A 141458-nucleotide genomic window follows, 5' to 3' on the forward strand; every position below is an offset into this window, starting at 1 on the left:
GGCATGTTGTCAGTTGGGCTGCACTTTATTGTCAACGCAACCTTCCACTGACAGCTAAATTCAGGTCAGTGTACCATCAATGATATTCAGCACTGCTGGTCTGAACAGCACCAAGGAAAGCAAAGAGAAATGAATCAGAAGCTTGTCCAGGTATCCACTGGGCAAGGCCAGCACATCATAATGAATGGACTGTAATCTCCAAATCACCACTGACGTTTTTCATTTTGTTTTCATCATTTTTTAACCCACTTGTCCTCTGCCACTTTGTGTGAATGCCCTTGTACCTCTGTAAATGACATTACAGTACATTACATTAAATCATATTACTTCCATTTAGCAGAAGCTCTCGTCCACAGAGACTAGTGCATCAAAGTGGGCCATATAAGCGTGTTCATATAATAGATTTATCTCCCTGTATTTCTTTGCGCTTGCTTGTTCTCCATCTCTCTGCCCGGCTGTTCCTGCAGATGGTGTCTGTGCTGAGCCTCGGCCAGGTTCAGATAAAAGGATTAATTGTGTGGCTGCAGGCTACGCGATTCCAGGCTTCCTGAAGAAGCGAAGTTTGAAGGAAACCTGTTAAAACTTGTAAGGCTCCACTGAGCTCAAGAGCGCGTAGCATCTGGCCCAGGCTTGTAAAACTCACCCAGGCCGTACACTGCTGTTGGTAGTTTCCCTTGGGGGCTGGGGGTGGGGGGAGGGGGGCATGGGGGTGGAACGGGCGCGTGGTCACGAGGGTGGTCAACGCGAAGCTTTGGTCACATGTTTCAGAGCGTGCAACTGGACATGGATAGAAGCATAAGAAACGCATAAGAATATAAAAATGTTGAGCGGGGGGGGCGTGGACTTATGGTCATTAGAGCAATCAAGGTGAGGCTTCGAGGTCACATGCTTCAAAGCGTGCAACTGGACATTGATAGAAATATAAGAAACACATATAAATATAAAAACAACAGCAACATGGCACAAAAGACTAGCAGTGGCTGTAAATGCACCTAGCTGTCCTCCAGGGCCACAGGAGAGGGACGAGCATTTTTATTTCGCTCCAGAGCAAAAAATACAAATCTAACGTGTATTTGAGAGTAACTGTGCTGCTGCCAGCGGAGGTGGGCCCGTTTTTATCCTCTCCTGTGACAGTGCGGGCAGAGGCACTGCTTCTCTCCCCCACTCCTCCTCTCTCCTGTCATCTCTCTCTCCTCTCTCTCCTCTCTCTCTCCTTCCTACCCGGTCACTGACTCACGCACATGCACAGTTGCTTGCACACATACGCCCACGGGCTGACATGAACGCTGACACAGAGCCACGCACCCACGCCGTCGGGCGCGCGCGGGCAGGCGCGCTCGTGACCCCGTCGTCCCCGCCGCGCGCGTGAGCGCACGTGAGCCGACTCCCGCGCGCAGGATGCTCGCGTACGCTCCGGCGCCCCTCCCCCTCAGCACGCATGATGGTGCATTCTCTCACACATGCATGCACACACATACACACACACATGCACATGACATGCATACACACATACACACACACATGCACGCTCACACACACACACACATGCACACGACACGCACACACATACACACACGCACATACACATGCACGCACACACACACATACATACACACACATGCACACACATCATACACACACGCACATACACACACACACATACACACACACACACACACATACACACACGACACGCACACACACATACATGCTCACGCACACACACATACACACACGACATGCACACACACATACACACACGACACGCACACACATACACACACACACATACATATACACACACTCACACACACACATGCACACACATGCATACACATGCATACACACACACACATACACATGCACGCACACACACGCACACAGACACATACACACACACACATACGACACGCACACACACATACACACACACACACACGCACACACGCATACACACTCTCCCTTTTCTTCCTGTCTGTCCCTTGCTCTTGCTGCCAGATTGTATTCCACACCACTGCGGATGCTGACTCTCCTGCAGCCCCTGAGCTGTCTGCAGTAGCCCACAGCTCCGGAACTGTAGCTCCTCCGCTATCAATCTGCTCCAAGCGAGCTGGGAAGGTTCGGCTGGCAGCGTAAGAGAAAGGGGTGGGGGGGGGGGGGGGGGGGGGGGGTGAGGGGGGGGAGGGTGGCTTGTGGGGCGAGTGTGTGAAAAACAGGAGGCAAATGAGGGAGCGAGTGAGCAAAAGGGAGGAGGAAAGGAAAAGAAAGGAGCGGAGTATATAGCAAGAAAAACCGAGAGGGTGAGAAGGGAGCGTGAAAGAGAAAAAGGGAGAGGGTGAGCGAGAACAGGAGGTGAAGAAGACAAAAGAGAGATAGAGTGAAAAGAGAGGAAGAGACAGAGGAGTAAGCGGGGGGGGGGGTAGAAGAGAAGCAGGCAAGTGTTTAGAGAGTGTGCAGCGCGCTGCAGTGGATGTGGGGGCTGCTGGAGCAACATGAAGTGAGCTGAAAATCAGCCCGCAGTCACTGAAGTACAGTCATTAGCGAGGTCTCAGAGACGAGTGAGCCGCCCACTCGCTCTCCACCGTCCTCTCTTCTCCTCTTTGCCCTTTTGCTTACACAGGCGCAACAGGGCACCTTCGGCGGTGGACGCGTCCCATCCAATACTGACAAACGCCTGGTTCGTCTCCTTCGATGTCCAATGAGCCAAATTTCCTCTTCTCCTGGCAATCAATGAGTCAAATTTCCTGTGGCCAGTCGTAGTGAAATGCTCCGGTCTCATGCCCACCTCATGTTCCCGTTGGGTTTTCAAAACCAATCATGAGCTAGAAGCTACGATGGACTGTCCAATCACTGAAATAGCAATCAGTTCAACTTTAAAGCAGCAATGTTCTTACCTTGCATAGAACATAATGCGGTTCTTCTTTCATCAATAGTTCTTAGAGTCTACAGAGGCCATGCTGATTTAATACTCACAGCTCACAAACTGTACATTACACCAAGGTTGTGTGCTTGTTATTAAGCATTCTACCTGTAGGAAGTGTGAATTAATACATCCCTGAGACCATGCTCTTATGTTACAGCAGGTAGGTTCACAATCAATGTTATTGGTCACTGAGGTGCAGACCACACATTACTGGTTGCTGAGCTGCAGATTGTCCCCATTGGATTGGCTTCCAAGCCGTGTGGTTGTTGCCCATTCAGCTGTAATTACAGCATACTAACTTCTTCACAGAATTTGTTAAACAACTGTGGCAGAGATCAACATTTCTATTCAAAGCAGGTCTGCGCGATTAGCCTAACAATCTAATTACAAAGTGAACAGAGCACTAAGGGAAGCATGCTCAGGGATGTTATTATAGAGCATGGCGCTGGATTTAATTGACATTGACTTCCTTCGCAGTTCTCCTCAATATCCCTTTCTTAGTCTACTCCATTAGCTGGGCATGTGCATAAATATTCCTCTGAGCCGCGGTTTCTATCTCTGTGAAGTTCAGAAGCATGACCGAGCCTGTGAATGTCAGCATAGGGAGGCGACACCGGGAAATGGGAGCCGAGAATAAGAGCATGATTGGTTACATTAGCTGACCTCAGCCTAATGCCTGCAATCAGGCTACTCCCACTATGGCAGTGTCATCAAGAACAGCAAAAACCAATGACACTTCCTGAAAAGATCTCAGGCTCAAATTCATTGATTACCTCAGTGATTCCAAAATTCCCAGGGAACAGTTTCACATACACTGGTATTTGCTTTTCTATGTCTAAATCTAAGTAAAGGTCATTAGGTTCCGACTGCAAGATATTTCTGGATATCCACTTAAGCCTGTATGATTTATAGAACACATTTCCTGTTGTTAGGCTGAATGACATCACCCCTCCTCTGATGTCCATATACATTTTCATTTGATCGTCATTGCTTGCACAGGAACTAACAGCTTCCGGAGTTCATATTCTCAACATAGCGATTTAGTTCATTCTGAAGAAGGTGAAATAAACATGAATCGTATGGGTAGAAAAATAACTGCGGTATCCTGAAGGACATTTAAGGATCTGCTGAAGAGAACAGTGGCACAGATTATAGGTACAGAGAGTCAGGCGGCCGGTGGTGAGGCAGTGATTGCATAATTCTACGTTCCAAAGTGGAATGAGTCACAGCAGTAAAGTTTCCTCAGGGAACGAAAGTCCTCTTTCTTTGTCCCTGCACGAGATAAAAAGGGACTGGCTCCAGGACAAACTCGGGTACATTGCAGGTTCTGTGTGTTCCGTTCTGCTTGCAACAGACGTTCTTTTGTCTCGAAAACATTGTCTTCCTCTTTGGAAGTGGCCCCAGCCTTTGAGTGGCCCTAAGTAGGGTCCCCTGAAACCCAACATTATAAATATTATGTGTAATTTAGAATAATTAGGGGCCCCTGTGGGGGGCCACTTATGTCACTAATTGGGTCGAGCCGGCTCGGCTCCTGTTGATCCTAGGATCTCCCTGTGCTGACCCTGGATCAGTCTCATGGATTCTTTCTCACTCACTGACAAAGCTAAGCATGCGAGCATGATCATTCTGGGTTAGTTGTTAGCAGAAAGTACCCAGAGAGGATGTCAATGGCAGAGTTGTAAAGGTGGATAGCCCAGACACCAAGTCACCTCATCCCCCCCCCCCCCCCCCCCCCCCCCCCCCGAGCAGAGCCGTCACCCACAAGTCTTTTAAATTGAGTATTTCAATGAAGGGTGGGGGAGGGGGGGCAAGGAGAGGTGGCAAGGCCTGTGTCACAGTTTCTGTATCAGCAGATGCATGATGTACAAACACCTGCACACGATCACAGAGAGTTCCCACTGAAGCAGCCAATGAATGCCTCTCTGGGCAGCATGACGTCACATCCTCCACCGGCCCATAATCACACACAGCAGCTGCTCCACAGTCTCTAATCCCCACCCTTTAGGGCAGGGGTGTCAAACTAAATACCCAGGTGGCCGCAGTGCCTGTGGGTTTTTGTGGTTTCCTTTCACCACGCTGCCAACTAAGGCTTTGAGAACCAGGTGTGTTGATTCTTTAGCCAGTCAATGACTTAAATGAACCACTGGTGCAGTGAACACCTAAAAACCAGCAGACATTGTGGCCCTCCAGGACTGGAGTTTGGCACCAGAGCCTTTGGGTGTGAAACATGCACAACCAAACTCTGCCACTGTCCTCCCCAAGGACTCATTTCACCCCATTACTAAATACTAAATAAGTCAATGTTTCAAATTTGCTAAAAAAAAAAAAAGAATCATATATGCATGTGACATGTCCATATTCTTATGGCATCGTAACACATCAGTGTACTAAAATCAAATGTATTTGTTGAATGCACTGGAATACTATTTATATACTGTCTAACCATCCATAACATATGAAAATAATTAGTTCGGACTTATATAGTTTGGTATTATTCTATGTGGGACGTGAATATTGGCTTCATCGCAACCAAAATACATCAGAAAAGGAGTAGATGTGTAAAAATGAGGGGAACAGAGAGGGAAGAAAGAAGAACAAGTGTAATGGCAGCTCTGTCAGAAGAAGAACGAGGAAAATGCTAGTGTTCAGGACAGAAACATTGGGGAATTGAAAAGCCCTCAAACTGTGACTCCCACACTGAGCTCTGGCCCTGTGTGGGGGAGGAGAAAGCACTATATTATGCAGCAGGTGGGCGACCTCCCACGAAGGGAATGGGGTTAGTTTGCATTATTCTGCTGTGGAGGCTGAAGCGCTCTCTCTCTCTCTCTCTCTCTTTCTCTCTCTTTCACTCTCTCTTGCTCTCCCTCTCTGTCTGTCTCATTAAATGTTCTAATTTGGGGTCATTTGTTGACAATGCGTGTAAAATGTCAAGCCAATTAAATATCTGAACAATTACTTCAACATACAGCACAATGTTGATGACAATAAACATCATGGCCACCGAACCAAACGATTACCAAGTATGTGAACTGTTCCGCAGTATCCTAGAGAATGTTAGTAATTCTTGTACTAAAAACTGCTTTCCAGCGGCTTAGTAGTTGTAACAGAAGTCCAGACAACGAGACAGACTGCAGTCTGTCATGAGAGAAATCTGTCTTAATGCCATTCATCTCTCACACAAGAAAAATGTTGAAGGCCTGGGGGTGATAATTTAAGACATCTGTTTAAAGCAATAATTTAAGAATGTAACAAGTGTAACGGACGCATCAGGGCAATGAACTGTCATTTGCTACAGAAGAGGCTCAGAGGCAGATTGAATTGACACTTTTTATCATCGATTTTATGATTCTCTATGCATTGATGTTACAGGTTCCGTGATGAATCAAGCCAAGGCTATTGCATCATCAGTGTCTGGCTCCTATTAGATGTACTGTATAATATAACAGCATTAGCCATGCTTTGAGTAATTAATTAAAATGAAATGAAAAGGATCGTGGGGCCCCATCACACTCTCTTGTCACTATGCATATATAAAAATGTGCGTCATTTCAAAATGCAAATCGCATTTGCAGGTTACCATGCAACCATTAGTCAGTCATTATTCTACCGTATGTCATTAGCCAGATGAATGTACCAACGTTCACATCTCCTCAGCTCAGGATGAATATAGAAACAGGGACGGCTTCATCTGAGGGCTGCGGGGGCGAGGGGTCCCTGATGTCAGACCTGTATTGTCCTACACGGATTGTGTCTTTCGAGCTTTAACGTTGCGCAGATGTCGTCAGAACGTTACGGCAACGTTATGGGTCACGGCGACATCGTGGCTAGGTCAGTGGTCATGACCCTGACTCGGAGGGGTAGCTATTTATGACTAATCGAATGGCCGTGAGCAGGGGGGAGGAGCTCATTTCATGGATGGGTTGATCAGTAATTCAGATTACCATGGTGAAGAGTCACAGCCGCATGCCCACAATGTCACTGCAGCGCGCCTCAGCATGTCTGCCTGCTATTGCTGCGTTTTTCATCATCTCCTATGTGTGCGAACACGCGCTTTTGTGGGTCTGAACGTGGCTGTGCTCACGTGAGCTGTGATTGTTAACGTGTGCGTGTGCACGTGCGTGTCATATGTACACAAGTGCCTGTGAGGATGTGTGCATGTTTGTATGTGTGTGCCCTTGAGTGGGTGTTTGTAAATGAAATTTGCATTCTGCTGACAAGCTTCGAGTGATGCATTCAGAGTGAATGATGTCCTCTACGGTAAAAGTGAGGGGGGGGGGGGGGTCAAAGTGACTATTAAGTGGGTGAGCTTCACTCAATCTTACTTTGGCAAAACAATGTTTCAATGGAATTCACTTTATAGTTGCAGAAGGGGGGGTTTGTGGCATTAGAGACTGATATCACAGAGAGCTTACCTTCAGAGATTTATCATGTCATCCACCTCCCTGCTTCATCCCCCCACACACAGCCAGCCAGTGACTAAGCTGCTTGGGCCACCTCAGACAATCACAGTTCCCATCACAGGGACCCCACACACTCTGACTGACCAGCTGACCACACACAAAGACAACACTCACCGATTGCTCAGGGTCTACTCTCACCATATACAGTATATCTGCTCATCCAGCCTCTGTCGAATAGATAGCACGATCTGCACATGTTGATCTGTACCAGCGCTTGCTTTTACGCTTTCCTAGATTTTTGACTTTTTGTGATGATCCCTGACCGATCGAATCTCAGGATGTTTTGACTGCCAATTTACGACAAGATAGGAAGAAGGGAATCTGCCTGCTGTCACTGTGGGTCTGAAGATCGGGGCAGGCTCCTCTGTCATGTCTAGTCGCTGGTTAAAGACGTAGTCAGTTTGTTTTTGTTGAGTCTGGGCATTCCCTAGCTGCTGGAGCTCTCACAATGTCTTGTCTCAACAATACACTGCTATTTTACCAAAGAAAACTCAGCTCTTTTTCTGCCTGACAGGGTGTGATTTACGTAGATGGTGGGAACTGTGTGTGTGTGTGTGTGTGTGTGTGTGTGTGTGTGTGTGTGCGAATTTGCGTGTGCGGGCACGTACGTGTGCATGTCTCTTCAGTCTGCCTTCAAATGTGAGTGAACTCTTCAGCTATTCTTCTGGCTGTGCAGGACGCGGTGATCTCTGGATGCACAAAGTGCCCACCGTGGGTCCACAACCCTGCTATCCCCACGCTCGCTTTTTCTCGCCCCATTTCCCCAATGTTCCCCAAATCCCCGCATTCTCTCGCCCAACCCCTTTTCCATCTCTCACGCGCGCACTCACTTCCCTCTCCTCCCCCCCGCACGCACCCCTGCCCCTTCGCGCCCCTTCCGCATCACTTCCTGTTTCCACGCCCCTGCCCCGCATATCTGAGGCAAGCGGCTGTGAAGGACGCATGGGGGGGGATAGGGGGGTTGGGGGGGGGCGATCCCAGAGGACGGTCCCCGCTGCGATGCGCTGCGCTGCGCTGAAGAACTGCTAGCTCCCTGGCACTCACGCCTCTGGAGCCGCCCCTTCTTCCTCTGCCCGCTTGGCACGGCGGCAGCGCACGCGGGTACTGTAAGAGCGGGTTGCCGTGGCAACGGCACCGGAGGGCCCACGCATCCCTTTTTGTCGTGCTACCGGAGGCTGGCCGGGGCGGATGACTGATCAGATGATGGATCTGCCGCCGTTCCGCGCTGAGCTGAGGTAACAGCAGATCACTGATATTCACCCGGTGCGTTTAGGTTTCCTTTTTCAAAGGAAAGGGGATTTCTTCTGACTTCCTTACATTTAGAGGGAAAATGTCTGTGTTATGTACACATCTTACACGGTGTGATAAACATGCAGTACCTGTAAAATGACAGCCAGCGCAATGGAAAAAGAGGTCTTAAACAACGCGTTCCCCGCCTTCGTGGGGGAATGCTGCCTATCGGACAAAGTACGCTGTTATGCAAGTGAGAAAAATTTGATAAGATGACCGATGCACTACTTGGACTGTATGCCTCTTTCTCTTGGCTGTGAAGTCGGTGTCTCAGAGTCCAACCAGCGAGAGGAAGCAGTGGCGTGGCCATAGCAAGCACGGTGATGAAACCTAGATAACTGGATCACAAGTACAGATTACATCATACTGCTCCCCATTGAACGCATCACAACATGGCTTCCCCAAGCTTCAGGCTGCCTGCTGTGAACAGCTCGCATTCACCCTATCACTATGCGCAAAGTGACGAAACCAACCCGCACAATTCTAATCATTCTCACAAGGAACCACGTTGATGACGTTTATTACCGGTCTTGCTGTACGCATGCTACATTTAAAATCTGACAAAGGTGGGGATTTAAAAGCCCCTAGAGGTTTATTTCCATTGTGTGTCCTCTTTTTGCTACTGTGCACTTTAAATGTTTGCCATGGTAATGTTTTACACAAACAATAAGCAAAATTAACTTCAACAAAGAAGTGCGCTAATTAAAAATTAGCCAAATAATCACCACCTATGTATGCACACACAAACACACACAGGAGCACAGGCACACACAAACACACACAGGAGCACAGGCACACACAAACGCACACAGAAGCACAGGCACACACAAACACACACAGAAAAGCAGGCACACACGAACGCACACAGAAACACAGGCGCACAAACACACACAGGAGCACCGGCATGCACAAACACACACAGGAAAACAGACACACACAAACACACACAGAAGCACAAGCACACAGAAACACACACAGGAGCACAGGCACACACAAACACACAGGAGCACAGGCACATACAAACACACACACAGGCACACACAAACACACACACAGGCAGGTACAGATTGACTTTTCTTTCTCTTCTTCGACCCTCATTATCTCTGTTATATCTCTGTAAGTGAAGTCAGTAGCTCTGTCAGAGCCACTGTTCTTCTCTCTCCAGAGAGAACAGAGAAACAGCGACAGATGGAGAACAGCAGGAGCCAGGAACTGTTTGTTCCAGGGTGGTGAGGTGACTGGATCCATTGTCCAGAGTGGAGATAATGGATTTTACTTTCTGCTAATTTCACTAGAAGGCACAGTTGGAAATACTGCAGAGTATGCAAAGCATATCCCACTGCCAGCAGACTCATCATCACTGCAGTGGCCAGGAATGGCCTTGTCCCACTTTGACTCCAATCCATCAACCTTCAAAAGCACTCTAAAGTGGTGCCCGCACTCTCATAACATTAGACCAAGGTTAAGGCAATGTTTTCACTTCAACCATAATTGTTTGTGATGTCATTGTGACACCACATTTCATTTTCTCCAATGGTGTCAGAGAAGGAAGGGGGAGGAGTGTTCACTTCTTCACTACTTCAACATTTCCTCTTCTCTCACTCATAGAAAGAACAGAATTCCTTATTTTGTTAAACTTTGGAAAACCCAATAATAAAACCAAGTTGTGCCAGACAATAGCGCATATTATTCCATTATTGTTCACCTTTTACCCAACCTGGAACACAGTCCCCCTAAGTGGAATGCAATCTTAAGGCTACAGATCAATCTATTTGTGAGAGCGCAGACTAGCAAGACATCCTCTGAAACACTCAAAGCTAGCCGCCATTTCTTCTCGCTGTACCACACTCTTTCAGCTGGGCTCCACACCCATTGGCTCAAAGATTTTGGGGGCTCACAGACTGCAGGCCACCAGTCAGCCACATCATGAGGTGGGGGTAACTCTGCCATAAACCCACACTCCCTGGTGCAACACCAAATGCATTCCCCCATGGGATCCCCAGCCACAGTAACAACTGACAGTCAGGATTTGGCAGTGTATGAAGAACCTCTGCTTTATCCGAATGCCCCACCCAGAAGCCCTGTATGTAGTTTCCTTTATTAAGTTCATATTCCATCTATTCTATGGTCCGTGTTTGTTGTATTTATGGTGCACTGACACTGACTTAATCCCACAGGGTTTCCACAGTAATTACATGCCAAACACAAAAGGAATCATCCCCTATACACTCCTAGGTTAGAGGTGGTGAAATATAAGACCTGTCAGCTTTGCTTTTGCTGTCCTAAATATGAGGAAAAGATAGAGGAAATATGTAGGCAGAGTCCAATGAAAATTGTTATTCAGATTTATGGTGCTTGACACATTGCCCTGACAGGCCCCAACCCCCCCAGAAATAACATTGCAGGATGTACTGTGGATGAGCGGATATTTCTTTTTGCATGTACAGTATATGCAGCTTATAAAAGTGCTCTTGGCTGGTGCTGCTCTTGATCCATTATATATAAATATATAATACACGGTACAGTACTTCCTCTGTCAAAAATATTGCTCTTTTGGAAAAAATTTCTTATGCATGTCTCTTAAGATTTCAACTTACAGAGCAAGTGAAATGCACTTTTTAAAAGTGGTATGTGTTCAATAATGCATTTTTATAATGCATTCACTCCATTGAACTTGCGCGTATTTGTGTGAGTATATTTGTGAGTGTATGTGTGTACAAACCGTGCGTAAGTATATATGTATGTGTGTGTGTGTTTGGGTATGCATGTGTGTGTGTGTATGTATGTGCGTGTGTGTGTATGTACGCCCATTGTGTGTGCGCCCATTGAAACCCCATTGGTTCAAAGTGTCTTTCTGTTAACTCTCGGGGTTGTTCACTAGGACCTTTAATCTCACTAGGAATTATGTGTGGCTTTCATCGCCGTGGCAATAAAGGTCTGCTTCAGCGGCGGAGCCTGCTGAAGAGCTGCCTGAGTGACTAATAACTTCGATGAGGTCATCTGTTCCGGAGTGACATGGCGGGGAGGGGCGGGGCTGTGGGTGTGCTCACTGACCAGCCAGCGCAGGGCCTGGGGCTCGCCCACAGATGGATGGCCCTCTCGGGTTATCTCAGGGGAGGAGCAAAAATAACACAAGGGGGTGGGGTAAGAGACGAGGCTCAGATACGCAAGTAACAAAAGGAGCGTATTCCCACCCACAATGACCAGCACCATCCCCCCAAAATAACACACACAACAGATACATACAAATACACAAACACATACATGCACATACATGCACACACACACACACACACACACGGCAGTCTTTGCCAGGCCAGCCGCAGCCATTGCTCTGAACACATAGATGTCTGGAACAAGGCTGAGTGTGGGAATACAGCTGTATCCGGCAGAGCACAGCCAGGGAAACAGCTGCGGAGGGGGGAGGGGGGCACCAAGGAGCGCCCCCCCCCAACTCCAATATCCAGCATGGAACCACAGCAGTTAGAAGCGTGCCTGTGACTGAGAGCTCCACGCCCACCCATTCCGTTCGGGAGCAGGGGGCTCTGAATAATGCGGAGTGGGCTGGTGCTTCTCTTCAGAAGAGAGGAGTGCGGGAGGGAGGGTGTGTGCGCACTGCTATAGCAACTGGATGTTCTTCCTCTGCGTTAGAAGGGGTGCGCACGCGCATTCGCGCGCAATGCCTCCGCGCGGGTTCCGCAGCCGGCCCAGGCAGCCAGCGGGATTGTGGGAGCGCGAGCGGGGCGTGACGAGCGGGGGGCGGAGGAGGGGACGGAGAGGGTGGCGCCGCCGCTACTGTGAGGGCTGGAATCTTGTCCAGGCCTGACCTCGGGAATGTTCCGGAACTCTGGCTTTGAAGGGTGGCGGGGAGAGTTAGTGGAAAAGGGGGGGGGGGGGGGGGGGGGAGGGAGGGAGGGAGGGAGGAGACAGACAGCACGGAGTGAGAGAGGAACAGAGAAATGGGAGAACGGAGAGCAGCAGAACAGCTCGCTCTATGGATGGAAACAGGTATCACCGAGAATCGCTGGAAGCTGTTGAGCAGAAGGGCATGGTCTGTAACAGCAGATCACGTTTGTCATAAATATTTATGCTAGGCGTCCATGTTCCGTGAATAGCGGCAGCCCGGAGAGCAGTCAGAGACATTTTATATCTGACTTTGGATTGAGTTCCTCCATACAAATTACCCTTAATTGAGCTGCGGTGTAATTGCCATGTTCCTAATGGTTATTTTTTCATTTTACTGTCACCCACCTGAACTCACAGAAACCTGCCATCTGTGAATTAGACCTAGAACACCCTACAGATCATAAAAATCAGACTCAAATTACAATAATTACTGCTCTCCATCAATAGAACTAGTTTAGCCTGATGCATTACCATTGTGAACATACTGAAGAGGGGACAGTGATTTTTTTTTATCCCAGTGCACAAGCACAAGCTGAATCGTTAAAACAGCTTTTTCCCTTCAGTGGCAACGGTGAAAAATTTCACAGCGTTTTCATTTTCATTAAACGCCTGATGGCGCGGATTTTCCACGGCGTATGCCTCCTGATTTTTTTTTTCTCTCCTCTCGGCGCTGCGGGTTCTGATGAGCTCGGTGGTTGCCATGGCGACCAGCACGCCGCCTCGGGAAAGTGGGCGGACAGCGCCGACCGAGGCGTTTAGCGAGGGAGACTCGAGAGGGGAGCCGAAATCGCGGAACGCCCCCCTTGTTACCCCCCCTGTCGTCAGATGGACTCGTGCCTCGCTGCGAAGTCGTGAGAGGTCACGTCCGAACGCATCGTGACAGTCAGGGACGTCGGACCACAGCGGCGATCGGGCCGGCCAGCAGGGCGGGAGAGTAGGGGGGGCGGGTGGCTGGTGTTTAACGAAGGCTAGTTATCAACACTTGTTTCCTGCCTGTTATTTTCAGCAGCTCTCCTCTTTCAGAAAGAACAGACTCTCTGGGGATTGTGCCCTTCCTGTTGTCTGAGAAAAGAAAGACTCTCACTTTACTTTGTGCAAGTAACACATTAGACAACCTTCACAATGTCTCTTTAAAAAAAAAAATTGAGGGGCAGTGAATGTATTCTAACATCTAATAGCTTGTAGGTAAAAATAGCTTTGAAAGGTCAAACTAAGAAATGACACCAGTACCGCCCAGCTAGCCTGAGAGTGGTAGCTGTCGATATGGACTATAGTCTACACATTACCATCACAAGTCATTCTCTTGAGAAAGGAAACACAGTTTGCCACTCCGTAGCATGTAGTGTGGTGATCAGACAATGCCTTTTGTGGCAGTTGTACTTTTGTCAAAGTAATTAACAGATTGATTCTGTGTAACTCTAATTGTTGGAGCTGTCTGTTAAATAAATAAATTACTATAATACTGTATATTCAAGAAAGTACCTTGTTTTTCCATTCTTCGTATACCCTGTGCAATATACATGCATTTGCTGAAAACTTATACTTGTCGTGGATGGTGCATCGTAGAGGCTCAAAGAGATGGGAGCGTAACATAGAGACTGCACTCTCTGTCTTTCTCATCTCACTGCAGTAGGACAGAGATCTGCCCGGGTTCTCCTGGCTGGGTTCCAGCTGGATGTGTGGGTTCTGCGCCAGTGAAAGCAGGCAGAGGCATGCCCACGACATAGCTGTGGGGCGACATAGCTCAGGAGGTAAGAGCGGTTGTCTGGCAGTCGGAGGGTTGCCGGTTCGATCCCCCCCCTGGGCGTGTCGAAGTGTCCCTGAGCAAGACAACTAACCCCTAACTGCTCTGGTGAATGAGAGGCATCAATTGTAAAGCGCTTTGGATAAAAGCACTATATAAATGCAGTCCATTTTACCATTTACCATTTACCCACGAACTGTGCCTGGCTGCCAGACCTCGCCCTGGCCAGGAGACACAGACCGACCACGCCCAAAGCCCGAACCGCAGCCTGGTGGCTGCAGCGTTCCTCTGAGGTCTGTTCTTCTCTCCTGGGAGGGGCGGGGCAAAACGAAATGACAAAAAGCAGAACCAATGACGAGAAGACAATTAAAACCGGGAGCCCACTTGCAGTAAACTGTTTGTGGGCGAGAGACACCAGGAGAAATTAGCCAGACGTTTTGCAACATTTTTACAACAGGCAGGTACGAGTTTTCGAATGGAAAAACTGTTCCCCACCCTCCTGATATTACCCTTTTGATTACAGGTGAGATTTCATTTTGTTCAAATGCCCAGTGTGCCAAAGGTCCAGTGTGTAATCAAGACTATGCGTAAACAAAAGACAGCAAAACGAATGGAGGAAAAAACAAGCCTCTGTCAGTGGGCCTCCAAACCTCTGTGAGCCCCAGCAAATCTCCCTCTTTGCATTAGCGTGTCTCAGCCAATAGCCATTTCAGCCTCTGAGAGCCTCAGCAAGTGGCCCATATACTGTCAGCAATAGCTAGGTTGTCATTCCAGAGTGAAAATTCCAGCTATTAGCCGAAGATAGAATCTAGCTGCAAACAGGTTCTGCTACTGCTGAATACCCTCTGGAATTTGGTGATGTTCTGTTGCCTGTACCAAGCTGGCTCACCAGCTGGACATGGTATTGCCAGGATGGTTGCTATGTCACCCATCTTGTTGCCAGCTTAACCATCTCCGAACCGGCTTCAAACCAGCAGGACCAGCTTCAAACCAGCTGGATCAGCTTGAAACCGGGCTGCAACCCAGCTGGAATTTCAACCAGGTTCATGCAGGAAAACAGTGGTAATGGAGAGGGAAGGGAATTGCGACCGGTATTCGCAAGTGTGATGGCTGAACCAGGTTGTGTTTAAAATGTCACCTGGCAGACACAAACAGAATGAAATCCACAGCGCCACCACCTGCCCCAGTAGGAGGACGGATCGACCATTAGCGACCGTTACTGATTTCCATAGACAATACCGCGCTTTGCATTGGAAATGTTGGAGTCGGCCTGGGGTTAGCAAAAGCATAACAATTCAGCCTGCGAATCTGGAGCCTCGCGAGCCAAATGAAGATAAAGGGAGAGGGCGGATGGGGAGAGCTGGGAGAGGTTATCGCAAACAGGGCTGTTTGCGGTGTTTCGCGTTGTTTTCTGACACAGCGAAGATACTGCAACTCTGCTGCAATGCTCCATCTTCATCAGGGGAATATCATGCGTAAAACTGAGACTTGATGAAATGGATTGAGTTGCCACTGAGGTTCGGATAAACATGTGTTTTCTCCCTCCGCAGGGTCGAGCCACACTCCCGAGGTGTGACACCGCCTCGTTCTTAATGTCGTACTTACACTTTATTGAATCCAGCTGAAAATAAGAACAACAGTTGGTCCAATCCTGATGGGACCAGACAGCCTTTAGACAAAATAAGGGTACGGATGATTACTGTTGATTAGACGGAAGCAAGCCTGAAATTGTGCGACCTTGCATGCACCTTTCCTAGTCTGCTTTGTAGTTCTTATGGCTGCGCTTCAATGCAGAACAGCTCTTTGAAATTAAATTAATGCACAGCTGCCACTTGGTCTTGTTGAAAGACTAGGTTAAATCACATCAGAATCAGGAGGATCGGGAGCAAATTCATTTAGAGGACAAAGCAAGGGGGATGAAAGCACTCACCACACACATTCAGCCACACACACACACACACACACCACACATATGCACAAACACACACACACACACACACACATATACACACACACACACACACACCACACATATGCACAAACACACGCACACACACACACACACACACACACACACCCCACACATATGCACACACACACACACACACACACATACACACACACACACACACACACACACCACACATATGCACAAACACACACGCACACACACACACGCACACACACACACACACACACATATGCGCACACTGCACACAATGACAGAAGAAGGGCGGCCAATATGCTGACTGGTCTTAATAAGGAGGAGACTTAGGAAGGCTGACACGAAGAAAGACTGAGGCATGGCTGAACAAAAATAAGTCATTCCTATAAATAAGCACAAAACCACAAAGCAATTTTGAATACACTTTTCAAAGGATACTAAATAGAGCTTGGCACTATATGATCTAAACCCACTCTTGAACTGATACTGAATACAAGCAGTGGATACAAGGAAATGAATGGTCTTGAAACAGTACGCGCAAGGGAAACCTCAGTGCCCTCCATGCCCTATGTATTCAAGGTTAATATGTTAATCCAGTGTTTAGGATCCCGTTTGAAATCCTCTTTCTGCTGAACTCACACTGTCTTGTCGCAGATAATCAGAGCCTAAGGTACTTCTGGCATCTGCGAGTGCAGCAGCAGCAGCTGTGGGTCAACAGTTACACCAAACCACATACCCAGGATCAGCCCAACCCTAATCTTAATCCCATTCATTTTGTGTGAAAGGTTAAACCAGTCTATCTATACCGCGGGGGTGCTTAAATAGCTCAGAGACCTGAGGCCTGTGCTGCATACAACTAAGAGTAGTGAGTCCCTGTAATGTCCTCCAAAACTGTCCTCCTTCTGTGGACAAAAGTAGCCAACAACAGGATTGGTGGCCACCCTTAGGAATACTGATCTTCTGATCTTCCATCGGTTGTATATCCTACATGTCTTCACCAGACCGGAAGTTTTAAAAAGACATTTAATTAGATTTCAAAAAATATATTCATTCATCTATATTATTTAACATTTATTTGTCTTCACAATGTGTAATCTTGACTTTGCTATTTTAACAAATATCTTGTAGTTCAGTGCATTACACTTTCTCCCTATAAATATCTTGAAGAGCAAATTATACGGTTGTCAAGATTCTGTGAAACAGACGGGAAAAGAATCCAGCTTGTGTGTCCCTGAAATACTACGCAAGAATTAGCTAAAGAATACCAGAAAGGAAATGATCATTTGCATGGTGGAAGTTTTGAATTATTGCTTAACAGAACAACAAACATGTTTGCGAATAATGTGCCTTCAGTGTGACTCAGGACTTAATATGGTCTTCCTATGAACCAAGGAAATTCCTCTGCTCATATTCCATGTCCTTTAAATATTACGATTTATGATGTATATTTTAATGATGACGTGCACCAATAAGTGTTATATTTGCCATCTAGTGAATCTACTGATTACAGATGAAATTGATATATGTGACTGTATTGAAATACAGTCACATATATTTGTAATAATGAATTCCTTTATCTAAAACACATAACTCAGGATCTGTATTTTTGGGTATTACATGAAAGCATTTACCAGATGCTCTTATCTCAAGCAACTGATAGGGAATATATTCATTTTATTTATTTAATTTTAAACATGCAATCCATTTGTGCAGCTGGATAAAGCAATTGAGGTTAAGTAGGCCTACATTGCCCAAGGGGACAACATCATCCTCCCTGCTGGGAATTAAACCAACACTGTTTGAGTTACTAGCCTAGTTCAAATACATAGTCAGGATAACCTGACACCCCATATGCAGTATTGTATAATGAATTTGTATTATCTTATCTATATGCCCATTATTTATTCAAAGCATATAGTAATTTGTAATTGCAGGTGAAAAGATATTTTACACATGCTGTAAGAGACACGATGGTGCAGTGATGCACCCAAATGAACAACAACTAAACAGACAACATTGATTAATTAACAGTCGTATAACCTAATCCATGCTAAAAAATATTCGCTCATGACTAGGTTAAACAGGATCTATCCCACATTTTCTTCTTTGCGTTAATGTATCAGAGAAGCTGAGCTCAAGTGCTGCCTCCACTTGGAGTCCACATGCAACAGCAACGGCAAAATTGTTAAAACTGTTGTGCTCGCAGAATTATCTGCACGCCATTTCAGCAAATTACTGCGAATTGTCCATGAAAGACAACTGCCACATTTTTTACCATATGCAACTGTGCGTGTGTATTACTCCCTCGCTTGATTTTCAACCATAATCCTCTGGTTTTTGTGTTAATCGATCTAATCCGATTTGATTGAAATGTCAGTTAAATTCTAATGTAGAAAGAGTATTGTTACATACTCTAGATCTGTTATGGAGGAAATGTGCAGTCACGTGTGTGAAAAACAAACGAATCATCGTATGATGGTATTTTAAATGTCATTCGCAACCATCGAGTTGCTGTCGGTTGCAGTGGCTAAAGCAGTGGGTGGATTTGGTTGTAAGACGGACGGTATTCATCGTCGCACACCGGAAATCATGTTGTGTTTACTTCTGTCTTGCATACTGTAAAGATATGCCCACACGTGCGCCTGACAAAACGAGCACTTGAGCATGAAAAAATGGACGAAGAACATACTGTAAGTTTTTGTTCTCTATCTAGTTTCTCACAGCATACTCTACAGTAATTAGATCGTAACGCTGGGTAGACTACTGCTAATGGCACAGCGAGAAAGTCTATAATTTATCATTTATTTCTGTATCTAACCTTCGATTTATGCATCCAGCAAGCTATATGTGGCCGGAGGATAGCTTGCTGGTTCGTTGATGATGGAGATGTAGCACTCGTTTGATATAGGTTAGATAGAGCGCTAAATGTAGAAATGTTGCTGTTGCAGAATGACTACAGGGAACCCTGTGTACAGTGTTCTGAAGTGGACTGGGGCATCACAGAGGAGGGCCAATTCTACTGCAGATCCTGTCATAACGTGATTGAGGTGAGTCTCTGATATTGGGATGTTATATCTATCCAGTATGTCTTGTAAGGCCATCGTACATGCAGTATGCTACAGAGGCAAAAGGACAGGTGTTCAATTTGGGACTGAATTACAGTAATGTTGAAAAACAGTACCTTATGTGTGTAATCATAACCCCAAGAAGGTTTATATGCCCTCGGGTACAGTGTAAGTGAACTATATTATTTTTCTCAGTGTACAAGGCTTAATTCTGATTTGAATTGTGGGCATACCTATCAGATTTATCTGAAGTGGAGAATCTGGTGCCATGTTTTATAAGTAAGTTATAGGCCTACATCCAAATTGATCAGCTGAGGTGATGTCTAAATGTAATTGTATTAAATACAGTGCATTCAACAAAAAATGAACTATTGTGATGTTTTCATTTGCAACATGCCATGGATAATGCTTTGTGGTTTCAGCAGAAATCAAACCCAGAGACATAATGGACACTTTGTGCATGCAGTTTATTTCCAGTTGCTGAAATTGTCATTTGTGGATCGCTGAGTGTATGTATTTTTGATTTGACAGAGAACCCAAGAATTTGTGGATTCAAGTTTCTTTGCCAACAGTCAGTCCTCTACCATCGCCAAGGGTACCAAAAAAGAGACAAAATTAGGTCAGTCCAACTACCTACCACATGGGTCTGTTGGAAGATCCTTTATAAAGGCCCACACTCTATACAACATGCCACAGTCCATAGGTTCTTTTCCGTTTCCCTACCAAGGCATCATTCTTAATCATTTAACTTCAGTATTAATGTGATGTCATACTCAGCTTGTGTAGCAGATTTTAGAGACATCAGGAAGCATGTGAACAGGTCCTGCAGAAGATGAATATAAAAAGGAATAATAATAATAATAATAACAATAATAAATAATGCAACACATGTGTTTGTATCTTTCTCTTAAAATGATGTACTGAAGGTACCACTCTGATATCTTGAGGCAGCATGTTTCAAAGACGGTGCATAAAACGATAAGCGTGCCTCACCCCTCTTCTTCAGTTTAACTTTGGGCACACTGAGCACGTTAGCGTCGGATGATCTTAAGTTCCGTTTGAGTTGTTGCTCCGCTCATGAGTTATTAACCGTTACTGCAAATGCTTTGACTACAAAAAAGATGCCGTCCCTATTGTTGATTAGGCAGAGTGTTTCTGACTGCGTGTGCTTCCGCGTGTTTGTTCTATGGTATTGTTTTGTTACAGAGCATGGTCACGAGTGGCTGGTCTGTGAGGGCTTTCAGTTCATCCTCAAACACCAGGCAGAGGCCCTCCTTGCCTTGGGAGTCTGTCCGCAGTTCAAGGTGAGGCTCAACATGAGGGTGGGGCAGGGGGCTGGGCCTGGATTCCATCACTGGTGCTTTATTGTCCAATGCACTGTCTGCTATTGCTGTGTTACCCAATCAGCATGTTCCTGGTCTTTCACAGAGAGGCATCTTGGCTGCTTGTTGACGAATCAGGAAATACCAGTAGAAACGAATTAAGACGGGAGCTTTGGCATGATATTTTGTCCAACAATGCTGGAATGTTAGAGATGAGCCTGCGATATGATCTGCCTTTCAAAGGACGAGGTGTTGTGCAACATGTGGAGACGTTATCTGCAGAAGAGTCGACAGGCCTACGCTAAGAGACCAGTGCATGCTGGGAAATTCCAATTGGTGAGTGAGTGACCTAGCACTGGGGTGCGTCCTGTCTGTCAGCACTTTGTGTGTAGGTGACTGAAACAATGCGCCTGCTTTTACATTTTTCGGTTTACTGCGTCTGCAAGACTTAAATTGTTGTCATGTCTTTTTTTTGCTGATATGTCATGTATTATTTTTTAAGATGTGACTGCCAATGAAAATGTGTCTAATCGCCTTCTGGTGTAAATCTCAGTAAACTTTAAGAAGATACAGTTCTTGGGTTAGTCAAAATAACTTATATAAGATGTAAACAGAGGTACTAGCATAGTAGTTCTTGTATTGGTTTGACCTCCAGGCCATAGAGTGAAAATATTGAGGTAGCTTTAGCAGTAGCAGGTTTTTCATCTGGAGGTTTCTGGATAAAAAGGTTTGGATACTGCAGTTTTATCCTAGAACAAGGTCCTTAACCTGAGCTTCTTTTGTAAATATCACTCTCTATAAAAATGTTGCTGCAGAAGTGTAGTATCCAGTCTGTAAGTGAGACTGGTGAAAAGCATCTGTTCAGCAGTGCATTTCCAGCCTCTCTACAGCTGGGTTAGCTCCAGCCCTCTAAACCTTCCAGACAAGGAAGTGGTTTTTACTGCCCAAGCTGTCAGATTCAATTTATACGTGAGTATATACGCTGATATGCATTAATGTAACGAGTTTGAGTGTGCTCTCTTTGGCCAGATAAGTAAGTCATCATATCACTGTCAGCCCAAGGGATAGTGTTTCCTTATGATGTATTGCTGAAAGAATAGGGCTGGGTTCTCCGCTGGCTAATGTGTGGTGTTATGTCGCCACCTAGTGGTTGATGATTGCACTGTTTCTATAGCAGGCAAGCTGGTTGCTCCACATTCTGTTGTCCCTTATGCTTCCTTTAAAATTGTAACGGTGACTAAGCAGTTCTGGTGCTGATTGTGCATAGTGACAGTAGCCTTTTTTTCATGGTTATTCTTTATATTTAGCTGTGTACCAAAATGTTTCCAAAAAAGGTTTATATTTACTCCGGTCATTGCAGTGTACGACAAATTTAATGCAACTTCCACATTTTGGTCCAGTGTCAAGATGACATATAATGTAATAGGCCAAATGCACACTCAATGTTTGTATTAATAATACCACCAATTCACACACATGCTTTTTCATTTTTTTATTATAGATTTTTTTTTTTTGAAATGGAAAAGCCTATGTATGAAGACAAATGTTGAAAAAACGAATGGGTGAGAATGACGATTGTGTGCTGGAAGACAATGAGCTCATTTGCATATCATCTGGGCGGGCTAAAGCTCTAATCCTCCATTCACTGAGCTGTGTATTGCGGCTGCGCATAGGTCAGAGTGCGTTATTGCCTACAACTTTATGTCGGGCATCTTTTAAACGTGCTTTCGTTAAATGAACTGAACGTGAATTGCAGTCGATGGTACATAACCTTAAGTGCACGAGGGATGCATTGCCGTCACTCAAATAGTCATTAGAGGGCGCTCTTCTGCTTTTCCGTTGGACTGATTCAGTCTTATTCAGGTTCAGCCAAATCATTCACGTGAGCATTTCGGTGATCGGACATGGGCAGCTCAATAGGAGGCACATCCTAAAGGGAGTGTCAGATGGTGTTGGTGGCCTACAAGGGTTTCTCAAGACATCCACATCCACAGCCTATTCTATTGTATTTGTATTCGCTGCTAGCCTGTAGGAGAATGCACAATATATTTCCTGCTGGGGTCTTTGTTATGACCTGCTTTGGTCACTTTATTTCCGTTCTCATACGGCCTGATGTGTAGTAGTAGATTAAGGTTCTGTTATGCAGCGTATGCCTTATCCATCTCTGGTCAGCATATTATTTCTTCTAGGTCTTCCAGTCTATGGTAGGTAGCACTGCTAGTCTCTGTCTTTGCAGTTTAAATGCCAGTCTGTTATCAGTTGTTTCATCCTCTTTTGCAGTCACTGACCTGTCTAGGCTTTTTACCCATCTATGGTCAGTAACATAGCAGTGTAAGTCTTCGCACTCTGTGGTCATGTCATGTGACGGAGGAGGAGGCGGAGGAGGAGACGGGCAGGATGGAAACAGGGACCCTGCAGCAGAGTGAAACCGCTCACCTTGGTCAAGGTCACACATCCCTCCCCATCCTGAGAGTACTCAGCGTGTGATGCAGAGCTGCACTCCATTCTGAGAGAGAGAGAGAGAAAGAGAGAGAGAGAGAGAGAGACTGCATTATTTATACAGGGAAGGAGAGAGAGAGGAAGGGAGAGAGAGACAGGGGCTGTGGAAACTGGGACGGTGCACATCGAGAAAATGAGATCCTATTCCAAACCCTCCTTGTACATAAAACACTATGTGTTTTCTTTAGCGGGGGCGGCGGGGGGGGGGAAGTAGTGTAGTCTAAGAGCACAGTGCTGGGGCATAGAGGCATAATTGCAGCCCCTCTAACCTTACTGTCTCTCTCTTTCTCTCTGTTTCCCTCCCTCTCTCTCTCTATCTCTCCCTCCATCCCTCCCTCTCTCTCTCCCTCCCTCCCTTCCTCGCTGTCCCTCCCTCTTCCTTTCTCTCTCTATCTCCCGCCCTCCCTTCCTATTGATTACCAGGCCTATGACTCAGACAGTGCCCCGGAGTCGCCGGGCTTCCTGAGTGACTCCGCCTTGCAGTCTGGGGGGGACACAGAGGAGGAGAGGTCCAGCAGGCCCGGTTCCATCTCAGGTACAGAGCCCCCCCGGCCAGGTTTAGCTGTCAGGCCAGTTCTTATCCTTTGTTCCTCAGGAAGGGTCAGTACCTGTCTGTCAGGAGTGGACTGTCATTGTCTTGGAGTCCCATCACGTGACCAAATTACTCAAGACTAGGCACAGAAATGCAGGAACTTTAATTGCTTTAATTGTGGCCTTTCAGAGCAGCTAAGCAACACCACTGACACTTTGTTGGTATGAAATGGCCCATGCCATTTGTCACAAGGAACAGGTGTGTGTGTGTGTGTGTGTGTGTGTGTGCGCGCATGTTTGGGTGTATTTGTATGCATATTTATGTATCTGTATGTATGTGTGTACATGTGCATTTACATGTGTATGCTTGTGTTTGTACATATGTGTAATGTGTGTGTGTGTGCTTACATGTGTACGTGTGTGTATGTGTGTGTTTGCACGTGTACATGTTTGTGTACGTGTGTGTGTGTGTTCGCACGTGTACGTGCGTGCATGTGCACGCGCACGTGCGTGTTTGTGTATTCACACGTGTGCGGGTGTGTGTATTTGCATGCTTGTGCGTTCTCATTTGTACCTGCGTGCGTGTGTGTGTGTGTGTGTGTGTGTGTGAGCGTGTGTGTGAGCGTGCGTGTGTGTGTGTGTGTGTGAGCGTATGTGTGTGTGTGTGTGTGTGTGTGTGTATATGTATGTGCGTGCGTGCGTGCGTGCGTGTGTGTGTGTGCATGTGTGCGTGTGTGTGTGTGTGTGTACGTATGTGTGCGTGCGTGTTTGTGTGTTCACACGTGTACCCGTGTGCGTGTGTGTGTGTTCACCCGTGTGCCCGTGTGCGCGGCTCCTCAGGCTGGTCCAGCGAGGGGGCCGCCTCGGTGTGCTCGGGCTCTCTGGACGCCGGGTTCTACGGCTCCGCCCACTCCAGGAGGGCCCTGTTCCAGATGACCATGCCCATGACCCTGGCCCTCTGCCACCTCGCGCTGCTGTGGGTGCGAGAGGCTCTTACCCTGGCCGACCTGCTCCGGTGAGGGCGTGTGGTGGGGGGTGGCGTCTGTGGGTCCCGTCGGGTTATGAATGCATGGGCGGGGGGGGCAGGGGGGGGAGGTCGTGGGGGGTGGGGGGGGCAGGGTACAGTATCTCCTGAGATCAACAGTCAGCCTGAAGCCTGAGGCTCTGTGCTGTGGCTCTCATCCATGTCAGGCCCAGACAGACTGGTCCGACCTGTTCAGCGCACCGTATATGAACTCTGATTCTGTGTGGACTGTCGCCTTTAATTTAGCATGCAAACTAAAGCCTTTAATTGTGCTTGGTGGGGGGCTAGGGGAGTAACTTTCATATATAAAATGGCAGCTTGCAGACATTATATATTTTGTGCCTTGCACGTGGTATTGAAGGAATCTGCAGAACTAATTAAAAACGAGCAAATACTGAATAATTATAGTATAAACAGGAGTGGGCCTGCTGTTTCCTGTTGGCACTAATTCACGCAAATAACATGCAGTATATGATGTCAGACAGTAATGTTTGGAAAATTATCCTCAAAAACAAAAAAAAGTCTTTCCTCTGTATTTATATTTAAATATCAGATTTTAATATATCTAAATGAAGTGCCCTGTTTCTTTAGAACCCCCAAACAAAGGTTCTGGAGTCCACATTGGGGCCCAGGTCCATACTCTGAGCACTTTTCTATAAGAGTGACTGTAATTGACGCTTAGTTATGAAACTATTCATGCCACCTTTTTTAAATGTACAAGGTTAAAAGCCGTTCATGGATTATTGGTGTACTAATAGTTATTTTGCTAATAGTGTGGGCCGCAAAAACATGAATTAGTCGGCTGTATCATGCGTGTGAATGGAATTGAATTGAGTGTGAACTGAGACATTTGAATATCAGGAGGCCTGGGGCCAGTGTGCTCTGGGGCCTGGGGCCAGTGTGCTCTGGGGCCTGGGGCCAGTGTGCTCTGGGGCCTGGGGCCGGTGTGCTCTGGGGCCTGGGGCCAGTGGTTGCTGTTGGCTCTTACTTACATGCTGCGTTTGGCAGGTTCGTGGCAGGGGGTCACGTCCCGTACGTCAATGCCTACCAGGGCTTTCCGGAGGAGATGAAGCCGTACGGGAGAGACATCGGCGTGTTCAGAGCGCTGGTGAGGGGTCGGGGAAGGCCTCCGACAGGAGGCGGCCTTTACTGGAAACCATTTCTTAAAAAGACAGCGAGAACCGCCACTCCTCAAATTTCAGGGATTGCGCAGAAGCGGACTCGCAGCAAACACCTCGACGCGCCGCGGTTCTCCTTTGACGCTGAACAGCGAAATAAAATGAGTTCCCTCGTTTTGTACGCTCTCAGCATTTTCCCTCTCTCGGAGAGAATCGGACCCGATGCCCTTTTGTTGTAACATCCGTTCTGGTTGAGCGGCAGAAGTCAGTGGCTGGATTGACGGCGTGTGGATGTGAAAACTCCGTGATGAGGAAGGATTCCTCACATGACAAAACAGCCGGCAACAGAAGCATCCAGAACTAAAGAGTGCTGTTTTTCAGTTCCTCGTTAAGTGATGAAAATAAGAGTAGTGCGACTTCCAGTGAGAGTTTAGAAGTGAGAAAGGGACATTTCTAGATAACTAATAAGAAAATGGCGGAGGAAATAATGAATATTTTCAAATAATTACTTTTCAAGAAGGAGTAGGCAAGGGGTCATATTGAGCGTATGTCTTGTTCACTTTCTGTGTCTGTGACAGTTAGCGCCGTGGTAGCTGCTGATGCGTTTGTGTTCTTGCAGTCTATTCCCGCCCATAATCTGGTCCAGAAGGAGGCCCACAGGCTGGCCGTGTTCCTGGGCCTCCCCCGCTTCCCTCCCATAACCCCGGACTGCCTGCTCCACCCTTCCACGCTCTGCCTCCGGTACCTGATGGAGGCCAACCTCCCAGGTGGGTCATTCTGTACCGTGGAGGCCCTCAGCCTGCAGGAGAACTGGGCATGCTTAATAGCATAGCATGCGTAAATAGCGTAGCATACAAACGTATGCAGAGAGTAGCACGTGTAAAATGTCTGTTCTAGTCAAAGCGGTGACCATTGAAAGCCCCAAGAAAGTCGCAATGAAAGAAAACAAGTTTCATGAGCCGATAACCACAAACGTTTTCCGTTATTGTTGACCACAAGGTCTAATGAGTCTAGTTTTATATCCATTATTCAGCTTCCGGAACTGCTAAGGATACCAGCTGTCTAGAATTTTGCTCCCACTGTTCCAACTTAAAGATCGATTCAAGCAGGAGTGTTATTTTGGTTCCTTCTTAAGATTTAGGTATGGTCGTTAGTGTAGGGGGTGTTGATTTTTTTTCTCTCTTAAGCCCTGAAACGGAAACAGAAGTGCTGTTTTTGTTTCCTCTGGAGATCGAGATGGCTGGCAGCATTGTCTCCGCTAAAGGACATTCCGGTATTTTCCTTCTCTCTTTTGCTTCTCAGACGAGCTGCATGATTGGGTGAGCAGGGTGATAGAGAAGACTGGGTTTGGAGCAGAGGCTTTGCTGACCTATGACCCCAAGGAGCGGAGACGCCAGCTCCGCTGCCACGACGTCCTGGCCGCCGCCCTCATCATAGTCGCGATGAAGCTGCTGTTTAAGCTGGACGACAAGGTGGAGTGGTGAGTGTCCCCCAGACCGCCTTCGATGACCTTCATTTCAGCAAGGAACCCCCTCACCTGCTGATAACATTCTCAGCGCCTCCCGAACATTGTCGTGATGTGACATTACAGGCATTTTTTCCAGACTGCATCTTCAAAAAAATGCAGACTTATTCAGAGTGACTTACACAACTCGTATCCAATTGTACTGCTGGATATATACTGAGGTAATGCAGGTTAAGTACCTTGCTCAATGGTACAACGGCAGTGTCCTACCAGGGAATCGAACCTGTCACCTTTAGGTTACAAGACCAACTCCTTACCCATTATAGCACACTGCCGCCCACTGTGTACACCGTTACTGTGACGGCACAGTTACAGAAACGCTAAATAAACGTTGCGCCATAACTGAAGTACAAAGGCAGGGAAAAGCACGGGCTTCATTATGCTAATTCTGCAGGGAAGTATGATGGTGGATGTGAAGAGGTAACAAGACCAGGTCCAGGTCAAAACCTAGTATGTGGCTGGACCGAACCGGCCGACCGATGGTGTAACTTCATCAGTCAGTCACTCAGTCACAGACGTGCGCGGTGTAACTTTACCACTCACTCAGTGACTCAGTCACAGACATTCACGTTTATAGGGCTGCCCCCGCTGTTGCGGTCCGGCCAAAAAGCCAATGAAGAGCAAACGTGCTTTTGTAGGGTTCTTGGAATGAATATTCCCTGAAGGAAAAAAAATAGTATTTTTTGTGACTTTTGTCCTACTGAAGCCTGTGCTTCTCCAGCCCGTCTCCAGTCTGTTTTGAGTAGAGATTTGAATGTGCCCTCGGCCTGCTGTTGTCACCGTTTGAACTGAGCTGGGACGTAACTGTTGTGGAACGGATTTGCATGCCTTTTGAGCGGTGGCTGCCTCCTTCGTCACAAAGTGTTTTTCTGCAGAATAAGTACCGCCGAACCACGTGGGGGTGTTTTTTTAAAAGGGTGGAAAATGTTCATATTTAAGATTTTTTTAGATGTGTGCTTTATCTCGTTCTTGTTTTCTGCTAATTCCAGGATGTTATCCAAGAAAGCAGGTGACAAAAGCAAGGAAAACCAAGGTATTGAATAAATAGCAGGAAATGTTACTGTTAGTAGTGTAAATCCCTATATAGTTCTCACTATAGCTAATGAGGTAAATTGCCCCACCGAGAATCAAAACCACATCCCTGTCTGTTGCTTAAGTTGTACATGATTAATTTTGGGTCTCTGTGTCTAGAGAAAGCCGTTTCATAATCATTCTCTAAAGGAGTGGCCATATTAAAACCGTAGACTTAAAAAATAATAATGTAAAAAGCCTCTATTGTCCAAATGTGTGACAGATCATTTCACCTTTTAAGTTAAGATATATGAATGAAAATGAATGATATATGCACAAACCAATCCACACATTCAGTATAATAAGTGTCCTCAGATGTATCCAAGGAAACCCAGTAACCATGACTGTTTACATTGTTGTAATCTTAAGTTCCTGCTCTCAGTTGTTCAGCCATCACAAGTGTTTGGTGAATTTGAGAGGCAGAATTTCATTGCTAGCCTCTTCGGAGAAAAGCACATTTGAATTCTGCTCGGAGCAATGCTGAAATGACGAAAAACAATGAGCAATTTAGGCAAAACGGGGCTCATTTGCACAAAAGGGGGCTGAGGGGTGGAATTTGTGGCATGGCCTCTCCTTCTTTTCTGAATAAACGGTCAAAGCACCAGAGAGCGACTGAAGAGGCCAAATTTACCCTGAGGTAAAATGGTCGCTCCTCCTGTGCAGCCATGGACTGACACTGTGGCACATGAAATGTTTTTGTAAATCCAGAATTTGGCCCAGTCTGGGAAGTTGTGAATATTATTGCATACGTGCACTGTGCCCCCATTCAGGTTCACTTGGCAGTGGAGAAAAGGCCTTGTGTAGCCTGCTTAGCATTCAGCCCATAACATATTAAAAAGATTTCCTCATTGATTTTATCTGACTGGAATGTTGCGTGTTCAGTTGGCTTGGATTCCTGAGCTCCTCGAGGGCCTGTCGTCCACCTGTGAATATCCAACGTCTGAAAGAGGAAATGAGATAAATGCAAGTGAATTGGACAGGGTTAGAACTTAGCAGCAAGCTGAGGGTTAATGAGGAGACTCCCTGTATATTTCTGAGAGGACCATGTTGACAGTATAGAGAGTAAATTTGTTGTATATTTGTCCTGAGATTTGAATTGGATATAAAGATAGAATTTGCAACATATTACACACTACCGAGTCCTTGCTGTTTTAGCTTCAAAATGTCTTCAATCCAAATCGTTTTTTTTATCCACTGCTTGGTATCGTGAAGTGTCATCTTAATATTTTCTGCAGAAGGGACTGGGATCCACATTAAACATCCGAAATATAATATAATAAGCTGACACATTATGAATGTAAATATAGTTCATTTTATATATGTGTTAAGCAGCATTGTGAGAATTGAGATGGTTTAGGTGTAATGGTGTAATTAAACAGAGCGTTTGTCCCTGTGACAGGGAACACCTGCTTCAGCTTGCAAACGTGGTACGAGACGGTCCATCATGCCTTGGAGTTGGCCCGACAGAGGGAGGAGGAAGAAATGGCCAAGTGAGAGGCGGCGTCTGTCTACCCGTCTACCTGTCTGTCCGCCTCTTTCTGTCCATCTGTCTCACCGTTTATGCAGTCATTTTAGATTTTAGATCAATTTGTGACAATTCATTTTCATGCTGCACTTTTCAGTGTGATGTGGACCTGGTCTTCGTGTTCATTTGTAGACTGTGTGATATTGTTTTGTTGTTGTCGAAGTACGTGAGTAATTGCATGCTTATAGTAATGTGACAGTGGCTATGAAATGGTCATGTGTATGTGTGCGAATGATGAAGGAATATGTGGCCTTTATTCAGAGTGAATTTCCTCATGATCCACTTCCAAGTAGTGTTGCTGTTACATGCTGCATAAAAATTATTTGATGATATAATTAAATGTTAGACAGGAAAAGACATGTGCGTTACTTGTTGTGTTTTACATTATGTTGCTCCTTGTATGTTATCTGTTTTATATATTGCAAATCTCACACATACAATAACGTAGACTCATTTCTTGCTCACATTTTCATACACAAAAAGTCTCCTTCAAAGCATGTGATGTTGCCAGATGCTTCTTTTCACACCACAGTCCAAAGTCAGAGGAAGACACTTAATGTGCCTGATCAACCAGAAACTTGCTAGCGAGCGATAAAACACAGATCCCATCAACTGAGCCCTTCCTAACCCTGACCAATTCTCCTGCCAATTATGCGTCAGGCTAATGGTCACAGTCAGGACTTGTCTGGATTTGAGCAATGACTATGGTGTCTGTCTATGCTTTGAAACAGTGCCTTAACAAGGTGAGCCACCCGACACCCCTTAAAGATAGCTTTTTAACTTAATGTCCCTCCCGTGTTCTCTTTCTCCAGACGGACATGGAAACCACGCAAACCTTTGTATCCCTCCAAGAAATTCAAGTCTGTCATCCTCAAGCGAAGACGTACGTGTCATTTTTATTTCAATATATATTCCTCTCAAGCTGGGCCCTCTCATTAGATCATGGCTTGTGAAATATCATTCTGTGGGTTCAGGGCTGAATTCATACCCTACCAGCTGACACAAGTTCTCCTTGCTCTGGGATATGCTCTACATCTCATCATTTACGTCAGGAGGAAAGTTCATTTATATTTTGGTTACTCCTGTGATTCTTGATCATTCTGTACTGAGCCTTAACGTTTCTTACACTTGGGTGTTTTGTGTGATTAGAAGTCACCCCAGTGGCAGTCATTTTGCTGAGTCTGGCAGGGCGGTTTTTCAGAGCCCGACTCTCCTGCAACATTAAATGGTGATAAACATGTCCTGGCACGCTTCATTCTAGCAGAGAGCAGACCTGCTCAACCAGGAACAGAAGGAAATAGAAATGTAAAGTATCGTCACTACTGAAAACCACAAATCTTTCCACCACTCTTTTGAACGTGCACTCAACTGCAAATCTGAGTTATTGCTGCCTGAATGTCATTCTCCATGAGACTGACAAAACTCACCTGGTGAACTTGTTGGCATGTCTTTCGCCTCCAACTGACATTTACCGATGATGGAATGAGCCAATTGATCAGCCGGTAGACATGTAGCCAAAAGTGTGTTTATGTGCAGTTTGTCAGTTTGTTAGAAGCACCACTGAGGTTGAGAGAAAGGTCTAATACAGTGTGCTTGTGCTGTGTTTGGGGCATTGGAACATGGTGTGGGTGACTTTGGTGGAGAATGAGAGACAGTGGTAGGGTATAGAAAAGCCAGGTTTAGTAGCAGCGTGGGTGACGTCGGTCTGTCTCTGTCTGTCTGTCTTGGACTCTCATCCATATTCATCCTCACCCTGCTCTCACTCCTCTCTCAATCTCTTCCTCACTCCTTCTTTCTCCCCCCCCCCCCCCCCCCCCCCCCCCACGTTTCTTTCTCCCTGCCTCCCTCCCCAGGTGTGGTGGAAGAGCTGCAGGCTAACTTCCAGAAGCTGTCTGGCTCTGGCCCTGGCGCCCAGCCCCGCTCCCCCACCAGCTTCCTCTTCCGCTGGGGTGAGGAGGGCACAGACGGGCCCAGCTTCCGCCATCAGACATTGGACCATGTGACACAGGAGAGGGGCGGGGCCTCACACCTGTCCAATCCCCAGTACTGGCACACTGCACTACGAAAATGTTACCCCGGGTCAGTTAACGTTATTTCCCCCTTAGCGTGTGTATTTTACATTTCTTTACTGAAATTAAGCAGACGCTCATGGTCACTTAAGTAAAACTGTGCTCTTTATTCTTGAAATTAAGATGAAACATTACTTTTTTCACACTTTGCAGGTGTCAGCTTTAAAAAAAGAATGCATTTTTTATCTCCTCGTACAATTTTCCATTAAGACGGAACCTTATTTTAAAGACCAAGCTTTTAGTATTTGACCTCCTTAAGTGCAGTCAGGTCTGAAAAATTACTTCTTTCGAAAAATAATACAAACTGAAACAAATTTTCTGTTTAAATTGTTATACATTTGAAGTTTTTTTTTTTTTTTTTGCCTAAGTTGAACCTGTAGAGCAAAGAATAAAGTTATTGCGATGTATGTCTTATTGGGTAATAGGAATAATAATTTTTTTTTTAATTTAAAAAACCATCTAAATGGGGTTCAGAGGTTATGCAGGCCTCTGTGTTCGGTATGTGAGGGGGGGGGGGTCTCATGTGAAGTGTGTTCTCTGGACTGTTCATTTGGGTCTGTTCATTTGGGTCCTGACCCAGAACACGGCTGACAGCTTTTACATATTATAGGGTGTAGGCCGGGTGAATTATGACGAAATGCGTCGTAAGAAAATCTAAGAAAGAATAGAATGGATATAGTGAGTTGCGGTTAGATTGCACCTAGGGTTACATTGTCGGCGTATAAACTTACTGTCATTACTCAGACATGTAGATGTTACAGTCTTGATGAAGCTTAAGTGCTCAGCCCAAGCAATCACCTTAGCAGTGTAGCCCGGTATAGCCCGTCCGTGGGCTTCAGACGTTCCATGCGGCTGTGCGCTGAGTCACTAGCGTGTGCTAGCGCGTGCTAGCGTGTGTCAGCCTGCGCTGAGGCGAGGACGACGCTCCGGGCGTTTTCCTTTCGCGCGGCTGTTTTGCTGTAAGGTAACCGCGAAAAAGGGTCCGCCAATAGCTTCGCGGCAAATTTGCATTTCTGAAGTTCGTTTTGTTCGGCGTTCCGTCGGAAGGCGTCACGCCTTTCTCTTCCTCTTTCGATCGCTGTCGCAAGGAACCGCTGCGTGAGTGCGACGGGAGTCCGTTCTGGTTGCGGTTGTTCTCGCATCCTTCCTTTTTTCCTTCTCCTTCCTTCCGTAAGTGAGTAACACGGCCTCCCCGTGTAACGGATTGGTAAACGTTTGGGCTTCTCGGGTGTCAGCGCGAGAGCCAGTGCACCTCCTAAATTAATGCAGGCTGGCAGCTGATACTTGCAGTTGAACCTCTCGTAGAGTCTGTGACTCTCACTGCATAGCAAAGGTGTCAGCTGAAGAAATACAGTTTAATTACCTCAGGCCCTGAACTCTCTGGTCACTGCAGTGCGGCCTGTAGAATCACCAAGATTCCCAGAGGACCCTGTGTCCAGTGGTGTCGGTTTTATAGACAGATTTTTCTTTTATTTTTTGAGGGGGGAGGGGCTATGTGAAGGTGACACGTGATTGGTGGCTGAGGCAAGCTTTGAGATCATGAAAAGTGAGCGTAACTGGTGCTTGTCGTTTTCCAGCCGTTGCAGTGACCATTTCCCGGAGGTGGAGCCCACCCTGCCCAGGTCCTACGTGTGGGTGCTGGGCTTCTTCTCCTTCCTGCTCGGGGTGAAGGAGGGCCGTGTGCACAGGGAGGTCTGCGGCGTGGAGAGACGGCTCATTAAAAGCAGGCCGCCAGCCGGACCGGGAGGGAGGAGAAGGAGAACGGCTCGGCCGGACGAGTAGACGGGGGTTCCTCGGCGAAGACCGCTCCTGCCTGGACGACATTCGAGATCTCTGGACGTGCTCGCTCGCGTTTCTGTTGCCCACTGCTTGTACAGACTCTCAGGCACTGGTGTCAAACTCCGGTCCTGGAGGGCCAAAGCGTCTGCTGGGCTTTTGGGGTGTTCTTGGCACCAGTGGTTCATTCAAGTCTTCGATTGGCTAAAGAATCCCCACACCTTGTTCTCAAGGCCTTAATTGGCAGCTGATTGGAAGGAAACCACAAAAGCCCGCTGACACTGTGGCTGCCTGGGAATTTAGTTTGACACCCCTGCTCTTAGGGAACTCACTGAAAAAGGATGACAGTATTCATCTTCTGCAGATCTGTATTTATTATTTTTTGATGTGTAATGATATCAATAAAGCTTTATTTTTATGTAACCTTGATTCACATTTGATTGTAGCCATTTCACATGCATGCATAAACATTTGTTCAAATCGCCTACTCATAACCACTACCCGATCCTTTTAACCTTTTCCATCTACATTCATGTTTTTCCCTCTTTAATTGCCTGTAAAGCACTTTGTGCTGTATTGCATTTACAGATGCTTTATAAATAGTTATTATTAGTACAAGACCCTGATTTGCATCTGAAAGGAAATTTTCCACAGTATGTTTAGTAAAGAGGCTTCCAGGCAGTGCTAATGCAGTAGTTCTAATCCTTAGAGGAAGGTTGTGTAGGAGCCTTAACTGAGAAAGCCAGGTGCCTTTTCTTTTCGACATTGACTCTGAAGTAGCCAATAACGTTTTCTCAGGAGACCTGAGCTCTGAGGTATTACAAGCTCACTAATATGTGCTTGGATGCCAGATTATGTAATGCCTTTGGTAGCTGAGAAAATTTTACAATACTTTCTCGACTATTGGCAAGTAATGTAGAGATGCTGAAACTGGAGTGATATTCAATCTCATATTTGTCCTGAGCAGCTGTCTTGCAGCTAGAATTTTTTAGAGCTTGAATCCAAGGCTAAGCTTGACAATTTAGCACAGAAAACATGACATCAGAGTAGTTTAATTGTGTAACGTAAAAGAGTTAAGACGGAAGTTATCTATTTTCAGCGAGGTTTCAGAGCTGGCATTCTTGAACAAGATTTTTAGTATGTCGCTCAAAGTTACGAAAAAACACACCGTTGTTTCTATTAAAGGGCTTAATGTTGGAAACTTCTGACCCCAGAAAGGGGTGGTTTTGTTAGTCATGCTTATCTGATTTCAGCTGAAGGAAGTTGTGAACCATCCAACTAAACAATCAGGCACAACTGACAATTAAATCTTTAAGTTTAACTGACAAGTACAACTGATTATCAGTAATGGTAAAGATAATAGATTATGCTGATGAACGATAAGGCCCAACAGTAACATGTAAATACAAAACAAGCTCAGACCAAGCATGGAGTCCTCACAACCTCAAGAAGTAATCACTGTAGAGGATGTAAAATCATCAGTAGAAGCCAAATTTTTTCTATTAGACGGATTATATGAGAAACACTCCAGTGTTGTCCCAGAGATTCCAACCCAAATCTTATCATTTGGTATGAATGAGTATCACTGCTGATCGAACAGCATCAACACTGAGCAGTCTCCAGAATCAGAATTCATCATTCATGTTTTGTGACTGTAAGAAGGGCAGTTTCATTGCTGTGATGCTGTCTACCTGTTTTAAAATGTTCAAAGATATTATTTTTTTCCACCACTCCTAAGAGTTTCTTTGTCGCTACTTTTTCTAAAAGGTAACACAGAGATGGAATATTTGCTTCCTGTTCCTGGATAGCACACAGTGGATTCCAAGGTAGGAGTCAGATTACATCAGAACTACTGATGACAATGTTGTCATTTCAAACCTGTTTTAATGTTCTGATTTAAAATCAATCACATCCAACACACTGAAGTGGAGTGGGCTTGAAATATTAAAGTGGCTGAAATGCCAGTCATTATTGTGAGGGATTCTCTTTCTAAAATAAATAAATTAAGTGATTAAGACTTTGAGCTGTAGTGAAATATATCCATGACCCCACAAAGCCTTAAAATAGTAATAAACTTTATTTTACAAATACAAGATACCATTTGTAACTGCAAAGACGGTTACTCCACACATGCCCCGGGCTGTGTGTCCAACTCTTCGGTTTTAACTATTAGCCAGAGGGTTCCTCCTTTGTTTCCATATTTGGGCCCATTTACGCCTTGTATGGAAAGAAATCAAATACGATAAGTAGAGATCCGACTACATGCAATATACAATGATTGCCCAGAAAACAAAAGCCATTCACACATGATCACGATGTATAGGCATAGGCCTACATCGTTCAGGTTTAACGCAATGGGCTTGACTCCGTTAAAGGTTGTATTAAAATAAACATTATGGTTTTAAAATTATAATGCAAGCCTGCGAGGAAAGTTTTAAACGTTCAGAATTTTTTTGTTTCGCCAGTAACCTACGATAGGAAACCGTGGAAAAGACGTGTAAAACGAATATCAAACATCGATTTAATTTTGTACTGAAGTTCAAAGAAATTAAGAAATAAATTAAACAGTAATATAGTGCCATAAAGATTATTTTGGTGGTGAAAAAGATTTAACGTTGCTCAGTTTATTAAGTTATAATAGCCTTATGGCTTGCATATGGTGTGCGTGTGTGGAGGGGGGTCTATTGCTATATAAACATAAGCCAAACAAACATATAAATAAATAAATAAATAAATAAATAAATAAATAAATAAATAAATAAATAAAAACAGACTTATCTGACACTGCGTTTTTAAAAGTTTCGTAAATGCTTTTCTAACACGTAGGCCTACTACTTTTCTAATACAAATGGTCGGTTTGTTTGGTTAATGTTGCCTTTATTGAATAGGCTATAAATGAGCTTTTTGTGCCTTATTGGTGATATCGCACGTTTGCATTCCTGAAACTTACAAAGTATGTCCAGTCCAATAATTTGCTCTGAATAAAATCTGTGTTCAGTAATTTCACTGTAACCTAATGTAATGTAATTTAATGTAGCCTAATGCAGATGCAAACGTCTTTCGTCTAGGGGCGTGAACCAAGCCCACGATTGACCCAATGAAATACATTGTAGCCTGTTCCAAGTGAGTAGGTCCCCGCCTCTCTATCGATCCAATCCATGCCCTCACCTAGTCTCAGGTAAAACGGACTACTGATTCTACATCACCTCAAAAAGCGAGAAAATCCAACTAAACCCGTTCTTACTGGGAAACCACTGACATCGCCCGCTAATTCAGCCGCTTATATTTGTTCTTCCATATAAAGTGGACAGATCGGATTTACTGTACCAACTAGAAAGTCCAGTTAAACAGACCGAGATGACACAGGAGCAGAGCAAGTAAGTAGGCTATACTTAGGCTACTGTGCTTATAACCTATAGACTACATTCAGTTGTTGCTTGGAGTTGTAGCTACGCTCGTGGTAGGATTTCTGGATCTTGATCCAGATCTTTGTTCTAACGTGTAATAATAGCCTCTTTTTTTCTCTCTCTTAAATGTAAAACAATGGTTTCGGTCGTGCTTTATCCCTTTTGAGTGTTTGAATGTTCAGGACAGATCAGTAGCTTCAACTGTCATATTTCAACTTGCAGGTGTATTTGCACCTGTTAGGCGTGTCAAAGCACAGCTTTGAAATTCTAGTTAGCTTAGCATTGTAAATGCTTTAGTTTCTGGGAAGTTAAAAATGTGACTTTTTAAATTGCTTCCTAAATGATTATTTCTTTATTATTGTTTCAAAATAATATTTATTTATTTATTTATTTATTTATTTATTTGATAGAATTTAATTGCATACAAAAGTTGGCTTCTTTCCCCAATTACGCTTTATACAATGTTGCCTTTTAAACATTTTATGTTTGGGAAATCATGGGAACCCACCTGCAACAACTTGTCTACAAACGGTCGTCATTAACGGAAAAAACAAACAACCGAAAGTCTCGTGTTTATAGCCTTTGGTAAGTGTAGCCTTGGCTATTTTCTATCCAATCACAAAGATGTACATTTCGGGTTTACGGACAATTTTTATTTTATTTTATATCCTTCGTGTGTTTCAAAATAGCCTGTTTGTTTTCGGCACTTATTCATAGGCGTTAATCTTTATCCGCATTAGAAAGGAGCTCTTTAATTATTTGTCATTTTCTATTTAAATGAACACAAGGGAACACCGCATTATCTCGAGTCAATTGTGATTTGCCAGTAGCCTACTACCATGTGGCCACGCATGACTGACCGCCTCCGGTTTAATAGCCGATTTGCTTGTCCGCCTGTTTTAGCATATTGCCTCCAGATTACGGATCTATCGGGTTGCAAATCCGAAGCGTTTTTAAAGACCATAGTGAATGGCACAATGATGTATTGAATTGCAAACATCGTCTATGACCACTACCTTGACGACAGGCATTCAGTCTTCCTCTTGGCTAGCAACGAAATGTCAAAACATGTAGTCATTACAAAGTGTTCAAAACACTGCTCAAGCAGCACTGCAAGTGTCAAATACAAGTGAACATACATAATCTGTAGAAACCGAGGAGTTCATTCTTCACAAGTACTTTACATTACATTACAGGCATTTAGCAGACGCTCTTATCCAGAGCGACTTACACAACTTTTTACATAGCACTTTACATTGTATCCATTTATACAGCTGGATATATACTGAAGCAATGCAGGTTAAGTACCTTGCTCAAGCGTACAACGGCAGTGTCCTTACCCGGGAATCGAACCTGCGACCTTTCGGTTACGAGCGCAGTTCCTTACCCACTGCGCCACACGTCCGTACTTAACAAAGTAGGCTATGCTAGTATGGTCTAAATATGCCTGGAAAAGTGTCGGTTTAAATGTGAACTTTAAAATATAATTATATCCAATATAAGAATATTGTGTCAAAAATGGTGATTGTTATTATTCTTCGTGTTGCTTGGTTTAAGAATTAAACGTGGATAAGCTTTTGTTCAAGCCACAATTTTTCCAGTGTGACAAACTTCTGGCCAGTTTCTCTCAACAGATGTTTTCCCCCTCCACACTCAAATGAAAATGACCAAATTTACATGAACTGTCAATGAGAACATTGCAGAAACCCTACTTTTCATTATCTCTAGAAGTGATCTTAGCCATAATTTTTAGACTTTGAGGTTTTTCAACATGTTATATCAATTGTATTACATATTATTGATGTAGAGTCATAATCAATGAGACTATTCACACTGAACGTGTAATTTTCCCACAGAGTCAGCTTGTTTCTGGTAGCAGTGCTTTCCCCCAAATTTAACACTGATTACAGTGAAGATACATCCTTCAGCCATTAGCCAACATCAGTTTAATTATCTTTGGGGAGAAAGTACATTCAGTCTAGATCACGAGAATGACATTTAACCCAATGTATATATCCAGTTTCATGTGTATTTTACAAAAAACGTTTAGAATTTCTGAAAAGCGGTATTAGTTTGTATTGCTGACAGTCGTCATATGGGTCAGTATGCGTATTGTAAAGAGTTTCTGTTTGAAGTAAACCATGTAGGCTACTAATAACATCCTTCATGAGAAAAATATGATTATGTGGTTTTCAAGTGAATGTAAGCCTAACAGCTTTATTCAAACCTTTGCAGTGCCCTCAACAGTAAACCCCTGCTTTTTACAGGCAAATGACACAGTCTGCTGAAAAGCATTCCTAATAGGCATGGCTATGCAAACGGTTCCCAGAAAATAACCAGCCATAGCATATCTAGTTCATTTGCTTATTTATTTGGAGGGCAAATTTCATGGAAGAAATAATGCATAGTACCGGTATTATCCCTGTTCAGCCAAAACAAAAACAGCTTAACTCAAGCACAATTTAGACTGTGACTGAGCTTCTTTTAAGCTGACTTTTTGTTGTCCTTTTTTCTGAGCAGTGCCGAATGTGTGTTAGGGTACAAATTTTGCACTCCACATGTCTGTAGGTTTATATCTCTGGTGAAGCACTTCTGTGTTTTTTCCATTGACCTTAATTGTGGCTCGAATGTAAAATGTAAACACTCAGTGAAAGGGCCTCTTCTTTTGAGACAGCTTGGCTTTGTCAAATCTGCGCCACACACCCTGCACAGTTCCATGGCGAAGCGCAGGCTTTCATTTACTGGTCAAAGGTATTTTCTTTGGCATGAGTTTACTTTTAATTATCCATCACAAACAAGCTCCCTTCCCCCAGTGTCATGTGACACAAGCATACCTGCAGTTAGCCATGACTGATTGTCATACTTAACGATGACCTCACCTCCGATTGGCTTGTTCCCGTCTACCCTCCGATTGGCCGATCATGTGACCCACGCATACCTGCAGTTACATTACATTACATTACATTACAGGCATTTGGCAGACGCTCTTATCCAGAGCGACGTACAACAAAGTGTATAACCATAACCAGGAACAAGTATGACGAAACCCCTAGAGAGAAGTACCGGTTAGCCATGACTGTCATATGTAACAATGGTCACCTTCGATTGGCTTGTTCCCGTCTCCCCTCCGATTGGCCGGTCATGTGACCCGCGCATACCTGCGGTTAGCCATGACTGATTGTCATCCGTAACGATGGTCACCTTCGATTGGCTTGTTCTTGTCTCTCCCCTCTCCGATTGGTCGCATAGCAGAAGGGCGGTGCTGGTGATGCAGAACGACCTGGGCTATGGCCAGCGGCGGGCCTACACCGACGAGGACGAGGCCTGGAGGTCCTTCCTGGAGAACCCCCTGACGGCCGCCACCAAGGCCATGATGAGCGTCAACGGGGACGACGACAGCGCCGCCGCCCTCAGCCTGCTCTACGACTACTACAAGGTACCGGCGCCCCAGGGACGGGTTTCAGAGGGGGGTCCTTGTGCTCCCACCTGATTGGTTGAGTAAGGATGAGGTCAGCATTGTCAACAAGGCATTGATGGTGCGTTTGTGTGCTCGTCGGTAGGTTCCGCGGGAAAAGAGGCCACCTATGACCAAAAATGATTCTCTGGGCGGCGATGCCACTGCAAACAAACGGTAACGCCCCTTTCTGATGTTGCAGCAAATGATAGGACATTCCCTTCTTCTGTGTGGATAAAATGTGTGTAATATTAAGCATTAAAATCAACCTACAGAAAGATAACTGAAAGCAAATATACTTTAACTGTTTTTAGAGTATCTAAAATTGATATTTGAATTATATTATCTATGATTAGGACATATGTCCTGCTGTCATTTCATCATGTCTGTATGCTGTCTTCTTGTCATTTCCGTTTAGTGATGTACATTTGTTTTGTAAAGGAGATTTAATTTTAAGTATATGAATCAACTTGAGTAAAAACCAACTTTCAGAGATGATGTAAAATATATATTTCTGCCATCTGTTTCATATGAAACCAGGAAAAGTAAAGTGACCTTTCTCCATGTGTATATGTTTGTGTGTGTTTGCGTGTGTATATAGGAACCACATGGTTCCATTTCAGGAGGTCGCCATGGCGATGACAGACAGCAGGCTGCAGGTCCTCAGGACCGTCCCCTTCAGCATGGTCGTCCCCGGAGACCAGCAGTGCCGGGACAAGCGGGACCCGTTCCCGCTGCCGGACACCACCGTCACCGTCTCCGTCGCCGCCGCCGCCACCGCGCCCGCCTACCCGACCAAGACGGAGGCGGCCCCGCACGGCTTCCCCGGGGCCCACTGCTCCCGGGCCGACGTCCACGGCCTGCCCGTCGACGGGCAGCTCAAGCACAGGCACTTCAGCCCCGGCGCGCAGTCCCACGCCCCGGACTCCACCTTCCCCGAGCCCTTCAAAGACGGCTCCCAGGAGGTGAAGCACTGCACCTCCGCACAGCGATTATCTCACCCCAGGCCTGACAGCCAGAGGACCCACAATGGCAGCTAGCATATTATTATGCCATTGTACACTGAATACAATGAAGCACTGTACTGCTTTCTGTAGGCGAGATTACTTAACAAAAACCAATACGTGAGCTTTGTCTGTGTAAGGGTGGGGTGGGACCTGGGAAGGCGCTTTGTCCTCTAGGAGTACAGTAATGCTCTCTGAGTGTACGGTCTTGCTCTCTCAGAGTACGGTCTTTCTCCCTGAGTGTACGGTCTTGCAAGAGACCGTACACTTGGTGCTGTAAGAGCATGGTATTACCCTCTAAGTGTACCGTCTTGTCCTCACCTTTTGTAAAGATGCACCTCTTGCCTTCATTTGTTTCGCAGGTGCTCCCTTTCCCAGGCGATCTCCAGTTACACGTGGGATCTGCCGTCAGTGCAAATGGCAACTCGCCGTTCCACACGGTCTCATGGTAATGACAGCCTGCCAGTAGGCCCCCTCAAAACAGCCCAATGGTTTTTGCGGTCAGCCCGCTGGCCACCTAAGCCAAATTTCACTCAATCTGTTCATATCACTGTTGCCTTCTTGTGTTTTTTTTTTTGGGCTCTGAAACCCTACACGTTCCATTCAGGGTGTTTCACCTCAGAAGGAGCAGGACCTTTTCGCATTAACTCTGTGTTCTAACTGATATGTTGACATGAATGTACTTTTAACTCCAGTTTGAGTTGAATCCCACAATTTCTCCCAGCTTGCAACATCTCAATGAATGTAGCAGGATTGTCTCAAAAAAATATAAAATGTCTTTCTGTTGTCGTCAGTCATAATTTTGAATACACGCTGGAGGCTCTCAAGTCACTGCGGCAGAAGTCTGCGGGGGACCCACTGACATACCTCAATAAGGGCCAGTTCTACCCCATCAATCTCAAGGAACTCAGCAATGGAAAAACTCTCCCCAACTCCATCAGTAAAGCACGGGTAAGGAGCAGGACCTTCTCTCTGTAATACCAGTGGATATGAATGTACTGTATATGGAGGATTGGCTCTTTTTAAAACTGCACAAATTCCTGTTAAAAATGTAGTTCCGTTTTTAAAAAAAGATATCTGTGCTGAGTTTAGTGGGTTAAACTTCATAATTTTCAGGTTTGTTGTGCTTCTCTACTTGCATTGGTTAATGGTGACCATCAGCACTTATGTGAGGCTTTATCTAGAGTTTGGCTGTTGAACTCACAGCATGTCTGTTAGAGTGTGCGGATGTGGTTAAGACTCTAGTGTTGAGTCATGAGAAAACTGTCTCTGTTTCACAGTTATTTTTCAGGGTTCTAGTGGGAAACCTCTTTGTTCATGGTTATGTTTTAAAGTCTGGTGATGGGAACGCTTAACCCTATGTGCAGTTATTTTTATAATGGCAAAGCTGTTCCTTGTTGGTGGTTGTGTTTCTGAGTGGGGTGATGAAAGACTGACCCTAGTTTGTGGTTGTGTTTCAAAGCGTGGTGATAGAAAGGCTGACCCTAGTTTGTGGTTGTGTTTTAGAGTGTGGTGATGAAAGGCTAACTGTAGTTCATGGTTGTGTTTTAGAGTGTAGTGATGAAAGGCTGACTGTAGTTCATGGTTGTGTTTTAGACTGTGGTGATGAAAGGCTGACTGTAGTTCATGGTTGTGTTTTAGAATGTGGTGATGAAAGGCTGACTGTAGTTCATGGTTGTGTTTTAGAGTGTGGTGATGAAAGGCTGACTGTAGTTCATGGTTGTGTTTTAGAGTGTAGTGATGAAAGGCTGACTGTAGTTCATGGTTGTGTTTTAGAGTGTGGTGATGAAAGGCTGACTGTAGTTCATGGTTGTGTTTTAGAGTGGGGTGATGAAAGGCTGACTGTAGTTCATGGTTGTGTTGCAGAGCGTGGTGATGAAAGGCTGACTGTAGTTCATGGTTGTGTTGCAGAGCGTGGTGATGCTGGTGTTTGGTGAGGAGAAGAGCAGAGACGAGCAGCTCAAACACTGGAAGTACTGGCATTCCAGGCAGCACACGGCCAAGCAGCGCTGTATCGACATCGGTGAGCATGAACACCCACCGCACACACACATACACACATACACTCACCCACCACACACACACACAGACACACCCACCACACACATGCACACACGCACACACACCACACACGGACACACACTCACACACCCACCCACCACACACGCACACAGACACACCCACCACACACACGCACACACACACAGACACACACACACGCACACACACAGACACACACACCCACCACACACACGCACACACACACACCCACCCACCACACACGCGCACACACACACCCACCACACACACGCACACACACCCACCACACATGCACACACACACAGACACACATACACACACGCACGCACAAGCACACAGACACACACACACATACACACATGCACGCACGCACAAGCACACACACACAGACACACACACACGCATGCACACATGCACATAGACACTCGCATACACACACACATACGCAAACAGTGTGCACTCACTCTCACATGCATATATGCAAACATACAGTGTTCATGCCCACTCATCAACACACACATAGAAACACAGTGTCCATGTACACTCGCGCAAGCACACACACATTCACAGTACATAACTGAACTGATGGAATCACACACACTGCTTCTTACTGCTAGCCGCCACCTACTCAGTCATCCCTCTGGAGAGACAGGAACAGCCCAGGCTGTAATGTGTGTCTCTTTCACAGCTGACTACAAAGGTAGCTTTGACACCATCACCAACATGGAGGAGATCGCCTACAACGCAATATCCTTCACTTGGGACACCAACGAGGAGCCGCGGGTAAGAGGAACCTGTGTGATCTTTCACAGGCCGGACTGCACTAGTGGGACTGATGCAGAGTCTCATTCTAACTGTGGCTCTGGTGGTGGATCTAATACTTGTATTCCTGCAAAAGTCACATAGGGGGTATATTCTTGATATTCCATCAGGTGATAATGAGACCCGAGATCCAGGTGTAGTTTACTAGGTTGAGTTTTGTCTCTGTGTTTGCTGTGATGTGGTGATGTATACAAACAAGCTTTTCCACCCCATGATTGGTTTCTGGATCCTGTTTTCGGATTCACCAGCTTGGCGTGGTTGTGATTGTCTTCGCTGAATGGCGCGTCTGTATTTGGCATTCCCACTTCCTTCACAAAAGCAAAAAAGCAATGAAAAAAGAGGAAGAAAACAGATGTTGCTGTGTTTACAGTAATTGTCTTTAGTATGGCTGAGCATCCAGTTTATCCAGATGAAGGCGGATGCAGATTATCAGCAAACAGGGGTAGTTACATGGAAGTGCCAAAAGAGGGCGACGTGCACACAAAAAACAAGTTGGAAGAACGTCATCTCCTGCAGCACTATAAATCCTCTCACCCAGGCCCAATTTAACCCCCACACATGCACACACACATACACACACACACTTACACTCCAGTATTGCCGACCGCCTATTTGTCCTTCCCCTCCAAAGCACAGCAAGACCCTGAAACGCAGGGTGTGTAAGGACACGATTCAGTCCTGTTTTCAAAGTGCCATACTGCACTACCCACAAATGATTTAACAGTAAACTTCACACACACACCCTCTGGATAAACATAATTTGGACAAAATAACAGAATAGGAAGAATAAATCATATAGTCGTAAAGGATTTAGACTATAGCAGGGACATACTGGGCTGGAATAAGCCACTTCACCAAAAGCATTCTCTCTCTCTCTCTCTCTCTCTCTCTCTCTCGCTGTCTCTCTTTCGATCTCTCTCTCTCTCTCTCCCTCTGTCTCCCTCTCTCTCTGTCTCTGTCTCCCTCTCTCTCTGTCTCTCCCTCCCACTCTGTCTCTCTCTCTCTCTCTCTATCTCTCTTTCGACCTCTCTCTCTCTCCCTCTGTCTCTCTCTCTCTCCCTCTCTCTCTCTCAGATCTACGTCTCGGTGAACTGCCTGAGCACGGACTTCTCCTCTCAGAAGGGTGTGAAGGGGCTGCCCCTGAGCCTGCAGATTGACACGTACAGCTACAGCAGCGGCAGCAGCCAGCCCGTCCATCGCGCCTGCTGCCAGATCAAGGTCTTCTGTGACAAGGGTGCCGAGCGCAAGGTCCGCGACGAGGAGAGGAAGCAGACCCGCAGGAAGGGGAAGTGCGTGGGCACGTCCATCAACCTGGGGACCTGTGAGTACCCTGACGCACTGAGCAACATCTACGCCGCATACACCTGTACCAAACACCACACACACCAGCGCTGCATACACCCACACCAGCGCACTAAATAACACCTACACTAACACTGTGTTCACCTGTACCAAATTACACCCACACCAGCGCTGCACACACCTACACTTATACCATATAACACCCAAACCACCACTACATACACCTACACTAACACACCGCATGCGCCTATGCTAACATATCAGACACACCTGCACCTACACCACAGACCTGAAATAACACATCTCAGAGTGCTGCTCCAACTCACTGAATCATATCCCTGCACATAGTACTCTCTAGCTTTGCTACTGAGTTATTACACGCAGCAACACAGAGAGTCTCTGTTTTTCTGCCTGTAGTTCCAGATGGGAGGGGGCAGATGCTGCACAAGACCGTTGATGTCACGACCTTCAAAGAATTGAGCGACTTTGACTCTCAGCCTGTCCTTTTTGTTCCGGACTACATCTCTGGCATCCACCATCATGTGAGCGTTTCCCATGATAATCTAAACATTTAAGGATGAGATAGTGGTTCTTTTTGTCATCATAGGGGAAAGGGTACAGACCCAGCATCCCATAACACAATGCTAATCCGCCTGATTTCAGTGGTAATACATTGACACTTGGCATCATTGGATTGTTGGCAGCGAGCTTGCTCCCTGTCCACATACTCACCATAATCCATAATCAGCACTGGCAGAATAGCATTAATCTTCATCTTGCTGTTAAACATCATTGCTTATGTGAGCAGTTTGTTGAAGCATTTCTTAAACGCAAGTGTCTTTCAAAGTACAAACAAGTCACACACACACACACACTGGACTTCAGCATAATCAGCTATTGAATGATTAATAGTCTGTATTACATGTATGTGTCTCTCAGGGTAACTGCATGAGCACTGTAGTGTGTTCACATGCGATTAGGTATTACCATTTTGAATACCCACCAACAAAAAAAACTCTTTCAGAACACAGAAAACAGGGAGCGCCGTGCTTTAGCGTTATTGCTCAATACCACCGCTGTGCACCGCTTCACAGACGCTGCCTCGGCCAGTGTATATTACACCGGAGTCAAGTAAGGAGAGAGCGCCATATGTTCGCGGAAACACCGGGTTCAGTGCATAGGAATTACATTACCGGCGCGCGTTCAGTGTCCTCGCGTCAACTCGCACGCTGGCAACATAATGGCTGCCGCTGCTGTGGCTGCTGCTGCTTATGCGGAGTGGAACCTTAACCCTGTGTAGGTCTGCTCAGCCCAGCGATGGCCCTTTCCTGTGGGTGTTCAGCCAAAGGGATAAAAGACCATCTGATATTTTGACAATGCTGCATTGCTGCGTGCCCCAGAGCCCAAATAAAAGAAGAACATCTACATTGTCTGGAAGCCCAAAGACAGAGAAAAGAAAAAATTCAAAAAGAAACCATTTACCCTTTGTTAATGGTGCATCTGTGTGAGGTCACATACAGGGGAAAATTGGAATTATTGTAGTATCGCTGAATGTACAACCCAGATAGAGAAATAATAAGATAATCCATGTTTTATATCACCATTTAAATTTATATCACAAGAAGCTCCATAGAATATATATCTGGCAAGCAGTTTTGAGTTACATGTACAAATAAGCATTCAGAGAACACTAAAGTAACAAAACTTTTATGACCACCCAAAATAGAAGTAAAATAAAAGGGGGAGTTCACTGTTCGGACAGTGAGTATGACGCTACTGTATAGTATAACAGAGTCAGCTTAACACAATAGAGTCGACATAATACACTAAACAGACCAATAAACTGGTATGTGTTTATTCATTCCTTGTTGTACTATTGTTTATTATTTTGGATAAAATGAGTTTTCCTGTTATACAATAAGCATGTCAATTGTTAACCCTCAATCAGATATCTTGCATGGAGGGAGGGGTGTAATTGTTTTGATAGCCTTTCATCTTGCTGTTAATTTTGGCTGCGCGGTTTATAAGAGCCCTTTTTACATATGATAAACGTTGTAAAGTTCTTATTGTCTTTTATGCTTTCTTCCCTACTGCAGCCATACTTGGCACAGGACGGCGATGATGGGTGAGAATAACTTCCTTGTTATTTTTAAATATCTTACCTAGGGGCTGCTGGGTGGCTCATTCGGTTAAAGCGCCACGCTGTGGTGCTGGTCCATGGTTTTGGACCGAATTCAGTGGCAACTGTGGCTGGTAGCTCCATAGGGAAAGCTCCATAGGGAAACGCACAATTGGGAGGGTTCAGTCAGTTAGGGTCATTTCGTAGCCACTTGTCAGTCAATACCTGTGGACTACGCGTTAAAGCCCCGTATGAAAGCTCTTCTTCCAGCACTGCTCTATGCGAGCTTAGCCGTAGTCCCTGGTGTAAAAAGAAGCGGACTGGTGACACCACGTGTTTCAGAGGAGAACCACGGTCGTATACGCTCAGGAGTGGGGTTCGCCAATGCGGTCGCAGACAGTTGGTCATTCCAAATTAGCGTGGAAATTGGATATATTCAGCCCCACGTTTGGTGCCAATTCTTTTTTTAATCTTACCTAAATGAAATGTGACACGTCAGTTCAAAATATTGTTAGTCTGATAGTCCACTACCATGGGAGCAGATGTGTTAGTCTATGATGAATAGAACAGATGTTTCTAAAAAGATCGTATTGCAAGCTTGTAAATGGTTACAGTTTTGGTGGCAGGATGTTTAGTAGATTAACCCGATGGCACAAGAAACACTGAAATCATGCGGTGTGGAGAGTTTTTTCATGGTTTTCTTTAGTGTTAATGCCTCCACTTTCATCAAGTTAGTAGAGCAAATATAATGGCTTCTTACTTGACTTGACATGTACAACATATTGTACATATGTACAACATATATGTTCAGCATATCCTGTGATGTTCAGTTATGTTAAGTCCCAGCTGAGACTCGAACAAACAGCCTTTATCTTTCGATTGCATTGCCCAAACCACTGCACCAGCCTTGGTATTACCCTGCTTTCAGTTTCAGTGAGGCTTCAGATAGAAGAGTACGATGTCATCGTGTTTGGGAATATTCCTGTATTTGCATTTTAAGCAGTTTGGCCTTTCTTCCTCTGTGACGTTATGAAATGACGTGAACGTATGTGAATCTTCTGCCGCAGCTCGGACATGAAGAGACTGCTCTTCGCTGCTGAAGACGAGTTTGGGTCCCCTCCTAGCAAAGTGCCCCGGGCAGACAAGCCCAGGAAAGGTACATTTCCAGACCCGTGATGTCATATTACTCAGAAACTTCCACTGAATGTTATAGTCTGCATATTATTTTATTCACCTTCATTTTGTTTTTTTTCTAAGATTTTGTTTGATTTCATGAATGAATTTGGTTTGGTAAATTGTGAGCTACAGTTTTTTTTTCTTTTGTTTTCTCTTATTCCTCTATTGTGTAGTATCATTTAGTGAATTTCTGTTTTATGTACATGCTTTGGCAATACAAATGTATGGTCCAGCCGATAAAACAGATTGAAACTGAGAATTGAAATTAAAGGAGAAAGAGAGAAAGGGCAGAAAAAGAGAGAAAGATAATTCCATAAGAATTCATTTGAAATGAATGCAGTTAAGACAGATGGAGAGACAGACTGATTGAGGTGCTCTGCTGAGATTGACTGAGGTTGTTGTTGTCCTGGCACATGTAAACACATCCACGTGCTTCCTGGTATTCCAGCCTTGCCCCCTCTGCAGGCTGACACGCGCACACACACACACACACATACACACACTGCATGCAGCTGCACTGCCTCATTAAGTCCATCCACCACCCCAGTCGTATCTTATATCGAATGGCAGCTGTTCAGAATATTTCTCTCTGTACTGCTCACTTCTCTGAATAAGAATTCAGTCTGATTTAAGTTAAGCCACTGTTATCAGTCCTGAATGGGATCAGGATCAGGCAATGGCTGAGAGCATTTCTCTGTAGGAACATGGCCATTTCCCAGCATGCACTCTGGGAATTTTTCTCACTGTCACATGCAAGGGTTGTGGACACGCTTGTTGTTTTGAGATATTTGTGGTTTTGGGCAACTTCACAGACTGCTCTGTATTTGATTAGGCTCGTAGCCAAGGACCCGGATGAAAGTTTAAAACAGAGGGAAGCTCGTAAAATGAGTCCACACACAGGCCGATTTTTGAAACCAGGGTTCACTGACACATTCTGCGTGAGTGCACATGCTACAGATCTGCAGTGCAGGGTACATTTAGGTTATAGATCGGTGCCATGGATCACCATTTAATTTCATCTGGCCTGACTGATTGTGAGAGATGCTGTCTGGTCTCATCAGTTCATCATTATTAGCAGAGCGAGATATGTTCCTTATGCGTTTCTGGGGACACGTGATTTAGTACCGCTGCTGTTGTCAGCAATTCACAAGCTGGCACAGAACCCATGTCCTCATGGCGTCACATGCCTATACTCCCATAAAGATAATCGCTGGGGAGAAAGAGATTTAATGTAGTGATTAAGAAGATGAACGTGTGCCTTTTTTCAAGAGCCATTATGTAGTAAAACAGGAGTAAATGTTATTGCCAGTGAAGCTTTGTGTGAAAGATGACGGAAAGATGAAATCTCTCCCTACATTAAATCATTACGGCATCCTGTACACTCACCAGGAACTCTGGTCCCTGGTTTGCTGTAAAACACCTCTGACTGCTGGTCCAGAAGACACATTTTTCATGAAAAAGTATAGTTTTACATATAGTACAACAGATGGGAGAGGTGGTTCTCTCTCAGGAAAGATGCCTAGCGTGTGTTTGTGTGTGTGTATGTATGTGTGTGTGGGTGAGTGTGTGTGTGTGTGCATGTGTGTGCATGTGAGTGGTGTGTGTCTTTGTGTGCGTGTGTGTGTGTGTGTGTGTGTGTGCGCACGGGCTCATGTGAGTGATGTGTGTCTGTGTGTGTTTGTGGTGTGTGTGTGCACGTGTGAGTGGTATGTGTGTGTGTGTATGTATGTGTGTGTGTGCATGTGAGTGGTGTGTGTCTTTGTGTGTGTGTGTGTGTGTGCACGCGCGCGCAGGCGCATGTGTGTGATGTGTGTCTGTGTGTCTTTGTGTGTGTGTGTGTGTGTGCGCGCGTGGGCGCATGTGAGTGATGTGTGTCTGTGTGTGTGTGTGCACGTGTGAGTGGTATGTGTGTGTCTGTGTGTGTTTGTGGTGTGTGTGTGCACGTGTGAGTGGTATGTGTGTGTGTGTGCACGTCTGTCTGTCTGTTTGCGCATGTGCCTGTGAGAGTTTCACGGTCGTTCACTCCCCGCAGTTCTGCTGTACGTGCGGAAGGAGACAGATGAAGTGTTTGATGCGCTGATGTTGAACACCCCCACGCTGGCTGGCCTGATTGAGGCGGTGAGTATCCACTGACCCTCCGATCTTTCACCTCCGATCCAAATACCAGTACCTGCCTGCCCCACATGTCTCTGACCCAAACACTAATGGCATACCATCTACATATAGGCATTTAGCTCTTAACCATAGTTACTTATATAATGTCTTTTGTGAGTAACTATGGATAACCCCGATACCTCTGACCCAAACACGAATATCAGTCTGTCTCCAAATATTTCTGCCCCAACATCAGTATCCTGGGTTACTGAAAGACAGACATTTCACAGAATAAGAAAAAATGATGGAGTGTGGGGGTGGTGCCCCAAATTAAGAAGAAAAAAGAACAATAACATTAGATGTGTTGTGTCCATGATAGTTGGTGGTGCCCCCCTCGGTCCGCATGACACCCCCCCCCCCCCAAGCCGCCCTGTGATGGCAGCCAGGGTAAAGACGTGCCTGGGTTGGTGCAATGCCCAGGCACCTCTGTTCAGAATCATTGCGTTCTGTCGCAGGAACCGTTGCATTTTAACAGGCAGCCAGGTTGCTGCATAGTAGAGTCAGCAAAGTAAAGGGCACTGCAGCCCTAGTGTTAGCCCAAGCTGAGCCAGCTGGACGAAAATTTAAGCTTCGCACTGAGAAATAATATTATCACAATAATTAATGGCTGTGCCAGTGCCTGAAAACAAGCTGTACATTATCTTCAAAAAAATGTCCCTGGAGCACCACACATTTGATGATGATAGATATTTCAGAAACAAGAGTCGATTGTATTTTAAAAGAATCCGTCCATATTTCTAAAGTAAGACAAGAGCCTGGAGTCTGTGTTGTTATCGTTAAGGAGCCAACGGCAACTCACATGATACACATTTTGCCCAGCAGCATCAAAACTCATTAGACATTCCATTCCTGAGGATTACATTAGTGTACTATAACTTGCATACTTTCACCCTGGACTATGTGGAAAAATAGTATAACTTCTGTTTTATATGTTTTCCTTTTTTTCCTAGGTATCTGACAAATACAAGGTGCCACCTGAGAAATTTGGGAAAGTCTACAAGAGGTCCAAAAAAGGGTATGTTTGGCTTCGTCTGTCAGTGGTTCAGTGAAACAGATGTTGTCTGTATCTCTGTGTAAGTGGTCATACATGAAAGGTGTTAATCAGCAACCACTATTTCCTTGGGACCATAACATTTTGGTTTTTTTTGTTTTGTTTGTTTTTGGGGTTGTCTTGGCTGTTTCGGTGGTGGTGGAGAGGGAGTGTGTAGCAGCGGTCTTATACCACGCTTGTCAGTGCACAAGTCTTGTTGTGGCATCAATGTGGTGTAGTCTCCCAAAACTTATACACCACAAAAAAGAGTGAAGGCGGTTGAATGCCTCTTGAACTCAATGAAAATGATGCTTATTATCACGACCAGCAGTTGTCTGCAGAGTTAATATGAATCTCGTTATCAGAATTGAATGACTTTAAATACCCTTTCCTAGGTATTTCCTGAGGCAGGAAACATAAATGTACAGTATATCCAAAATTATGTAGCCAGTGTCTGGCCTCCCTATATAAATCAGTCTACCAATCAGTAGGGGGTCTGATGTTAGAGGCCAAGCCAGGAAACAGTCTATTGTAGCGTTAATCAAGTCTCCTTGTTTGGAATAGTTCTTGATCATCCACTCCTAGTTGCTGTTCTACAGTTGTGTACTATGGCAATCAGTGGCAATGGGTCATCGTTATAACCTCCATTGTTCTTATTAAATTAAAAGTTTAAACTATCTGGGTGGCAGGTATAGTTGATTTTCCAATGTTCGTAGGGTGGAGAAGCTTTGTGGTTGGGACAAGTGAGAACCATTCACCCGGATGGCAGGGAGTGCAAGAGCAGAGTGATCAAGTTGGCGTGTTGGGTCCTGTAGGTAGGCGGGGTCTATTCTGTTGGCTACAGAGTAGGCTGGGCGGAGTACGTGATCAGGTATGATCGAATCCTCCTGAGGTTGTACAGGAGGAATCTGTGTGACTGTGATGTTGCCGTGATGTGCTCCTTGAGGTCCAGCTGTTCATCCAGGACCACTCCCAGGCTATTTGCAGAGTGGGAGGCAGTCACTGTGGTGGCATCGACAGTGATGGAGAGTCCCTGTAGTAGGGAGGTTTTGTGAGGGATGAACAGCAGCTTGGTCTTGTTGAGGTTGAGCTTTAGGTGATACCTGGTCTTCCATGTTGAGATATCAGGCAGGCAGGACAAAGCACACCTCATTCTGCATCTAGAGATCTCATTGAGCTGCTAATTAGTAGAATCGGATATGTCCATTAGGGTTGAAATGAAAACCTACAGGACGGTAGATCTCCAGGAAACAGAGTTGGTTACCACAGCCGTAGTGTATTTTTGTATGATGTACTGTCCTGACGTATGTATTGTTGTTTATGTCTTCAACATAAGTCCTCAAATTTTCACAGAAGTAGTCAATGAAGTCTATTCTTGTATTGTGAAAGGAAACTTTCTAAACTTTCTCTTCCTCTGTCAGGATTCTCGTTAACATGGATGACAACATCATACAGCACTACTCGAATGAGGACACCTTCCAGATACACATGGAAGAGCAGGACGGAGTTTACAAGCTGACCCTCACAGAGATCTGAACGGAGTCCCGCGGGGGGGGCGGCCTGGGGACAGTAGATGCACGTTGGAAGAATGGCGGTGAGGACCGAAGTGCGTCTCTGGCTTTTTCTGGTGCGCAGTGACGCCACCTACAAGATGGGAGCTAGGCATTCTATGAACTCATTTTTTTTTTGGATGTATGCGTGTGCATGTCCTTGTGCGTGAAAGGCCTGTTCCTGCGATATGAAAGCATTATATCTGCAGGTTACTACTGTATGTCTCATGGTGCATATGCTGCAGTTAAGTACACTCAGGTTGGTTTTACTTCAAATGTAGCATACTAAATGTACCAACCTATGAACTGTGAGGGAGAAGTTCATTATAACTGTGGATTAGAAGCTTAATGCTTTAGGGTTTGAGCAATGTTTCTGTCAGATTTCTGTCCCTCTCCTCATGTTTCCCCAAACATAGAGGTCCCTAGCACTGAATTCAATGGCCAAAAGTGTAAGTACATTATATTGTTATTTGTGATATAACTAGGAGCACCAGTTTATCTAGAGCATGTGCTCCAAAATGCTTTCATTCATTTCACCTGCATTACCATCTAAATCCCCTTGGGGTCACTGTAGGTCTTGGATTGTACCAGTCACCTGGCTAATTATGCAATTAGAGATCAATTGTGACCCTTTGAATTTGATGGTTGATGTGACAGGAAGGAATATGACACGAATAGAATGTCCATAGAAATATTCTTTGAGTGACTGGATAAAACCGATTGCTGAGGAGGGGCCATTTGATAATTGACTGTTAAGAAGGCTCTGTCGGCCTCTAGGTGAGGGATGACTGAATTACAAGTGAGAAACCTGCCATAGATAAACTGGTGTAAGGAATGACACGAATGTCCCTGAAATGCTGTTTTGAAATTCGCTACCCTGAAGTATTTAGTATGTAGATACCTGCCCTTTGGTTGGCTTATGTTTTTTCTTTGTATTGTCTTTTCATGTACAAGAGAGTGAGTGACAGTAGGCATTAGTGCCTATTTTTTTAAATAAAGGGATAATTTATGTGATAACTGTGAAACCTGCCTGAGGATGCTCAGATAACAGGTGTTAGAATAGATCAGTGCTTGGCCATTTACAGGGTAAAATGCTATATGTTCTTTACCTTTATAGCTGTATGTAAATATATGGAAAGATTTTTCATTGTTTAAACACAAGTTAATTTGCAATACTTTCATGATTTCTTATTTTCATTCAGGCTAAGAACATCTAATGCTCATACCAAGCCCAGAATCCATTTCTCAGCCTCTCTTCAAATGAAGATTGCTACTCATTTATCACAAAAGCTTTGTGGACCATGTATAGACACACATATTTGGCTAAATTATGGGCCTGATCATCTGTTTGCCTCACTGGATAAAGTTTGAATGCATGCTACAGCACACTGTATACAGATAGCCACACTGTCAGATAATTTAAGTAAGAAGGACTGCACTCAGTCACTACTAATATTTTAATAAATATCAATGTTGTCATAAAAGAGATTGCTTAAATGATCCAGGAATGGCACGTGTATCATACTTCCTTTGAAGGCTCATACTCCGAACAAAAAAAAAGCTTTGTTGCAGGGAGCAGAAATTCCCACGGGCAAAGAATTTCACATGCTGTCATTAGAGCATGATATAACAAGGAAAGAAGCTGAGGCTTCTCCGCTGTGAAACTAGTGCCTTACTTTCCAATGTATACCTATCAAGCTCTAAGGTAACTAGCTTACTGTACTGCATAGCAACTAAACTGTATGCTATCATACTGTGCTGTTAGGTATAAGCATATTCACTTTTAGATTATCAGCAAAATTACCTACCCTTCAATATTTATAAGAAGTGGATCATGCACATATTTATAGTATATTAATGAATATAGATATATTAATAGTTTACTCAAAGTTTTGTAAGGATCAGAGGGAAACGAGTTATATTTAAAAATAGAGTCATATATTTACAATTGTGTTAAACATGTTGTTTTTAATGTTTGACCTGTACATGAAAAAGCTGGTGACTGGTTACAAAGATATTTGTGTCAAAGTATTAAATTCCACATTAAAATCAAAATCTTAATTTAACTGGTCAGGGTATGGGATTTCTAACGATATAAATGTTATTAACAAACATGCTTATTGTTATGCTTTCAAAATGTATCTGAAATTGTATGGATTTTCTTAATGAGGGACTTTTTCAAGACCAGGTTTGAGTGCTTTTTTGTCAAATTTTATACATTTAACAAGTGCCATATGCAAAAGAGAATTGTATCAAATAAAACCTAGATTTGGAATTTGCACCATCTTCTCTTGTGATTATGTACAGACAACAACATGAAATGGCGGCCAGGTATTCACGCAGAACGTGTGTCAAATAGCAGGTGGATATCATGACTCCAAACACCCATCAGTCTGGGCATGAATTCTAATCATGCTACCAGGAGCCGGCCGTACACTATAAGACACTGCTACACCCTTCCATGGAAACCTGCTGGGGCTGCGTAAGCTCACAGCATACAAGTTTATGCAGTGAACACAATACAATATTCCTGAGAAGTAGAATTCCAAGTAAGTGAATGAACAGGGAGAATGAATCACCAATCTGCTGTACTGATGGGAGATGGGGTAATGTTCCATTTAGGATATATAAATGAATGTGTGCTGCATGTACAATTGAGAGTCAAAACAGGAAGTTTATCTCACCCACCACTAATGTTCACAATGCAACTCCGTGGCTCTTCAGTACAGAATTTAAAGCAGCAAGGGAATGGTGTGTGCTGAAAATTATGCCTTTTAAAAGTGACGTTATTTGCTTCTGGGTAGCTCACTCGGTAAAAGCACAGCTTGTGCCACCTGAGTGAGCACTATGGCCTCGGATCGTATCCGGCCCGTGCCAGTGTGAACTGTGGCTGGCAGCCTTGCAGAGACGGCGCACAATTGGCTTCACGTCACCAAAGGGATATACTGTATGGTAGGGATTTCATTGGTGGGGATAGTAGTGTTCATTGCTCGAGCGCCCCCTGTTGGCTGACCGGGTGCCCGTGGCTTGTTCTCTGCACATATGTATGATTGGGTCTCCTCCGCCCCCGTGCGCAGCTTGTGGCTGCGGTGTGAAAAGAAGTAGTTGGCCGGCACCACATGTTTTGGAGGAGAACCACAAGTCATCTTCACTCTCCTGAGTCAGCAGCAGGGGGCATATATGAGGACGCTTGTACGCAGTTTGCAAGTTGGACACTTGAAATTCAGGTGGGATTGAAACGATCTTGTTTCCTGTATAGCCCTTTCCTGTATTAGCAGTTTGCCTACGTGCTCTCTATCACTTGTGTATTATCAGTGATTTTTAAAAGGTTAGCTGCTTACCACAGAGCGTGTCAAGGACAGATGTACGATGAGATGGGGCGCTGCAATGCTGATATGACTGGGCGGAGCACACCTTTAAAGCGGTGAGTGTTCTGTATATACAGCTGAGTCCGGAGAAACAAGAGGGCTGTGTGGCCCAGCAGTGTTGCCAGAAACATTCATATAGTCGGGCCTCCACAGAACTAGGTGGGCCAGAACTACATAGGTGGGCATTGACATCGGGGTGTGCTGGTTCAGCCAAGATAAATGGGTGGGCCAGGATATTATTTAGGTGGCCATGGTCCACCCTGGCCCACCCATGCCCATGCCAGTGGTGTGGCCTTGGCTGCTTCGGTTCATGGGGCTGGTGGAGCTGAGGAGAGCGGGGCTGCATTTTAACAGGGCAGCTCAGGCCTGGAGCGCTGAGCCACCTGGTCTTGCCTCGCCTCGCCTGCTCAAGCCCTGGAGAGCGCTGGTGCAACGTGGCCCCGTTTGACTCTCCCGATATGCACTTGGCTGCGGTCCCAAAATCTACTCTCAGAGAATGGCACGTAGGCCATTCACATATAGGCAGGGCTCTGACGACAGTGGGCTTATTGCAATGGGGAATGCTTAAAGCGCGGGATTGTAGGCGGGTGTAAAGTTCGGGAGCGCACCCTATCGTACGGTCAGGCGTGACACTTTACCTTGATGTCTCAGTTCAGCCATGCACATGGGTTATGTAATGCTGAAAATGCAGCACTGGTGAGTGTCACCAGAATTTGCTAAGGTAAAAACAGAAGAAGTAAGCCTTAAACTGGATGAGAAGTTTCACGGTTGTGGCCTTTCACATGCTAATAAGACTCATCACATCTCTGTGTTTCATACAGGCTCCTTATATATGAATCTGAATTTCACATCAACCAACGGGAATCTCAGGTAATGGTATCTCAGTGGGCCACACCTGTCAGTGGGGGGAATGTAGCAGTTCAGGTAAAGCTGAGCAGTCCTTTTTCTTGTCCTGTACTCTGGGATTTGAAATTAGATTTGGATAAATGGCATTAAATGGATGTGTTGTCTTTAACGAAGGTCTTTTCTTCGCTCGCATTAAAAACTTCCTCATATCCAGTCCCAGTCCCGCCCTCACACACCAGTCACATAGTTTCTCAGACTGAGCACAGACGCCAGCTGTGGAAACCACATGGACCAGAACGCAACGCACATAAAGCCAAAGAAATACCCAAACAACAGGTGAACCTCATATAGGCAATGAAACAAAGCACAGATGTGTGAATATTTCCCTACATACCCAGCCTGTTTACTATACTGAGTTTGTCAGTTTAATATTTGTCAGAGTAGCACTTCTGAATGCATTAAAAAGCACTCCCTTGCTCCCTGATGCTGTACCTCAACACTAATCTCTGACTGATTGGCAGATGAATGCAGGGAGCAGCAGATTCGTCTCCCTTTGCATTGCTCGAAGATCAGTGTTTGGAAGAGTAGTGCACTAGGAAGCAACATGGAAATCAACCTTAAAGGGCCTTGGTACTCCTATAAATATTGATATTTATGCCACTTTTGTTTCTTTGCCATTGAAAGAATAGTTACGGCAGTTCTATAAAATTCTAAGTAATTTCACAACCAGTTATGATTTAAGATTGATAAAACATTGGAACTGAAATTATTTATTACTTTTTCGGGGGTGCGTTAAAAAACCACTTGTTTTCTAATATATTTCAGCTAAAGAAAGCCAGCACACACATGGCCTTTCAATGGCCTTTCAAGGCTGTCCACACCAAGGTTTGCCCTAGGTCTATTTTTCTCCTAGTATAACCAAAGCTGCTGCAGAAAATAACTTTTGCACTGCATGAGTTATCCTTTCCCCTTAGGAGCCCACTTGACAGTTTTTTTGCGATTCCAAAATAACATTCTTTGACCGTGATCCATATCAACATCCTGCCCAGCTACACGTTTCTGTAAAACACGCCGAAGCGGTTCTCCAGGAATCCTGGTGCTGTCTGCGTACTTTCAGAGGGGATTTCCGCCCATGTCCCAGAACTCCCTGCTCTGCCCCTTCGCACCCTTGAGCCAGGCATGCACCCCAAATTCCAGAGAACCTGAGCGCTTGGAGAAGGGGGTGGGAGAAGGGAAAAGGCAACAAAGGTCACATAATTGAGGTCAGGGAGACTGACCTCAGGGTGTTGTGCACTTCCAGAACAAAAGGCCATTCCCTACAGCATCTGCCGCTGCACCTCAGGCATTCACACGCAGCCCCTCAGCACAGCATATATGCAAATGCTACCAACAGGCTTGGAGAACACCATGGGTGAACAGATAGAGCAGCATGAGCTGAAGAGAATAAGATCGCCTAGCTTGTGACAACTGTCTGAGGTCCTTTTTTCACTGGATGCCTTAGTTAGAATTTGACCGCACACCCGCTTTCTGCAAAATCCTTTGCAGCTTCACAATACTGGATACCCAAATATGTGCCAAAAATGTATATCATTTTCCACTCTATGTCCTAATAAAGAAAAAAGTAAGAAACAAAAAAAAAGAAGAAATAAATAATTAAGAGGACAGCGCAGGGTGTTTCATTTCACAATGAAATAGTGAGAAAAAGGAGCGTGCCATCACAGATGCACTGCTTGATAGTCTCTGGGTCACAGTGCCCTACAAAAAGAGAGACGAGGAGGGGCTAGCTCTGCTGATTCTGTGAGGCAGAAGTGCCTTTTCAGGGGTGGAATGCCTTCAAAAAACATGTTACAGACCTTCCTCCCAACTCTGAACGCTGCAGCGTACAAAGGATCCCTCGTCATCCAAACTCCTCTCTTTTCTTTACTCAAGGACACCTATTTCCAGAGAATGCTAGCATCAAATCTTCCTCCCCAAGGAGGCCCAGAAAATCCACGGCCAAACCGTGATACATGTGTTATGGTTTCCAAGACAACAGCCAGCCAATTAGCAACAAATGAAGGTATGTCAGGGCAACAGATTGATCCTAGCATTTCATTTGCTTTTGCACATCACTGCTCATTCGGATAAGTCCTTTTCCCTCCCTTTTTACATGACCCAAACATGATGTACAAATATGAAAAGAATGTAACTTACAAGGTAAAAAAGGTCACTCCGTGTGTTAAAACAAAAAATGCATGTTTTAGCCATATACTGTATATTGATGACTCAATTCATACTGTCAATTTCTATTTCCAGTGACCTTCCCAAGGGGATGTTCTGAATACCTGAAAGGTGGACAGTGTGAAAAGGATAGCAAATTTGCATTGAAAAAGGAAAGAATCCAACCAAGAGAACTAGCTATACCGGCAAGCTCAAGCTACGAGCAAAGTTTAACGATCAGAGGATATAGTATGAATTTGATAGAGGTACTCCTTAAAGGAGGCCGTACGGGTTTCTGTTGACAGGATAACTCCCATTTCATCACCCACAAACAATTCCTCTGGTCAAATATTTGTGACATCACACCAGCAGTGCAATCCTCTGGAGCAGTTTAGCTGGCCTAGCTGGCAGCCTGCAAAGTGAAAAATAAGTGGAAACACATGCTAGTCAATGCCTGTCCAAATCAACAAGAGGCCATGGCAACAATTTAACTGTCTAAAAAAATTAATCAATTAGTTGAAACATTAAAATTATCATATTTACATGTGTGCTTTGGCCTGTTGTTGTTGTTTTATGACTAAGCTTTGGTTTTCTCCACAATATTACAAATTGTGTATTTACATGGCAACAGAGTTAACCTGGCAGCCTTCATGCTTGTCAAACGCCTAACCTTACAGTACTATGAACTTTACTCAGTTCACAGAGATATGCGATAAGCCTGCTAAGGTACTCATGATAGGCTTTCTAATAAACCAATGGTCAGCTACTTCCAGGCAAATAAATCATCTTGTGTAGGTGGAATTCAAATTGGAGTGATTCCAGCCAGTTTAACCGTTAACTTGTAGAAAAACACTGGATAAAACCTGCTAGAAACAATCAGATTACAGGGAGCCAATCTCAAACTCTAATTTCCTGATATATAAATGAGAGGTTGTCTGGGGTAAAGACTGGCAGTATTCATAAATAATTTTTAAAACCATGAAGAAGAAATTCAGGGCTAGACACTATCCTTAAGTGACTGGGCCAAAGAGACTATAAGAAAAACGTTTGTCTCCTTTCCCAAATGACACAAAAGTATGTCCTTATGCATGAGTGGGTAATCCAATACCAGTTAGATATGTTGATATGTGAGATTTTTTTTTTGTTGTTCATAGAATAGTCATAAGTTTGCTGCTAGCCCATTCCCACACAGCACTAAAGTGAGGAGGGGGTGTGTATGCGTAACCTTTCCTCCAGTTCCAGCTGAGTTATTTGCTCCACTTATTTAACACACAGACAGCCCCCCTCTCGCTCCCCCTTTCCCTCCCACTTGCCTCTCCAGCCTTCCTCCTGGCGCTCTTGTGCACTACACAGACGAGAGCTGCACCTCACTTGAGGTCAAACACTGAGCTAACGCGCTAGCTGTGAGGACAGCGCCCCTCCCCTGCCACACCAGGGCAACGTCACCGCTCAGCGCGGCGCTGGCAGGTGCACCACAAGGCACCCTCTCAGTGCTTTCTCTGAGCACTCCCAAAACAGATTTTTTACATAGAAAAGAGGAAGAGGATTGCTACAGCCCCTTGATTGGGCTCATTTCGTACCGAGGAAAGACAGACCACGGTAACACATATTTCAAAATGTCATGACCATGAATTACTTGGCCTTGGTGAAGGCACTGAGCGAGAGGGATTGTGCAATAGTTTCCATAACATATTGGTGGCGTTTTGGTTTATTACTAGAACACATGGCATTGATTGGTTTAATAGGAATAATGGGACATCCTGCATTAATATTAGTTCACCCTTTGTCTCCCTTGTACTTCAATTCAGTGGAGATTTTATTAAGAGCATGAGTGGTTCAACAGTAATGTCAGTTTACATTTAAGCATTTAGCAGATGTTCTATCCATTTTTACAGCTTCACTGAAGAAATTCAGTGCAGTATCTCGATCCTTCAGATTATACTACTACCTCTGCTCAGCCACGAAAAATGATCACAAATTCTGAGATTCTTCTGGCTTCTGTAAGAGCACAAGCAAAAGAATTTGAAATGAACAACACTTTGTTTCACCACCTCATACATCGCAGGAAGCGTTTTGAAATTCTTGGTCGATGTGAACTTGTTTTTCCGCAAGGCTGAATTTAATGCGCCCGCGCAGGGTGTGAACGACTCTGTTCTCTCCCAGGTCCCTGCCACTTCAGACTTCAGATTTAGATTAAATAATTTCCCATGGTCCGTGCATTATATATCTACATAAGCATCTTTCATTGTTTGTGCACGGCAGAATGCTCTTGATAACACACCGCCACAAAAAAAAGGGTTCTAAAGAGTGTTTTGGTAGTAAATAAAATACAAAGTCCTGTTAAAGGGTTAATGGACAACTACTACAAAGAGGCAAAGACCAGCTCCCTTCTGTCAGAAGACCCCACCCTTAAATTCCTTGAAGGATGGTTGTTTACAACCTCCCTGCAGTGGAGTCATTGGGTTCAATACCATCAATGGGAATGCTGGTTGGGGTGAAGGGTGGGAGGTTGCCTATCAGCTCCAATAGGAGAGCAACTTGGGACATGTTTTCAGGCATAGATGTTTTATATGCTTACTTGTTTTTATTTATTAAATAACATTTTGAGCTAAGGGAATGAAAACTGTTATTCTGTCAATGACTCTACACAAATCTGTCTTAACTGACAAATTAGTTTACTGTTTATTCTGTATATTTCAGTTGTGTTTATGGACATCTGTGCAATGGGTAGGCTTTGGTTTGGTGATTCGTGTGCACCGTCATCTTACAGAAAAATCAGTTAAAAAACAAATTAACTACACATGCATTTTACGGTGCTTTATTATTGTTGTTGTTGGTGATGATGTTGTTGTTGTTATATTTATCATCATCACAACACTGTTATCACATGCGAAGTATAAAATATTTTTCGAAACACTGTCTATTTATATATCACTTTCAAAACGCGAAACAATTTCCCAAGGCTGCCATACAACTGCGGATAATTGTGAGTTCTTTGTTGTGCTTGCAGAATGCGCAGGGCTGCCTTTCCTGGTATGGCAAGCCAGACGCGTGCTAGTATCTCACGATTCCGCTCGTTCGGCGCTACGACCTTTCCCCTAGTTTTCTCGCTTCGAGTTCACCGGGTTTATTCTGACACCGCTGACTCCCCCGGTACGCCCTCCAACAGCCACGCACCCTATTTCCTCCAATGGCCCAGCGATCATGCGTTGATCACGCGCTATCTTTGTTTCTATTGGATAACGTCTGATACACCTTTGTTTTTGATTGGAAGCATGTTGCCACCCGCCAGAGTTCCCTGAATTTTGTTTTTCTTTTTTTTCTCTCTCGTCTCTGATTCACACACAGCTGAGGTTAGACTGTGCTGGTGAAAGCAGTTTCACTTCTATGTTCACTGTTTACAGGGCTTTCACGGTGACTCTCTCTTCAGTTGCATTGGTTATTGACAGTCACTGGAAAATTTGTTCAAAATGCTGACTTTTACGTCGCGACACAGTTCGGATATGGAGGAGTCAAGTGGGGTAAGTTATAATCGTAATGTAACGTATATTTTCTGAGGACTTAACACCTGTTTATTTAGCCTGCTACCTTTGTTTTAGTTAGGAATTTATTTGCTCACTTAGGCTACTTACTATGTAGCTCTAGCTTTCTAACGAACTAGTTAGATTGTTTCATATGCGGTTTGTTGAATGAGAACATGTTTTGCCAGTGAATTTAACTTGCTAGGTATATATTTTCAAGGGGAAGTTGTAGGTATTGTAATGTTATATGTTAGCCACCTACCAAGCTTCTGGATTATGTAGCGTTGATTCATTATGTAGCTTGTTCAATATCCATTATAGCCATGATTTTATTCTTGCTGGCCAGTCATATCTAATCAGCCATTTTGTGTCATTTGACCACCTCTTAAACAGAGGGGATAATTTGCTTGCTTGCTTTTAAATATGTATATTGTCAGCTGGTAAGTAATCATAAAATAGCCACAATTTAACAGAATAATAGCTTGTGCTCATACAGATTAGAGGCGACTACTGATTAAATATGAACTGACAACAGTCTAATATATTATACCTATGAAATATATCATTGACAGATAGTAATTTCACATTTTTTGATTGAAATTTTCATGCATTACACGTTTCGTACTGAACCTTCTGATGCGTGACACGAGATAACCTCAATTTTTTTTGCAAGCCAATGCCAGCATTTTCTTGTGCTATTAAAGAGATCGACTGAGTGACGTTATATGGTTTCTTTGTTGCAACATCAAAGTGGCAGCAAAATAATTGAAAATGATTACAGTGTAGCTAACTGTTGTAGTTGTGGGGAGTGGTTTAGGTCACGGCCAGGCAATCGATGCCGAATTGAGGACTTCCTGGTGTTTATACATTCGCAGCCTTTGCAACGGTCTCTGCACGGGCGTCCAGCATTGGGGGCGCGCTGGTCTATATTTGGCAATGGGAGGTTCCTCGCTCCGCAGTCGTTCGCTATATGAGACATTGGGTGTAGCCTCGAAACCGCTGCACTGTGCCGTGGCCCCTCGGAGCACCTCGCACTACGTGCAGTTTGGCATTGAGCTGATGATGGGAAAGAATGTGCAGGCTTGCCACTCCTTGTCCGAGCTCTCCATGCATTACTTTAGCCGCGGTACTCATCCGACAGCTATTTAGGAGGCCCAGCTTTTGTCATTTGTCCTGACATTGCATTGTCTGGCACCTCACTGATAAGTGCTACTTGAAATCACTGTGAAATGCTTCACCCCGTGCATATACAGTTTGCTGCAAATAAATAAATTAATAAAAAATAAAATTAAATGAAAAATAAATGTAAAAAATGTAATATATGTATGTGTATATATATATATGTATATATATATATATGTATATAGTCACTTATGCATAGTGGTCTTTGTGGCAACTGTAGGATGACATTGTTTAAGATGTAATCATTTGTGGTATTATGCTGTGTGAAAAACCTCAGATGCATTTGTTTTGAGTGACTGCAGCCATGAAAAGGCTGTGATGTGCTTATCATTGGCAATAGCGTGTGGTTCCCTTGCTCTCCCTCTCAGCCGGATCTGATGGACATCTACGAGTCCATCCTGGAGAGGAAGAGGCACAACAGCGAGCAGTCGTCCTGCGGCGCGCTGGAGTACCATGACCTGGAGGCGGCCGAGGCGCTGGTGTGCATGAGCTCCTGGGGTCAGAGGTCGCACAAGCCCCGCCCACTGACCCCCACCTCCGACTCCTGCGACTCCCTCCTGCAGCACCCGGACCCCGCGGAAACCCCAAAGGACTTTGTCTCCCTCTCGTCACTGGTAAGCAAAACTGCACCGGCGCAGAGATGGAGAAAATGGGTGGTGCCTTCTTATTGTATGTCCCTCCCTGATATGTGGTGGTTTTTCCATCTATTGTGGTTGTGGGAATGGCTCCCATTTTGTTGTTGTGGTCGTTGTTGTTTTTTTTTTCTTTTTTTTTGCTTGGAGTATTTAAAAAGAGTTTCAGTTCAGTGCTTCTTCTTCAATAAATATTCAGTTACGAATTCAGGACTTATTTAAATGATTCTGATCAACAGGTGTAAATTCTTCAGTAAACTGGTAGTATTTTCATCCTGTCCTCAAAAGCAACATTTTAAGTTGTGGATATGGATGCCGTTGAATAGGTTCATATTGACAATGGCTTAAATGATTGCTCAGTGTATTAGTCCAGACATCATTCCAAGTTTTACCAGTGCCACAGAGAAGTAGATAAATTGCCCCTACATTAAATACACAGAAACAGGTGCCTCCTGTTAAACCCTAGAATGGCTTTTCTGTGTCATACTGAAAATGTTCTAGCAGAGCCCTCTAAAGTACAAGCAGTACCCTTGCTGAATGTTTGTAGCATAATGGGAATTTTCCTGAATATTTAAGTGGAAACGATTGAACAGAACATTCAGTTTCTTCCCTCACTATAACTGTAGAGTAACTTACTTGTAGGACATTTTTATTGACATAGTTAATTAGCACAGATTTTCATTGAATTTGGTTGTATTTGTTTGTGTTAATATTCTCTGGCTTTGTTGAACTAATACGTGGATGTCCCATTAGCTAACTAGTTTACATTAGTTATCAATATTTTTATTGAAATGCATCAATGGGACAATAAAAAATGAGATTCACAATATCTGTATGTGACCTTGTTTCACTTCTCCTCAGTGTATTACTGTTTATGGGTGGAGCCTATGGCAGTGAAGTAGCATTGGTTTTTACGGTGCATAATGTATGATGCTGTGGCCTGTTGTGGCTCAGTGGACAGGGAGCTGAATCGTGTGCTCACTGTGTTTTTTAGTGTATGACGCCACCTCACAGTCCCAGCTTCTCAGAGAGCCCCGCCGCCTCCCCCGCGCCCATCGCGGGGCCGAGGAGCGTCTCGTCTGCGCTGTGCCCCGGCGTGCCTCGCCGCGCCAACACTCACCTCCGGCAGGGCGTGGCGGGCACAGCGCCGCCCTGCAGAGCCATGGCGACCAGCGTCATCCGCCACACGGGCGACAGGTCTTCCAGCCAGCACATTCCAGCAGGGGGCGCTGAACAGCACAGGCTGGCGAAGACAGCTCCCCCTCCCCAGCGACCGCGGGAAGGGGAGGCCCAGCCGCGGAGCCCCCTCGCCGGGGCCTCCCCGCCCTCCGCCCTCCCCTCCCAAAACGCCGGCGGCCCCGCGTGCGCTGGGGTCAAGAAGGAAAGCCGCTCTCCGTCGCCCGAGAGCATGGCTCCGCCCCTTCCTCCCACTGGCCCCGCCCTGTCCCCGCCCCCCGTCGCCAGCCCTCCGCTGTTCTGCCAGATGTTCCCCGTGAGCGGCCAGCCCGGCGTGATCTCCGCCTTCATCCAGGCGCAGGTCCAGCCGCAGCCCGGGGCCAAGGCCCTCCTCCGCCAGGCCCCGTCCCTCGCCCAGCCCATCCTCGTGGGCCAGGCGGTGCCCCAGGGGGCCGTCATGTTCGTGCTCCCCCAGCCGTGTCCCGTGTCCCAGGTCTCCCAGTGCCCGCAGGCGGTGGTCACCCTGGGCAACACCAAACTGCTGCCCCTGGCGCCCGCGCCCGTCTACATGCCGTCGGGCCAGAGCGCCGGCGCCCCCCAGGTCGACCTGTCCAGGCGACGGAACTACGTCTGCAACTTTCCGGGCTGCAGGAAGACGTACTTCAAGAGCTCCCATCTGAAGGCCCATCTGCGAACTCACACAGGTAGATATATACATTTCCTGCTGTCAAATGGGTCAGGATACAGGAATACAGGATGTTTGTATGTCTTTATCCAATGCGGCAATCCTAAGATAATATTTTCTAATATGCGTTTGGATTGCTTTGAAAAATCTTCATTTCATTGATAAAGTTGTTAGTTTCATTGATGAAAGTGTTGAATAAGAGTTCAGTGAGCACACATGTAAATCACTGTTCCAGAGATAAGGAGGTTGGTGACCTCAGGTTGGGGTCACACGCAATGCCAGTTGATGACTGTTTGACTCTTGCTGTCCCAATTCAGGAGAGAAACCGTTCACCTGCAACTGGGAAGGCTGCGACAAGAAGTTCGCGCGCTCGGACGAGCTCTCCCGCCACCGCCGCACGCACACGGGCGAGAAGAAGTTTGCGTGCCCCGTGTGCGACAGGCGCTTCATGCGCAGCGACCACCTGACCAAGCACGCCCGCCGGCACATGACCGCCAAGAAAGTTCCCTCGTGGCAGGCCGAAGTCCGCGACCTCAACAAGACCTCCGCCGCCAAGCCGCCCGTCGCCCCGGGAACCGCGCTGCCCCTCAACGTGTTTACGCCCGCCTCAAACTAGCTCATCCCCATCATCAACCAATCAGCTGCCTCAGGACTGACCTCTCACCAATCGCTTTTGCGAAAACAAAATTAAGGCTGCTACCAGTTCATGGGAAAAAAAAGACTGATCTTGCACTGGAATTCTCTCTTTTTTTGTTGCTCATTTGTACATATTTTAAATGATTTTTTTTTTTGTTGTTTATTGTGTTTTACAGACTGTATGCTCAGTATTTGCCAAAGCCTTGTATAAATTGTCTTACTGTTTGACTGTCATTGTATATTTGTACATATACACATCTATATATGAATGTATTGTGTGTTTCAATCTGCATTTATTTACAGAATATGAAAATGTCCGTAAGTGATCAGTATTCTCTACTGTGATTAATGCATACTATCTCATTTTGCATATTATTTAATAAACATTTGTAAGAAATTTTGGGCTCATGTCAATGATGTCTTATTTTGCAGCTAGTGTAGTTGTTAGCACAAGTCAAAGACTAGCCACATTTAATAAAAATATTACATGATTATATTTTTGATAAATTCAACATAAAACATAAACATCCACACACACAACGACTAATGTATTTTGAACACATTCATTCTAGAAATATACCTGACTTATGAACTGAAGGTAATCCAAAAGTAATCACATTTGATGAGAAGTATTATCTATACAAAACTGTATGTATGTACGTATGTATGTATGTATTTTAAAAAAATAAAATGAGCGACTTCACATTGTCCAATAAAAACATAAATACTTCGTTTTCTAGGCGTCTGGTGTTACAATTTTTCGCAGTCAGCAGAGACAGCGACGCTTCCTGCTAAGTGCAGACTTGTTTCAGTCATGTTTTTCTTTGTGGAGTCTTGTTCAATTGATCTGACATTTTATAATCCCTCTTTTATGCCGCAGCAGTCAGGGTGGAGTTTTCTATAAGGTAATGTTGTTTATGCTTTAGCACTGTTTAAAAAAAACACACACACAAAAAAAAAAAACAAAGGTGTATATACGTCAACGAATACATTCGCAGTAAAAGCCTTAACTCTTTTACAATGATATAGAAAGATGTTAATGTAGTTAATGAAATTACACGGACAAGTAGGCTGCTTTAAATGTTGCAGGCAGAACTAACCACTGATCCACTTCAACTGACAGTCCTAGTGCTACCGATTTGTAATGGGCAGAACACGTAAAAAGACATGAGGAGTACATTTTTTAGTATACATCCTCGTTATTGCAAAAATAATACGGGTTTGTAGATATCCTGGGAACACATTCTATGAGCGTTAACTGTAATGCTCAAGCCCTGTTTTAAACCTAATACAAATAGGAAATATTATCGTAAATGGTTTTAAATTATAATTCAGTATGATTATATTCAGTCCAGGATGACCTCACAGACGAAATTCTCGTCTTTGTATTTTGAATTTACCATCGACACCTAGTAACAACATTACTCGAATCAGATTACAGGAAGGAAACACGGTCGGGGGCGCGACCAATCCGAGACGACGTGGAGCTGGAAGACGCGGCCACGAGGTTCTGACTGGTTAGCTCATTCCCGCCCCCCTTTGCCTTACTGACCGACATTCGAGGGATGAAAAAAAGCAGCTGCATGCTTTCAATAAGCCCCTTGGTTCAGGGCGCGGCAGCGCAGCATGGTAGCGTATTGTGTGCGACCAAATATACCGGGGGCTTTCGTTCCAGCGTTGAGCCAGTGACATCCACCGATAGAATGCAAGCCACCATCAACAATAAAAAGCATTTCTTTCAGGAAACAAACTAAGCCACCATCAACAATAATAAAGCATTTCTTTCGGGTGACAAAGTAAAAGGGCTACTAAACTAAAAGTAAACTGGGGCGGGGGGCTGTATGCGGGCGTTATATAAGTAAGTCAGCTTGCTTTCGTCAGCATTGACCTAAATGTTATATAAGCACAGGCATGCCTCTCGGGGTCATCCCACAAATGAGAGAACAAATGTATAAAATCGCAAGGCATTATTTAAAAAATTATAGGACCATTTATGATGAAGGAAAAATCTATAAATCCAAGCTTTTTTTTAGTCCCATGATAAATGATTTTTAGAGATGCATAAGTGTCTTCAAAAAAAGGGCACCAGATATTCATGGAATTGGCAGTAACCTATTCTTGTCGATTTATGTAAACGGGATTGTAAAGCTTGTACGAATGACAGATGTAGTCTAAACATCAAGCCATAATAGGTCACTAACAAATGGTATCATGTGTAAATAAAAAGCTTCTGATATTGATATCATTTTATTTTATTTTTTTCATTTTTAAGTGTATCACAATTGCATTTGTGATACACTTTTGATGAGAATTGTGCTATTTATTTTCATTGAGATATATAATTTGGGTCACATACTACCCTCTGTTAAGGATTGCTAACCAAGGAAGGGCTATGTCTAAAATTGTTCTGTGTTATGTGTATACTACATTGCTCTGAAAATAGCAGTAGAGTGGAGCTGTCTCGTTATATAGATTTGGCTAAAGAGGAACTCTTATGAGCTTTTAAATTAACAATTTATCCTTTGAATCACCGGAATATATGTTTACATTTTACAGCAGTCCTGGAATGCAGTCCTCATGAATCCACTGAATTAGAAGTGGGATATTCCTTTTCATGTGGGAATATTTGCCTTTTTATGTAGGAAATTGAGTGTCGGTCAATATGCAGACAAATCGCAAGCGATTGTTTATTTTCTGTGGTTCTTGTTGATTAATTTAGGATTTAATTTCTTTAGCTCACAGGCATACAGTAGCCAATTTGTTGAGACGGACTCAAGTGTAGGTTATGGGTGAGAACATTTTTTTTTTAGTTACTGGACAAATTTTATTTATTCATCCAGCGGACTCCAAAATCATTCACACCCTTGTTAAAGATGTAAAAAGCGGCCTGTATGAAATAAACAATACAGATATTGAACTGTATTGTATACACATAAAATTTGCAAATTGCATTCTTTTTATAGAAATACAGTCACTCAGAAAGAGAGAGAAAAAAGATTTCTCCTGATGAGAATGATGATTCACTTCAGATGGTAAGATAAAAAAAAACACAGGGCCAGGCTACATTAAATAATTTAGGAAAGATTTGGCAGTATTGGTATTGCTCTGGAATAAAGCGTGTTTGAATTTTGAGTTAGGCTTGTTTGTTGTAATTTAGCTTCATTTTGATATCATTATTTTTAATGGCAGGCCTAGATTTTGCTATAAATTAATCCCTTATAGAATGTAACTTGGCCTTTTTTCTAGGTTGAAAACGTTTTTTGTTGAGATTTAAGTTTTACCAAAACAGTTTACGTAAGTAGATAGCAAGCTAACATTCGTGGTTCTGCTGCCGACTACTGGCTGTAATGATTATTGCACTTTAAAAGTTGTGGCTCGCTTCTTTTGTTATAAATATGTAGGCTAGGCTACAATAGCCTACAATAACTACAAAAATTAAACAGTAGTCAGGCTGATTACGTAGAGAAGGCATCTCGGAACGAGACTAGAAAGAGAAAAATCTTTCTGGTCTCTGAGCCTTTTAACTGGTGAAGGAGAACAGTTTAGGTACCAGTTGTTACAATAGCCTATACACAATATTTAGGCTATAGGCTAAGATCAGCAAATCTTCCCTTTGGATGCAAAGAACGCAAGTTACTTATGTGTGAGGTATTTACATGCTGTTATTTTAGGATTTAAAAATGTATAATGGTGCTTTTCATTTTATTTTAATTTCTAATGTATCTCATAAAAATTAAGTACATTTTTTAATTGGTACTCATTTGGTCTTTAATTACAAAATCTCTGGTTCACTGACAATATAGCCTGTTGTCACAGGAAATACTTTATTACTATCAGCCTCTTTGAACTTGAATCGCGCATAGACATCAGTGTCAAATTAAAACCTGAATATAGGCCTGTATCAATATAAGTGAACCCATGTGTGAGATGCATAGGATGACAAAATCAATATTTAATTTAACACTTATTGTCCCCTTATTTGAAATGCAAAACCATCTGTGGAAAGAGTATATGAGTAATGATAAAAAGATTCTCCATATATCTCCATAGTTGTGCTGGAACCTTGACCAAGAAAGACGACTAGGATAATAATATAGGCTACAAATATGCTGACCAAACTCATTTCTATAGATTGAGTGTTGGAATATGCAGTTGCACATCTTCACCATAAAGTGGCAATGTGCAACCAGCCAGTGTCCAGGGAGAACTTGGTAACATTTAGCTCAACAGCCTGAAGTGGGCTAGGAAGTTACCCAGTCATGACAACTTATTTGGCTGACTGAACATGCAAAAAGTCACATCCTATCTCAAACAAATAAATAACCATTTACAAGGTTTAATAATAACTTACATAATCCAAAAGGTAAAGTGCATTGGTATCCATGGAGAAGCTGCTTTACCTTTTATGTATATTATGCATAAAAACCCTGTCATTTCTACATGCTGAGATTAAAATGTATAAAATGCCTTTTAGTAAAAGCTGAGAGTGTGTACTTCAATCACATGTTAATTGTCAGATTACAAATCTAACATTGTGGAGTACAGAGCCAAATCAAAAAAAATAAGTATTTGTCCTAAACATTATGGAGCTGACTGCAAGTCCAGGAGATCAGGAAAAAGTATTAATCGCACAATTAAAAAAATGTAAGTATTATTAGAAAAATAATGGCCTTAAGTGGGTCGTGCAGTGAAATGACTAAGGCTGACCATAGTCCAGTAAAATGGCTAGTAGAGTAGGTAGCAAGAGTGGTAGGCTATAAGTTCAAAACACCAGCAGTCCAGTAGGTGAGTGCAAAGGCTTGTGGTGGTGTGAACGTTCAGAAAACCATCCTCCTTCATGTAGGCTAACACATATAAATAGACAGAGTACGTAATGTCGTAATAAATATGCAAATTGACGTGATCTTGTGATTTCTAGCCAGTTTTTGAGCGCGAGTTTAGCTTTCCGTGGGAAAAAGTCACTGAAATGTATACCGTTCATTGGAAAAAAGTTGACAACTATGCATCAAAGAGCTATGCTTCCGGGAACCTGAAGTTCTTCATTCTCTCCGCTTCATTTCCTTTCTCATCGAATGTGATAGGGAAGTGGCTCCCTTTGCTTTTTCTGAAGTTAACTATTAGCTCCTTTGTTTTGTTGACTTTCAGGGCCAGGTTATTGTCCTGACCCCACCTTGCTATGGCTGGTATCTCCCTCCTGTTCCATGATTTTATTAATTTGATATGATATTCACATGGCTCATTCACCTATAGTTTGCATGAATCTTAGCAAAGATTTTGCTGAATGTACATTAGGTTAAATTCACACTCACAACTGGGTATTGTTACGGTAGTGTATTGTTTACCATGCCAGTTATATTTCATGTAGAAATTAATAGATTATTGACAACGCAGACATGCTCCCCCTGAATTGTTCATGGCTATATGTGTAGTCTCAAATCATACAGCGTGTGACTCAAAGTGACCAGAGAACGTGAGCTACACTAAACTATGGAATGCCGGAACGAATATAATATATGCAAACGTCCGTTTTGCTTTCTGTCTGAGAAGCGAATCTATAAGTCATTAGTAGCCTACTGTCGAATTAATAAACGGCAGCTATAACTTCCTGCTAATAGCTGAATAGCAAATACGCACTGCCACCCTGTACCGATTTCTTGTTACCAGTAAAACGTTTCTACACATTTACAAACATCACAGCTGTCTCGTTAATGGCCATGTAAGATATTATAACTTGAACAGATAAGATGACATCTACCTTTGTCAATAGCTAATGTAAAAAGTTGCAGCTGTCTATGCACTATGGCGGCAACAACAAGCTTCGAATGAATACGCGCCCTTTGTTTTAAAACATACAGCAATAAGAACGTGAGCAGCATCCCACCAAATAGGCATTTAAAGAACAGAGCATATAAAATACGTTTAAACAATCTTAAAACGCGTAAGATTGATAAGCTAGCACAGACGTACCACTCTATAAGTATAACATTAACATTGACAAAGGATTATTTTTCGTAGGAAACCTAAATTTCACCTACAAATGAAATGTTCTCGTCTTCACACAGCCGTAAGACGTCTGATATATTTCTTTATTTTCTTGGATTAACAAATAAAATAACAGTTAGATATAAAGATTGATATGTTTAAGGGTTTTTGTTTTATAAAGCGCGCCTTTTCTAAAGCTGGTACAAAACAAGCGCTTGAATTTCCCGCAACTCTACAATCGACAATCTGATTGGTCTTGGTCCTTACGAGTTAAAAGGCCGGCATATACTGCAAATCTATTGGATGGTGCATTCGAGCGCCAAGACTTGAATAAATAGAGGCAGCTCACAGAATTCAGTCACTTATCACGGTTGGTTAGGTTCTCTCTAGTCACTTTATTTTAGCTCTTAATATTTATCTAGCTTTCTTTTTCTTTTCATTAGAAATAATTAAGTCACTGTACTATACACAGTACGATCGCTAAAATCAAATTGTTAACTACTCTGTTAGTGCTACCTACTAAATTTTAAAATGCTGACCACTCGCTCTCCTCTCTCAGAGAAGAATGAAAACGGCGTTGTTTCCAAACTGAATCGTATTTCACTGACAGACAAAGAGAACACCGTAAGTTGCATATTTTCCGTCAAGATTAGCTGAAATTGACTTGAATTTTTAGACGTTTTGGAACTTTTGAAACCGACTGTTAACGAGTTGAGTAATGACTGTCCCAGGGTGGGAAAGTAAGTTAACATAACGTAACTCGCAAATTACGGATGCTGACATGTACTTTGGTAAAATCTAATATCTACCTCTGGTAAGTATTCTGCGTTTTCAAGCTGGTTAAATTGGTAACGTAACTTTCTTTTCTTCATCTCTCTTGTCAGCCTCCTAGCTTGAATAGCAGTCGAGTTCTGGCGTCCAAAACTGCACGGAAAATCTTTGAAGATTCTGAGGTGAGACTTTTTGTAATGTTAAGGAACTGCTAGGAAGCTGCAACGTGTACATTTTGCAATGTATTTGTTAGTCAGTATGTGTCATCATACGGATGGAGGGAAAACTGGGTTTGGTATTTGGCGCCAAAGATGTGGCCCATCAATAGGCTAGCCAGCTGGCTAGTTAAGTTTAAGTCGGTTTACATTACATTACATTCATTTGGCAGACGCTTTTATCCAAAGCGACGTACAAAAAAAAGTGCATTTCATGATCGTAGACACAGCTGTCTCGTTAATGCCATATCAATAGCATTAACTTTAACTTGGCTTTAATCTACAGAAACAAAGAAGGGACTTGGTCACATACTAAGACCCTTTATTTCCTACTTGTTTTAGTGACGAGGTAATAAATACAAACTGGGCGAGTTGGCCACAAGTTGTGTTGCTCTATAAACAGTGCATTTTTATTTATTTTTTAGACTACGCCGAAAGATTCTAAGAAGACAAGCGTGGAAGATGAGCCACTGTTAAGAGACAATCCCCGCCGTTTCGTCATCTTTCCCATCAAATACCATGACATCTGGCAAATGTACAAAAAAGCTGAGGCTTCTTTCTGGACTGCTGAAGAGGTTTGCTGCTTTTATTTGCTTTAGTTGCACCACTAAGTTGTATTGCCACTATACAATTGAATTTAAGAGTTCATTCTATGAAATCCTTCGCAGTCATCGATTTTAAGAGTAAAATGAAGCTTTTGCCGAAGGAAATTGTCCACGGTAGTATTTACAGATGATGCGGGTGTTCAGGAAACCTTTGCTTTGAGCCATTGCCACTGAAACATGTCTTGGTCCTTATTTTTATGATCTACATTTTTTTTGTTAAAATGTTCTGTTTATTTTGTAGGTTGACCTTTCTAAGGACTTGGCACACTGGGAATCCTTGAAGGACAATGAGAGACATTTTATCTCTCACGTGCTGGCTTTCTTTGCTGCAAGTGATGGCATTGTCAATGAGAATTTAGTAAGTACCCTTGTTCCCCTTATATCACTAATGTAACTGCAGTAGCTGAATGGGTGATGCTTCAGAGTAGCTGTGGAAAAGCTGTTCTGTCTCCTAGAGACCATCATGCAGCACCAATAAAAGACCTTTACCTCATGGCCATATAATCTGTAATCACACCCTGTCTCACTTAAGCAGAATATACTGCTGCTTTTAGACTTAATTTGCATGTGTGTTGAATAGCATTCAATTCTTTGAGTTTTGAACTTAATTCTGATAAAACAGTCTTGTGACTGGGCCTAAATGAGTCAGGATGCCCACTCCCATTGAATAACATGCAGATACCTAGACTCTGCTGAATGTAGCCATGTCAGATGCCAGCAACTGGATGCATTTTCTGTACAAAGGGAAATCTCTTGGCTTTTAAGTGCAGCCGAATGTTTTCGCCCTACGGTGTGCTACAGTGATAATTAAGTGCTTTCCCCCTCTGTAGGTGGAGCGATTCAGTCAGGAGGTCCAAGTGACAGAAGCACGGTGTTTCTACGGATTCCAAATCGCGATGGAGAATATCCACTCCGAAATGTACAGCCTACTCATTGACACCTACATCAAAGACCCCAAAGAGAGGTCAGTGCAAAAGCCCAGCTCCCCAGATAGCCTTATGTGTTGCTTCACTAGCATTAAGTTGAGAGTGTGTGTCCTTTCTAGAGCATTTGGTCTCCTACAAAAATGTGACTGTTGAAATGTCATTACTTCCTTAGTTGGAAGGATACCAAGTGACTGTTGAGCAGAGGTGAATTGCACAGGGTTTCGTACCTCTGACAAATAATGGAGGCCGTGTGGCCTGCCAACATGGAGGGTGCCAACACAAGAGATGCTAATTTTAGCAACTGTTGTGCACTCAATTAATGGGTCAGTTGCCCTAGTTTCCTAACTTTGTGTGGTATCTATATAACTGATGCTCATAGGTCAATGTCAGGAATTGAGCAACATAATCTCTCATTAGGGCTTGTTCTGCTTCTAGATATAATTGTTTTGTTTTGCCATCTTTTGGCCTTTGTCATGTGTATGAGATTTTCTTTTTTATTATGCAGGGAGTATCTTTTCAATGCCATTGAAACCCTGCCTTGTGTGAAGAGGAAGGCTGACTGGGCTCTGAACTGGATTGGAAACCAAAATGCACAGTTTGGTACGTATGAGTCACCATTGATATGCACAGTGCAAGACGAAATTCAGTTTTTAAACTGTTTATTCATCGGAGCTGTGGTGGACATTTTCAGGGGAGCGCGTGGTAGCCTTTGCTGCAGTTGAAGGAATCTTCTTCTCTGGGTCGTTTGCTTCCATCTTCTGGTTGAAGAAGAGGGGTCTGATGCCTGGTCTCACGTTCTCCAACGAGCTGATCAGCAGAGATGAGGTGAGTCTGGTCCCTGTAACTCCGCCCTTCTGAAGCGACTGCAGCCGTTTCCAACGGAGGCAGCTGCAATGGTGGTGAAGTACTGCCTGTGTAGTGTGAATTCAGCTGCTATTGCTATTGCAATATGCTATCAGCCTATTGCTTCCAGGCTGAACAACCCAACAGGACACATTTTTCTGACGTACATTTGGAGAAACAGTCCTGCTTGTATGAAATGGTGGCCATATTGCAGGCATTCGCCATTTTGTCTGCTGAATTGTGACTTCCTCATATTGCAAATTCCCCATGCATTCTCCATATGGGAGGGTGAAAGGTCCTTCTGAAATTCTATGCCTTGCACAATCCTCTTAGTTGCATTTACTTCCACAATGCATTAGGCAAGGAGACCTATTGTAGTGCACCCTCCAGTCTTCTCAATTAAAATGTACACTTTGTTTTTTAGGGCCTTCATTGCGACTTTGCCTGCCTCATGTTCAAGCACTTGGTGAACAAGCCCTCCGAAGACCATGTTAAGAAAATCATAATGGATGCTGTTGTGATCGAGCAGGTATGTTAACTTGCGCCCTATCGTATTCAGCCATTTCAGTCCCGTTCTGTGTGGATTTAAAGTCTCATCTTTCATGTCTTCGTTTTCTAGGAGTTCCTCACAATAGCCCTTCCGGTGAAACTGATCGGCATGAATTGTGACCTGATGAAGCAATATATCGAGTTTGTGGCTGACCGACTAATGCTGGAGTTGGGTTTCAGTAAGGTAATCCTGATTTTTATTGTAATTTACAATAAATGCTGTGCCCACCACATTAAAATATTAGCATGCTTTTCTGAGTTGTAGCTCGAGTCTTAAACTGATGGTTACCTAGAAATGATGCCCACATCTTTACAAAGTATTATGCACCAACATGTTTGGTCCAAAATGTGTACTACGGAGTGTTATATCGAATGGACACTTGTATGAAACGATGCACTTGCATGTTGGCGATGATGATTGGCGCAGGGGTACGTACCTCAGCCAATAATGGGGGCTGAGTGTTGGCACCTTCTGTTAGTGGGCATGTGGCCGGCTGATGGGGTTGGGTACCAACACGAAACAGACGCCTAAATCTGAGCCCGGGCGCAAAGCTGGAAATTTAATTTTTGTCTGGGGGGGGTCTCCTGGGGGAAAAACCCTAAAATGGTTGCAATTCCCTCTGCAGATCTACCGGGCGGAGAATCCCTTCGACTTCATGGAGAACATCTCTCTGGAGGGAAAGACTAACTTCTTTGAGAAGCGGGTGGGGGAGTACCAGCGGATGGGGGTCATGTCCGCCAGCGTGGACAACTCTTTCCGGCTGGACGCAGACTTCTGAGCCCCCCCCCCTCCCTTCTCCCTCCTCCCCACTGAACTGGGACACTGAACATGCATTAAACTTGAAGAGGCTGGGATGGAATAAACATCCCGATCCACCACTTCCATATTCCACTCAACCATCCCCGTCTGTTCTCAGACCTGAAGCTGCTTGCTGACGTTATAGCAGGAGTGGCTCACTCGAGCAACCATTTGCACACGACACTCTTTATTGCAGCAGCTCATTACTTTGTATATATTGTTATTGACTGGTTAAATGGTTTTTGTGGCGTATTGGATTCTGAAAATGGGAAATCCAAAATGCAGTATTTAACTTTTTTTTTAAACGACTAAATTTCGACATTTGTGTATGCTCTTAGAATGTAAATTATTTTTTAATTTCTTAAATGTTAATAAAACGTGTTTGTCTCATGTATTTGTTTTTGTGTAATGGGGAAAAATACTTGAAACCGTAGATTGAGTATGAACAGTAACGGAAGGTCACTTAATTTGCTGCTTTAAATGATGAAATATTATGCTAAACGGAAGACTGATTCTCTTTAGTCCTGAAGATGTGTTTGTAGACTATTTGGAAAACTTGTAAGCAAATGGCTTTAGAATACACAAAATTAAAAGACTACTTTATTCAAAGACCGAAATATGAATCAAGTTTAAGATGTCTACTTCATCAGCAGCGGTAAAATGTTAGCATAAATATTAAAAGCTTTCGTTAAACTCAACTAAAATGCATTGTTGGAGCGCGCAATAGCCAACAACGCCAATTCAATCCCTAACGCTTTTCTATGAAATACTGTGATCCGGGGTCAGATTTAGGCATGTTCATTCGCAGAGCCAGGATCTTGATGTACCATTGGCTGAAAATCTTTCAGTTCCTCCCCTTACGTCAAACAAGGAAGTTTACGAAGCGAAAATGCTGAATTGAGGCATCTAATGAAAAACACGGGACACTGAAGTGGGCAAATCTGACTGACCTGCTGTACTTTGCAAACTGAAGAAGGAAAAATGTCCATTGCCAACCCGAAACAGACTGTTTCAAATCCGGTAAGAAAGTATCATGATAAATATGTAACGTTAGTTCGTGATGTCTGCGGGGTGGCCTAATGGTTAACGACGCTAGCCACTGCATCAGCAACGATACATGACGTTAACATTGCGTTCCAAATTATTTTCCTACCCGAGTAATTTTCCTTTCCCGGGTACTTCACCAGAATGCTTAAAAGTGTATGAGATTGGCTTGACGTCGGATGAAAAAAACGTTTGCAAAGTTACCTGTAATTTTGAAATAGGACCAGTATTTTGACAAGATATCTAACCCATTTATCTAACGTACCGGCCTATCCAGTTACTGTTATGAAACTGACACTACAGTTAACTTGGAATTATTGCATGAGATACGTGTGGTCTGTATTTTATTACAACTTTTTCATCAATACGAGAGGTTAACGGCTACGTTCACATATTTCAGTGGTTAATAATTCCGTTTTCTGTCTACACAGTAGGAGTACATTGTATTTCTTAATAGATCTAACAGTACAAAATAGTATGTAATCAGAGATAAGAAAACGTGAATGCATTGTGGCCTGGCCTTGTCTTTGAAATTTCAAGAACTAGTCTTGCCATTCTAGCTAGTAATGCCATGTCTAAAATTAGCTGGATTGTGCTCGCCAATATTAAATTGGCAGCGTTGTGGCTAGCTATCATTAGCTAGCTAGCAGAGTATTCGAATGCTTCCTAGTACGAACACTTCATATGTAAATTGAAATAAAATACGTACAATTTGTATGTACGCCGAAGATACTATCTGGCGAAGCTAAGGACAAGCGCTTGACTGCGAAAGTGCTACTTGCCACATGACATGCCATGAGAAAGCTTCCTCGAGTCGCAGGCTTCTCCCTTCGGTGACTTGGGGTGTGCCTACTTTAGCAATGTGATTGGGATCTGATCCCCATGGCATGCAATGGTACAGCACTATATGGCGCTATGATCATGTATAGAAACACCATGTACACCATGTAGCTAGCTTGCGTAACTGGTGTTTACAGCTACCAATGTCAATGGTGGATTTATTCAGTAACGTTTTTACCGTAAATGAAAACGACTTTTTAATGCATTGACGCGATTACTTCTGTCTGTAGACGATTCCTTTCGCAGGAACGATTCTGGGTGGGTTGCAGCCGGGCGAGATGGTTCTAATTCAGGGTGCAGTTCCCAGTGATTCAGACAGGTAAACATTTGCAAGTCAAATAACTTCCTTTATTAAATTTATTCAACCTTCTTCTCAAATAATTATGTGTAGGACAGCGGGAAAACTTATTTCAGTAAAAATATTAAGGAAAAAAGACAAAATCAAAATGAATTAAATTTTTATTGTAATTAATAAGTGAAACTTATTTTAAAGAAATTTAAGCTTTTGAATGGGCTATAGGTGATTGGAAAATGTAGGAAAAGCAAGCTTCTGGTTCAGATGTGTAACTTGCATTATGTCCAGGTTCCAGGTGGATCTGACATGCGGAAGCAGCACCAAACCACGGGCAGACGTGGCTTTCCACTTCAACCCTCGCTTCAAGAGGTCGCCCTGCATCGTGTGCAACACGTTGCAGAAGGAGCACTGGGGCAAGGAGGAGATCCATTACCAGATGCCTTTCAGACAAGGGGCAGCCTTTGAAATAATCATGCTGGTACAGAAAGACTTATTCAAGGTGAGAGCACTCCCAAGCTTAAGTACACATGGAGCGGGGCGGCCCAGCCCTGTTCCTGGAGAGCTACCGTCCTATAGGTTTTCATTACAACCCGTATTTGGCACACCTGATTCTACAAATTAGCTGCTCAAAGAGCTCTCTAGCCGTTGAATGAGGTGTGCTTTGTTAGGGTTGGAGTGAAAAACCTACAGGATGATAGTTCTCCAGGAACAGGGTTGGGAAGCCCTGACATTGAATTTTCAGATTAAGTTTTATATGTATAAAGGGGTTAGCCCACTTGAGGAGTTTGATACAAAATTTCCTTTTCAAGTTACCTTGGCTATCAATGGGGGTGGGGGCGGAGGAGACATTTTGATAACTGAACTTGAGACAGGAAAAGCTGCAGGTTTGAATCTCAAGCAGGATTGTGGGAATACCCTTAGCTTTGGTAAAGTGCTCATGTGACCCATCATTATGCATATATATCCAGCCGTGTAAACGGGTGATGCGCAAATCTTAAGCTATGCAAGCTATCCAGGGTCTCCTTGGACGGCAGTGTCCTCAAAATAAATGAGCACCGACTGGGAATGTGAAAGGTCTGCTGTGAGACATATTACATTTCCCACTAAATGTAAATAGAGGCTCTTGTTTCTCTCTTTGGCATCTGGAGTGACTTCCGTTGGGCAAAGCCCTTGGTGCTCGAGCCAGTTCATTCTCAGTGCAGAGAGGCAGTGACACAGAACTGGTTGAGAAGGAAAAAGGCTACTCTTAAAGCAAAGCGTGGTGATATGCTTCTGTTATGACTTCCCTCTTGGCTTTCTCATAAGGGTTGTTTCCTAAGGGCTGTGAAGGACCTCTTTCATTTCTCTGAGAGCGGTCAACGTGTTGGTTAGTGGGTTACCAAGCAACTTAATATTCCTGAGTGTATATACTGCTGTTTCAAAGCCACACTGATTAGTGAAACAAAAGGTCATCTGAGAGTGTGTTTACAATAGGGTGTGGTTGCACTTCTGGAGTTTTGTGATTTGTTGTAATGAAGCTGAACTGCTTGAAGTGGCAAGGCTATTTTTATCCTCCAAAAACAACAATGCTAGTTGTGTATCCTCAAAAGGGGACTCTTGTCTGTTTATTATGCTTTGTAAACTGGTTTAGACTTTGCTTGTTCTTGTTTTTCTTACTTTAGTTTATGATGTCTAATAATTAAGCCTGCCAAGGTTCCTCTCTACTGTTAAAGTAGTACTAGAAACACTCGTTGTGCTATTGGAAGTAGAGTATGGCTGCCGGTTTTTCGTTCATGCAGTTGGTTTGCAACTATTTTGGGAAAGGCTGTTTGTGTTCTGAATTGAAGTGCTATAACAGATTTCAAACTTTTAATTATGCAGAACCTGGTGCGAATGTAGATGCTATCACACAGTGCCTGAAAGGTTATACCTGAAAATTTTCTGGCTGCTTCTTTCAATTGCATTAAACACAATATCACCAGTTAAAACACTTTTACTGATTGACATGCAAATAACGTGGTACTTAAAAGGTCTTACATGATATTGCAGTTTAAAATGACCACCTGGTCATGCAACTATTTCTATTATGTATAGGCCAAATATGACTAAATATGGTTTTCAGATAATTATTAATTTTTGGAAAGGTAAACAGTTGTATTGCTGTATGCTTTGGGGATAATGAAGATTATTATTGACTTCCACTGGATTTGTGTGATTAAAACATTCAGTGCTGGTGTCTCCCTGTCAGCCTGCCATCTGTGAGGATACATTTTTTATGTCTTTCTCATTAATATTGAAAGAGTAAATAACAATGAATGTGCCAAGACACCGGGCAGTTTCAGTATTATTACAAAGGCTTATTGCAAATGATTGCTACAGTTCATTCAGCCATCTCTATATGCTGAAATAATATTATGATATTCCAAAGCTTATTGTATCTGTGGCCTGAAATGTGCTCAAATGTGTCGACCCTTGTTGCACACCACTCAATTATAGGTGCTGCCCTAAAGAGATAATTCCCTTACTCTCAGCATAGCGTAAATAAAAGAAAAAGGGCACAACTCTATTTAAAAATTATATTTTATTGAGCAAACTTTGAGAAGGTTGAAAGGCCTAAACTTTGCTGCTACTTTATGTGCTCAATAAAATATACCATTTTAAATGGCGTGGTGCCATTTTTCTTTGAGTTCGCTGAAAAGTGCTTCAACAAATAAATATTATTTCTTGTTGTTATTGTAAACAAATGGTGTGGTGTTTCGTGGAAAAAGAGTGATATGCCCCAAGTGTATATACTTTTGAGACTCATTACCAATTGCTAATTTCCTGGCTTCAACAATTATGGCCTCAAAGCAGTAAATCCTTCATGGCAAACAGTACGTTAATCATTGACTCTAACTACATTTCATAGGTTAATATTACTTGATCAGTCTAAAAATTTCAAACAGTGTGAATTTCTAAGCGCTGCTTTCTGTTTCATTCTGAGAGGTTTTGAGTGTCATTAACCTTTCCTTCCACTAGGTGGCAGTGAATGGCTCTCACGTTCTGGAGTACAGACACAGAATGGATCTCGGAAAGGTGGACACACTACTGATATCTGGAAAGGTCACAATCCAGGCCATCGGCTTCATCCCCAATGTGGTGTGTAATCATTCAGGGACTCTGCAGTGTTTTATTTTACTCTTCGTCATTGTGCCCATTGTGAGACTCGCTACATTGCTCATTACAAGACACTTAATTTCTAGTCCCGGCGGGGCTTCACCTTTGAGTTAGTGACTGTGAATACATGGAACACCTGGGCTGTATTAAAACGTTGCAGTAATACAGAACCATTTCACAGTGAATGTAATGGGGGGTCCAAGAACTCCACTTCCCATCAGCCCCTTCGTGATACATTCTGTGGCACTTTGTCTTATGAATGTATTCCAGATTGAGTAACGTAATGTAAAAACAACTGATGGAAGTCAGAGTATGTACCATATTAGATGTATACTCTGCACAAATTAAAAAGCTGTCTATTGTGAAGAATATTTTTCATATGACATATATTCACACGTATGTACTGCATTTCCCCGCTGCATGGTGGTGTAAGGTGTGTGTAGTTCATGTGTGTGTAGTTTTGCTGTTGGTCATAGTGTGGAGTGTTTTATTTCCATTTGCAGAGCTCAGCCCCACCTACCCCATCTATTGTGATGAGCAAAGTCACAAAAGCCAATGTAAGGATATAAGCCTCACTAATGTCAAATAGGATGCCACACACATACATGCATATACACTGAAAATATTGATACTTTTACCATACGCTTAAGTGCCTTATATGTTCTGTTACCCCAGTGATTTCTTCCTTCAACCTAATGAGGAAGAAATCAAGATCGTAGTATCTCTGATATTGTCACACTCTTTCAATTGTGCTGCAGTTTCATGTAGATGTCACACGGGCTAAGTATAGTTTAATTTAAATGTAGTAAGTGTACGAAACATTATATACTTCACATACTCTGATATACTGATGCTCTCATGTGCTAACATTGCTGTTTATTCCACTGGCGGTAAAAGCAAGTTTTTTTCCCACCTTGGTTATAAAAAAAGCACTGTAAAAACATAACACATCTGTTTTTTTCCCCATTTTCAGGCTCTGTTTTCAGAGTCGGGTGACTTGGTGAGTTGATTGCCCGTTAATTACTGATCTATGTTACTGTAATACTTCCAGAATTGTAGATTGACAATAACAGGTGTTTCAGAACACAAATAGAATTGAAGCTAAACAGAATTCCAGAATAATTGCATGTGTTGTGTAGGTCTGTCAGGTTAACTGGTGTGCCTGTATTGTAGAGCGTACCCTACAAGGGCAGACTGGAGACTGGGATCAGCCCAGGAAACACTTTAACAGTCAAGGGGAAGGTTGGCGTGTACCCTCACAGGTGAGACAAGACCTCAGTTTTTTTTTTTTTTAAGTAACCTCGTTTTGGCAAACGGTTGAATTGCGTGGGGCTGTGTCACTTTTGAAGAGCTCTTCATCAGTGAAATGTTATCGAGTTTTTCTGTTCAATTCTGCTCTGAATGGCATCCATTCGGGTATCTGACGAACAAATCTGCATGGCGGGTTCGCGGATGCTAATCACGAGTGTAGAGCGGTGTGCTTGCGCGCTCCGGTAAGGCTGCTCCCGCTCCAGACGTCGGGTCGCGGGGTAAAGCCGACCCCGCCTCCTCCGTAACCCTCCTTGCTTTTTGCGCGTGCCCCCCCCCCCCCCCCCCCCAGCTTCGCCGTGAACCTTCGGGTGGGCGACTCGGAAGACATCGCCCTGCACCTCAACCCCCGCATCAAGGCCGGCGTCTTCGTCCGGAACTCCTTCCTGGGCGAGCGCTGGGGGCCAGAGGAGGTGGCGCTGCCCAGCTTCCCCTTCTCCCCGGGGGAGTACTTCGAGGTACGGCAGGCGGCGGCCCCCGCTTTGAGCCCTCCCCCCCCCCCCCCCCCCGCTCCTTTTGCTGAGGGGGTGGAGCCACTGGCCCATCATCATTCTCATATCTCTGTGCACTTAATGCAAGATGTCTTTTCAATTTCATGGGCTGATTTGACTTATTTGTCCAACCCGAATGAAAAATGGTCTATAAAATGGCACAGAGTTTAATCAATTGCAGTGCAGCATGGAGCACAAGGGTTGTAATCATGCCCTTAACCATTGGAATATTTGGAATATGCGGTTTTGTCCTTTAATCTGAAGGTTCTTACGCGTCTCTCTCGCTGTCTCCCTCCCTCCCTCCTTTCCTCTCCCCTGTTCCCCGTCCTCGCAGATGATCGTTCACTGCGAGGCGCAGAAGTTCAAGGTGGCCGTGAACGGGGTCCACCTGCTGGACTACAAGCATCGGGTGCAGGACCTGACCCGGGTCAACCAGCTGGAGATCCTGGGTGACCTGCAGCTCCTGGACGTTAAGCTGTGGTGATCCACCTTCTCTCGTGCCCCACCCCGCCCCAACCTGTCTGAAAAAATGTCCCTTAAACAAGCACAGGCTTCACCCTCCGTGTCCCCCCCCCCCCCCCCCCCACACACACACACACACATCTCCACACTGTAGAGTAGTATTTCACCCCAAATTGACGTGAATTATTATTATTTTTTGCCTTTATGTGAAATGTATTATGCATCTGAAGAAGAGTGAAAAGAAGAGCAAATTTGCTGCCTTCATTAACCTGCACATATCAGAGGCTAGCATTGTTAGCTTCAGTGACTGAAAACACTGGGAGGGTACATACCTGCTGGTAGCATGCTGTAAATTGAATGTCATATTTACCTCCCAGTAACTATTAACCAGGTCAGTCAGCCATTTGGCTAATTTGGAGCTGTAGTACATTGTATTGAAAGGCAGAAAATGACAAAAAAATATATCTGTTTGCATTGACTTAGGTCGAGGGCGTGTGTGGGATGTGCAGTTTTTCCGTCAATTTAACCCTTTATGTATCTATTCATACATTTTCACAACCACTTCTCTCAACTTAAAAAAAATGTTTTTGAAGCAGGAGACTGTCTGAATGTAACAGGCAAACTATGAGCTCCCCATGTGGCTCACCCAGTTCAGTCCTCCATAACAGGAACAGGCACATTGCCTATAACATATTCTAAATGGTGATTGGCTAACATAAATAGGGCAGCTGAAATACAGCAGATGTATACGCATTTACTGGTATGTCTTTGTACATAGACATAGAGATAGAACTGCATAGTTTTTTTGTAGGTTTGACTGTGGTAGGAGGCCCATTTCAATGAACTTGTCCAGGTGACGGTCATTCGAATTTGCCTCCTTGCATGTTTGTAACATTTGACTTCATAAGTTTCTACTGTCATCGAACCATTAAGTATTAACGACGGGTATAGTTACAGACACCCTCCCTACAGTTTCTCACTCTCCTTAACGTGGAGCTCAGCTCAGTTTTTTGTAAGATATTTGGCAAACAAAAAAAAGCACAGCTTTTATGCATAAACAGACTTCTGTGAATATATACAAGAGGGATTGCTGAAGTATGTGGAGCAGCAACATGAAGAAGCGATATGGGTTCCACATCGGAGATCTTTCCGATAGATCAGCTCCAGATGTCGAACCCTTGCAGAAGACGCCCCACCCCAGTAGCCCATGCTAAGCTTCGGCCATTAAGAGTGACCGAAGAACGACGAAGGTGTTCATTCGATTTGAAAATGCTATTTATTAAATTTAAAAGAGTATTGTTCTCCATCAAACTGAACTAAGGGAGGTAGAGAAAAACGTCCCATTGCCCACCCATAGCGGCTTTATTTCTCGTGTAATGGAGATGCCCGTTTCTCTCCAGAGCCATACGGACAGAGACTGACTAACCTGGGAAGCCTGTGATCAACGGCTGGGGAAAGCTCGGCTACGTCTATGCAAGTTTCTACTCTGCATTTCCTCATTGGACACACCCGCCCTATCGGGCAGCTCAGTTCGACTTACTTAGCTTTCCCTTCCTTCACCTCGCTCCTAAGCTGCCGCAGTGAACTCCTTTTGTGTTTTTGTCTCACCTTTGTCGGCATCTGACGACCTTGTCTCGACACTATGTAATACAGCAATATTCTAACAGGCTTCACTACACGTTAAACAGGACTTTTAAAAACTCATTAAACTCTATCATGCAGCATTTCTGTACATGTCTCTTTGGTTACCCCAATAAACAAAAAAAGAAAAGAAAACAGCTACGTGCCTTTTTTTTGGTGTTGATAGCTATGCTTTTAAAGATGGTATTTCTTTGGGTTTAATCGCTTAGGTGTTACTCTTGGTTTAACAGTGAGTTTAAGCATGAGGTTTGGTTTGTTGAGATTATATCAAGGTTCATATTTATTGTCATTGTGACCTCTTGGCCTTGGGTAGGCACTTGGTGGTGGGTGGAAGGTTATGAGATAGTTGAATAATTGAGACATGAGAGAAGAATGCAGTGGTTTGTCATTCTGTGTAAGATCCTTCCTTGCTGACAGGAAGCAGAAAGGCTGAAGAAGGATTGAAGGTGATGGGACCCATAATTCCTGAGGCAGAATTGGATGGTACCCGAGAGCATCGTCACTGATATTGAGTCCATAGCTCTGCCACAGATGCCATTCAGAACAGCGAAAGAGTATCTCTCCATCTCAACCAGCAGTGGTTCCACCTGATTGCAGAATATTCCTATCCAGTCTGGACTACCAGTTGCTACTAGTTTTTCTAAAATTGTATGTACATATGGTTCAGTGATATTTTTACTCTCCATCCCTCCAGGTTGAGAAAGTGAGCCTTTTCCAAAACGTTGAAACAAAAAATGTAGCGGTAGCAGTATCATTTCAGTTAGCAGAGCCGAGTTCAGGTGTACTTTTGCATATTTTACTTCACGCTAGTGGAGGTACAGTGTTTTGATGTAGCGGTGATTAATTAAATGGAAAATGAGTGTCTGCGTTTGGGTACTTGTCGTAAAACTTGGAACAGAGGTTTCTGAGGCAGGCTATAATCAGTATGAGGAACAGTGGCTGTGAAAATAGGTTAATACTGAGGAAATGTTAGATGCAAAACATTGCATATACTGCCTCCTTGTGGTGCATTACACCAGCCTGAAACCCTGTGTATATGCTGTATATTTCTCTCTCTCTCTCTCTCTCTCTCACACACACACACACACATACACACTCCACATTATTTTATCTTCCATTCAGACACAAGCAAGGACATATCAAGGTCTATGAAATTTTCTGAAATAGACCATTATATATATATATGAAGATTAAGGCAAGCAATTTTCCAGCATCATTTCTCCCATATAATATGATTTTATTCTCTTATCTCCATTCCACTGAGTAGTTTACTGGGTTAATTCAAAACATTGAACCCATTTGGAACGGATCAAACCTGGCCTGAGTGTTTTTGCCATTTGCAGTAAAGTGATATTAGCAGAGTGTTGCTGTTGTCCCCCCAGCTTCCTATCAAGGTCATGTGACCGAAATCCAACAGCTTCTCACTAGTGCACACTAGAGGGTGCTAGACATCATGGATAGAAATGGACTTATAAATAGCACTGGGGGAAAAGGCTTGCAGTCTTGAACCAGGAGCATTTCTCAGCATTTGCCACAGAGAAAAGAAGCTTGCTTTTCCAGTCATAAGGTTTTGATGTACATTATAACAGAGCAGATAGCTATCTTCAGTGTTTTTTGTTTTTTTAACAAGATAAGAAAACCAGTGTATTTTCCCTCAGGCTTACATTGTCAGATTTATTTGCGAAAATGGAAGCATTTCTGGCACACAGGGAACATATTCTTTTGAGCACGAACTAAGCTTCCAGCACATTCCAGTATCCATTACCGTGTGTGGTGTTGTCATTTAATCCAGAAATCTTTAGTTCCACTCTTCAGGCAATAGTGACAGAAGTCCAGGCAATGCTGTAACGCATTTTATGAAGCAAACGTCCTGGAGAGAAATCAAAAATCTTTTCATAAAAGTCGTAATTTTATTCATTCATATTCACAGGAAATATTGCATTTGGAAGGAAATAAAAAAAAAAGTTCTTTGTATGGCACACCACAATTTTGGATATGAGCATTACTGTACAAACGACAGGCAACACGATACAGTGAAGTACGTGCCAACCACGTTCCCCACAGCATGAAGAGTTTTAGAAATAGAAAAGGCAGTCCGTCGGTGATCAACGAGGCGGTTTTTCCATTTTTTAAAAATAAAACGGCACAGGCAGGCTTGTGACGCGTTGGGGGAGAGAGAGAGAAAAAAAATCGGTTTCTAAACATGTTGAGCATTTCTCTGTCACGCTGCCTTCTGGTTGCCTAGAAACATCCAGTACTTCAAAGCTGACCATTTCTGGCTTTTTTTTTCCCTTCCTCCCTCCCGGTTTTCAGCGCGCACGTAATGGCTCGTACAGGAATTGGAAATGCATAAAAAGGCTTCCTGTTCTGAGTGGGCAAGTGTGACGGCGTCGCCAACGCATCACCGATCCATCGCCGACAACGTCAGCACGGGGGCTGGGGGGCGGGACAGAGAGCTGGTGGGCGGGGGGGAGTGGGCGGGTCAGGTTCCGTGACGGACAGTTGAGCCGGAGCCGGCCCCGGCTCCAGCTTTCTGGGGTGCCACGCCCAGGAGGTATCAGCGATTCGGAGGCGGGGCAGCTGAAGTTGAAGATCTAGCAGGTTTTTGTGAAGAGAGGGCTGAATGGCACTGGGATATGAGGGGAGGGTGGGGAAGGTGGGGGTTGGGTAAACTCTCAGGGCTTCCCTGAGTTTTCCTGCTGATTTTGGTATCCAGCCCTTACAGAATTAGGAGGGTGGGGGGGGGGGGGGTGTATGGTTGATTGGCACAAGGACGGATAACGCAGGGCAGTGTTTCTCAAACCCCGCAGAGATGCATCATGGGCGTGCGTTTGCCTTCATCATTTCCCAAGAGATGTTCCCAAGACCTTAAAAATATTGCCAACCGACAGCATCTCTGGAGGCAAGTCTTGGGAAAGAGTTACAAAAAAATACAAAAAAAAAAATCTACAAAGTAAAAGTACGAGTCGGTTATGTGCTGTTCGTATGGACGTATTAACATTTCGCGGAAGAGCAGTCTGTCCTGACGAGCAGCTCGGCGGGTCCCAGCGTATGCGGGTCCTCTCAGACGGAGCTGAGCTTGACCAGGCCCCGGACCGAGTCCTCGTGCAGCGAGTCCATGCTGGCCGGGTCGTACAGCTGCGGGGCCTGGCCGCAGGGCAGCACGCCGGGGGGCGAGGGCGCCTCCTCGGGGGTCCGCATGTGGTGGTGGGGGTGCGGGTGCGGGTGTGGGTGAGGGTGGGGGTGGGGATGATGGTGGTGGTGGTGGGGGTGTGGGTGGGGGTGAGGGTGGTGCTGGTGGTGATGGTCCCCTTCCCAGCACAGGCTGGTGGTGGAGGTGGGCAGGGAGGGGTGGCCGGGGGCCAGGGCGGCGCAGTGGCCCCCCAGGGACGTCCTGCCGGGCAGGGGGGGCTCCCCGCCGGCGGAGACGGGCTCGCTGTGGAGCAGGGGCGTGGCCGCGGCCTGCAAAACGAATTTGGTGCTCTGAATGCACTGGTCCTGATCACACTGAGGCAGGGGGGGCAGAGGGAACGCGAGGAAGGACGCCATCCATCATGGTTAGAGAAGGGGGGGGGTGGGTAGAGGAATATACAAAGTGTGGGGGGGGGGCGTGGGTTAATATGAAGAGAAGGGGTATGTGGAGGTGGAGGAAGAGAAAAGAAGAAAGTGGTTAGTGACATCATGCAAGCCCGCCCCCCCCTCCCCCCATTCATAATGCAGGTAACAAAATCTACCATCAAGAAACGCACATACTGGATTTTAACAATGGATTTACAGGGACTATCAGATATCCCTGAATGTGTCTGTCAGTACACTTGAACACCCTCTGGGAGTTTGTACGGTGGTGAAAGTGAAGAAGGGTGTGGGTGGAGCACTGTGGAGTTGGAGCTCTGTCCCTAATACGCCAGCGCATCTGTGGGTGAGCCAAACCAGGGGAGGGAAGAGGCGTATGCACGTGTTCTCATGCGTTACAAATCCCCCCGCTCCCCCAGGCCGATCTCAAACCCCCCACCCAGCCAATACGATCCACCATCCACTATGTTCCAATCCGATAGGCACAAATCTCCACACAGTGGTGGATTTTCAAATCATGTATCGATTCTCAAGACGCAAAGATTTAATTAATTCCACAGCCCATCACGAGCAACCAGTCCATCATTAGATGGAGCAGCAAACTAATACACGACCTCCAGGTGCCTCATTTACCCTCATGGTTAGTGTTCATTACTCCTCTCTAATTCAATTTAGCATGCAGCTAACTTGACATCTTGGCAGAGCACTTTATTACAATAAAGGATGAACAAACATTAATACAACAGCGAGGAGCGTTGCTATGGCTTGTTTAATTTACGCCGGTATCAGTCCGCTCGCAGTGAAATTACTCCCCAACCACTTTAGCCACGCCAGCCTGTCAGCTGTTACCATGGGAACGGAGACTGACAGGCTGTCATGTTCAAGAGCTTCAGTTAAATCTTTGTTTCCTCGGGTAGGAGGTGACAACTCCCGTGTCAGGGTAGAAGTGCGAGGCCTTCACGGCGCACCTTCACAGAAGATTCACGCGTTTGGTCGCCGGGATAATTGCACAACGAGCACCTGTGTATCCGTGGGATCGTTTCGTAAATAGAACCTGGAGTGAATCAGCTACGAAAACGGCAAATCGACAACGAGTCTGTTCGTTAAACATTCACCGTATTCACTCGACTTCTCTGAGCACAGGCTTTGTCCTTCTTGTTTTTACCCCTGGAACAGGGAAGGCTCGAGACGGAACTGAAGCAGATGGCTGCGACCTCACATTACGCACTGCATCAAAAAGACCCGAGGTCCTCTCATGTTTTCCCCAAGTGCGGCTTTGCTGCTGAAAACAGTGCTGGTACTTTGAGCTATAGCCATTATGTTGCTGAATCCCAAAATGTTTAAGTTCTGAGGGTGATGACAGTCCCATATTTGAAGCCAGACCTCATTATTTGAATTCCCAGAATCTTTACGCTATTGTTTTTATTTAAACCAATATTTCCGCTTCATTGGTTAAAGTATTTTTCCCAGAAGTCCTCTGGTGTGGAACATCTTTTCCATGTGGCCAGATTGGGAGGGGCACTGCAGTAGTTTAGACTCGCATTATGCAACCATTACCTAATGCATTAGAGCTTTAGCATCTAAACACATCGTCCAGCAATCCAAAGGCCTGTAAGCACGTAGCTAAACATCGCTGATGAGCCAACAGGCCTCGAACTTCAACCTGGACTGTTAAGCCAGCTGGTTGTGGAAAACAGTCTGGAGTGGCCTACTGTTTAAAAGCCGAGCCAATCAGAGCAGGAGGGTGCGATTTGAGGATCACTCGAGCTTCTGAATGAAGGCAGTACTATCAGAAAAGGAACCGGTGGCAATTTCACCATTCACTATCCGCAGAATCGAACGCGTTCAAAATAAGGAATTGAAGGACTGGGCTTGTATTCGTGACACTTGAGACATTTTAATTTAATGACAAAATGAGTGACTTTCCCTGATTACACCCCTGTCATTAGTACAGTGTAGAACCCCAGGGGACACATTCTTTAATGTTGCAGTTATGCTCCATGTGTGGGCATTGAACGCCCACCCTTAGCAATGGAACAGACAACACTGACTGTTCTTCTCTCCCACGGTTTATTCCATCATTAGGTGGGTTCTGACGTCTCACAGTTCCGTTTCCACGGAGCATAGTTCTGCTCCAGTGGGTGGGTTTGCCACGGCCAGAGGAGGGCGCTGTTTTCCAGTTTAAAGACGCGTCCCTGTCTTTACTCCAGCGATCGTGATCCGGAGGCGTGCTCTAAAGTGTTGTGAATTACTTCAGCGTGCGTGTGCCTTCCCCGAAACGTCTTAAACTGCTCCAGCATGTGTTTCGTATTTGGAAATTCCTCTCAGACAGAACCGCCTCTGGGGGATCGTTATCGTAACGCACATTCAGTTATGCACTCGGCAACCTGCCTGGTGGCGCAACTTTGATTTAGTCATTTTGACATCAAAGGCTGAAGCACAGAGACGGGCCTCGCGGTTGGCTACAGGCAAAGAAACAGCCCAGCCGATTGGTTACAGGCACAGAAACAGCCCAGCTGATTGGTTACAGGCACAGAAACAGCTCTGGCGATTGGTTACAGGCAGCTGACACGGGGCGGCGGGGAAAGTTCACAGGAGACAGGCACCACAGAGGAAGAAGAGCGAGGAAATGACATCGTGAGCCACAGACCGCGCTAACGAGGGGGGCGGGGCTGCCCTCTGACGGTCTTTCTCAGAACCTGTGGCTGATTGGCTGCTTCGGTACCATCCTAACTCCACCTCACCCCCAATCAGCATGATGATTAGCAAGACCAAGTAGATAAAGGGTAGTGCTAGGCAAAGAACCCCACAGAGTCTCTACACAGGACAAACCATGATATGGAAAATTAAAATGCCTGGCAGATTGGCTATAGGGCAGTAGGACAGGGGTGAACTTAAAGATATGGTCAGAAAATACACATGACACCAATCAAATGCAAGTTAAGTACTTTAACAACTGAGTGTTCTAGACAGCATACTACAAGCTTAGAACCCCTCCCCATTTAGATAAGGTCACAAACAGGCCTTGAAACAAATCGCTGATTTGAGAGACACTAAATCCTCTCAGATCTCTGCAGATAACTTTGGACTATCAAAAGCATGTCGGATTTAAGGTCTGGTTGTAGCTCACAGTGTTGCCTAACAACGTAGATATTTGACAGGCTTTTATTTAAGAGGGTTCCACTTGCGTTTCCATTTAGGGAACATACATCACAATCTAGTCTCGTTCTATATCTACGCTTGGCTCAGGAAGTGTGGGTTGGGTGAGGGCCCTTACCATGTGGCTCTGCGTCTGGGTGGTCCCGTACACGGTGCTCCCGTTGGTGTGGGGGGCCGGCTGGGGCGTGTCGGGCTGGACGAAGCCCCTCCTGTCGATTAGACTGCGGAGAGGAGAGCGTAGAAACGGATGAACACTGACATAGCTCGGGCCGTTAGATAACAGGGAGCTAGCGGGGAGCAGATCAGCGAGGAGGCGATGACATCATGTTTGCTTTATTTCTATAAACGGGAAGGGAAGGGAAGGGAGTGAGGAAAGCATAAGGGAAAAAGGAAAAAAAAGGCTTTCATCTGGATGTCTGTGTGTGTGTCAGAGAGAGTCAGAGAGGGAGAAAGAGAGTGCCTCCGTGTATAAGAACGCATACACGTGTATGTGCGTGTGTGTGTGTGTGCGTGTGTGTATGTACTGTATGTATGTTTCTGTGTGTGCGCGTGTGTATGTGCGTGTGTATGTACTGTATGTATGTATGTATGTTTCTGTGTGTGTGCGTGTTTGTGTGTGTGTGTGCATGTGTGAGTATGCGGGCACATGTATAGGTGTGTGTGTGCGCATGTGTGTGTGTGTGTGTGTGTGTGTGTGTGTGTCCATGTGCGTGTGTGCGCATGTTTTGTGTGTGTGTGTGTGTATGTGCTTGTGTGTGTGTGCGTGTATGTGCTTGTGTGTGTGTGTGTGTGTGTGTGTGCGTGTGTGTGTGCATAGGTGAGTACACGTGTGTGTTTCGGTGACGGAGCGCCCCTGACTGAGTGACTCCAGCTGCAGAACACCTGATCCTCGGCCTGTCCCAGGGCCACTCAGCAGACGGATGCCACCTGTCCCCTCCAAACATTCTCCGGCCTTAGCGGTAAACTCCGCGGCCCGGCCCATCAGTCTCTGCCCACGCTCGCTGCGGAACAGCGCGCGCTGGCCTTTCGAGACCGGAGGCGTTTCCTCGGTGATTCACTGCTTTTCCCGCGTGCGCACCGCAGACGGGGGTGACCTCTGCCACGGTGAGCTCGCTGGCGTGATGTCACAGACGGCCTCTCTCTCTACAGAGGAGGGCGGGAAAAGCGCGTACGAGCTCAGCCCGTACACGCCGCGCAGGGGCGCTACGCTAACGCTTTCTTTCCAAGGAGTACACGGGGCACAGGAGCGCACTTCTGCATCCGAATTAGTAGATGTTCTCCTGTAACGTTTTTTCCAGTTAGCATGCATCAGTTTTCAGGAGCAAATGGTCCTGGAAAACAGTACAAACTGTACAAACAGGTGGAACATCCAGCGCTAGCTCCCAGGAACGTGGGTGTGGGAGACGTTTGGAGACAGGGTCTGCGTGCTAAATATATACTGCCGCCAAAACGCGTTTTCTGCTTCTTATTTTCTAACTGCGCGCGCGGGCTAGAGAACAGAAAGGCTCCAGCCGCCGGCCTTCGTCAGCGTTTCGTCGGCGACCGCGAGCGAGCGAGCGAGCGAGCGGTCGAAAGGCTGGAAGTTCCGCGTGCGCGGCTCGGAGCGCTGTCGCCTGGGGGGGGGGGGGGGGGGGGGGGGGGGACGTTCCTCAAACGCACCTCTCCATCGAGACGCGCGATTAATCTGTTTCCGGGCCGCCGCGGTACGAGGCGGACGGACGCGGGCGCGGTTTGCGGCGGGAGGGGGGGGGTGGGGGGGGTGGGGAGGGGGGAGGGGGGGCCTTCGGATGCGGAGGTTTTTCTGGAACGGTGACGGATTCTCAGAAAGAAAGACGTGGGGGGGGGGTGCTGACACGTGCACAAATGGGAAGAGAGTGAATGAATGAGGGGGGAGGGAGGGATGGAGGGGGGAAGGGAGTGAGGAAATTAGTGTGGGGAGGAAGAGAGGGGGGAAGGGCGTGAGGGAATAAGTGTAGAGAGCGAGAGAAAGGGAACAAGTGTGGGGAGGGAGAGGGGGAAAGGGACTGAGTGAGTAAGTGTGAGGAGGAAGAGAGAGGGGGAAGGGAGCGAACGATTATGTGTGGGGAAGGAGGGAGCGAGTGATCGAGTGGGGGAAGGAGGGAGGGGGGGAATGGAGGGAGGACACAAACCCTGCGGGACTCACCTGGGCGGGACGGGCCCACACAGGGCGGAGCAGCAGTTGGTGACGATGCTGCCGTAGCTGTAGGGGTTGTAGTTGTCCTTCCCTCTTTTTGTCGACCACGTTCCCTTAATCTGGGGGAAGGACACACACAGTACAAACAGCATTAATACTCACTTTCCAGCCTGCTATGAATGCCCTAGACTACAATACAGTGAGAATGAGATATCTGAGAAACTAAACCAGGGCTGGCCAACCCTGTTCCTGGAGATCTACCATCCTGGATAATTTCATTTCAACCCTAATTTGACACACCTGACACTACTAATTAGCAGCTCAATGACATCTCTTGCTGTTGAACAAAGTGTGCTTTATTAAAGTCAGAGTGAAAATCTACAGGATGGTAAATCTCCAGGAAGAAGGTTGGGCAGCTGTGATTTAAACTATTAAAAAAAAGAAATCGTAAGGCAGGTACTTACATCTTCATTGGTCGTCTGGTTTGAGCTGATTAAGTAGGTGTGGAACCCAGAGAGACCCACTATTGACCAGACGGAGAAGAAGCACACCACCACCTCCAGCACAGTGCGGACAGTCAAGGAAGAGAACACTGCAGCGAAAATCAATATGGCCGCACCTTGACCAGGCAGAATTAAGAGGCTCGCATAGCTTCCACTGCTGCTTTCAAAGGGACACTTAAGGATTTATTAAACCAGCTTTAATGTGATGTGCAAGCAGTTTTGTGACCTCCCTCAGATGGAAGCACAGTTACTGACAGCTGTCCTCTCCTCAGTCTTCCTCTCAGGACTGCTGCCCCCCTCCCTCTACTGCTTTCTCCCCACTTGCCTGGTAATTGCAGGTCAAGCTGAGGGAATGTCGATCCCAATCTCAAATTGGTGTGTGTGTGTATGCGCCTGCCCACATACATACGCACGCACGCACACACACATGCACACTCGAGCAACCACAAATACACACATACACATACAAACAAACAACCACAGATACACAGACACACTCACACACTCAAACAACCGAAAATACACACACACGAACAACCACATATAGACACACACACACATAGACAAACAATTACAGATACACAGACACACACACACGCAAACACACACAAACACACTCAAATACCCACAAATACACAAACGCACACACACACACACACACACACAATTACAATATGTGAACATGTACAAGCGCATTTCCAGCTTTCTATGCCTTTGTATATCTGCAGGTCTGTATTCTTAATTAGTGTGCTGGTCTGCTTTCTCTGGGAAGACTGCACTGCTGTGTGTTAAAACCACGCTGGCAAGGACATTACTGTACATCTCACGTGGTTCTGAAATGTCCTTCCTACTTAAGCAAGGATTTTACAAACACAAAAAAAAAACAAAATCAAAAGAAAAAAACCTGCCGTGCACTTCACAGTAACAGGCACACGGACGGCGGCCAATTAGGAGACGCATTGTCTTTTTTTTTTACATCCGTCAGTGCTTTCCAGGTGTGTCATCAGCAAGACAATCTTCAGAGCCTGACGAAGTTTAGTCCCTTAAAAGTCAGGTTTCTGTCATACACCGTATCCACGCCGCAACATCAAAGCGCAGGGATTTCAAAACATCAGAGGAAGCGGTCCGCACACGCACCCGCACGCAGGCGCACGCGTGCGGCGCAGTCAGGCAACAAAGGATATCTGGCGGGGCTGTCTTTGAGCGCGCTGAGGAAGCCCGTCCGGCGAGACCCTGCAGGAGCGGCACAGGCAGAGGAGAGAGCTTTAACGAGGACGCCGCGACGTCACAATACCCACGTCTCCGCCACCTAACCGTTTCGAACCAATCAGATGCCGAGCGGCCACCGGGTTAGAAGGCAGAACGGAGAACGTCGTCTTTAATGTTCCGAGCCCTGCCGGAGTTCCGGAACGCGCCGTCTGGGATGAGCGGTGAATGTATTGGAGTAGACAGGTGTGCGGTACAGGCTAGCTGTCAGCTAGCGTAGCAGAGAGCGTATTAACTCTGACAGAGCAGCAGCAGCAGCAGCAGAGCTCAGTATCTCCTGGCTTGCAGTATGACTGCACACAACACAAAGAGCCCAGGCACTTACGAGACTCTAACACCGAAAAACGGTAATCTTTTCTATTACCGAACGCTTTACAAAAAAAAAAAAGCCAAGATAGCCTGACGCATCACGTGTGCGTTTATTACGCGCTGTAGGTCTTTCCGGGTGCCAGGGTAATGAGGCCTACTGACAAACGTAAAAAATGAATCCATGAAACGGGGCGGATGCCTGTCGGTTTCCAAGCACTGATTAATAAGCGTTCGTCCGCACCCCCCGTGCAGCGATGCTCGTTAGGCCTTCGTACGTCCCGGGCCGCCCCCCCCCCCCCCCCCCAGGTTTGGGGAATGCGGTCATTAGCACTCGGGTAGGGGGGACTGCTGGAGGAGGTAGGGGGGTTTGGGGCGGAGCGTTGTGCGGCAGCACGCACAGAAGGCTAGCCCCACCTCTTCCATCACAGAGACAGGCCCGGTTAGGGGAACGGCTTCCCTCATACCAGGCAGGCAGTTTGTCTCGCCCTAAAAACAGCCGTGTCCTCAAAGCGGAACCGCGTATTTATTCCTCATCCGGAATGCAGTTATTTACGCGTCAAGGCAACGCTAAAGTTGGCCTCACAACTGAAAATAAAGTACAAATACATACATGAAATACATTTATCAGAAATGCATTTGCGAAGGAGAGGTGGTTTGCTGCATCCAGTCAGGGTACACAATTCATTATTTTAGCATCTCAATGTGCTTTGTCGGATGAATTCCGAGCTCAGGCATGGGGAAAAAAAGCACTTGGAATAGTTCTAAACGGAACGATGAAAGCTAAATTCTAAAGATTAAGCCTATCAAGCCAATCTTAATGACAGTGCGTTTCGACATTTCCAAGAAATGTCATTGAAGCGTTTGTTTCCACCGCTCCATTTGTTTTCTGTGCTCACACAGCGGAGAGTGGTGCTGCGTAAAAATAAAAAATAAGAAGACGTTTGCGCGGAAGTGGGCGGATTCGCCGACTTGCCGGCGCGTCGCCGGCCCAGCCCCGCCGCTCGGGTTCGCGGTACTCACTCAGGATGACGTGCGTGATGACGAAGGTGAAGATGAAGATGGTGAGGAAGGACAGCGAGAGGATGAAGAGGTAGAAGAAGCGGTAGTTCCTCTTCCCCACGCAGTTCCCTACCCAGGGACAGTGGTGGTCAAAGCGCTCTGCAGAGAGAGAGAGAGAAAGAGAGAGAGAGGGGAGAGGGAGTGAGTGGGAGTGGGCACTAGTAATGTAACCGCTCAGTTTTTCTGAAGCAACACGAAAACTCCTCCAGCTCTGCCTCAGCTGTGTTACCCTAAAGAGAATCCCAGTGTGATTCACCACAATGAACATTATACAGCGCAGGCTGTTACATTTCCACCCACACAGTCAAACCCACACCAGATAAACCTGCGCCATTCACACACAGACTTACCCACACAGTCAAACCCACACCAGATAAACCTGCGCCATTCACACACAGACTTACCCACACAGTCAAACCCACACCAGATAAACCTGATCCATTCACACACACAGACTTACCCACACAGTCAAACCCACACCAGATAAACCTGATCCATTCACACACACAGACTCACCCACACAGTCAAACCCACAGCAGGTAAACCTGAGCCATTAACACACACACACACACACACAGACATACCCACACAGATGAACCCACACCAGATAAACCTGAGCTGTTCACACAAGGGCACAGACACACACACACAGACACACCCGCACAATGAAACACGCAGACTTACTCCACACAGCCTCTCCCACGCAGTCAAACACAGACTCACCCACACAGTCAAACACAGACTCACCCACACAGTTGTCGCACAGGCTGCAGTGCGAAGCGCGCGGCGGCCTGAAGATCTTGCAGGTGAAGCAGTACTTCAGCTTGACCGTCTGCCCGTTGATGACCACCTCTTTGGTCCGGGGGGGCGGGCGGTAACCCCCCGAGATGGGGCCGTTATCCGCGTCTGAGGGAACGCCGCAGGGAGAGAGAGACAAACGAGGTTCACCTCAAACGTGCGCTGCTCGAACAACCGCACTTTAAACATTCGTTCCGGGAATACGATGTATCCAAATGGAAATAGAATATGGAGCCACTCAATGTTCTAGATGAACAGTTATTCAGCCCAGACTGGAAAGAGCTTCTATCTCCTCACTGCCTCATTACTATGAAAAGCTGACACGAGCTTCCACTTGTGGAAAAAGTTCTAGTCTCTCTCTCCCTATGAAGATCCCCTTCTCTCGCCCAGCTCTCCGCAGCTGAGCGCGGCTTAAATTCATTCGTTTCGCACAACTGCGTTTTTTTAAACAAACTGGCCGTGCGTTAAAATGGCCGCTGCGAAGGACGTCGGGGGAAGAAGAGGGTCACCCTGACTTTTGATTTTCCGGACCATTTAACGTTTTTTGAAACCCCATTAGATTTTGAACCAGCCTCGGGAAGAGTGAAGATTGGCTGAACGAGCAATGAAATAAGCTGGGCTGGGACAGATCGTCTACACTGGCATTACACTGTTGCAAAAAAATGACAAGTTCTACATTCGGGCATTTCGACATGTCTATTCTTAGGTGAAATGTGTGGCGCATTCTGTAGGGAGGCTGGGTTGGGGTTCGATCTCCATCATAGCGCCGAGCACTGATCCCTTCTGTTACCCTCTCTGCTTTCTAGCTTTCTGAATAAAGGAGAAAACGGTGGCTCACATTCAAGTCCCATAGGGGCGACATAGCTCAGGAGGTAAGAGAGCTTGTCTGGCAGTCGGAGGGTTGCCGGTTCAAACCCCGCCCTGGGCATGTCGAAGTGTCCTTGAGCAAGACACCTAACCCCTAACCCCTAACTGCTCTGGCGAATGAGAGGCATCAATTGTAAAGCGCTTTGGATAAAAGCGCTATATAAATGCAGTCCATTTACCATCCCATATTCGGAGAATAGTGCCATTCTTCTTGAAATAAAAAAAACATTGATCAGGCATCGCCTTTGTTGTGCACAACACTTTTGCACAAAAATGCAACATTCTGTAATAACACAAAGGAACGCTGACAAAAAAAAACACAGACAGACAGTTTTGCGTGGGCTGACTAGACGTCAGCGGGCCAGTGAGGGTGACACTGCAGCTTCGACAGGAAAACGAAGCGCACCTCAACAAGCGCCGTTGCATAAGACCAAAAAGAATTTGAATTATCCGGTGAATTCGTTTTTTTTTTTTTTTAAGCGTGTGACTTCATCTCGGTGGCGGGCTGAAGAGCGGCGTGCGTAATAGCCGGGCTTTTTTTTTTTTGCGATTCTCGGCGGAGGAAGTGCGCGTGGGCGGGTAGGTTATTCGGCACCTGCTCTCCTGGAGGAGGAGGAGGAGGAGGAGGAGGAGGAGGAAGCGCTTGCGTGGAGCGGGCGAGAGAAATACGGCTGGAGATTACGCTCAAAAGGAGCGCGCGGGGTCCCTTCCGCCCCGCGCGAACGCGGTCGATACTCCCACTCCCGACGGAGGCCCGCTTCAAACGGCCTGCCCCCCGCCAGCCCACGGCGAGGCTAATTAGCATCCCCCCTCTCCTTCGCAGAGGCACCGGGGGAGCAGGGAAATTAGCGTAACGGCAGACAGCTACGTGTAAATCAGGACGGAGAGTGCGAGGGAGGAGAGGGCTTAGAGAGGCGGAGAATGCGCGCGGTAGCAGCACAGCCCAGGCGGACCGCTGCTACGACAGCAACGTGGGCTGGACCCCGAGGTGGGACACATTCAGAACTAGAACACCTATTTCATTCCTGCATTTGTGTTTTACTGGAATGACCTTGGTTCGAAAACCAACCCCACCACCCAAATGGCAAACCTTCCTTTTTATGATGATTAAATGCAATAACACAATTAAGGCAATTCATCAGAAAACATTTTATAAAAAACAATTTTTTAAAATCACTCTACCAAATAGATTATTGGAGCAAGTAAGACAAAAAGACTGTTTCACTGTCACCAAATCAAGCAACTGGGTGAAAGGACAAAGAAGCCGGAGAGCACAACTCGAGACCTCATACTTTTAGTGCAGTTGGGGCGCCACCATTCTATACCCTGAGTGAAAGTCCTTCGCATGGATTGTGCCAGAAAATCCGGCTGGGTCACAGACAGCTCACGTGCTGCTTGACTTCAGCCGGGAGACGATCTCACCGTAACTCCCGCGCTCCAAAGAGGCCCCGTCAGAGGGCTGCGGTTCGGCGTCTCCCCCCGACGGTTCCCCACCCCGTAACCTGGTTACGAAAACTCTGCGAACGTGCTGCCGGAGCTCGCGGCCCGCGGGAGGGCGCGTGTGAGACCGAGGTCACCCAGCAGACGGTTCTAATCACTGACAACGCCGGAGCGATCGCGGTCAAACACTGCGATGGAGGAACTAGGGCGACGCGCCTCTCGTCGGTGTGGTGTGGTGCGGTTCCAGGGCTGCTTTTGCAGCGAGCCGGGCGGTTAGTCTGCTCGTGGCCAGCGAATGTAGCAGCGTACCCTGCGTACAGTTGGAGGAGCTCTGTCTGAGCGATGGCAGGCAGTGGGAATCGTGGGTGGGCGGCTATAGCAACGTGGATTTGCGACCGCGGTATATCAAGCCGCTTTTCCACCGCGTGGTACCGGCTCAACTCGACTCGACTCTGCTTGACTTTTTCGGTTTTCCGTCGGGCAGAAGTTGTGGATATTACCTGGTACCTGGTACTTCTTTTTTGGTATCGCCTCTCCGTCGAGGTTCCAAGCGAGCTGAGGCGATACCAAAAGGCGATGTGAAAACACCGCAGACCGCTGATTGGTCAGAGAGAATCAGTTTCATGCGGCGTCGCTAATGACGACCAGCTAACACTGACGGGGGTACTTATCTGCAGCGGAAAACTAAGTACCTGGTATCAAAAGCGAGTACAGTCGAGCAGAGTCGAGTCGAGCCGGTACCATGCGGCGGAAAAGCGGCTCTAGAAACACACGTCGACGTTAGGATTACCCAAGGACAGCGATATCGCTGCATATTTTGTCCGCTTCGCGACCGGGGGCAGAGACACACAGGCCTGGCCGGTGAGGTGGAGGTGGCGGCGTGGGTGGAGGCGATATGTTGCTGCAGTACAGGAGCGGCCCAGGCTTGCGCGTCGAGAGCTCGAACGCGGTGATGCGCGCAGAGAGAAGCCAAAGAATGAATCCCATTCCCGGCAGGCAGAGAAAGAGAACGCCCACTCGATCTCTGCTTAGATAAACCACGCGATAGCAATCCTAGCCTTTTCGTTCCTGTGTTTCATTAGACAGAGATGAGAGAGATGTGGCCAAAAAAGCAACAAAAATGAGTTGTCTACAAAACCTGTGCCATGTACTGGTCTTATTCTGTACGGTCTGGACAAGTGGAATTCCAGAACATTCTGTCCTGAACATTAGAGAGCAAATCTTTTCATACGAAAATTCTATAGTGCCGCTTAAATAACTGCAATTACCCTGCACTAGGGATTTGCACAAACCATTCTGCGTTGCCCTTACAATCTCAAAGAGCAGAAGAGAGGAGAGGAGAGGAGAGGAGAGAGAGACTGATCATAAAAGAGAAGAGGACAAACTGTGATTGCTCACACTAGCGTGGGAGCTAACACTACAAGGAATCAACACCACATGCCCATCAGAACACAATGATGCACGTAAAGGACGTGCCCTTACAGGCACTGCCCTTACAACCGGTCAGTCTGTAATGAAGCACATGCAAAATACACCAAATGCAGATTATACAAAGACCTTATACAAAAGCATAACGGCCATGTTAGATGAATTAAATTACAGCTGGCCTGTTTGACTAAGGCAATTCACATTGGTCAGCTGTTGCTGGCTAGGTGGCAAAGGATACAGCCAGTTTGCCCTCTCCCCTTTACCCCCCCCTAAACTGATGCTTATAAAAATATTTTTCAAAATGTTCTTTTAGCTTATCCCACAGGTTCTGATCGTTAGAGAGTTACTTATGATGTCAGAGATTCTAGACAGCGTGCACAGGCCTGGTGACACCCTCCCCCTTCACTCGAAGGGATATATCTGGCGAAGGCTTGTGGGGCACACCCAGACACATCTGCGAAACACATGACAGGTTCCTCTTCCTGTTTTTGGGAAGCCACAGCAGGGGACCGCGAAACTCCCCTCTCGGACACCTCTGGTCGACGGAAAGCGTATGCGCGTGTTCTTCTACCCCGTTCCCTGCAGCTGGAGGACTGTTGGGGGAGGGGGGGGGGTAAGCCACTCTTTCCCACAGGCTACACTCCCAGAGCTCCACCCATCGATACCAGAGGCCACCCGGACACACGGAGCACCCGTAATGTAAAAAACAAACAGCATTAATAATTCATGCGAGACACTTGTGACAGGAGCCCCGCTTGGTAAAAATGAAAGGGGAAAATCGAGTTTTACGGAAAAGAAAACGAGGAGTTTATTTCCTCTTCCAGCCCCAACCCTGCTATAGTAGGGGGCATGGCCTCTGCCTGGACGAATTCAGATAACCTCACAGACGCTGCGGACAATGGGAAGGGGGCGGCAGGCCGGCGTTTGCCAACACGGCCTAGCTGTCCTTGAACTCCCAGCCCAGGCAACCAGGCTGCTGTTTACAGACCCACTTCCCTATGCCCCCCCCCCCCCCCCCCCCCCACACACACACACACCCCCCCCCTCCACAACCCAGGCCTGTATGAGTGCCAACAAGCCTGGAATACGAGAACACAAGGACACAAACGCAGACAGAAACGATAACCCATAGTACTGTACACATAAATAATCCGTGAAGGCATGAGATCACTCTAGTGCACTTTTGGAAAGAGATTAATCGCAAGTTATGACAAGAACAGACTGCGGGTCTGATTTGCATATTTTAATATCTTGAGTTTCGTTCCCATTCGTAAACAGCCTCCGAAGTTCTCTGCCAAAAGTTAAAAAAAAAAAATTTAAAAAAGTCTTGGCAAATCAGTTCACTTTCTCTCACTGACACAAGTTACGTAAGGATGTCACATATCCTGGTGCTTTTATAAATGACAGACAGGCCAAAGGCAGAGGCTGTCAAAAACATAAAAATGTAGTATTCAACAATGACGCTTTCCTTCCTTTTCGATGTACAGGCTGCCGGCCAGTCTGATAGAAGACGCTCGGTCCCCCCCCCCACAGTTGCCAAATGTTCGTCCTGCGACCGAAATCCATCAAAACATCTGCCCAAATTTAGTCATTCTCACACCAGCAGCCGGTCTGGGGCTAACCGGTCTGTTGCCGTCTGCGTTTCTGGGCAGCGTATTCCCAGAAAGAAGAAGAAGAAAAAAAAACTCAAGCTAAACTCTTTACACATCTGTTTTTGCCTTCCAAAAAATGCACATTGTGGGCAAGAGTGCGTTCCCTTGGTCTGAGTCCTGAGAGAAATACCCCCCTGAGATCTCAGCAGTCACCACTAGTCATAAATGGGATATAACTGATGTGCTTCCTGAAGCAGTGAGATGAGAACTGCTCCTAGCTATTGTTTATTCACACGCACGCACGCACGCACATGCGCACACACACCCCCACGCGCACACGCACACCCATGCGCACACTTTCCCTTCCCACAATCCTTTTCCGCTTCAAATGCAAAGGTCCTTGTCCTGACCGCAGATTAATTACTCGTTGACTTGTCACGGGCATACAGATGGCATTCGGAACAATAACGTTACATCACTTCCACCCGATGTCAAAAGCAGCCCCATCTGTCCTGTCCGTTCGTCCAGGCTTTTATTTTTCATTTCCCCTGGCTGCTTTTCCTGTTTTTCAGCCACTGTTACACCTTCAACGCGTCTCCACGTCTCTGTTGAACTGGGTAGCAGACACAGAAATGCTTGCTGAAACGTCCAACAGGCAAAGTGATTTTAGATCGTTTAGCCTCAAGTACTGCTCATGGGATCTCATCGTCAAGGCTGCAGTCAATCTGTGCACAAACATTAGCTACGACTGGGATGCAATTAGCTCGATGGGAAATTATGCTGTTTATTTTTTGTGCCCTCTCAATCGGTTCTGAGCACCAATTGGAAGCTCTGTGTGAAAAAAAAGAGCCAATGTTAAATGATGTCAAAGGGATGGATGGGAGAAAACCCATCAAAGTGGCTGGCACGGCTGGTGAAATGACACAGCAAAGTGAAGTCTACCAGAATTTAACCCTGGGGTTTGCGTTCATTTCAAGCTCCGCTACTGCATCTAACACTAACACTGTTTCAGTTCGAATTTAGGCTAAAACTTTGTTTTACTTGCAAATTAAGTGAACGGCCAATCTCAATGACGTACAGGCCCTGAACACATGGAGCTGAGCCCATCCCCATACCTGGCTCTGCACAGGGCGGTTACGTCTCCAGCTGCAGAATGACGGATGTATAAAAGGTTTAAACCAAACAGATCTGCGTCCGTAGCTGCAACAGGCCTCATAAAATGTCTCCTTCAAAAGGAGGGTGAGGGAATCTGTTTAGTCTGGAGCAAAACCACCTAGGAACTCCTCGGAACCGACTTGGAGCTCGAGGTGGACAAAAAAAAAAAAGGACGGTTCACAGTCGAGGAATGTTCCGGAAGGTCTACATTGTCGGCCGTGCAATCGCAGCTGGTAGCCATTATTCAAAAACCTGCGCTTCCGGCCTTCCTCAGACTCAAAGTGCATCACGGGTTCCAGCTTCGCCTCCCGCAAAACGAGGTTCCTTTAATCAGCCCCGCTCTGCCTGCGCAAGAAAGCAAAAACGCTGCTTATGTAACGTGAAAATATTCCCCGTTACGGAAGGGAAGAGCAGAAACAGGATACGGGGCAGGAAACGACAGACTTCTGAGAAGTGGGACACCCTTGTGAGTAGTCTTGGCAAAGGGAAACTCAATATTTCCTGGCCCCTATGTTTCAGTTTGTCACTGTAAAGCATTTTATACACATGTTCCTAAGAGCTGTACAAATATTAAAGCTTATGATGATGATGATGATGATGATTATGATTATTACTCAGGTCATGACTGAATCCAGTGCGAGACAAGCATGTGCTAAAGTTTACAGACAGCTTTTGCTTAGTCACCTCTCTTAGGGAGAGAGAGAGAATTCTGTCAGTCTCACCGTGTGACAAACAGATCCTGCTGTGGAGGTATTTGAAACGCGGTGTGACAACTCAGTTCTGCAGTAAAATATCTAGGGAGCCAAAAAAAAAATTCAGCAGCGACTTCAGAAGACAACCCAACATCCCCACGACAGACAAGCTCAAAAGATGAGAGGAATTCGCGGCAGGCTAAAAATATTTGAGCGCAGTCTCGGACAGCTATGAGCAAAACACGAATATCGTTCCCGGGAAGTGCGAACAATGAGTTCATTTTCTCAGTTTTATTGGTGAACGTCACACAGCGCCAAAACACGAATGCGGTGGCCTAATTTTGTCAGAGCCGTCGAAGGCAATTAAACCGTGTAATGCTGGTCTGTTTTCCTTCCTTGTTTATGAAAATATTTGTGTTTTATTGGGTCTATTTTAAACTTTTTTTTATTTTCATGGTTCGGAGAGTTGAAAATTGAGGATGAACAAGACCAAATAGTGAAGCGGCAAGATCACAGACGCACAGTTACAGTAGATAGGCCTCTCTTAACTTCTATACGAAAACAAGGTGAAAAATAAGTCATTCTGTCTGGATGGGCGTTCCAGGCTCTCCCCTCAGGCCAGTGTTTAAATTACCCAGACTCCAAAGCAACAGATGCTGTATAAATGTGCTTTCATACCTACAGCCATTACTTCTCCCATTACACACAGGAAATGGATATCGATGACAATACTCGTACTACGGTTTTAGATCACATGTGACTAATAGCTATTTTCTGTTGCAATAATATAGGCCATGGCATACATACAAGGTATTTAAAATCTATTTTCCATTTTGAATTATTGTTGTGATATAATTATCTTTTTTCAATGGCTGGGTAGCTGGGGTGTCCGTCATAGGGCATCACTGTATGAGGGCTGAATGGAGGGCGAGATCTGAGGCTCTGATGGCGATTTTGCATGTGACTTACCGTTTGCCAGCACAGGATTTTAATCCTACTCGTGTGTCAGGCTTCCATACTTTCTCACACTGTACTTAACTGAATATTCACACAATCAGATTCTTACAGGACATTTAATTCGAGTTAATCCAACAGAGCTTTACTTGGGGTTTCAGGCCCAGAGCCCTTTGGCCCTCTGCTCAACACTGCACTGCGTTCAGTACCGATGCAGCGTTCAGCCGGTCGCGGTGCCAACTCACTCGCGCTGGCCAGACAGCGGAGGCAGAACGGTTTTTGACGGGCGCCAAACGACTGAACCAGGCTAACTGCAATCAGCACAGCATCAGGCTTTAATTACGGCCACACAAACAACACCAGCTGCCGTACGGATTGGCCGCCGGGGACAACAGGGATGAGCCGACTGGCTGATTGATTGACATGGCAGAGAGTAAGGGACGCTGACAGAGACGGACAGACGGAGGGGAGGGGAGGGGGGCGGGGACGATTCGGGGCTTTTACCGATCTGCCTCTCCAGGTCGGCGGCCTCGTCGGGCGTGGCTCGGGGCAGGACGCCGGGGTCGCTGAAGCTGGCCCTGAACAGCATGCCCATCACGAAGACGAACAGGACCCCGCCCACGGCGGGGATGGCCGGGGTCAGGTTGGACGCCAGGAAGGGACAGCTGCGGAGGAGAGAGTCAGAGAAAACAACACGGCCATGTTTATCTTCCCAGGCTGGAGCCCGTAATTTACGGCTAAGGCAACAGAACGCTCCCCACACTGAGCGATCCCCCATGTTCGGGACAGGAAGGCCTGAAGGCAAAAACCCGAATGTTATTCTGAGCAATGGCATTTTGGCAGGATGAATCTGTCAGCACAATGGCAGTACACATCCCCCCCCCATCCGCCAGCCCCCCCCCCACCCTGCCAGTATGATTTAACAACTGATCTAATGAGAAAATTCCTTTTAATCCAGTTATCTTCTCATCTTGAGCAGGTGCCGATGGTGGTAATCGCATTACGTCAGTGGAAAAGCGGCCATCTTGACAGAGTTTAATTTCATAAGCCGATGAAGGGGCGGAAGGTAACGAGCAACGTCGCTCCCGGTGAGGAAAAATCCGTAACCGGTGTCCGAGCGGCGTTCCAACTCCGCACCGGGCAAAATGCCACATCCTCCCCGAGTCTGACATGGGGAGCAAGGAATGACAAACTGCTTCTGAAAATCACACAAGTTTTTCCACAGAGAACGGGCCTGAGAATGTTCTGGATGGGCCAAGAGGAAAACAATTTTGGGTGGGGGTGGGGACTTTGGAACAGAATGGTGAGGAGGAGAATCTACCAACTTCAAAACCATTTGGCATCATTCTTTACTGAATCAATAATGGACACCGGAGGTGTCGCTGTACTACTGTCATACCGCTTTCTGCAGATACTGATTGTGGGGGTAATTTCAGATGTCAATTGCAACCCCCCCCCCCCCAAAAAAAAACCCCCATCATAATCTGCAACATTGGTTCCCCTGCCATGAATTGACTATATGAACTCTTTATTTTGTGTTGGCAGGGAGACATCATTACTGATCAAATTACATAAAGTCAGTGAGGGGACCGGCCTAAGAGATGATTGGTCCATTACTTCCTTACTTTTCTTCATTCAGCCGACAACAATTGCCTTAGCTAGAGTGAGTATCAATCAATCAAATTTTATTTGTATAGCGTATTTTACAGCAGTTGTAGCAGATACAGACAGTAATGGGGTCCGTATGTCACAGTAATTCTACGGATTGCCATTTCATAATAAGACTTAATGGCTCTCTAAACTTCTAGAAGGTTCTCTGAACAGTTTTAGGGAGGGCAGTGCTGACACACAGGCCTAAATTATGTTCATTGAACAGCTGCACAGGTTTATGCTTCACAGCTGTGTACAAATATTCTGGTAGTTTTTTATCGCCCTTCCCAGTTGTGAGGGGGCTTTGCTTGCTCCTGCAGTGACAGACAGTTAGCAGCCCTTCCTCCTTGGACCCTGATAGGTCATCAGGCACAGCCACACAAGCCCTCCCTGCTCTGCTCTCACGCCTTCATCTAGACTCCTCCTTCTAAACCTATCCCTTAATTCTGAGGATGGTTCCTACAGGGCTTACGAGTTGGTGAGGTGCTTATGAAAGGAGACTTCTGTCTGCCTGTCTATCTGTCTGTCCTGGGAGCAGCAGGAAAGGGGTGGAGCTGGAGGCGTGATCTACATCCATCATTATCTTCAAAGTGACCTTGTCATTCAGTCACTCAAGGCAGCAGGGTCAAGTGCACAGTATGTACTGTATATCTCATGTTATCAACACACACGCATACCAGGATCTGACAAAGTCACATCCAACTATTTATGTCAACATAACTCAAGCGAGTCAAAAAAGGGAAAAACCTTTGGAGAAATTATTTTTGCAAAAATACCGCCCCCCGACCCAGCCCCCTCAAATTAAAGTTGACAGGCTTCAGCCGAAACATACCGCAACACCGTGGGAGCGATTCCATTTCCGTCTCTCCCACCGGTCTACTTAGCCCTGCCATTTTGGCTCAGACCTCCAACCTTCGAGTGCGGATTCCCATCAGCGTGAAGGGCCCTCAGAGCACAGCGCATCGCTCAGGAGCCGCAATGGCGCCTTCGTCAGCGGCACTGCTCCTAACTCGGTAACAGACCGGCTCCTCTCCTCTCACACCTAGTCCCATTGGCCGCTGAGCACTGTTCGCAGGGGGAACCCAGGAGGCTCGAGTGTGAGCATTACTCACCGACGATCCGCCTGGCATTCTGGGTTCAGGGTTCTGCCCGGCTCCGAGCGCACAGCCTGGGCCAAAGCCACCCACGCGCACTGCAGTGTGCTGGTGCCAAACGGGGGTTTGGGGGTGGGGGTGGAGTTAAAATGACAGCTGGGTGCTAATAAAATCCACCTTCCTATTGGATTTTATTAATAACCCTAAAAACTGCCAGGGCTTCAGCAGTCCCCAGCCTCGCTCTCCTTGCATCCCCATAGCTTCACCTCTCCAATCCACTCCATGTTCAGTCTACTTCCTTCTGCCACTCGATCATTTCCCTCTCTTTCTGTTTTCTGAGCCTAAAATTTAGACATATGGATGACACACACGTGCAGACACACTCACACACACACACTCACAGATGCTAGTGTGTGAATATGTACACAAACTAAACACAGACAATCTCCTCTCTCCCCTCCCCACCCTATCACACACACACACACACAGATGTCAGTGTGTGCATATGTACACAGACTACACACAGACCAACTCCCCCTCTCCCCTCCTCCCCTGCTCTATCACACACACGGTAAGGATTTAGCTTGTGAAAAGGGTGTATCTGACTATGATGGAGATTAAAATAATCTGCACCATAGAGCAGCAAGAAGAAAATGGTGTAGCCTTGCATTTTACATTCAGACTAGTGTCATAGATCCCTAAGTCTGGGGGTTTAGACCATTGCATGATTCTATTCATAGATAAACAACAACATTGCAAACAAACAAATAACAGCACAAAGGCTCAGTTAATTCAGAAAAATGAAGATCTATTTACACAGGATATGGATACATGGCACCGTAGTGTAATGGGTAAGGTGTGGGTCTTGTAACCGAAGGTCACAAGGTACTTAACGTTTAGCATCAGCTAACCGCCTGTAATGTAATAAGTGACATGCAGTTACAGTCACCAGCGTATCGATGTCCAAATGCTACAAGAATCCCTCTTTTGAAGGCTCACATTTATTTGTGACCAGAGCCAGCAATAGCGACAATGCTTTAGCGGTCGCAACGGTTGGCAGAGGACCGCTTCCATTCGACGGGAACATCAAGCGACCCATTCCCAGGCCCCTGGAGTTATCAGACCGGGCAGATGCATCCGTAGCATGACCAATTAACGGCCGCAGAAAAACTATGAATACTGAATAGTAAGAACTGAAACTGCGTGCCATTAGGCTAAACCAACCTGCACACTCTGAGCGAAGCCTCTTTCCCTTCCACGCGCGCTTCTGCAAGCGTCGCATAAATTAATCAAACAGCAAGGTCCGCAGAGATTTTACTGGACTATTTGGCTGGACTGAGCCATTTCGAGCGGCGCTTAAGTGTCCTCGGTCTCTTATTTCGGGTCACGGTGTCTGCAGTTTCCCGTCTTCGTCGTGCTACGCTTTAATTCAAAGCGCTTTCATACGCTGGCCCGAAAGTCTCATCAGGACAGGAACGGGAGCTTTAAATGTCCTCTCGCATCAGTCTGAAGGCGAAACAGAACCGACGAGTCTGAGACGATGATGCAAAGAGGATTTTTACCAACTGCCTCTTTTAGCTACCCTAACACACATCCCCCCAGGTGCGTTCAACAAAAGGTGTGATTAACTTAATTTGCACAGGAAGATTCTACAGGAAGTAGGCCAATCAGGGACTTCATCTTAAACTCCCCATCTTTTGCTGATCAGAACATTCATAACTGGGATTTGTCATTTCCCGCACCGGCAAACCACTTTTATCTTTATGCATTTCCTTCTGCAAACACTCACTGTGAAGTGATGTGCGGCACCGTTCCTCATTGTAAATGGCTCTATTAAAATTTGAAAACGGCGAATGATTGACAGTAAACAAATCCGCTGAAAATTAATTTCCAGCCTTGGTTAACGTGCACAGACGCAGTAGCTGGCAAAACACGAGGCGCGATGGTTTCCAAGATACAGAAAATAGGGACGGAACCAGGGATTTTATATAATAAAATGGCATTAAGAAAATCTGGAAGAATAAATAAATATTTATAATGACTGCAACAAGCAGCACTAATAATGTAGGCCTAGACATTGGTGAATTAGTGCAAATCTACAGTCACTGATTTAAAAGAACCTTATTGATAATGCGAACTGCTTTTGCTCAGATGTGTTAATTGCTAAAACATAGATGTCGTGCTGCAAGAGGGTAATAAGTGTGCGTACGAGAAGATCGACTAAGGCCATTTGTTGTTTGTTACTCACAAGGATAAAAAAAACAACATTGTGTCTATTGTTTACCATGGCGATTGATATTTGATGTCTTGTCTTAGCCACAGTCTAAGAAAGAGTTTCAGAAAGAGTCATTTGAAGCCCTTTGTATGCATGCGCACAACTCCCTTGCGTCGCCGGTGGCAATCGACCCCCTGGTGGGGCTGCAGAGGAAACGAGCAGGTTTGAAAGCTGAGGAATAAACAACACAGAAATAAAGGCCAAAACCTGAATGACACAAAGTCATCTAGGAAAAATGCAGAATCGAGCGTAACACCTACGCACCTCCACACGCCAATGCTCAGCCAATCACAGAAAGGCCAGAGAGATGAAAGAGCACATTCTAGAAAAAAAAACAAAAGGATATATGCATTCATCTTTTCAATGCCGACCAGATAATTTTCAATTTCTTCTCCTCAACCTGCATGAATATTTTTAAAATATATTTTCTCAAGTTGTAATCGCAGGCAAAATAGCCTGGCATTGCATTGGCAAAATGGACATGGCATTCAGTGAAGCTCAGGTGTTCCCACCAAAATAGCTTTGTCAGAGGATTGGCTATTGCCTCCAATTGTTTCTCCTCAACCACAAAAGTCATATTTCTTTAGTTGGAGGCAACAGCCATTCATTTGGCAAACTGTTTGGGTGGGAATACCTGACCTCCCCTGAATGCCGTGACCAACATTAAATAAGCAGTCTCCGCCCCCCCACTGTTTGTCACAACAAATGAAACCGACCGCGCTTTCAATGCTGCTGCACGCCCAACGGACAGCCACACGGCCTATCACGGTTACAGCGTTTTAAACGGCTCGGCTTTGGTATTTCGTGTCGTTGTTTGTCTCCCCTGAAACTCACATTCCGGCTAGATCATATTTCTCCCGAGGAGCGCTCCAGACTGCTGTGCGCACGGCACAGCGGGACTCCTTGGCATTGTTCTGAAATGAAGAAAGTCGGTTCTGTGAATTGCGGGGCGTTATCAGCCCATGGGTACGACGGCTTGCAGTCGATGTTATTGCGGTTCCATTAAAAACCCCTGCTGGGAGTCACAAACCCACGAGCTCGAAATTCAAACTGGGGCATTTGTTAAAGTCTCCTCTCGTCGCCATGGAGACGCGAGCTGCCCGGTAGCGCACGCAGCATTGCCGGAGCAGGAGCGGTTGACACGGAAACTGGTACACGGCAGCATGAGTTTAGGCGGTGGAAGAGGTAGGGATTACCAGGGGGAAAGGAAAAAGCATTTGCATTGTCTTATTTTTCAATCGAGTCGATCTTTCATATATGCCACAACACTTTTTAAGGGGGGAGATCATTTCCTGGGAATACAATTAGTGGATCACAAAAGGTTAATTATAGCCTACACTAGCCTACATAGCGTTTTTCCAAAATACAAAGCATCCATTTAATTCTCCAGACTGACAAGTCATTGATTACACAAGCCTGTTTGGATCCCTTAGGGCTAACCTATCTGTTTGACTGATGCAGGACTCATTTAAACATACGAAGAGCATAATACAACCATTTCATTCAACTGTGCAGAGAATTCTAACCGGCCTGTATGAAATCAAATGCGCCTAACTCATTCCACGTGCCTCGAACTACACGCTGGGAAGTAAAGACTATTTCAACACGCTGAATTAGTTAGCAAAAACAAGAAACAAACAACAACAAAAAAACCAAGACCTCATGATACAATTCTGCGATAGAGCGCATCACAGGAAAAGAAGCTTTCGTGCCTTTAGCTAACGAACACCTCTAATGTTGAGCCCCTACAGAGACCTTAATATACACCTCCGACAGACAGCAATGTGATATCTGAGCCCTTACATAAAAACTTGCATTACACAGAATGGGAGTTTATCCTCAATTAACCTTATTACTTGGAATGAACCACATATCTGGAATGATCTCTGTTATACAAGAACAGGAGACAAACATCAGAAGATATGCCCAATGAAGCTTCTTCCAGTGTCCCCATCCTCCTTTTAGGTCACCTCTATTCCCACAGACTGGGATTGTCAACATCATCACTATTACCAGTTTTATATATAGCAAAACTTGGCAAGAACAAAAAATGGTTATAAACAAGCAACTGCCAGCACCTCTTCTATGGTATTATGACCGTTTGTTCATTCAAATAAACTAGCCATATCAGTACCGCCATAATATCAGAATATAAAAGGATATTCCTTATACGCAACAGGAACAAATTCTCAGAAACTTACGTCAATTCTCAAATCAAAACAAATCTAATAAAAATTCAATTAAATCAATCTTTTAAAAAACATGAACAAGTTACTGCTAAGATGTTATCACATGACCTGAATCCAGGGACCTATTAAAATATAAAATGTAAGCGTTCCTCAAACCATTGCCCGGCAGCCGTGTAATATGCACTCCCGGTTTTCAAAGAAACCACAATTACACTACAGGGCCCTTACTTTCCCATTTTAGACTTTCAAAACTGAGCTCTGTGAAATCAAATAAAATGAGTGTGGGATGCCAGGTTCTTCACATAGTAACATAACGCTGCCAGACACATTTCCTCCAAAAGTGGGCAAACAACATTTTCTAGATCAAGGTTTCCATTTGTACCTCTTCGAATCAAGCGAGCCACAGTTCACTGGACCATTCAACCCTATGGCGGTGTCATTCATGGCGGTAATGAGCCATGACGGGGTGGGCGTGACTGAAGGGGGCACTGAAACTGACCCCCACCAACCTGAAAAGTTGTGTGAGTACTGGGACAAACCTCCCCTCTGGTTTATACTTACATTAGGCAGAATGTAAACAGGGCTCTCACCTGGCTGGTTGGTGGCAGTAGTGCATGCCCTCGGACTTGCAGGGACAGCCCCTGGTGTGCACTGATTGGCACTGTGAAACAAGGCTATAAGCGCTGATGCGACCGATCACAACTAGCAAGCGCACAGTCCGCTGTGATCTCAATTTTAACTGCCACATCTGTCATGCATTTCAAATACTCCATTTTAACAAATGATTGCCTTGATGAAAGGCAGAAGGGAGGTTTACTGGCTGAAAACCACAAACTGACAGATGAAGGACAGGCCCGCCTGACAGATGAAGGACACGCCCTCCTGCTCCGCCAGGGTGCACAGAGGTGGCGGGTGAGGAAGGTTTAATGAGCGCATGGTATTGACTTATGATCACATGACCACAGAGCCCAGCGGTATGGGAGCCCATTGCACACACTCTCACACACACACGTGTACCTGTTGTAAACGTGCAATTAGCCAAACCCAACCCCCCTCTGTCAAATGAACACAGCAGGCCAAACTCTGTCAAATGAAAATCTGATTCTCTTTATAGTTCAAACTATAGCTGGGCTCTTCCAAACAGTCAACAAGAAAGGCCACTAGGCTCGCTTATGTATCATTGCAGTAATGTTGGGATAGTTTTTCTTTGTAAACTAGAACTAGTCCAGAGTTTTTCTTCAAATGAGGCAATACATCAATATGAAATGCATACAACGATCCAAGGTGTTTTCTATGACAAAATATTTTGGCTGGCGAAAAGTGGCTGAGTGGCTAGTATGTGTGACACACACACACAAACACACACTGGACATTTCTGAATGATCGCATGCTCAACAGAAAAGCAACACAGGGAGATGACAGAGACCATTTATTCCCATTGTGTTGTTCAATAACCCTGTCTCTTTCTTGATCCCCCCCCCCCCCCGCCCCCCCCCCCCCCCACACACACACACACACAGGTGCTGACGGTGCAGTGCGCTCAGCAGACCAAAGTGGACACACTGGTGACCTGACATGCTGGTGAAGGGCAGCACTTCATGATGTGATGTGCACCCAACCGACAGGTCTGGGAGATGAGTGTATGTGTGTTTGTGTGCGCGCGTGAATGGTGAAGCAAGGTTCAGTAGATGCCAGGGATAAATGGAGAGAGATAGATCATGTGTTCGTTTCAAAACACAAGAAGTCCACTCACACAGTGTACCCTTCAGACCCATATAATCTTATCTTCATGCTTCCCATTCAATCAACAGACACCTAAACTGATTTATCATCGACTCAGAAAGGTCCTACTTGCGTTTCCCCCCCCCCCCCCCCCCCCCCCCCAGAATTATGGGAGAGCAATCCTTGACTGGCAGTACTGGAACAGGCTTCACCAGCCCTGCTGGGACTAAAGTCTGCCGAGACCTTTTAAAAGCAGCCCTCTGGACACTGTGGCCCTCCAGGGCAAAAATGAGTGGCTCTTCACTCACAGTCAACATAGATAACATGGAATGTAACGTATATATATAAAAAGTCTATGCACGACACAGACCAAGAAGAAATAACCATATTGTCATCTGTAGTTACATAATGACACTTTCATCCAGCGAGAAAGACAGGAAGAGAATGTTGCATTTTTACGAAGTTCTGGTGTTCAAAAATAAACGTGCATTATACTTTGAGCTACAGCCACGACCAATCAATGAATAATCGACAGCCAGGTCGCCTGGCGGGGGCCAAGCGGACAATGTAGAAGAATTTGAAGAAATTCGTAACCTATCTGAGATTTCCCTTGGTGTTTATATACATCTCCTTGCACTATAAACACTTACTCGAAAGCGAAGAAAAGTCCGCTGGTGACCACGATGAGGACCAATGTGAGGTAGAAGACACCGGTCTGCTTTGCCATCATGATCCTCCCATTGCAATAAAATTTATTCCGACCGGGGAAGGCTTGCCACTTCCTCGTGGGGATCTTTTTCTTGTGCGGGGTCTCCATGGGCGAGGAGCTGTGCGTGCTAATCTGACTGTACTCGCACTCTCTCATGGGCTCAGCAACCCTGAGGTGCATCGACCGACAAAGGTGTTCTCCTTTCCACGATTCGACGAGTCCAGCGATACAATTGTTCAAATATCTAATCGATATCGATACAAATATCAAAATTGTTCATTTACATATATTCAGGGCAAAGACTGCAACACCAGTAAAACATATGGACTACATAAAATATAGCAAGTCTTAAATACATTTCCTATAAATTGTCTCTGGAATAAACTTGCCACTACACGACTCAGACTGGAAGTTAGAAAACACGCTAATTACGAACCACAAAAACAACCGCTAATTATTACATCGTCTCAGCTAGCTAGAAAAGTACTGCATTAATAGACAGTGTTAAATGCTGAAAAAATGTTTACAAGCAGTAACTCAAGCAATGACTTTCTTAGCTGGTTTTCACATCTCGTGAACCAGAACTTGTATTGCAATAAAAGCCAGGCAGCTAGACATCTGTACTTACAGCCAATAAGTAACGTTACTGAAACCAATTGATTTTGTTGGACACCTTATTTGTTTAAGTAATTCTTTCATTTTATTTCTGATCTCACAAACCATACCAACATTAGACATAGTCCAATTAGAAAGCAAAACTAAACGGTGTTTGTCACGTCCGCTCCTTACTCCAAGTTCGGAATTTGACAATATAAACTGGCTAGCCCTTGAACTGTCGTCGACTACATTTTCATAATAACTTGCTAACGTCAGAGGCGAATAGCTATCCGACGTTTGCTTTCTAAATTTCAAATCGACATCAAGAAAGCAACAATTATTGAGGATCTCGGTTCTACAGCTATGCTTTCACCAAGTCTGCGTTCGTGTTCTTTTGTTAAATGGAAAACTGAAATCCAGAGTGAGAGGCACAGCACGGAAACCCTCCATACTTTCTTGTCTCTTCGCTCTCCTGTTCAAATACAGCACGTCCTTCAGAGATTGTCCTTGTTATTGCATTATTTTATCCAGGTTTGTTGCGAGCAGCCATTAAAATTAAGCACATCGTCGCACCAGAGTTAGGAAAATAATCTGTATACGCACGAAACCTGCTCATTCATGTACTGATGGTCACATCCCCACCACTTAACTAGCTATATCGTAATGAAATACAATAGTTCAAACTGTAGCCTCAGAACAGTACTGAAAAGCACTCGCTCTCAATACAGCTTAAAATAAAAATACCGCTCACGGGCTCTCTCTAGAGTTAGTACCACACATATCCCCGCAATCGGGGCAGTCGCTCATTATATTCCACGTCTTCCTGAAATTTCAAAATTTGAAGTGAGTGAATACACCCAAAATAGAAATGTCCCCGTCCAATAGAAAACACATTTGCTCTACCACGGAGGTAGACAGCCCGCCACCCGTCCTCCCAGACATTTAACATAAAAGAACAAGCGACAAGTCACGCATAGAATTACGGTAATTGTAGTATTCTGCTGAAAAATAATCATTTTTGAACTACAAATCCCAATCAAACGCAACAAAAATTGCTGCTTTTCACAGTGAATTAAACATGATCATTTATGCATATGTTTTAAAACTAGCAACATGAAGCAAGTAAATAATTGAAAATGCTAATTTCCGATTTAAATTTTTTCAACCAAACAATAGTTCTCAGTACCACGCTATCTTTTGGTAGGCTACTAGAGACTAACTATTAGCTTGCTGAATGAGATGACTCGTAATCATTTAAAAGGACCTCGTTACATGATGAATATTTAAGCGACCACAAACTGCATACCGTCACGTATTATAAAATGTTTATTTTTTTAAGGTAAGTAACGATACATTAACATAGACGCGATTTGTCACCACAAAGGTAGTAAGTCAAAATACGTTAGCTACAAGGTTCCTACTTTATGGCCTTCGGAAGGTTTTAACTGAGGGACTTGTTCAAAATGACAGCAGAAAAGGAGGGCACGTTTTCGAAAGTCACTGACTGTACTGCAGTTAATGTTATAAGGGACGAAGATAACAAACTGCTATTCATTAAAGGTTAGTTCTGCATGTTGATATGTTTCTTCACAAAACGAATATTTGCCTTTTTGAGTTGTGTCGTCCAAGCTGTCTATTCATTAGCTAGCTAGCTAGCTATTGTACTTGTCCAAGCCAGCGATGAACGTGAACTCTTTGAGTACTGTCTACTCTCCACCAGGAAAATAAAACAAGTTTGGTATTCTACATTTGTAGTGACGCCCCAGAATAAATAACCGGTGGTCTATCTCAACTCTGTTTTTTAGGTGGCGCATTTCTGACCACTGTGGCTGTAGCTGGCATGGTGGCAGGGTTTGGTACGACCTTGGCCATGGCAAAGAAGAAAAGCCCGGAATGGTTTAGCAAGGTAAGGTTGTGGTGGAGTTGTATTTTAACACGGCGCAGAGGGAGCACATGGAGTAACGACGTTGTCAAAAAAAATCGCATTGATCATATATTTGGATTCTGCCTCAAATCACGCTGTCAATAAGCCCGACTAAGCAGAACCCAAATCTTACAGATCTTAATGACCATCTATTTTTTCGATGTCGGGGCAGGAAGCATCCCTTCTAGTCGTTCAGATATGGCAATCTTAGCTTACAGTTTGCTTGCAGGCATTACTAGCCAATGAAATAATTGTCCCCATCTTACGGCTATCAAGCGTATCGAGGCCTCGCTGTGTCGATAAGCGGAACCTCTATCGTTTTTAAATGGTTGTTACACGATTATGTTAAAGACAGACAAATGGCAACGTTAAATGGTTAAGAACTGAGTTTTTCTATTCTTATATTTTGTAATACATAACTATAAGAATATATTTATTTCAAAGCACCATTTTTATGTGTCATATTTAGACGTGCACTTGCCTAAACATTTGTATTTGAAGGATTTGAAATACTTGTAATTGTATTTAAAAATATTAAAGTGCTACCATCCCTGGGGGCATTCATAAAAGTTATATGAGCTGTTACTTTGGATTTAAAGGCTGACATCAGCTTATGTACCCCCTCCACACACAAGCACAAATACACATGCAGCCTAATTAAATGAAGGGCATAGCGCGTCATACTTTTTTTTGGAAATCAAACACAAGACTTGGTTTAAAAATGTTGTGTTGAGTTATTTTCATCGAAGACATAGTCTGGGGGAATACACAGTGCGCTCTTTGTGTTTTAAGTGTCTATTTTTAAACCACAGTTCCAGCGTGGTAAACATCCAGTTGCGACAAATAGCCAGTGGCTTTAATGCCGCAAAATTGGATTTTGTACAGAGAGGTATGTGATTGTGAGGCCATCACAAATTAGATGAGAGCAACACAAGAAGTGCCTGATGAGTCCAAGAGGTCTGTGACCAAAAATTTAAGACCAGTGCTGAAACACTGCCACTGTAGGGATATGACTCAATGAGGTATGTCCCTACAGTGTTAGTGTTTCAGCATTGGTCAGAACACAAATTGTTTCAATGTCTTCATTTTTGGTCATATTCACATCTCCTTGATCATCTTTGATCAGACTGCAAAAACTGCCTCTTCTTCGCTGTGCTTCTGTGAAGGATGTTCCTCGTAGATCATTTCTAGACTGGATGGCAACATCTTCATATAACAGAAACAAATAGCTAGGTATACATTTGCACATGAATGTACATGAAGCTACATTTAGCAGCAGTAGATGGGAAATAAATACCTGGGTCAGATAGATGCTTGAGTTTGAAATTTACAGATTTAGGCTAGTTAACAATTTACAGAGTTGCATCATACACTGTTGCATTTGAACAACCACAGCCTTTTCTTTAACCATTAAATCTGAACTTGTTAATAGGTTCAAAACCCAAGTCCTAACCAGGCTTCAAACTCATACCCTTCAGGTCTAGTGTCCTGACTATGGATTTGCTGTGTTGCCTAAATTTAGCATTTTATACAAAAGTAAAATGTATATTTTTTAAAAAGGTTACAGTATGAACATTAGATGACACCATGTACAGTAAAAGAAGGCAATGTTTTGACTTTTTGATTTGTGCATGAAAGCAAAGCTCTTAAAATGCCCAGACATACGGTCTCATTCCTGAGTGCCACAAGTATCATGCTAAAAATACTCAATCTAATCAACTTCCAAGAAAAAAAAAACATGGTAATGACATTAAAACAAGTAATAAAGTTAGAGGTTATGTCTGTGCATTTTCCATGGGAACTAGGACTGTTTTTGAAAGGACATAACTGTAAATCGAAGGTAATTTACTTATTTTTGTCAGTTTTGATGGCTCGGGGCCCAGATATTTGAAATAAATTAGCACATCTTAAAAGATCCATTTTCTGCATGATGCTAATTAGATTCAGTGAGTGGAACCTTTGTCTCATGGCCTGTGGTCCCAAGTGTTCATAGTCGTGTGTCATGATTACTACACTGTTATTGAGGCAATGGAATCATTATTTTCTCCCACCAATCAATTTTCCCGACCCTAATATATAGTGATAAAACAACCTTTGAAAGGAGTTTGATTCTCATAATTGTAAGGATGAGTTTATAATGGTTCTACTGGTTTGGCTTAAAAAGCCAGGTTTTTGATTGTTTTGGAAAGCTAAAATCTAAAACCTGCCAAAAGTGAAAGCTATCTTTTCTGAAGTCTTTAAATATGGACTTAGAGACATTATAACGTGTCAAAAATGGATGTGTATAAAAAAAATTGAAAGTGTATTTGCGCTGCAGTAAATCTCACGGAAGTCTCTCCTCTTCCTCTTTGGTAGGGTGTGACGGCCACTGCAGCAGCGCCACAGAGTGGCGCATCCTTGGCATTGCGGGCTCTGGGCTGGGGGTCACTGTACGCCTGGTGTGGGGTGGGCCTGCTCAGTTTCACCGTTTGGAAGGCTCTGGGAGTCCACAGCGTAAGCAGACAGTTTGCACCCACGTGTTCACAGTGAGGGCTCTGAGTAATGGCGCTACGCTAAAGTAGATCCCCGTGCTCTTGACTGAAGTGATTGTTTAGAAAAGCAGAACGTTTTTAAGCAGCTAATACACTGTTACACTGACAAGGGTCTACATGTAAATCCTGAGGTTTCCAAATGTATCACTTTGAGAACATGGTGCATGTGGACAGGGCTGCCTTAAAGGGAAGGGGGGTGGGGGGGGGCGGGCACTATTACCGGGCTCTGGAGGAAGGGGGTGGTGGCAATGGTCTGTGAACTTGCGATAAATATTTTTGTTCCAGGCACAGGAATAATATAACTTTGTCCCAGGCCCTGGAATTTTACCCGGCAACCCTGCATGTGAAAGCCCTCGTTTTTCACAGTAGTGGAAACGTGTTTATAACACAGAGCTTTTAAGACTGCACAGCTGCATGCATGAGTAAATGGTATGCAAACACAATGTAACAGCTGACAAATTCGAGCTTAACCACAAAGTCGACGTCTTTCGCAGCTGACGGAGTTCCGACAGAAGATGCAGTCCATATTCCCGGCTATCCCAAAAAAGGAGGAAGGGCAAGCCAACGCAGAGCCCGTCGACTGGGAGTCGCTGTTCCAGTCCAAATGAGAAGACGGGACGTTCATCCCAGGGCTGGGGGCTGGTGTATATCACACACACATACAGACGATATGAACATCAGTAACTGCAGCTGATGGAATGAGATGGCCTGTCTGGATGTTGAAGCCCTATACTGAGAGGACAGCGCCCCCTAGCTGTACCTGTGCCACAGTGAAACCCTGCCGTTGGTTATTGGTCCTGTCAACTGCCGTTTGGTTGAACCTGACCGAGAATGACTACAAGTTAGCGTTTTCACAAGCTGGAAGTTTGGGCCAGTCACGTTTAGGGAGGGCCTACTAGGTGCAATGTTGAAATGACGTTGCTCCTTCTCTTAGTAGTGGGAGACAGTCAGTTGTTGGCTTTCATTGAGACTGATACTGTATCCATGTTTAATCTGTACAGTTTTGCTTGTGTATTTAAATGAGTAATGGAGGCTTCTTGTTTTATGTGTGACGTCAAGGCTGTGCTGAACAGGTGCAACGATGTAAATGGCACCACAGTGAATGTACTCAAAGGATGAGTGTTACGAGTCAAAGAAGCTGGTGTATTTCTGGGTGCTGGAAGTGAGGGACTGAAATTCTTGTCACCTTAGTTCAGTTACAATCAGGTTTTGATTTTTCTCCTGGCTGATTCACTGCACTGGACTGTCATTAAAATGTACAGTCCCCATTCTCCCCAGTATTTTGTTGGGACTGATTTGTGAAATGCACGTGATGCCGCACATTCACTAAACCTGGAAAAAGTGACCATTTACCGAGGTTTTATTTCCTGTCTCCGGACTACACTTCCCATCCAGCACCTGTTCACTCTGTAGCAGAGCTACCTTTCAGTTTCATCTTTTAGCCCGATTCATTTTGGTTCTTGGAAGTAACAGTGTAATTAAACCCACAGTTGCTTTAGGTACACAGAACACCCTGAACAGGGTCTGAATGGAAAGCTGGATTATAGCGATTTGCCAAATCCTGATGTGAAATCAGTGGAATGAAACAATATGCACAGTTTAGTATGCTATCTAGTACTGTGTGTTCCTGGGTGTTTGGCTGTAGATAATGGAACTATGTCTTTGAAGGCCAAACAGGGACTTTCTACTCCAGCAGTCCTTTTCACCATTTCAGTGAAAAGGCTCAAATAAGAAAGCAATCAAAAACGTCCTTCACAGTGACAAGATTTAATGTACATTTATTCTTAACATGTGGAACATATAGTATAAAGATTTTATACTGAATAAATGATGTTCATTGAGTCAGCGGAAAGAGACTTTACAGTTTTTACATGTTTTTCTGTCATTACTACATTATGTTGGAATACAGTTACGCCCATTTGCATCACTGAAGGGAGAAAATAAATATTTTGATTCGTTTTTGTGTCTTTTGTAACCTCAACTAATCCCCCCACATTAACTAGTACTCACTCCCACATCTGGTCAACAGAGCTGTCCACTACAGAACAGAACACACAGGAACTTTTTACATACAAGGGATCTTTACCCTCATTTGAAGATATGACCAAAATAAAATTGTGTAATAAAATTATTAACAGTTACAAAGGAGGGTTTTTTTTTAGCCTCACTTTGCAGTTATACAACACCTTTTTTTTTTTTTTAAAAAAAGAAAAGAATGAAGTAAATTTAAAATAAAATAAAAAAAGAAATGGTGAGGGCATGTCCAATGCACAACTTCTATATACATATCAGCCCATGGGCAAAGTAGAAAATGATAGCACTCTAATACAGGTTCTTAAAGAAACGGTTCCTCCGTGGAAGCTTTCTGCAGCTGTGGTTGGGCTAACGAGGAAGCATGTCACTTTAACAAACCGAAGACTGTTTTCCTTTCGTCTGATAGGCTGACAACACTGGTGGGTCAAAATCATGTATTGCATGGTGTAAAAAAAAAAAAAAAGAAAAAAAAATTCACAACTGTCAGTATATCCCCTCCTCGCTTACCCACCCCAAAAAAGGCCAACTTGCACTAAAATCCTATTGCACAACTCATTTTTTTTCAGAGACAGACACATTTATACAAGAGTAAAATCAGTGTTCTTTATCCCCACATGTGGCAAGAAAAGTTCTATCTACAATATTTCTCACAATTTAAATAAATCTGCTTCCCAAAAACAAAACCACAGAGAAATATGTATGAACAATTATAAAAACTCCGAGACATTTAAAAGAAAGGGCAAGACAAAGAGAACCAAAGGAACCCTATTCAAAATTAGGCATTGATTTTTGGTTACATGAAAAAAAAAAGAGGACGAAAATACTTAAAAACATAAAATGGCAAGTATTAAATATTTGTATTAAAATGATTTTTTAAAAATTCCAAAACGAAATTCTGAATGGGGCAGAGGAGCTATATCTGTATTTATACATATATATATTCATTTATTTAAAAAAAATTGCATGTTTTTTTTTTGTTTGTTTTTTTATTTAAATAAAAATATAATACCACTAATAATGCGTGCCTCTTCGCTTTTGCTCTGTCCGGGCTCCCCCCCCTCCCCAGCCCCCCCCTCCCGCTCCCCCTCCCCCTCCCCCCCAGCCCTGGTCCTCCTCCGCAGCGCCTGTCACGAGCGGCCCAGCTTGAAGAGCACCTCGCACATGACGGCGGCCACGGCCGAGTTCAGGACGGAGGAGATGGCGATGTCCAGCAGCCGGCCCTCGTAGAGGACGAACTCGGGCCGGTTCTCCTCCACGCGGGCCATGGCCAGGAGCGCCTTGGCGGCCCGGCACATCATGTTGACGCTGGGCGGCTCGCCGTGGTGGCCCGGGTGGAGCAGGCCGTGGTGCTGGCCCTGCTGGTACTGGGCCACCGACATGGCCACGCTGTCCTCCAGGAAGCCGATCAGGTTGCCGATGCTGCCCTTCTGCAGCGCGATGGCGCGCGCCGCGGGGCCGTCGCCCAGCGCCATGTTGGAGAGCACCGCCACCGCCATCTCCCGGCACACCTGGCTCCGCCGGTCGCCCACGTGGCGCACCAGCGCCGCGTAGAGCCGCTCCTGGCGGGTGAAGGGGGGCGTGGCCAGCAGGAGGTCCACGTTGTTGTCCAGGACGCTCAGCTTGCACAGGCACTCCAGCACCAGCCTCTGCGGGGTGAGGGCGGAGTTGGGCCCCGCCCCCGGGAAGGGGTCCTGAGACTCGGCCGAGGGGCACACCATCCAGTGCAGCAGGCCGTCCAGGATGGGCAGGCAGATGCTCTCCGGGTAGAGCGACAGGTCCAGCTGGCCGGACATGTTGGCCAGGGTCACCATGGTGTTCTCGCGCAGCGTGGACAGGCAGTCCCACCACCACTCGTCCTTGCTGCAGGCCACGCCCCTCTCGCGCTCCTCCTCCCGCTGGTAGGTCTGCGGCGCCCTCTTCCTCTCCGGGTGCTCGTGGTGCAGCAGGACCAGCTTGCCCAGGATGAGCACCAGGCCCGGGTGGCGGGACATCTCGGCGTCGTTGCCGGGCACGAAGGAGAGGCCGCGCACCACGTTGGAGACGCAGACGCAGCGCTTGGCCAGCGCGTCCTGCCAGGCGGCGGCCGTGGAGAGCGGCGCCTCGTCCCAGGAGCGCGGCTCGTCCTCCAGGAGGGTGACGCGGCGCCGGCTCTCCTCCAGGCGGCTGCGGAAGGGGAAGGCCCGCCCGCGCCCGGGCCCCGGGGCCCCCCCCTCCTCCTCCTCCTCCCCCTCCCCCTCCTCCTCCTCCTCCTCCGACAGGGCCGGCGGGCGGGCGCACAGCACGTCGTCCATGGTGGCCGTGATGCCGCCCTCCGCCTGCCTCCCCTCCCCGCCACCCTCCTTCTCCTCATCGTCTCCTCCTGGCTTGGTGCCCTCCTGCTCTCCCGGTGCCCCCCTGGCGGCGGTGGCGGGCGCCTGGCTCCTCCTCTCGAAGTGGGTCTGGATGTGGGCGGTGGAGTCTCCGCCCCCGGCCTGCCAGTGCAGCAGGCCGCTGGTGAACTCCTGCACGAGGCCCAGCCGGTCCGAGTCGTCCTCGGCGGGGTTCCCCCGCGCCCCGCCCCCACCCTCCTCCTCCTCCTCCTCCTCCTCCTGCACCTTCAGGGGCAGCCGGTCGTACTTGCTGGCCTGCTTGGGCCTCGGCTCCTGGGCTTTCGCCGGCTGCTCCGCGGGGGTCTCCGGGCTCTCCGCGCGCTGCTCGCCCTCCTTCTCCACCTCCTCCTCCACCTCCTCCTCCTTTACGGGTGCCTCGAGCGGACGCTCCTCCTTCCTGGCCTCTGGCTCCGCCTCCTCGGCTTTGGGAGGGGCCTCCTCCGGCCCCGCCTCCGGCTTCGCCTCCTCCGTCGCCGCCTCCGGCTCCGATTCGCAGTCCTCTTCCGGGCTGGCGGGCTCCTCCTCTTCCTCCTCCTCCTCGGGACAGTAGGCGGGTCCCAGCAGGGTCTTCTGGCCGATGGTGCCCACCTCGTACTCCTCCAGGATTCCGAAAATCTCAATCAGGCACCTCCTGAAGTATTCCACAATCAGCTCCAGGAATCCAGGCAACTGGATGAAAAAACAACGAGAAATGTTAAAATTCCCTTTACCATTGACCAAAGCTGTGGATGAAGGTCCACTGACCATGGACGACAGGTCTTAACCAATTAGCATCCACAGACCAGACCAATCAACAGAGACTAGGATCGGCTAAAGCCCAATAACGACACATTATGCAAATTATAAGGTAATTACATCAGTAATAGCAGTATATTAATGCTTAACCCCAGCGCTCTGTTGGGAGCAGTGGGATGAATACACTTGTTTCTGAGATAGCGCCCCACCTGGGAGAGGGTGAAGGAGCTCACGGTGTTGTCGTCAAACAGCAGGATGTTGATGGTGTCCAGCGCCCAGGTGCTCTCCGCAAGCAGGCCGGACTTGAGTGACATCATCACACGCCAAGCCTCTGGGGTTCCTGTAAAGAGGTCAGGGGTTATTCAGAGTTCATTTTGGACAGGAACAGACCGCACTCATTTCCAGTCTTTTGGGTTGAAAAAGAGGTGCGTAGAATTCAGTAAATACGTTCATAAATGATCAGCATTTATGTTTTTTGGTTAAGGTGGGTTAAGAAGTCAAGTGTTCTGAGATACTGATGACATTGTGAAGGCTTGTACACATATCTCTGCCACAGCTGTGCAGGGTTCAAGACTAGCTTTTTTGGAACATTCTTTTCAAAGTTTTAAGTCAGTGTTCTAGAACTCCGTCAATTACCAGCAGCGATTGTTACATCAAAATCAGAATGTTCAGAACATTCTAATCACATATTTGTGATCTCACACCTTAAAAGGTAAATCACATAGGACCTAGCCATCAGCTTTCAGTCTGTAAGCTGAAGAAGAAGCAGAGCAGACTGAAATCACACCCGTTTCTAATGGGGCCTCAGTTTTACCAAATACTGTAGCACACACCACTCAGAACAATTCAGATTTCCAGCACAATTCAGAGTGGACTGAGGAAGGAACAGGATTAGCCGGGAGAAAAGCAGAGCCTACCGGTGTCCTTGGAGGTGAGCTTGCGGCGGGACTTGAGCAGGGGCTGGGTGGCCTCCACGCAGCCGGGGGGGAAGCAGACCTCGCGCTGGCCGGCCTGTGGGGCCGGGCCGAGGGGGCCCCCCACCTGGGGGCCGGGCATGGGCATCCCGCCCTTGCCCATCTTCATGGAGGCCATGAAGTGGGCCTTGTTGGGGGACATGTGGGCCTCCATGGACCTCTGGAAGGAGGCGGGGCTGGAGGCGCGGGAGGTGTGGTTGGGTATGGCCGGGGGCGTCTGGTAGGACGAGGGCGGTGGCCGGGTGGTCATGGTGGGCATGGGGCTGGAGGAGGAAGAGGAGGAGGAGGAGGGCAGGAAGGGGGACTGGCGCTGGCCCGGGTGGCGGGGCCAGGGGCCGTCCTGGGCGGGGGGGCGGCCCTCCATCTCGTCTCCCCGGCCCATGGCGGGGTAGGGGGGCCCCTGGCCCTGCCTGTTGGGGTAAGGGTAGGGCATGTCTGTCCTGCCGGGCCACATGTTGGGCTGGGGCCCCTCGCCGGAGCCGGAGGAGGGCGGGGGCGGCTGCAGCGGGGGCATGCCGTGCTGCGGGGGGGTCTGGCCCGCCCCCGGCATGCGCTCGCGCCCGTAGCCGTAGGGGAAGGAGCCCTGCATGGGCCGCCGCTCGTGGCCCAGGTAGCCGCCGCCGTACTGGCCGTACATGTCCGGCTGCTGCCCGGCGTACTGCATGTTGTAGACCTCGCCCTCGTGCCGCTTGGCCGGGGGGCCGTACATCCCGTCCATGGGCCGCTTGTAGCCCTGCGGGGACAGAGGGCAGGGCTGAGCTAAGCAGAGCTGAGCTGAGCTAAACTGAGGAGAGCTGAGCTGAGCTGAGATAAGCTGAGCTGAGATAAACTGAGCTGAGCTGAGCTGAGCTAAACTGAGCAGAGCTGAGCTAAACTGAGCTGAGCTGAGCTGAGCTAAACTGAGCAGAGCTGAGCTAAACTGAGCTGAGCAGAGCTGAGCTAAACTGAGCTGAACAGAGCTGAACAGAGCTGAACTGAGCTGAGCAAAGCTGAGCTGAGCTAAGCTAAACTGAGCAGAGCTGAGCTAAACTGAGCAGAGCTGAGCTGAGCTGAGCAGAGCTGAGCTAAACTGAGCAGAGCTGAACTGAGCTGAGCTAAATTGAGCAGAGCTGAGCAGAGCTGAGCTAAACTGAGCAAAGATGAACTGAGCTGAACTGAGTTGAACTGAGTTGAACAGAACCAAGCTGAACTGAACTGGTGTGAACTGAGCCGCGTCACCCTCCTGGAGGACGAGTTTTTAACTGAGTTGAGCTAAACTCTGTTGAACTGAGCTGAACCAAGTTGAACTGAAGGCTACAGGTGGTCTGTAGGTAGCTTTGTTTGTAATAATAATAATTCCAAAAGTACGACTGATGAGCGCCTGCTCTCTCACCTGTTGCTGAGGGAACATCCCGGGCTGGTGGGCCCCATACGGCATGCTGTGCGGGTACTGCTGTCCGTAGCCCTCGTGTCTGGAAAAGGAGCGGCAGTCTTAAGTACTGACACATTCACTACAGCCTGACTTAGACTGACCCATCAACTGACTGCCTATGAAACCTGAAGAAGTACAGTCAGCTAAGCATTATCAAGCTCCTCCTCATTGCTGTAGTGAAAATATACAGTATTAAACAGCCTCAAACCATGGTTAAAAAACTGGGAATACAATCAAAATGAGACCTTCAAAACGACAAACATTCAGAATTCAGAACAACCTTGATTCCCAAAGCATGTTTGAGTGAGGGATCGAGTGCCTGAGTGAGTAAGGGATTCTTACCTCTGCTGGGAGGGGTATCTGTTAGGGGAGTACATGCTTGGGTCGCTGCTGGCCGGTACCATGTTGTTCTGACCGCCGGGGGGAGCCATGCCTCCCTCTGGCCCCATCACATGGTCTGGTCTGGAGGACACAACACACAATCAGTCCACAGTTTTCTGGATCTAGCTGAGGCAATGCCTGCAATGGCAAATATCTTTATACTTTGCAAGGACTACACATGCTATTGAATGACATATTTGGAACCAGTACAAGACAAACAAAAAATTAATTTATTGTTAAATTGCCTTTAAGATTACGTAAATATTCTTCTGAAGTAGGACTTTGGTTATTTCGTTCACAGTTCTAATCGCGACAGTATTGGGGCCAATGAAAATTGGTGGCAGCATATCAATCATGTGTTTTCAGAAGTTTCTGCTGAAAAGCTAGAAAAGCTAGAAAAGCAGATACCTTTTCTGGAAAGCTTCCCAAAGTTCACCTCGGTAACATTACGTCAAACGCAGATGCAACAGACTGGCAGTAACCAGAGAACCCTATACCAGTGGGTACGAAACTGCTCGGGTTAAATACGCGACAGCTCAGTATTTCTGAATGTCACAGCAGGACGCAAGGCCGGGTGGCTACTGAGGACCAAATATACACTGGAGCCAGACACAGAGTTTAAGTTTTGATGGACGTCAGCGCCACCTACCTCCTGTCGTACCCAGGACCGTAGGGGTACTGCGGGCGCTGTCCCATCGCCAGGACAGACATGGGGCCCGAGGGGGGGCCCCTGCCGTACACGTCCTGCATTCCTCCGCTGGGCATGTGCCCCGGCATGAAGGGCTCGCCTGCACCTGCTAACGGAAACGAGAGGAGGACGGCCATTTACTGATCTGTGTGTGAGCATATACTGAAGAAGCCTACTGTTAGGGTGGTCATGCACGGTTTCTCCACTAGGGGGCAGCATTGTCATGCAGATTATCATCACTGACAGGCTGGGCTATGGTGTCCTGGCATTTAAAGGAAGTGAGCCATTACTTTGTAGAGAGAAGAGAATGGAGGGGGCTGTAAATCATAGACACTGCTAGGCTTAGTTTATGGGTAGTCTACCCCACACACGCACACATACCCCCATGTAAACGCACCCACACACAACACCCATGTAAACCCGCGAGCACACTCACCCTTCCTGGCGCTGGCCTCGTACTGCATCCTCATCAGGGCCTCTGGCGTGTTCCCTCCCTGCTGGTAGGGGGCGCCGGGGGTGAGGGAGCTGCGCTTCTGGAAGGCAGGGTCACTGACCTCTGAGAAGGGGTCCTGTACACTGATAGAGCTGCTCCTACAACACACACAGACAGGGAGGGAAGAGGGCTTCAGGAGTCTGAATCAGAGATCATGTCCTGTAATCTGAATCAGAGATCATCTCTTTTAATCTGAATCAGAGACCATTTTCTGTGCTCTGAATCTGAATCAGAGACTATCTTGTAATCTGAATAAAACACATTTTCTGCAATCTGAATCAGAGACCATGTTCTGTAATCTGAATCAGAGACCATTTTCTGCAATCTGAATCAGAGACCATCTTCCGTAATCTGAATCAGAGACCATCTGCTGAATCCGAATCAGAGACCATTTTCTCTAATCTGCATCCGAGACCATTTTCTGCAATCGGAATTATAGAAAATTTTCTGTAATCTGAAGTTGCATAAATATTACAGTACCTAAGGTACGTAAATACCTATTCATCAACTGATGTGTTATTTGCTATATCACATCACCTTTCATTTATATGACTTATAATAATATCCTTCTGATTCACAATGTGCTAAAAAAACAAGAAGTTAGCAATAGGGACACTTACAGTATGTTCTCAAAGCACTGTAAACTGTGTGTGGGTTGAAAATGCATTAACACAACGATCTGCAAACTTTATTTGCACTCTCAGCTTTAAACTGAACATGTTACATGCCACACTCCTACAGTACTTATGCGCTAAGTAATTGTGACTGCCTATTAGCAGGAGGATAATTGTTACAAATGCATGTTTGTTCATGCATACAAATGAACAAGGTATACCACGTTACTGTTCCCATTCAATTCAAATAGTCAACAGCTCCACTCGGATGCTAATGGACGTAGCCTAAACACATCAGTAACCCCATTAATGACTGTAAGAGTTAATTAACGCCACGGTACACCTACTGATTCTCCCCTTCCAGGTGGTACGCAATTGGAGTCACTCCAAACAAATAAATGGCACCTTGCACTCAAAGGACTGTGTACGACTCCAGCAAAATGCTTTTATTCTCTCTTTTATTCTCTTCCTTTTATCGAAGGAGCTAGTTTAAATGCTGCCTGGGGTATTTTTCATAATGTGTGGAGCCTCACACAACCACCACAGAAGAAGAGCACAGATGCCCCATCCCCCGCCCTCCCTTACCGGCTGCCTTGCATTGGGGTCCCCTGGCTGAGGGGGGTGGAGGCCGGGGTGGGGGGCTTCAGGTCGCCGGGCATCTCCGTCATCGAGCTGCTGCCCGTGGACTGGGGGGTCTGGGGACCCTGGAGGGACCCCGAATTAGCTGGAGAGAAAGAGAGAGAGAGGGGGAGCGGGGAAGAGGAGTGAAAAACGAGATAAATGAGGCGTCTCTCTCCTTCCTGGAAGGGAAGGCTGGTGCAAAAGGTAGAGCTTCTGCAGCGACGAAAGCGCTAGCTATCGTCAAAAGGGAGAAAAGGCGTATTCCGTTAAGTATCGCAAGTGAGCAAAGAGTGCTGCTCGCAGAGTCGAAGACGACTGTAGGTTACACTTACATTACAGTACAGCCATTTAGCAGATGCTCTTATCCAGAGAAACTTACACAACTTTCTTGACATAACATTTACATTGCATCCGTTTATACACCTGGATGTATACTGAAGGTTAAGTACATGGCTCAAGGCAGTACGACGGCAGTGTCCTACCCGGGAATCAAACCTGTGACCTTTAGGTTACAAGACCAATTCCTTACCCATTATGCTACACTGCCACCCAAGGTCTCTCAGGCTCAGAGCTCAGGCACCTTCACTGTGAAACCCACACACACACACACACACACACACACACAAGCCAGGGCCCCAGTATTGGCTGTGGAGCCAGACCCACAATGCCCTCTTCGGAGTGAAAAAAAAAAAATCACTTTATTACAGAGAAATAGCCACTATCAGACTGAGCTACGGCTATGCTGAAAAACCCCATTTTTATATGGGAGCTCGATAGCGCTCAGAAGTCAAGTGGGCCTCAGGGGGCTAACGGGTGGCTCGTCCAGCTGAGGGAAAAGCCCTACGGGGACGGGGCCCCGTGACCCGGCTGGGCGTCCTGCGGGGCGACACCCGGGGGGGGGGGGGGGGGGGGGGGGAGACGGGCTCGGTGGCTACGGTTGATCGGGTCCACGCCTCGAAGTGAAAGGCAGGAGCGGCGGTTGGCCGCAGGTGGTTCAGAACACGCACGTGCTAACGTGCTAAGCGCTTCTCCCACTGGAGGATTCGGCAGCGCTGCAATGGAACTTTGCATTAGCACCCCAGTTGCATAGTTTCAATAATATTGTGTACAGTAAGAAATAGACTCCATTTCCTGTAAGGTGGGGGGTTGGTCACAGATTCCTTGTACCTTAGATTACAAATCTGCACTAAGTCAATGACAGGTCCAACTGCATGGATGGCCATAAACTTCTTGTTTCATGTTTCATGTACACTCGCTGGTCTGCAAATGCTGTTAGCTGAGGTTAGCCAGGTCCACTTCTGCATAACAACGTCTGCTAAACGAATGCCATGTAATGCAATACATTCCTGACGAAAGTTAAGACGCACTGCTGCATAGCTCTGCAGGGAACTGAACTCAACTTCTGGAAGAGACACGTGTGCCCAGTAGACCCTTCTTGCCCTAGCAGCGGTGAGAGCAGTTTCTTAAATGCGTGCGGAGCCTTGGGTCGGTGTGCCTGAATCATTAATGCATTTGAGTGCGCACTGAAACCATTAGGGGAGAATACCAAACACCAGCGTGAATTTTTGATGCCGACCCAACTGGATGCCTTTTGTGCCAAAATGTGTCTACGAACAATAAGACTTTCGGGGACTAACTTATAAAAGTACTACCTCTTTGTGCTATTTTTAAAATACTTGTCAAATATCTTTAAGACATCAATAGCTTTTTTTTATCTACAATATTTTAAATGTGGCTTAAAATAGCTGTAGTTCTTATGACACCCATACCTGTAGAACATCGGATCTTACTTGAAATGCACTCCTATCATTATTTAACCCACATTAGATGACAATTCTATTTGACGTTTCTATTTAGAATAGCTATTAGCTAATTCTGTTTGTTTAATATAATAAGAGATTGTTCTTGAAGGAGCTTTTTCCACGTGCTGACTGCTTTCTGATCCAATGCCAGAGCAAGAGAAGCTATTTTAACCTGCAGCAGCACACGAAAAGGGTTCAGATGCAGCCTGCGTAACGCGCAGAGCAGCTTTCACGCACTTCCACCACTCCGAAAACGCAAACAGAACGGCTCGCTTCCGCAGCGACGCTAATCCCACCGAACACGCCCTAGGTTTATTTTCTGCTAAAAGATGCGGCGATCGCAGATGCACGCGTCAAACGCAACAAAGCTAAGTGGATCCGCGCGGTGTTTGCCCGTGTCTTCAGATCATCCCCAAACTTGTACAGACAAGAGGCGTCAGGACCCGCCGATGAACACAGACAGGAATACACACTCGATGCCACAGAGCACTGAAACGATCCTTTTTGAAATTTCGAGAGGAACAAACACACAAAAACAAATCAAATAAAAGCCTCCCTCTCTCTGGGAGCAGATACCAAACCACCGCCCCTAAAACAAGTCCAAGAAAGGACTAGGATGCAAGAAAAACAGACCCTAGCAAAAGCGTAATTTGCAGGAACTATTTTGAGCAAATGACCACAGCTGTATTAAGAAGTGGGGGTGGGCGAGGTTAATAATTCTAATTATCAGTACGGAACATCATTAGCAGCCTCTTCCTTTCTCTGAGGTAATACCAGGGAAAAAAAAAAATAATACGAATTGCGAATTGAGAATTCCCTGCCTCCATTTTACAGCAGCGGAGAGGGAGGAGAGCGACTCCAACAGACAAGAGAGGGAGAGGGAGAGGGAGGGGGGGGAAGAGCAAGAAAGAAAGAGAGAGAGAAAGAGAGAGGGGGAACGAAAGAGAGAACGAGAGAGCACGGGAGTGGGACGTGCGCTGGTGGGATTCTCTTTCGAGGAAATCCCCCGACGCGGAGCCGGCGGCCACGTCGCGTTCGAGCGGCGGAGGTAAACAATGCAGGGGTCAGGGGAGGTTAAGTGCGTCTGCATACCTCAGACGCCACCACACTCACGCACACACAGTGAACTCGAGTGCCCTCTGTTCTACATCAAGGGAGGGGGGGGGGGGGGGGGGGGGAGAGGGAGAGGGAGGGGGTGGGGAGAGAGAGGGAGAGGAGAGACAGAGGGGGGGGGAGGGAGAGAGAGAGAGAGAGAGGGAGGGAGGCAGAGAGAGAAAGAGAGAGACTGGGGGAGGGGGAGGAAAAAAAAAACTGCTGCCTCACCGATCTGCTGCAGTGAATGGAGGTCAGACAGAGGTCATTTCTGTTTATATATTCCGGACTCCTCCCCCATCAATCTTCCTCGGGGGGAATTCCCTGCCTGGCTGCCTGACATCTCTCTCTCTCTCTCTCTCTCTCTCTCTCTGATGTCATCATCAGTCAGCTGTTTATAGCCTCACACTGGGCAGCCACCTGCGAGCAGATGTGTACTGGATTGTGGGATACGGATGGGCTTATCGGTCCTGGGGGGGGGGGGGGGAGGCCCTGCCGGTCCGGGCTTGCCCCGCTCCGCAGTGGAAGAGTCATGATGTTCCAGCGCTCACCCGGAGCTGGGCCCGTGCTTCTTCAGCCACGCAACGCGTCTGCAACCATTTCGCAACGGTATCGCCTTTCTCTACCGTGTGTCGAAAGCTTAAACGTGCTCGTCTGGGGCTACCGGCCAATCAGAGGGAGACCTTGTCTGATTAAAGGAGGAGGAGCCAAACTGGTAAAGTGGCAGAGCCACACTTAAGTTATTTCATGGGGTTCAACGTTTTCAATGGAATACCATACAGAAATCGAGAAGAGCTTGTGTCGCAGAAAGCAAACAAACAGATCTCAGATTTAACAGGAAACCCTTATAAATCACAGGTGTGAACGAGTGAGCAAAATTGGTCATTTCATTTAATTCAGCCACCCCCCCCCCAAAATTAACCGAATGAACTGAAAAAATACACCCACTGTTACCACCGTACAATTTTACCGACTGTATACGCATTGGCAAATTCCATTTGGCTGTTATTTCAAACTTGACAAAAGACTTAGTGGGCCACTGCTGATTATCGGGATTATATCCAAAATCAAACACCTCCGAATGTTACTCCTCCTATAAAACACCTTTTTCTAGACCCTGATTTGAAAAAACGTGTGCCAATCACTGCAGACGGCTCCATACGAAGTAAAGAAGTGCACTGAAGATACATGCGGATGTAGGTTATATTCAAATGCTGAGATGACAGCCTGTGCTGTGCTCCACGTCTCAATGTAGCACATTGCAAATATCTGCCATTAATGGACTAAAACTGCTGCTGGAAATAATAAGTCAGCATTCTCTCGATATACACACATTACCCGTTACACATCTTAAATTGTTCCACATCCTTACATCGTCCAAACCTTACAAGTGTTGTACACTCCTGCTTTTCCCTTCAGAAACACGCAACTCGTCCGTGACCTATTTTCTCTGTCCTAGCAGCAGGAGATGCTCCTACGCCAGGGGTGCAGTACCGGTCCTCACCAGGAGATGGCGGCTGGACCTTGGCCTGCTGCTGCTGCTGCTGCTGCTTCTTGCTGTCTGCCGTGGCGAAGACCTCGGGCGGGGGCTCCTCGCCGCGCTCCACCTTGCACTCGAAGGCGAACAGGTACTGGATGTACTGCTTCTTGAGCGAGCTGGCCGAGCTGCTGGACGTGCCCACGTTCAGGTGAGTGGACAGCTCCCTCCACTTCTTGTTCTTGTTCACCTGAGAAAGTCGAGAGAGAGTGAGGAGACGTGCGTGAGAGCTGCTTTCAGGCGAGCGTCACTGCTGTTACCAAAGGAAAAGCACTGTAAACATATAGGACAATATAACCCCTGTCACACAGGTAAAACAGTACGAAAATACAGGTCATTGTCACGCCCGTAACACAATCAAGAACCTATAGCCACAGAAAGCATCACCCCCATCACACAGTTAAGACCCTATAACCGTAGAGAGCATCACCTCTGTCACACAGTTAAGACCCTATAGCCATACAGACCATCACCTCATCACACAGTTAAGACCCTATAACCGTAGAGAGCATCACCTCTGTCACACAGTTAAGACCCTATAGCCATACAGACCATCACCTCATCACACAGTTAAGACCCTATAACCGTAGAGAGCATCACCTCTGTCACACAGTTAAGACCCTATAGCCATACAGACCATCACCCCATCACACAGTTAAGACCCTATAACCACAGATAGCATCATCTCCATCACACAGGGAAGACCCTATAACCATAGACAGCATCATCTCCATCACACAGTTAAGATCCTATAACAATAGAGACCATCATCCCAGTCACACATTTAAGACCCTATAACCATAGAGAGCATCATCTCCATCACACGGGTAAGACCCTATAACGATACAGAATATCATCTCCGCCACGCAGTTAAGATCCTATAACCAGAGACCATCACCCCATCACACAGTTAAGACCGTATAACCATACAGAGCATCATCTGCATCAAACAAGTAAGACCCGATAACCAAAGAGAGTATCACCCCCGTCAAACAATTCAGACCCTATATCCATAGAAAGCATCAGCCCTGTCACATAGTTAAGACCCTATAACCATAGAGAGCATCATCTCCGTCACACAATCAAGAACCTATAACCACAGAAAGCTATCACCTCCATCACACAGTTAGGAGCCAGTGTCCTGGGCAGTACTCACCATGGCCAGGCCACCGATCTCCTTGACGCACATGTAGAGCCTGCAGAGGTCCAGAGGCTTCTTCCCCACGGCCGGCAGGTTGGGGACGGGCGTGCCGCGCTCCTCCATGAAAGACAGGTAGCGGTCCACCCAGATCCTCCTCTCGGGCTCCCCGCCCATGTCGTACAGCCTTGTGATCTTCTCATTCGTCATGGTGGAGGAGCTGTGCTTCTGGGGGGCGGGGTGTAAGGGGAGGGCGGGATCACGAGTGAGGGGAGGAAAAAAAGAAGGAGAGTGAACCAGAGCACCCTGTAAGATCACACCGTTGCTTTCCTGTTTACACCATAGCTTTATAATGACGTTTCCATCACAAACAGTGTTGCATTTTGGGCGACCAGGCCTCGTGTACGTAGAGTAAGCAAGCTGCGGTTCAATGCACGTTCGAAGTTGCGCTCGGAGTTCCAGTGGACGAAAAGTTCAGTCGCATCTCGCGATGGACGAGGCACTCTTCCTCAAGGCCTTCATTGCGTGTGCACACACGCACGGATCCCGGTCTTGACAAACGTTCACTTAACAATGTAGGTCAACTGAGACACAGATGAACAGAGGCAATACAAAATTTACAATTTATCTATCCCAGACACATACATGTGAACGCACACACACACACCCCACTAGGTTTTAATGGCCACCCTGTTACTTCAAGTTTCATAAGCTGAAACTGTAGGTCAACGCAAGGCAAAATTAATTGCAGCAAATTTCCATTCCAGAATCTATAGGTTTCCAAATGCAGCAGAAATTCTGACTTGATCAGTTTATATAGCCAACAGCAATACATGATCAAGGCCAAATGGAACATAAATTTGGTCCAGGTCCACATTTCAGATTACACTCTATCCAGTTGGGGCATGATCGTATGAACAGAACTGACATAATGGCAAAGATTTGTGCAAATCCAGGGGGCCTAAACCCAAGTGCAGTCAAAAGCTTTGCCAAGCACCAAAATGCAATAGCAGCAAAAACTGCCACGGTATTATGAAGTTATTTTCAAACATGCCTCGTGTGCATGTCCGTTCATGACAACCTACTGGACCGCTGTTACATGACAAGTACTGGACAGTTTCACGCCAGCGAAAGACTGATTTCAGCCAGTCTTTGGTACAGCGCAAGAACCATGGTTACCCGTGGAGACGACTCACGACACAGCACAACAACGGGTACCAGCGACCACTACGAACTTTCTCATTAACACACTGAGCATGCTCAGAGGAGGCTGGCCGCAACCACGGATCAGAGAGCAAGGGAGAGCTCTTATCAAACGTTCTCAAAGGAATGGTAAAGTCGGGGGAACGTTTTCAAAATATTACACTGTTTTGCTGAAGAGATACTGGATGAAGGGGGCGGGGCAGGGGGCGGAGCCACAGGCCCAGGTCAGTCACCTCCGCTCAGCACAGTCTTTAATGAGAAAGTCTCTCACACACTGTCCGCACACCACACACATTTTACATTTTTAATAACACTCATACTACAACAAACGACATCACATCATGAGCATGCTGCCAAAAGAAAGAAAGAAAGAAAGAAAGAAACCAAAAAAAAAAACCCAAAAAACTAAAAACACAGGAAAGAGAGAAAAAAAATGAAACTCTTGCCACTTACAGGGCTGGACGGAGTCTTTGGCCAGGCGGGGCTGCTAATGCTATCGCTTTCATCTCCATGATACGAGGAGAGACTAGCAGGACTGGGGGAGAGGGGGCAGGGGGTGGGGGGCTGGGAAACACACTGAGAGCTGAAGCTATCCTGTGGCAGAGAATAAGGGGACAAGACACACCAGGGGCACATGGTGAGTGTTGGCTGGCAGTCAAAAGAGAAAGAGAGAGAGAGAGAGAGAGAGTGTCCTCGGTCACTTTTTCCTCAGTTTTTTCGTAG

The 141458-nt window shown here is 45.7% G+C and overlaps 8 protein-coding genes and 1 non-coding gene across 28 annotated transcripts in view; 7 read left to right on the forward strand and 2 right to left on the reverse strand.

Moving 5' to 3' along the window:
• The first annotated feature begins 18786 nt into the window (after window positions 1-18786).
• On the forward strand, window positions 18787-34216 carry taf1b (TATA box binding protein (Tbp)-associated factor, RNA polymerase I, B). Its single transcript, XM_035423984.1, has 15 exons — window positions 18787-18958; window positions 19217-19315; window positions 19865-19952; window positions 20540-20637; window positions 20899-20991; window positions 23578-23689; window positions 24526-24700; window positions 25718-25817; window positions 26447-26594; window positions 27130-27307; window positions 28342-28385; window positions 29823-29913; window positions 30761-30831; window positions 31802-32027; window positions 33595-34216. Exons 1-15 carry the CDS (start codon window positions 18941-18943, stop codon window positions 33797-33799), a joined length of 1746 nt encoding a protein of 581 aa, XP_035279875.1. The 5' UTR covers window positions 18787-18940; the 3' UTR covers window positions 33800-34216.
• A 2748-nt stretch (window positions 34217-36964) lies between these two features.
• Window positions 36965-56130, forward strand: LOC118229060 (grainyhead-like protein 1 homolog). 10 transcript variants are annotated; one of them, XM_035420722.1, is made up of 16 exons: window positions 37217-37253; window positions 37780-37785; window positions 40450-40636; window positions 40761-40831; window positions 41256-41619; window positions 42021-42106; window positions 42453-42609; window positions 43570-43681; window positions 44387-44481; window positions 45595-45841; window positions 46240-46364; window positions 47916-47947; window positions 49009-49097; window positions 51150-51235; window positions 52222-52286; window positions 53723-56130. In XM_035420722.1, the coding sequence occupies exons 3-16, from the start codon at window positions 40469-40471 to the stop codon at window positions 53835-53837; spliced, it is 1812 nt and encodes a 603-aa protein (XP_035276613.1). In that variant the 5' UTR covers window positions 37217-37253; window positions 37780-37785; window positions 40450-40468; the 3' UTR covers window positions 53838-56130. The 10 variants fall into 10 exon arrangements, with proteins under 10 accessions (XP_035276610.1, XP_035276618.1, XP_035276611.1 ...); XM_035420724.1 differs by having other exon boundaries at window positions 37239-37253; window positions 40453-40636; XM_035420726.1 differs by lacking the exon at window positions 37217-37253 and adding an exon at window positions 37265-37294.
• A 7454-nt stretch (window positions 56131-63584) lies between these two features.
• Window positions 63585-68498, forward strand: klf11a (Kruppel-like factor 11a). Its single transcript, XM_035423972.1, has 4 exons — window positions 63585-63785; window positions 65336-65581; window positions 66594-67479; window positions 67778-68498. The coding sequence occupies exons 1-4, from the start codon at window positions 63735-63737 to the stop codon at window positions 68074-68076; spliced, it is 1482 nt and encodes a 493-aa protein (XP_035279863.1). The 5' UTR covers window positions 63585-63734; the 3' UTR covers window positions 68077-68498.
• A 5930-nt stretch (window positions 68499-74428) lies between these two features.
• LOC118230138 (ribonucleoside-diphosphate reductase subunit M2) lies at window positions 74429-79178 on the forward strand. The gene is made up of 10 exons (XM_035422943.1): window positions 74429-74702; window positions 74963-75031; window positions 75490-75639; window positions 75911-76027; window positions 76500-76633; window positions 77101-77195; window positions 77287-77420; window positions 77863-77967; window positions 78058-78171; window positions 78614-79178. The coding sequence occupies exons 1-10, from the start codon at window positions 74610-74612 to the stop codon at window positions 78764-78766; spliced, it is 1164 nt and encodes a 387-aa protein (XP_035278834.1). The 5' UTR covers window positions 74429-74609; the 3' UTR covers window positions 78767-79178.
• LOC118230919 lies at window positions 78393-78530 on the forward strand. The gene has a single exon (XR_004765965.1). It is a non-coding gene; the product is annotated as a small nucleolar RNA SNORD94 (small nucleolar RNA).
• Window positions 79179-79638: 460 nt separating the features above from the next.
• On the forward strand, window positions 79639-88139 carry lgals8a (galectin 8a). Of its 3 annotated transcripts, XM_035422945.1 has the most exons (10): window positions 79639-79806; window positions 80901-80989; window positions 81254-81464; window positions 83963-84082; window positions 84604-84657; window positions 85074-85100; window positions 85274-85362; window positions 85701-85866; window positions 86234-86379; window positions 87762-88139. In XM_035422945.1, coding segments are annotated over exons 1-10 (942 nt in total). In that variant the 5' UTR covers window positions 79639-79767; the 3' UTR covers window positions 87763-88139. The 3 variants fall into 3 exon arrangements, with proteins under 3 accessions (XP_035278836.1, XP_035278835.1, XP_035278837.1); XM_035422944.1 differs by having other exon boundaries at window positions 86234-88139; XM_035422946.1 differs by lacking the exon at window positions 84604-84657 and having other exon boundaries at window positions 86234-88139.
• A 1508-nt stretch (window positions 88140-89647) lies between these two features.
• LOC118230106 (probable palmitoyltransferase ZDHHC14) lies at window positions 89648-118771 on the reverse strand. Of its 3 annotated transcripts, none has more exons than XM_035422881.1 (9): window positions 118533-118771; window positions 109457-109617; window positions 100774-100932; window positions 99988-100125; window positions 98577-98625; window positions 97354-97456; window positions 96899-97008; window positions 94853-94955; window positions 89648-91464 (listed from the first exon to the last, which is right to left on the reverse strand). In XM_035422881.1, the coding sequence occupies exons 1-9, from the start codon at window positions 118769-118771 to the stop codon at window positions 91066-91068; spliced, it is 1461 nt and encodes a 486-aa protein (XP_035278772.1). In that variant the 3' UTR covers window positions 89648-91065. The 3 variants fall into 3 exon arrangements, with proteins under 3 accessions (XP_035278772.1, XP_035278771.1, XP_035278773.1); XM_035422880.1 differs by having other exon boundaries at window positions 89648-91509; XM_035422882.1 differs by lacking the exon at window positions 118533-118771 and adding an exon at window positions 112921-114204 and having other exon boundaries at window positions 89648-91509.
• Window positions 118772-120559: 1788 nt separating this feature from the next.
• On the forward strand, window positions 120560-126487 carry tmem242 (transmembrane protein 242). Its single transcript, XM_035422883.1, has 4 exons — window positions 120560-120748; window positions 120994-121094; window positions 123468-123605; window positions 124138-126487. Exons 1-4 carry the CDS (start codon window positions 120652-120654, stop codon window positions 124249-124251), a joined length of 450 nt encoding a protein of 149 aa, XP_035278774.1. The 5' UTR covers window positions 120560-120651; the 3' UTR covers window positions 124252-126487.
• A 271-nt stretch (window positions 126488-126758) lies between these two features.
• Window positions 126759-141458, reverse strand: part of arid1b (AT rich interactive domain 1B (SWI1-like)) — a 113924-nt gene continuing 99224 nt past the window's right edge. For 3 of the 7 annotated variants that reach the window (XM_035422876.1, XM_035422875.1, XM_035422872.1), the window contains 11 exons: window positions 141189-141329; window positions 139551-139760; window positions 138362-138584; window positions 133928-134066; window positions 132672-132826; window positions 132197-132344; window positions 131509-131628; window positions 131128-131206; window positions 129699-130488; window positions 128991-129121; window positions 126759-128715 (listed from right to left, as the gene is read on the reverse strand). In XM_035422876.1, coding sequence (XP_035278767.1) covers window positions 126805-128715; window positions 128991-129121; window positions 129699-130488; window positions 131128-131206; window positions 131509-131628; window positions 132197-132344; window positions 132672-132826; window positions 133928-134066; window positions 138362-138584; window positions 139551-139760; window positions 141189-141329 — 4047 coding nt within the window. In that variant the 3' untranslated portion in view covers window positions 126759-126804. The remainder of the gene's footprint in view (window positions 128716-128990; window positions 129122-129698; window positions 130489-131127; window positions 131207-131508; window positions 131629-132196; window positions 132345-132671; window positions 132827-133927; window positions 134067-138361; window positions 138585-139550; window positions 139761-141188; window positions 141330-141458) is intronic. The other 4 variants (XM_035422879.1, XM_035422874.1, XM_035422878.1 and 1 more) reach the window with 3 other exon arrangements.

The sequence above is a fragment of the Anguilla anguilla genome, chromosome 6, assembly GCF_013347855.1.
Source record: "Anguilla anguilla isolate fAngAng1 chromosome 6, fAngAng1.pri, whole genome shotgun sequence".
NCBI classification, from domain to species: Eukaryota; Metazoa; Chordata; class Actinopteri; order Anguilliformes; family Anguillidae; genus Anguilla; species Anguilla anguilla.

Coding starts and splice junctions, on each gene's coding strand:
- LOC118229060 (XM_035420717.1), top strand. CDS start 37,697: ATGGGAACCCACCTGCAACAACTTGTCTACAAACGGTCGTCATTAACG. Junction 42,610..43,569: donor ACTCCATCAGTAAAGCACGG/GTAAGGAGCAGG, acceptor GTTGTGTTGCAG/AGCGTGGTGATGCTGGTGTT. Junction 52,287..53,722: donor TACAAGAGGTCCAAAAAAGG/GTATGTTTGGCT, acceptor TTCCTCTGTCAG/GATTCTCGTTAACATGGATG.
- LOC118230106 (XM_035422880.1), bottom strand. CDS start 118,771: ATGCACCTCAGGGTTGCTGAGCCCATGAGAGAGTGCGAGTACAGTCAG. Junction 97,457..98,576: donor CTCAAAGACAGCCCCGCCAG/ATATCCTTTGTT, acceptor GACTGTCCGCAC/TGTGCTGGAGGTGGTGGTGT. Junction 91,510..94,852: donor CCCAGACGCAGAGCCACATG/GTAAGGGCCCTC, acceptor CCCCTGCCTCAG/TGTGATCAGGACCAGTGCAT.
- taf1b (XM_035423984.1), top strand. Junction 24,701..25,717: donor ACCCTGGCCGACCTGCTCCG/GTGAGGGCGTGT, acceptor TGCGTTTGGCAG/GTTCGTGGCAGGGGGTCACG. Junction 25,818..26,446: donor TCGGCGTGTTCAGAGCGCTG/GTGAGGGGTCGG, acceptor GTGTTCTTGCAG/TCTATTCCCGCCCATAATCT.
- klf11a (XM_035423972.1), top strand. CDS start 63,735: ATGCTGACTTTTACGTCGCGACACAGTTCGGATATGGAGGAGTCAAGT. Junction 63,786..65,335: donor ATATGGAGGAGTCAAGTGGG/GTAAGTTATAAT, acceptor TCTCCCTCTCAG/CCGGATCTGATGGACATCTA. Junction 65,582..66,593: donor TTGTCTCCCTCTCGTCACTG/GTAAGCAAAACT, acceptor TGTGTTTTTTAG/TGTATGACGCCACCTCACAG.
- LOC118230138 (XM_035422943.1), top strand. CDS start 74,610: ATGCTGACCACTCGCTCTCCTCTCTCAGAGAAGAATGAAAACGGCGTT. Junction 77,196..77,286: donor AAACCAAAATGCACAGTTTG/GTACGTATGAGT, acceptor GGACATTTTCAG/GGGAGCGCGTGGTAGCCTTT. Junction 77,968..78,057: donor ATGCTGTTGTGATCGAGCAG/GTATGTTAACTT, acceptor TTCGTTTTCTAG/GAGTTCCTCACAATAGCCCT.
- lgals8a (XM_035422944.1), top strand. CDS start 79,768: ATGTCCATTGCCAACCCGAAACAGACTGTTTCAAATCCG. Junction 80,990..81,253: donor GTTCCCAGTGATTCAGACAG/GTAAACATTTGC, acceptor CATTATGTCCAG/GTTCCAGGTGGATCTGACAT. Junction 85,867..86,233: donor CCCCGGGGGAGTACTTCGAG/GTACGGCAGGCG, acceptor CCGTCCTCGCAG/ATGATCGTTCACTGCGAGGC.
- tmem242 (XM_035422883.1), top strand. CDS start 120,652: ATGACAGCAGAAAAGGAGGGCACGTTTTCGAAAGTCACTGACTGTACT. Junction 120,749..120,993: donor CAAACTGCTATTCATTAAAG/GTTAGTTCTGCA, acceptor TCTGTTTTTTAG/GTGGCGCATTTCTGACCACT. Junction 121,095..123,467: donor GCCCGGAATGGTTTAGCAAG/GTAAGGTTGTGG, acceptor CCTCTTTGGTAG/GGTGTGACGGCCACTGCAGC.